This window comes from Cyprinus carpio, chromosome B5 (genome assembly GCF_018340385.1).
Source record: "Cyprinus carpio isolate SPL01 chromosome B5, ASM1834038v1, whole genome shotgun sequence".
Taxonomy (NCBI): Eukaryota; Metazoa; Chordata; class Actinopteri; order Cypriniformes; family Cyprinidae; genus Cyprinus; species Cyprinus carpio.
The window spans coordinates 10,629,196-10,755,261 of NC_056601.1; the positions used below are offsets into that span (position 1 = coordinate 10,629,196).

At 36.7% G+C, this 126,066-nt stretch overlaps 4 protein-coding genes across 12 annotated transcripts; 2 read left to right on the top strand and 2 right to left on the bottom strand.

Moving 5' to 3' along the window:
• Nucleotides 1-1,960: 1,960 nt before the first annotated feature.
• Nucleotides 1,961-60,884, bottom strand: arhgef28a (Rho guanine nucleotide exchange factor (GEF) 28a). Of its 7 annotated transcripts, none has more exons than XM_042724260.1 (36): nt 60,677-60,845; nt 60,444-60,534; nt 55,060-55,106; nt 44,718-44,868; nt 43,146-43,631; nt 37,352-37,535; nt 37,024-37,213; nt 35,546-35,606; nt 34,464-34,510; nt 34,177-34,243; nt 27,869-27,969; nt 26,945-27,234; nt 25,762-25,978; nt 25,499-25,613; nt 23,577-23,663; nt 22,825-22,867; nt 22,257-22,358; nt 21,616-21,739; nt 20,703-20,838; nt 20,433-20,488; nt 20,130-20,190; nt 19,875-20,007; nt 19,306-19,424; nt 19,052-19,192; nt 18,716-18,966; nt 16,565-16,690; nt 16,342-16,459; nt 15,983-16,234; nt 15,793-15,869; nt 15,112-15,290; nt 14,900-14,991; nt 14,264-14,446; nt 13,088-13,326; nt 11,633-11,680; nt 8,449-8,964; nt 1,961-2,400 (listed from the first exon to the last, which is right to left on the bottom strand). In XM_042724260.1, exons 2-36 carry the CDS (start codon nt 60,460-60,462, stop codon nt 2,038-2,040), a joined length of 5,421 nt encoding a protein of 1,806 aa, XP_042580194.1. In that variant the 5' UTR covers nt 60,463-60,534; nt 60,677-60,845; the 3' UTR covers nt 1,961-2,037. The 7 variants fall into 7 exon arrangements, with proteins under 7 accessions (XP_042580194.1, XP_042580188.1, XP_042580189.1 ...); XM_042724254.1 differs by having other exon boundaries at nt 1,962-2,400; nt 60,444-60,529; nt 60,677-60,884; XM_042724255.1 differs by having other exon boundaries at nt 1,962-2,400; nt 25,762-25,957; nt 60,444-60,529; nt 60,677-60,883.
• A 6,391-nt stretch (nt 60,885-67,275) lies between these two features.
• LOC109090570 (ankyrin repeat family A protein 2-like) lies at nt 67,276-71,381 on the top strand. 2 transcript variants are annotated; one of them, XM_019104402.2, is made up of 9 exons: nt 67,276-67,403; nt 68,052-68,424; nt 68,515-68,673; nt 68,771-68,836; nt 69,262-69,359; nt 69,592-69,717; nt 70,011-70,077; nt 70,160-70,240; nt 70,389-71,381. In XM_019104402.2, exons 2-9 carry the CDS (start codon nt 68,172-68,174, stop codon nt 70,442-70,444), a joined length of 906 nt encoding a protein of 301 aa, XP_018959947.1. In that variant the 5' UTR covers nt 67,276-67,403; nt 68,052-68,171; the 3' UTR covers nt 70,445-71,381. The 2 variants fall into 2 exon arrangements, with proteins under 2 accessions (XP_018959947.1, XP_042580195.1); XM_042724261.1 differs by lacking the exon at nt 67,276-67,403 and adding an exon at nt 67,607-67,627.
• On the bottom strand, nt 71,175-76,022 carry LOC109090572 (transcription factor BTF3). 2 transcript variants are annotated; one of them, XM_042724264.1, is made up of 6 exons: nt 75,873-76,022; nt 74,974-75,042; nt 74,776-74,889; nt 74,045-74,246; nt 72,563-72,619; nt 71,175-71,561 (listed from the first exon to the last, which is right to left on the bottom strand). In XM_042724264.1, the coding sequence occupies exons 2-6, from the start codon at nt 75,040-75,042 to the stop codon at nt 71,515-71,517; spliced, it is 489 nt and encodes a 162-aa protein (XP_042580198.1). In that variant the 5' UTR covers nt 75,873-76,022; the 3' UTR covers nt 71,175-71,514. The 2 variants fall into 2 exon arrangements, with proteins under 2 accessions (XP_042580198.1, XP_042580197.1); XM_042724263.1 differs by having other exon boundaries at nt 75,810-75,943.
• A 4,254-nt stretch (nt 76,023-80,276) lies between these two features.
• LOC109090569 (forkhead box protein D1-like) lies at nt 80,277-82,011 on the top strand. The gene has a single exon (XM_019104401.2). It carries the CDS (start codon nt 80,514-80,516, stop codon nt 81,540-81,542), a length of 1,029 nt encoding a protein of 342 aa, XP_018959946.1. The 5' UTR covers nt 80,277-80,513; the 3' UTR covers nt 81,543-82,011.
• The last annotated feature ends 44,055 nt before the right edge of the window (nt 82,012-126,066 follow it).

Sequence of the window (126,066 nt, forward strand, 5' to 3'; positions counted from 1 at the left end):
AAACAGTCCAGTACAACCAACGATTTTATTATTGCTTTTGCAAAAATTCTCTCATGCTCATCAGGGATGCATTTATTTGGTCAAAAATAGTTTTAAAACATTATTTAAAAACATAATTACAATTTAAAAAAACTTTCTATATATATATATATATATATATATATATATATATATATATATATATATATCAAAAAAGTAGTTTTTTTCTGTGATGGCAAAGCTGTCATCCTTCAGAAATGTGCTGCTCAAGAAAGGTTTATTATTATTATCAATGTTGATAAAGGTTGTGCTCCTTAACATTTTTATGAAACTGTGAAACATTTTCTTCTCGGGATTCTCTGTCAAATAAATGTTGCTCGTCTAAACTGACATACATTTTTTGTAACATTATTAATGTCTTTGCTGTCACTTTTGATCAAGTATGAAGTATAAATAATAAATAAATGCATTCAGTTTAAAAACATAACTACCAGCACTTGCTAACTAAGCCATGCTAACCAGCCAGTGTTATAGAGTTTTCCTGTAAAAAGAAGGGAATTCTAGATAAACAAATGTAGTAAATGTGCGTTGTGGATATTTATGTTAAATAAGATCCTATAAATGATAAGATTAGCTAGGAAGTGGGACACTAATCTAGCTAAACTTGCACCCTTGTGCATGCTCTGTTAATAATGAAAGAGGGTTAATGAGGTGGTCAATACACACACAGTTTACAACCTTTAAAACAAGTAAAAAAGTAAATAATACTGTACATAAGATGTCATCTACTGTAATATTCACACTTGAGTTTCACTTGTGTGTTAAACAAGTACCTTTAGACAGGATAGCGATGAAATGTATGGGTGTGTTTGTGTGTGTGAGAGAGAGAAACAATTCATAATGATAAACAGACAACTCAGACAGCTCATGTGTGAAAAACAGATGAACAAGTTTCTGTCCCTCTCCCCTCCTCTCCCTTGTAAGATGACAGGTCACTCTGTAATGAGTTTGGTAAAGATTTTTTAGATCAATGTTCCAATCAGTCTCCCATAGCTGGAGGCCCTTGATTCACACAGCACTGTCAACCCCACAGTCAATAGACAGAATGCGTAATTGATCGCAGAGACAGATGTGTATCTGTGTGTGTTTGTACCTGTGTGTGATAGAGTGAGGATGAATCTTTGTTATTAAACACAGATTAACAACACAAATAGAGAAAATCGGCATTCACTGCTGTGAAGTTTTAGCAATGATTCACAAGTTGAAGTGATGAAATCAAATCTTTCTTTTGCTTCTATGGCATAGTTAAGGGCCAAACAAGTCCAGCTTGACTTTCTGCCATGTTGCTAACTCTGTCATTAGAGATTCTGAAAATACCTTTTATACTGAGGTATATATATTGGTTTGAGACTTAATATATTATGAAAATATTATTTAAAATCTAGGTAACACTTTACTTAAAGCCTTTATGTACAATGTTTTAAAAAATAGTTTTAATGCCTTGTAATGCACTTTAAAATGCATTGTACAATCTCATGAATAATTGTAACCACAGTTAATACATTATAACACTTATTAATTCATTGTTACACTATGCATTTCAAATTTGGTTATAATTATTTACTACAAGATATAATGTAATTAAATTCCCTTTAATAAACTTTTATAATGCATTATACATAGGTTTTAAGTAAAGTGTTACCAAAATATATTATGGTTTACAAAAAATATTAAGCTGTTTTCAACATTGTTTATATTAATAAATGCTTCCTGAGCAAATCAGCATATTAGAGTGATTTCTGAGGGAACATGTGACACTGAAGACTGGAGTAATAGCTGCTGAAAATTCAGCTTTGCCATCACATGAATAAATAAAATTTAAAACATTAATATAGAAAACAGTTATCTTAAATGGTAATAATATTTCACAATATTACGATCTCATACTTTTTGATCAAATAAATGCATATCATTTTTATTTTAGGGGGTGGGGAATGTGCAGCAAAAAATGAAGAAGAACAAACCCTAACAGTTACTCGAACTGCAACATAAGACTCCTCATCCTGCCCATTTACTAGTGATTTCTGTAAAAACATTACCATTGTTTGGGATCTCTGTTAGACTTCTCAGAGGGGTCGAGTACATTGCTTCTCCAGTCCAGCTCTCATGTCCTGCAGGAGCATCGGATACTCCAGCAGAGCTCTGTCTGTGGTTGGATCGTGCCAGGAGTGAATTGAGACTGTTCTGAGCACTGGGAGAATCCGAGTATCCTGAGTGCAGGTGGACAGTCTGATGATGACGGTGTGGATGGTGTTGAAGATGAATGTGCCTGTTGTTCATGGAGGGAGACATAAATGCTGCCTCATTCACAAAAATGGATCCACGCTCGTCCTGACCACTCAGGTGATGGTGACCCGCATCCTGAAAGACAGATATGTACATCACTAACATATTACTACAATATACAAATACAACTTATTTATAAACAACGCAATTATGGTACATACTCCTGCACCTCATTCAAGTTATATAATGCCCAGATTTATGACTTCTAGCAAAGGTGTGTTTAGCAGCTTCAGATTATGTGTTATGACACACAACTTTGACCACACCTTTTAAAGCCATGATATAGAACATAAAGTAGTAGTACATTTACATAATCTGTTTAATCCTAAGAATTAGTTTGTAAAACAATAACAAGTAATGATAAAGAGAAGAAATATTGTTGAACATTTTGGGGAAAAAAATATCAAAATTTAATGTATCTAAAATTAAATTATAATGTAATCAGGAAACATTACAAAAAAAAAAAAAAAAAAATTAAGTCCTCTGCAATTTTAGTCAGCCATTATGTTGAAGTAAGTTTTAATTTCCATCTTACCTCTTTTAACACAAACTGTATTATTTTTAATTACCTCCACATGACATCATCTGGTCATTCAAATGCCTTTTCTTGTTTTCCCATAGTTTTATTCAGTGTGTTCTTCATTTTATCATTTAGAAACAGCTGTTTCACTTTAGAAAACTGAAAGCAGAGCCAGTATGATGCTGTTTTTCCATCAGACATCATATCCACCTCTTCACCCATTTTCCTGAGATTTCCTCATTCATTCAGTTGGTTGGTTACATGTGTGAATTAAAGGCCAGACTAAATCATTGACCCAAGCTCAAAATCACTGTTCTGTGCTAATCAGCCCCCACAAAGAATACCATAAATAAAACTTGGCCTGAGGCGGTTCATGTGTGTGGGAGCATCTTAAAGGCAAACACAGAAATATATTCCCCAAAAGGTCAAAGCTTAGATGGTGGATACACTCTCACAAGCTATTTAAAGTTGTGGTTTTATGAATGCCATTATGAGGGGGAATCCACGCAATAGCAATAAAAGGCTTTGGAAAAGATTTTACCTCTCCAATTGTTGCTGTATTTATAAAATATCTAAATGGAGAGTGTTGCTACAACCAGACTCCAAACAGCACTGTAAATTAAAGCATCCTGATACAAATGGTTTTTCACATACTGTACAACATTGGTGAGACAAAATTGCTATTGGTTTTCAAAAGATGTCTCTATTTGAATGTATTTTTTATTGTGATTTATTCCCGTGATGACAAAATTCTTCATTACTCCAGTCTTCAGTTCAGAAAACATTCTTATATGCTGATTTGGTGCTTTACATTTTTTTTTTAAATAAAAAGGCTATCAATGTTGAAAGCAGTTGTGCTGCTTAATTTAAAAAAATATATTTAATTTGAACTTGTTGAAAATAAAATAAATAGCTTGCCACTGTAAAAATTGCACTGTTTTGAAAACAGATGAACTACGGTCACACCAGTGAACAATGTAGTCAAGTAGTTACTCCCCAATGCGGTGTTTTATATCTAGTGAAGACACTCCAGAGCAGTTAGCCATCAGAGGGACGCTATTGGCCTACATCTCGCCCTTGCACTCATCCTCTTTCTGATCATTCTAATCAAACCTCACAAACAAATTAAATATCACTTCCCTGACCTGCAGAATGAAGCACAGAGTTGTTTTTAATTATTTTGCTTTGGTTGGGGCTTTTCAATTATCATTAATCATTAGCTTGTTTATTAGCACACAGACAAGAGGCTGAAACTAAGACCGCCTCACACGGCCTTAGACTGATGAGCCATGAATTGCTCTCTTTATCCCAGGTAATGAATCAGAGGCTTAGCTGTGTGTGAAAAACAGACGCTTGACCGCAACTGAATCCTGTGTACAAGAGGTCGAAGGAAAGAAATGTTTTCTTCCTGGTTTGACTCTGCCTGAAAAAACAACAGCATTGGCTGTGGACCTTATAAATTCTGTTGTGTTTGGGTTTTCTGCCAGAGACGTATTTATTTGTCATGGCATGTTTGTAAGGACTGGTCACTAAATTTAATCCAATAATCCAAAACACTGTTCACCCCAAAGACAAGAAGAGAGAAAGAGAGAACATGCACACTTAGAAACAATAAGAGCAACCTGAAGAAACAGGGATGCTCATTACCACTCATTTTCATTTAGATTTTTTTTAAATAAAGAAATAATTAACTTCATTCAGCAAGAATGCATTACACTGATCAAACAAGAAGGTAAAAATATATCAAGGTTTCCACAAAAATATTAAGCAGCACAAATGTTTATAAACATTGATAATAATAATTGAACAGCAATAATTGAGCAGCAAATCCGAATATTGGAATGATTTCTGAAAGGCCATTTGACACTGAAGACTGGAGTAATGGCTGCTAAAAATTCAGCTTGGTCATAATAGGAATATATTAAATTAGAAGAAATTTAAATCCTAATAATTTCACGTTACTTTTTTACTGTATTTTTGATTAAATAAATGCAGCCTTGGTGAGGATTTTTTTTTAAATCTTATTTTTGAATGGTAGTGTATATAATATTTTAATTTAGAAGAGAGACAAAAGAGTTAGAAAGACCGAAAGATAGAGAAGAATGCAAAACAGTTAAAATATGTAAGGAACAAAAAGAAAAACAAAAACAAAATGAGACAGAAGGGGATTACAAGCAAAAAAGCAGATGGGATCAATAAAAAAACCCTGAAAATATATAGCTTCTCCTTCCTTGAATTCATAACTGACAGTTTGGTTCCATCTTCAAAGTCATATGAGAGCGGATTTGGGAGAGCTTTCCTCTGACATCACTACCTGGGTGTTTTGGCAACAGAGTAAAGGAGGGATGAGGAAAGAGCAGAGGAGCAAAGAAATATTTCAGTGTTGAGAAGACAGCTGCATCTCCAGACTCACACTGTGCACAAAGGCTTTTATGACATACCCACAGCTCACAGCTATAGCTTTTAGGAAAATTTCAAACATACACAAACAGCTATGGAGAACATGCATATACATGCGTATGAACAAACAGGAAGAAACTACAAAGTCCCAAAAGCAACAAAAGCAAGATTCCTTACATATTACTCTAAATAAACTAATAAAACTACTTTATTCAATTTCTCACTAATATATATAACTCAAATCCATAAATATGTACTTTTAAATAGATGGTGTAGTCTGCGCCAGTTTAAATCATTGTACAATAACATAGAAGGCTAACTGCTGATGTATAAACTGACCAATCAAAAAATAAATATACAAATGACAACAATTTTCTTTCAAAAACGAGGCTAAAAAGGGAAAAAGGAGAACTAAAAATGAGAACTGTCTCCTTACAGATAAATGAGCAATCTTAACTAATGCATTCATTAGAGGTTGTTTCTAAAAACCATAGATTGCACTCTATGATTTGATACAATCATTTTACATTAAGTGGTTGGCTGGTGTTCAAAAAATGATCATTGTTAAAACTACAGTACACAATAAATAAATTTTTGTTTCAATTTTAGTTTAAATGAACAAAATACTACTATTCAGCCAGTAAATACAAAAATCTGTTTAAAATTACATTCTTGTCCCACCCCGATTTATTACTGGCTACAAAAATGATTATTTTTCAGAGCTTTATGTTTGAATTTAAAGGGGTGTTATTATGCTTTTTCACTTTTTCAACTTTAGTTAGTCTGAAATGTTGCTGTTTGAGCATAAAAAAGATCCGCAAAGTTACAAAGCTCAAATTCCAATCCAAAAGGAGATATTTTATTTAACAGAAAAAATAACTTTTCAAAAACTACAACGAACGACTCGTTTAGACTACAACGCATATTTTCCGGGATTTGTGATATCACAAAGATCGACGAATGGGACGAGACCTGGTTGAGATGCACTAGAGAAGGCAACGAGTGTTATCACTATGTCGGAGACACGCTAGTGTTCCCAAGGCAGACAAGCTTAGAGCGGTTACAATCATCCGGGTTTAAATTGATTTTGACGCAATATTTAAACTGAAGCTCACAGCACTATGATAAGGGGCTTGACATTTCCTGACCAGGCGCCGAGTGCTTTCAATCACAACACACACTGGCCCAGCTAACCAATCACAACACAGACTGGCGCAGCTAATCAATCACAGCGCATTTCGTATTTCAGAAGGCGGGCCTTCATTTAGTGCAGGACTATTCCAGCCGTTCATGCCAGACTGGAGAGAGAGGTGTTGTAATAACATAAAATACATGGAAAATATATGTTTTTCGAACAACCTAGTATGAGAGCCTGTTCTAGTACACCCCCAAAACAAAATCAAGACCTTATAAAAGAGCATAATAGGACCCCTTTAATGGCAAAAATTTAAAGTTTTTGTCATTCCACTTTGCATTTTCACAGTTAAACACAAGTAAACCTCAAACGATCATATTAATTTGCTCATAAGAGAAGTGCCAAAGCACAACTGATATAAAGCAAGTAACATATAATTTTATGATTCAACCACAAATACCATAGGGATGTAACGATTCACTCAACTCACGATTCAGTTCGATTCATGATTTTGATTTTACGATTCGATTCAATTCACTTTTTATTTTATTTTTTTTTTACAAAATTTGATTTAAGACAAATTATAAATTAAATATGTCGACACAGGATCCTTTTATTATTTCTTGGACAAAATGCTGCACATATAGCGCTGCACTTATGAACTTTAATATGCATTATACAGAGGCAAGATGAAAAGAAAAAATAACATCTGAACTTTTCTAAAGAAAGTAAATTCCCCTCAGACATACATTCATATAAAATCCTACACCTAAATGAATCGATTTTTTTTAGCATCTCAACTGCTTTGAATCATCATATATTTGAATTGATTTTCAACCAGCTCGCAGCTAATCGTTACATCCCTAGATACCTGTCATCTATGTAATAAGCATTTATCAACAAAAAAGAAACCTACAACAATCTTTCATTGTTACTATGTAAGATGAGCAGGTTTGAGCAATGTTAAAGTCAGCATGAAATGGAAATTGCAATCATTTTTTCTTCCCTACTGTAAGGTAGGCTTCTCGAGCAAAGAAAAAAAATGTAGGGCGGGATTTGATTTTGTTTATCACAAAGTCCCTCCTTCTGACAAGTGCAGTCTGCTCTGATTGGCCAGCTGACCAAGTGCATTGTGATTGGCCGAACACTGCAAGCACTCGTCGGAAATGTAACGCCCCTTTCCATAATCGCAAGCAGACAGAGTGATGAAGCTTGTATGTGTTTGCAGTACACAAGTTACAGACGGTTAAGACTGCTAACTCCACTGTGTGACCCTGTCTCTCTCACTCTCTCTCTCTCTCACACACACACACACATACGCTCACACACACGGCGTGCAAAACTCTGCATTTGAACAGTCAATAGCAAATATTTTAATAACAAAACATACTTACAGTAGCTGATTCAGGAGTGCCAGATTGTCATAGCAAAGTCTGAATTACCTCTTCACCGAGGTTCATGAAACGGTCGTCCATAAAATGCGATGCTGTTCTGTTGTAAGTAATCTTAAAGCTTTCTAAATGCATCTACTTTTGGAAGGCCAAATAAAGTCATTTTGCTTTCGCCTAGATACACACAGCATCTCCCTGACACTAACTGCGATTACTGAAACCTTTCTTTGCGTGAACAAATATTTTAACATAGTGACGTAGATATGTTGTTTGAATGAGCCATTTTAGGGGGGCAGAGTCTTAACTTTGATAAAGAATATTTCTTTGAATTTGAGACTTTTGTCTTTGCAACTTTCGACTTTACAGATCTTCTTCATGCACCAAGGGCTTGTTACACTCCAAAAAGAAATTGAAATCACATCATATGACCCCTTTAATTGTTTCGTGTGAGTGACATATTGCAGGAGGGGAGGGACTGAAATTTGTCTGGTCATTAGACACCCTTTTTTTAAAAAATAAAATAAAATGCTGTACACTGATAAATGATTTATAATAAACACAGTAATATTCCATACACTGTAAGAATTGCCAGTTTAGATTTCATGGTGACTTTAATTTTCACATCACATAGACCACCACTGAATCCCACACATTCCCATCCACTCACTGATCATCACCTGTGTCTGCTGTCCATCCAATGGTATGACCATAGCTGGCAGGTTCTGCTGGTAGCCCTGCTTTAAACTCTCCAACAGCCTCCGCTGAGCATCCAGCTTCTCCTTCTCCTTTTCCACAGCCCTCTGGCCTTCTCGCAGCCTCTCCAGGCTTTGCTGGTACTCCTGTAGCTGCTCTTGGAGCTCCTGTCGCTCGCTCTGCAGCCTCCCCTCCTCTAGGTGGCACACCTGCTCCCTCTGCTCCAGTGAAGCCTCCACCTCAGACTGTTGAAGCTGTCGCACCTGGCACTCACGTTCCCACTGCTGCCTCTCTCGTACCAGTGTGCCCCGTAGACGGGCCACATCCACCAGCTCCTCTCGTCGGCGCTCCGCCTCCCGCTGGCGCTCCTGCTCCTGCAGGGTCTGGTTGCTGCGAGTGATGGGCAGTGGGCGGGAGTGTGGGTGAGGGGAGGGGCTTGATAACAGGAGGAGGAGGAGCCTCTGGACTTCATAGCAACTGTCTTGGATGGTGACTGCGGCCTATTTACAAAAAGAAAGGGTGATTAAAGAATTAGTTCACTTCCTGATTAAAATACTCACCCCCATGTCTTCCAAGATGTTCATGTCTTTCTTTCTTTCTTTTCTTAACTTTTAAATGGTAGTGTATTGTATATGTCTCAACTTACAAAAGTCCTGTGTATGGGGTGTAGCGATACACGTATTCGTACTGAACTGTTCGATTTGTTGGACTAATCCTATTACATTTGGAAATTAAAAGAGCTTAAAGTGCGTGAAAAATAATGTTCTCCAGGCCACTGCGCTCAACAAGGCAGCCCAAAAGACATAACAGGCAACGTGCCGTCTTGCCCTGAGGTAACCTCCCGTGCTGGGGTGTGTCGAAAGACGAGGATCTTGTATCATTGTATTAATGTAGCCCTGTTACATTCTTATTATTTTTATTAGGCCTATTATTATTATGAAGTTACTTTTATAAAATTTCAATTAAATTAAAATTACAATTAATTTGCTCCGCAAATATTACCGTGCTGCAAGGATAACAAAAGATAAGGCTATTTGCTCCTCAATTAAAATGTTTGAAAAAAGGTATTTTAAACAGGTCTATTATACAATTAATCATAGTTCTATAATTCAAATATTAACACTGCAGTCATCAACAAAAATCTATGAAATAAAAAGATAAAGTAAAAAAAATACAAATAAAGTTTAGCCTATTTAGAGCGCCGACTTTCAAAAACAACCTGTTTAACACCAAATACGTTTCTTCTCTTTTTTTTTTTCCATTATGTACGGGGCACAAGAGAAATATTAGGGGAATAAATCAAAACAGTTGGCTATATACCATTATCAGCATATGTTGAAGTAGATTCACTTCTCGTCGTCATCTGAGAGATTATGCGGTATCAGATGGCGAAAGCTCCATCATTACTCCGTCATTACGCTTTTCTTTCACTTTCTAGTGATATCCATTGGCTCGCATTCATGGTTTAAACATAAATATTTCCAACATTGCGACGAAAGCAATTACCCAACTAAACACAACTAAATATCTTGTGAAAATAGTCTCTTAGACTCAGTTTGGCTCAACTATGCTCAGGTTCAGATTCATGCTCAGAGAAAGCTGACTGTGAAAACTGTTATCATAGGGCTGGGTGATAATTCAATAATGGTAATTATCGTGATATAATTTTCCTCAATAAAACGATATGAAGAGTTTGATAAATGTACAATATAATGCTTATGCGCCAAAAGCAGAACGAAACAGCGCAACTCATTTGAATCATGCCACACGGACCGTTTATCCGCTCGGATCAAAGTTCAAACTGCTGCGTGGCGCAAGCTCACTAGAGCAGATGTGTTTACTCAGTTACGCGAGCATTAAAGGGATACTCCACTCCACAATGAAAATTTTGTCATTGAACCACTGATGGCAGATGGACTATTCTAACAATGCTTTTCATACTTTCCTGGACCTTGACAGTGTTACTTATTTGGCAGTCTATGTGACAGTCTCAAGCCTACCGGTTTTTATCCAAAATATCTGAACTTGTGTTCCGAAGACGAACAAAGCTTTTATAGGTATGGAACGACATGGGAATAATGACAAAATTTTCATTTTGGGATGGAGTATCCCTTTAAAAAATAAATAAATACATATATAAATAAAAATTTGGTCAGAATAAATTTAACCATATAAAACTGAGGTTGCTACAATTTTTACAGATGTTACTGATTTTGATAATTAACAAAAATTTACCTCTGCATCCTGACTCAAGCTACTAATCAAATGTGCATTTCTAAGAGAGAAAAAGTGATGATGAGATTATTATTAATATTATCAGGCAACCCAAACCTGTTTCTTGATTTGAAACAATATCACTCATTAGAACTTGCAGAAACTAAGAAATGATTATTTTTAGATATTTTGTTCAAGGTGCTGTATGTAAGATTTGGACTCTACTAAAGCATAAAAATACCATAATATGTTTGCAGATATTTAAGAAACATGCTAAGTTAACATACTTATTTATCTAAAAACTATACTACAGTCAGTTATTCTCCTTTGAAAACGTGCATTCCGGGCTGGAATGTCAGTCTCTGTTTTGTTTTGTTATAAAATGTGAGTTCTAGTTTGGAAAGTTGTGTTTTGGGACCCAGGGTTGCCAGTTGGCTGAAAACACAGCGTATTTAATTTCATTCATCGTCAATTGTTTGTGTCGTCAATCTGGCAACCTGCATGTGCCTCAAGTCTGAGGAGGAGGGGCCTGGTGAAAAACCCCTCTCCAATATTTTGAATTCGGCCTGCAATACCTAGTTCAACCACTCGCTGTCAATCCTACATACAGCACCTTTAAGGAAAATTAATGGCCTGATTTCTACAACTTTCACTTTTGTTAATAATTATGGTGTTAAACTTGAAAGAAATAAAGATTTGACATTTATCATAATAATTATCAGTATCGACTGATATGAAAAAAAATATTGTTATAATTTTTTTGGCCATATCACCCAGCCCTATGTAATCATATTTTAAAAAAAACTAAGAAAATATGTCACTTATGTTCAGTTTAATGCATCTTTTATAAAAGCCTGAAGCAAGTCATGTCTTGTGTTTATGTGTGCCTGACGTAAGGTCTGTCCACTATAATTATTCTTTCAGTTGGTATGTGGTTGTGTGACATGAGCTCACCTGTAGACTGTATAGCAGCTGAGTCAAGCTCTGCACACTCTGACTCACCTACATTAGGACAACAAACAAATTATGAGCAACAGAAAATAAAGAACTCTAAATCAAAACAAGGAGTCTACTCCAACGAATGTCTCTTCTTCCTGGAAAGAATACAGAATAGCTGTGTGCACTATAGCAATATGTTTGTTCTATTGTAAACAAACAACAGGTATTTCATTTACATTTTTTGTCAGACATCTGCTTCCTGGAGCACATTTTACAAAACTGCAAACACTGGGTTAACTTCAGCAGAAATTCCAAAAAATGCATTATCTGTTTATTCAAACACCATTTGGTTCTTTATCTACAAAGTCAACAGACAGCACAGGAAACAGAGGGCGGTGACCCTAAGTTAAAGAAAACAGCCTTTCAGCCAGGTAGGTTTATAAATGAGCAAGGCAAAGTGTTCACTCAAGGATGCTTGAGTAATGTGGGGGGACACGTTAAGACACCAGTACTGATAACTTCCCACAAGGTGAGAGGATGAGAAAAAAATGGCTGTTAATGGTTGTTATACCCCTACATTCACCTTATCTTGAGTTGCATAGTTTCCTGTGTTATTAAACGTTTTGTTGGATTGAATATTACTTTTATATAAGAGAGAACCAATAATATTATTGCACTTTAGGTGTTCATGTGAATTCAACACAAAACAAGTCTGCCCTCTTACGGCAAGATTTATGTCCCGTCTATACGAACATTAAGTTTACAGCACCACCTAGTGGACACACAATTATGTCTGTTATTGCTTATGTAGAACAGGATCAATTTCGCTAAAATCTGTAACTAAACAGAATACAAATACTGATTAATATTAATGATAATCTAAACCTTTAAACCCCAAATAAATGTCGAAAAGAAATGCAATTTATTTAACATCCAGTAAAACAAGAATCCTTTGTTTTGTAGCAATAAAATGTAAATACCTTTTAAATATTGATGATCTCCTTTCATGACCTTGTGCTCATGTCAGCAGCACACAAAACCTTATCAGCATGACGTACTGTGCAGTGCACCGCAAAGACGGCATCGACAGCAGAAAAGAGATCCAAGAAAATGAAAGCCTAATTCTTCGCTTTTATATTTAATGAAATGGGACCCTTGAGGCAGTGAAATGGACTCCTCTTATTTTAAGCTCATTAATACTTAGTAACATAAAGAATGAGATGTGATAGTGGAAGAAGAATGTGAATTATTCATGCAGGGCGACTGTACCTCTCATGCTGAACACAGCCTTTTTGGTAAGGCTGCAATTTAAATCACTTATAATGGAAAATATTAAATATTTCCTACCCATATTAGTATATTTCTATTAGTAATCATGCTGTGACATTCTACTACCACAATTCATCTTCTAGTAGTAATCCCGTGTGCAGATAATGGATGTTTAAGTGCTGTTTACGAGAACACATTTACCTTTAGGTGTATATTGTGGTCAGCATCTGAGCTGTGATTAAAGGCCTGTGTTTCTAAGCCTTCCTCTCCTCTCCACTCTTCCTCATCCCTCTGGACGGGGTCCATCAGTGGACTCTGGTTCTCAGGGGGTAGAGGGGAGGAGGGAGAGCTAGGCTCAGGTTGGGTCTGCTCTTCTGGACAAGACGGGACAGCGGCAGTAGAAGCACAGTGAGAAGATAGGGCTGCTTTCAGGTTCTCCGCTAATGAGGAGAGAGAGACAGCAGGATTACTATGCATGCAGTTATGTGTATTGTGGTACACAAAAAACTGGTAGTTTTGTTAAAAAGTACTGTAAAAAGTGCCTCTTGAAGCATGTTGTGTCTATAAATATTTGAGGGTGAATATATCCATATGCATGCATACATACACTACCGTTCAAATGTTTGAAGTCTGTAAAATATTTTTAATGTCCCTTATGCTCACCAAGGCTGCATTTATTTGATCAAACATACAGTAAATACTAATAGTAAATATATTACTACAATTTAAAGTAAATGTTTTCTAGTTTAATATATTTTATTTAATTATTATTTTTATTATGGTTTTGCAGACATGAAGAACAAACATCAAACAGACCCTTCATATAACAACAATCTGTGCAATGAGTAAAATGAAGCACCAAAATATGACAAAAAAGGAGAATGACGGTATACAAGACCATATATCCTACAAAAAGTAATTACAATAATAATAATAGTAAAAAAGATGGCTACCAATCTAAAATAAATGAATACATCCTTAGTCCTTGTAACTCATCAAAAAAGTAAAAACTGGTTCCCACATTTTGTCAAATTTTTCAGAGTTCCCAGAAAAGTTGTATCTGATTCTTTCCAGATGTAAAGTAGAAGTTAGTCCAGTTAACCAGTCAGAAAAGAGAGGCCTTACAGTTTTTCTTCCACAAAAGCAGAATAACTTTCTTGGCTCCAATCATACCATATTGGACAGGTAACCGTAACTTCGGGCTGAGAGACTCAGCATTGGGTCCTGGTTTAATATATTTTAAATGTAAATTAAGCCTGTGATGGCAAAGCTGTTTTCAGTGTCCATGATCCTAAAGAAATGATTCCAATATGCTGATTTGGTGGGTAATAAACTTTTATTATTATACAACAACTATTATTATAAGTGGATTCTCACCCTCTTTAAGAGCAGCACTGAGCAGTACTCCAGCCTGAGGGATGTCTTCAGTGCTGGGCCGCACCAGCAGTCTGGGCTCTGGTCCTGTCTCACGTCGTCCAGCCATGACTGACAGCTCGGCATAGATGTGTAGCTTCTCCTCCAGATTGGCACAGATGAGGTTATCGTGGCCACACAAAGACTCTGTGAAGAAGGAGGTTGGTTGTCATGTTCAAAAAAAATATTATTCTTTAGCTGACACAAATAGTTTAGGAAACTACACCACTCATTGACCACTATTCAACTGTGTATTCTAATGAAGTAATAAAAGCAACATACAAATCTTGTGTATTTCATTACATTATTAGATATTTTAACAGTAACTGATTATACTGTCAGTGTAGGCACTGACAAGTCCACTTCATGCTATAAGAGTTCTCCAAATATACTTTAGTAAAGGCTAGGAAATGTGTGCATTCTTGAGGTGTTATTAGCCAATCACTATATCAATGTAATTTTCTTGCATATCCACAGTAATGGCCTGCACCGCAGATGAAAGATGAACGGTGGTGCAAATGGATAGATATTTCTTGTTATTATTAATTTCAGCTATTATAAACTATTATCCATCGGTTCAGCCTGTCTGGTTGGTTGTACCTTGTATCCTGTGGATCTTTTGGACCTTTGCTTCCGTGACTCTCCTTTCCTCTTCTGACTCACTTGTAGTTTCATCCTCCTCCTCAGGACAATAGCAAAACAAATGCAACTTAAAATTCGTTCAATCACACACACACTAATTTGTTTCCCGCTCAACTGCCCTTATAGATAAGAATTGAGTATGACATGTTCCCTTCCTTGTCACTACACACCTCTCCACAGCCTCTCTGATGAGTCGCATCCAAGCATTGCGTTCATCTTTAGAAGCAGCGTGTACCTCATACATCTCAGGCCCAGCTGAAGACGCACTGATCAGAAACATGCCTCTCTCCTCATTGGCCACCTCACGCACTATCAGCTTCTGGAGAGAGATCACTGGAGGCTTCTGGTCCTGGGAAAGTAAGAGAATAACTATTTGAACAAAAACAAACTATTATACACCCAACACTTATTTAACAAAAAATCTAACTAAATCAAATGTAGGCTATTCCTAGCAAAAGTTTGGTGTCATTAAGTTAAGTTATAATGCCTTTACAATCTTTTGAATCCTAAAAAAAAAAAAGAAAAAAAAAGTGTATAATGGTTTTTGCAGCACAACTGATTATGAACATTGAAAATACTAAGAAATGGTTCTTGAGTAAATAAGGATATTAGAAAGATTTCTGAAGGATCATGTGACACTGAAGACTGAAGTAATGGCTGCTGAAAATTCATACATAAAATATTTAAAAATATTACAATAGAACACCGTTATTTGAAATCAAATAAATGCAACCTTGTTGAGTATATAAAACTTCTTAAAAAAACATTTTAAAAATATTACTAACCCAAACTTTTGAACTGTAATGTATGCTTTATGAAGATGAAAATGCATAGTAATCTCAAAAACCAACCACAGCAGCAAAGATGTATTTCTGATCTTTCTCCTGAAGGAATACCAATGAATCAGACAGCAAAAACGCAAGAACATCTGTGGATGACCAGAACAATCAAATAATGTAACCAGATCTTTCATCTACCTATCCATCCTATGTCCTTTCTACTGATTACGGAGTAATATATTGTGAAAATTCATTTTCTCACCTTTCAGTCTTCCTGTGGCCGTCTTCCAGAGCAGCGGTCCCTGGTGCAGCAGAGCCCTGCCACTGGTGATGTCCTGCTTGCGGAAGGTGTAACCGCTCTTGAGTTTAGTCGAGCACTTGTTCTCCATGCGGCCCAGGACCTCACTCAGCTTCTGGTTCTGCTCATACTGACTCACGCGTTGGTCCACAGCGGAGATCAGCTCTCGGATCAGGACTAGTGCACGAGACAGGTCAGCATGCTCTTCGGTGCCCTCTGAAACAAAGAACAAGATAAACTGAGTCTAAACTAATGTGTATATGTTTGGGTTTGGATGTGATTATGTGTGTATGTACAGTAAGTACTGTGGGTGAGGAAAATACCCTCTGTATAATGCAGTATTCTCTCCAGGAGGACGGGATACTTTGTAATTCGCTGGGTCACTAACAAAATGCATTCTGGGATTTCTCTCCTCTTTACCAACAAGTTGCTACTCTGTTGCTGTGGAACCAAAAAGATCAGATTAGCTGAAATTCAGTGCTGCCAAAAGCATCCATGATACATTAATACGTGACTGATACAATCATTGAGTGATTTGGCTCTCACTTTGATGAAGAGCTGAAATCTCTTATTCTGCTGCTGAAGCTCTTTGAAGTAGCTGACCGCGTCTGTGTGACGACTGCAAAACTCGCCATACACCTGCTTCATCTTCTCTGCATTCTCCTGGGAGAACTACAATGAACACAGACACACCTATGATGTACTGTACTCTATATATACATAATACCGATACCAATAACAGGTGTGGATGGAGCTAGAGCTCTAGAGCTGTGGTGACAGGCATAGTTTCATGTTAGTGTGACATGCTAGTTAATTTCTTCAACAATGCTTCATACTCTGATAATTAAGTAGTCAGTTATGTCGTTGTATTGGAAATGCTATCCAGACCTGTTTTGTTAACTGCCTCAACTGATTCATTGAAAAATTTTGACTCATTATTGAATTATTCTTGGAATGGGCATTGTAGCTTTTCTCTTGAACCTTCTAAATGGTCCAAATGGATGAACTGCTTAGTCATGGTTATGACATAATAACTACCTTGTAATTAGGTTTCACTTGTTCAAATTAGTTAACTACATTAGTTAATATGAACTACAATAAAAAATTATAAAATATTTAATGTTAATTTCAGCACCTGAGCTAACATGAACTAAGAACAAACAGTTACATTAACAAACATTGAAAAAGATGAACAAATATTGTAGCAAATGTATTGCTCATTGCTAGTAAATGCATTAACTAAAATTTAATAAACACAAACTTATAATAATTCACAAATGCAAACTGATCAATTTAACTGTAACACTTTACAATAAGTTATAACTTTTTGTAAAGTGTTACAATTAAATTGATAAGGACACTGATTTTGAATTTTGTACTCATACTAGGGGTTGCACGACTACTGATTTCTGCTAGTCGATTACTTGTTTAAAGAATACTCGAGTTACTCGACTACTCGTGGTTCATGCTACTGTAAATGAATAGACATTAAACGTTTATTAATTAACTAATTAATTAATAGCCTAATGCAACAATTACATAACATACGTCAAAACTTAATAATTATGACATTACATATTTTAATGTTCATGTAACCAGTATTTGTATCTGTAACAAATTATTAGTATCTGCTTTCGGATAAAACCATGTGTCGTACAGTTACTTGATAAGACCGTTATGACTATCTTTTTTTCCCCATAGTTATCACTGAACAAATATGCTGCGTTAAAGTAAATAATTATTCATTTCAAAAAATAACTAATCATATAAGCAGAGACGTCATGACAAACGTCTAATGATCATTTGAACACGACTGAATGAATTCAAAGCGCACATTTTCATTATGCAGAATTCTCTAAGCGAGTCTTTTTGAACTTACTAAACAAATGTGCGTGTGCCACGCAAACCAGCAAAAGATAAAGAAGCAAACATAGAAAATCTATCTGCATCTAAGTTGATTATTAGCCTACTTTTAAGAAAGAGAACTGGCTTGGTTTTTGAGAGACTGACACGCAAACGCGGCTGTTTGATTGGTGAGCGCGCTGTTTATTCCATTCATTCATGTATCATTTCGTAGCCTATGGTTTAAATCATTGCCTTTTAAATATATACAAATAATAGACCGTGTATGATGTATTATTATAGGTGATATTACTCTTGCCAAGCTCTGATTTCTGAGAGATGCACGGAGAGGCAACATCAATGCGGTGTTTGATTTATACTCTTTTCGTTCATAAAGTTTATATTCATTCACTTCACACACTCATTATTGCGTGACTTTAGAGGTCTGTGTATAATATTGGGCTGATCCCCTGGCTCAACCGTTATCTAGCAAACACCAGAGTGTGCCAGCCTCAGCCGAATATTCAGGCAGAATTATTCCTTATCCGTTATTCGTTTTTTAAGCCATTATCCGCGCCATTTCGGCTTCGGGCACACCCCTAATTATTAAATAACATATTTTAATTTTACATGTAACATAGAGAAAGTGATAGAAAGTAACAGCTACACGCAATATTGTAATCCTACAATTTGCGTTGTAGGCAAACTGTGCATGCATTATGGTTAATGTACGCTCGGGTAGTCGATTGTTTCCGACAGCGCCGACTAGTGGTTAAAGTAGTCGATCACTCAACTACTCAACTAGTCTATGCAAGCCCTAACTCATACATACACACAACTGTTTTAATTGTGTACCTGTTGCAGAAAAATGTCACCCACATGGTGGATGAGGTAGTTCTTGCTGCTGTTGGGCTGAACGCAGCTTTGCCTTCGTTCCGTCATCGCTGACAGGAATTCACGGTGGAGGAGAAGCAGCTCATCTAAGCAAGGGAAAATCCGACAAATAGTGTCCATATCCAGCCCGACTTCCTCCCGCATTCCGCGCCTGAAGACCTCCGCCATTATCATGAGCGTCTGTACGTGGTGGTGCTCGGTCTGCATGAACTCTGATAAAGACCAAGAGATAAAAACACTATCAAATGATGTACAGAACTTATTCGAACAAGACATTTTTTGTGAGTTTTAGCTGACCGTAAATGACATCCTGTCTCTTGATGATGCGTTTTTCTTGCATCTTGCAGAACTGGGGCTCCACCGCTAGGCTCCATGACTCCGCCTCCAAATCCACAGCATTTATTACAAGCTCATTCTGTAGGGGGGAATCTACAGAGTCTATGGAAAAGTGGAACAAACAAAAGAGTTATTTATTGTGTTTTATGTATGTTGAGTTGAAAAACCAGTTATTTCACTGGTGATTTCCTTCATCAAAAGTCCAGCTGTTTTACCTTCAATAAGGGAGGAATCAGTGGATGTTGAGGACTCCATGGTTTGGAGGAGCTCCTCTGGTTGGATGTGGCTCCGCCACAGGGGGGCGTCACTATCTGCTTCTGGGCTACCACTAAGCCTGACGGGAAAAAAATTCATAAATGTTAATTAGAAAACTGAGGAACCATAAACACTTAACAAATACAAACTCTAAGCACCCACTGATTATCCAAACAGTTAAAGTCAAGAAGTAGCAATTATTCACCATTTACAGTGTAAATAAAATGATAAAATGTAGTCAGCTTCAATTCTTTTGCAGTGTGTTTAGACTACATAAACCTCCATATTATGTCTGAAACTGACAAACTGAAAATAAATAAGCAGCAGTTAATTTTGGACCAAATGCACCTTTTATCAAATATCATAACAGTATCAAAACAAAAACAAAACAAAAAAAAAATTCATTTGCAGAGTTGATTTGTAATATATTTGAGATTGAGCACATCATAGCTTATGGGTCATTACCATTTACAATTCATTTATCTAGATACTTTTTGTTGAATATTACAACACAGTAAGAGTTCCAGACCTTTCTGTGACTGCAGGCACACTTCTAGACAGAGGGCAAGGAAGGGGAGTAGAGTCTCGTGATGTCATCACAGGAAGAGAGGCAGAGGTGGGGATCTGAGAGGACGAGGAGGAACTTTCACGCACTATAAAATCTAAAGGTGACAGACAAAAGGGTGAGAGCAAAACCAAGGCAAAAGTATAACTGCCTAAAAAAATGATAGCGGGAGTTATATCGATTTTCCTTCACATGTTTTATAAAGCTGGTAAAACTTACTCTGTGGAAGGGAGGCTGTCCTGCTTTTTACTGTCATAACGGAATATTTGTCTTGAGGTTTCTGTAAAAAAAAAAAAGGGTATTATTATATTCATTTTTTAAACTTAACGTTTCTCGTTTGTTACACTGATTACCAGTGTTCTGTTTTGTAACAATGGGACTCATCACAGAGCCTCAGTACTCTGTGTCTAACCAAACAGGGGAAAACATCTAGGTTTAAATATTAAACTTAGGCAATCTATCAGACTTAGATGCTGTTCAAGAGAAAGAAAAAAACAATGTGCAAACGCAAGCACGGTCCACCTTCAGGCATGGAGTAGATGAGTCCTTACAGCCCTTATGGACACTCACTGCACAGTCTAGGAGTCAAGAGAAACAAATAAATCTGAAAAAAACAACATTATTATATAATATAGAAAAACACCTATCACATTACACCTGGCAGACTTCCAAGACCAAATTTTCCAAAAATAGATAAAAATGAAATGACTCATTACATACCTCCATGTTACGAGAAACACAGTACATCTTTTAAAGTTACAACTATGACTGTTTCCAATTAAACAAACTCACATGCGCAGTGGAAGACCTCTTTCCCCGAAGCTGGCTTGCCGCAGATCTCACAAAGTGTCGACCCCAGGACAGATCCTGCTGTGAACTGATGTCCATTGACCTGCTTGTCTTTGGTCTCTCTCTCTTTTCCTTTCCCTTAAAGAACCGAAGGAAAGCCATCAGATCCCTGACAGTCCACATCACCACCTGCCATGACTGCACATTACACTCAACATTTTGATCACTACATGTTTTTTGATTGTTAAGTTAGTCCAGGTCTGACTTGCTGTGTGTAGCAAAAAAGGCTGCTGCTGGTAAAACAGTTACAGCCAAAAGAAGGTTTAATGATTAAAAGAGACACCTCTGGTTGTTTTTGGGACAAACGATCAGTCTTTTCCCCTATTTCTTTTTCATTCATCTTGAATGGCTATTAACCAATATTCTGTGCAAAACCCAGGAAGAAATAGTTCAGTTTTTAAAGAAAAAAAAATTGTATAAAGTAATATGCATTTTATAACATAAACCAACACTTGAGATTTTAACATATTGCTTATATGTACAGTAATATTGTAAAATAATATTACAATTCAAAATAAATGTTCTATTTTAATATTTTAAAATGTATTTTTCCCACCAAGTATCATTTCTTCTTATCATCAATGCTGAAAACTGTTTTGCTGTTTAATATTTATGTAAACACTGTGACACTTGTTTTATTTCAGGATTCTTTAATGAATGCTATTTTTGTGCTCAAAAAATGTTTCTAGAAAGTTGAAAATAACATTTATTTGAAATCTTTTGTAACATCATAAATAGCTTTACTGTCACTTTAGATCAATTTAATGCATCCTTGCTTACCTCCCTCACTCCAAATGTTTTGAAATGCAGTGTATAAATATAAATACAGTATACATAACACGTACAGTATGTTTACCTTGTTCTTGTTGCGAGTGCTATACATTCGGCTCTTTATAAAGCTGAATGTGCGACTGACTTTGTATTTTTCTGACTCTGTTTTGGAAGGGATGATATATTTGTCCCATTCCTCTTCCTCTATCCTGAAACACAAAAGCCCGCTTATATTAATAATCACCTGTGCATTATAAAACACAAAAACATGCCTATCCAGTGAGTGTTTAATAATAACACAGATTTTACTTTCAGACCACGACAGTTTCATTAATGCATTTGTTTCAGGCTAGGTCATGCATTCTTTTCCTGGCAACAGGAAAATTAATAATTAGTCATCAGCCTCTGTGCAATAACTAGGACATACCACCTGAGCAGTGCGGACATTCTCTGCATTTCACACATACCTGATTAGAAATCTTTGCTTGGTGGGAGGTGAGTTGTGAGACAAGGACCACAGTTAGGTTCACAAACAGTGTTATTACATATTTTAGTGTCAACACAGTGAAGTGAAAGCATCATTTGGAGTTATTTCACAAAGGTTAAGAAGCATTCAACTTGATTTCATGCCCGTGGGTGACAGTGCATTCTGGTTAGGTTATTAAGACGATCATGCCAAGGGTGTTGTTGGTGTTTTGGGGCTACTGGGGCTTTGTATTGACATACTCTTTGAGGAATTCGGACAGCGTGAGGTGTTGGAGGGAGTTGGCCAGCTCTGCGCTGGTCTCATCGTCAGCCGACTGAGCACGTCTACGAAACCTTAACTCCCTACAGAGGTACAGTACAGCACTCTGAGTGTACATACACACAACAGATACATATATTTACATTGTAATGTATCCACACTCGACACACACACGGACTGTCTCTGGAGGGCGCTATTGTGCTTTGCTGTAAAAAAAAACATTAAGAAAAAACATACTGCAGGGAAATAAGTTGACAGATATGGATGCTGAAGATACATGACATACTGTATGTCAGTCACCAACTACTGTATGCATATCTATGTGTCCATTTACATTAATATTTTTGCTCATTAAACAAAAACAACACTATCCAATAGCATTCACTTTGGAACGGTTAACACCTAAAAAAGGTGCCACATGTTTCAAATCATCAGAAAGCATCTTGTCACCTGGCATCATTGTAGAATTGTTCTCAACAGTTTTATTCTCTGGTTAATACCTAACACTGGGATCAGAGGAGATGAGAGGTTGTTAGAGATCTGCATTACCTTTTCTCTTGAGGCTGCTCTGATGTGCTGCAGGCACGATGTTCTGTGGAAAAGAGAATTTTATCATTTAGATTGCTTCTGTCAAGACTTTTTTAATGGCTTCTGAAACACTCATAAAGAAGCATCTTTGAGAATTTACAATAGGTTTCCTTATAGACATTATAAACATTCATCTACAGACCGATGACACCATCCTTCCTTTCCAGCAACATCTTATCAAATAATGATGAAACCCCTTGAGGGTGAAAGCAGACGCACTGCAATTAGGCTTCCACAACCAGCAAGCAAAGCCACTGAGATTTGCAACCTCACACATACTGTACACACACCAGAACAGTGTTGTTATCGTTAACAAAAACTAAAACTATTATAAACATTTTTTAGATCATTTAAACAAATCTGACATAAAATAAAATATAAATATTAGATGAAAATGTAAACTTAAAAAAACTCGAGTTGACGTACCAAAATGACTAAAATTAAAAAATTATAGGAGCACATAGCATATAACAAAATATAAAAACAAAAGACAATTCAAAAATTAATAAATACTGAAATGTCCTATAAATAATAATAAAATAACACTGACACACTATACAAACACAAAAACCCATCCATTTTCAGAAATCACTTTCTCCCACATAAACATTGAGTGCTTTCAGCAGTAGAAGTGTTGCGTTATGTTGTTAGTAGCGTGCGGCATTAGAGGCGGGTGAGCGGGATAGCAGGCGAGCAGGCGTGGCCGTACTTACTAACAGGGTTGAGCAGAGACAGAGATTTAGACAGAGACAGTGCCTGTAGTAGAGACCTGCTGCCACTGCTGCTGGAGAGGGCGCCATCTACAGGACACAGCGGACATGACACTCACTACAGCCCGGCACTACTCTACACAAACATACTGTGCTGCTTTTGAATGGAAGGATTTGTATAAACGATGAAATGTTATAGCAGAAAGAGCCAAAAATAGGTGATTTGACGATTGGATCCTCTAATAATGATGTCTGGATCATCAGGCAGCAGCACATTTTGGCTGTGTCTCAAAACCAAAAATTCTAACATGCCTGTCCCTGCTAGAAAATCCAACTTAAGCGTGCAGCTGTGTTTTGGAACATGGTAGGTGGTTAGCTGGTCATAGCTGGTCTTTTGCTGTTCTGAGTTCATCATTGGCTGGACTACCAGCCGCAATGAACCAGCTTGACCATATGAAGCTGGTCAGATGATGTAGAAGATGGATTGCTGATCCATGACGGTTTACAAGCTTCAGAGCGGTTTAGTCCCGCTACCATGTCTAAAAAACACAATTACAATCTTGAATTGGTGTCTCCAGCAGGGATGATGCCCAAAAAACCTGTCTATATTAACTAGCTACTTGGTTTTGAGGATATTTGTTAGTAGTGTGTGTCTGTTCACTACAGTTTTGTTAGTAATCAAGTGTAATGTGTCACCCATGATCAAGTGTAAAGGCTATTATGTTCAGTTATTATGCTGGTGTCCATAAATTATTTTACAGACATTAGAACTAGAAAAGAATATCTTCAGAATTTTCCTGTAAACATTAATAATCTACTAAACAGCCTTGGATGAATGGAACAGAACATGCTTGATTGTGCTGCCAAATGACATTCAGTATTAGCACCATTAACTGCCACAGAAACTGGCAATTATTAGGAGATACTCGACTCACTGGATGTTAATGAATGTACTGTAGATCATCCGAGGGGATTACAAACAAGCTATATTTTGTAGTTACACCCTTTTTCAGGAGATAAAACAACTGATAAAAAGGAGATCATGAGCTAAATACTGTAAATTTTAGCTTTATCCATGGAACGGTAAGAAAGTAGGCCTGTTTCACACTGCATATGTAAGCAGTGCACAATCAAGGCAGAATCGTGACTATAACAGCACTGTGTTCTGCTTTTCCACTGCGGCTCTAAAAAGAAAAAGAAAAAATCTGGGTTGCCACATTAGATATTATATTTAAGATACTTATAAATCATTATTGGGAGTGTATGTGAACTTACAATCATCATTAAATATAATATTTACTTGATTTGCATCCAAATGGAATTTAATTTACACAGAACAGAAAACAAACCCTACAACAATAAACCACAAATGCTCTGGGTTCTGATTTACTGCACAATGCACTGTGAATGCTTTAACCAGTAGGGGCTAACATAAATATGCACTGCTTACATTCACAGTATCAAACAGGTCATATATAAATAAATGTTCTGATCTTGCTATAAAAAAAACAAAACCAGAAGAAAATATTCAGTTTTCAGTGAGTAACAAATACTGTCATCCCTGAAAAGATCATCATGCTTAAAACAGACTAGACAGGAAATATAAGAGATGTTATGACTATGCTCAGTCACTCTCAGCAATGAGAGAAAAAAAAAAACAGATGTTTTCAGAAACTTGATATGTGATCTCAGACTAACTGGACTTTCGTTCATGCCCTGTGATTATCTAGTTTTATTATAACCTGTATGTAGAATTATGATAATCTACCCAAGCATCCTGATTGTTTTTTTTTTTTCATATTTGACTTGACTTCCTGTCATTTGTCCCTGTAACACTAAACACTAACCTTGGCAAAAGCATACATCATTTGGGACATAAGGCAAGTAAAGTGAGAGGTGGATGGTAAAAGGTAAAAGGATCTGACCCTGGTTGAGGTCGGTAGGTGGAGGGTGGGCATCCCTACTGAATCGTGGAGGCAGCAGGCTGATTTTGGGAGAGGTGTAGGAATATGAACGAAGACGGATGCCCTGCTCAATATCCTGAAAAAAAGAAATAATTTACATTTTCACTCAGTTTCCATCTCACAGTGTGATGTAGTAATGATGATCACGTGTAGTATCTGTTGTCAGATATCTGTATTTGTGCAGTTTGCCTCACTATTGAGAAAAGGGAAAATAAGTGCGGTACCTTTGCAGGGGTGGGGTTACAGGCAGAGGAGGCGGAGTGAGAACGTGTGCAGGTAAGATCAGGGGCGGGCTTAAACATAATCCGATGATCTGGGCTGTTTTTGAGCTCAGGCTGTGGCTGGGGGAGGGGCTTCTTCATTAAAATGTCATCATCATCATCCTCTTCGCTGTCCATTTCCAAGGCCACCAGACTCGGGCTTAGAGAGAGGATTGGACTTCTAAAAATTCTCAACAACCACTATGAGTAAGACGAGCAGCACTTACGCTTTGTAAATATTTCATACATTTTGTGTGTGCCACAAACGCTCCTCCAACTATGCTGAAATCCCACAAAAAGGCAAATGTTTCTAAATCATGGAAACATTTTTCTAATTGATTCTGGGCTTATGCATAACAACTGCATTCCTGCTTTACAAGGCAAATGTATCCAGCAAAAGGGGCCAGGTAACTTGTCAGTTTGCCCTGGGTTTGTTTTTTGTTTGCATGTCTGGTTTCACAGTTCTTCTACTGCAGAAGTTTTTGCTTCAGAAAGAAAGTGGTGCCCAATACAATAGAAATTTGTTATTGTACCCAAGTAAACAAAATGTCCTTAAAATATTTTCCAAACAGTGAAATTCATCAGACTGATGGGTCCATGCTCTCGGCAGCCAAGAATTCATTGTGCAAAAACAAATATGGTCAACACAAAGAAACCATGTTTATTATACATGTGAGTGAAACTGCATTTAATGAATGAATTATTTTTTCATGTCATGCAACCTATCCATGTTGGCATGTGCCTGATGTGGCTACTTCAAGTATAAACCGAGGACATAAACTACTATTCAAAAGTTTGGGGTTGGTAAGGTTTAATTATTTATTTATGTTTTTTTTTTCAGCAAGAATGCATTTAACTTTTGAACTGTTTTCTATATTGCTAATAATAACAAAATGTTTCTGAAGGATCATGTGACATTGAAGACTGGAGTAATGGCTGCTGAAAATTAAGCAAATTAAATATATTTTGAAGAGTAATGCTTTCTTCTGTATTTAAGATCAAATACATGCACCCTTGGTAAGCAAAATAATACTTTTTTCAAAAACATTTAAAAAAAATCTTACCAGCCTCAAACGGTAGTATATGAACTGTACAGTGTCAAAATGAACTGACTCTCACAACAAAACATCAATGTCAGCATGCTTACCTTAGGTCACATGACTCTGTAGGTGAGCTTGAGCTGTTATATGTCAATTCAGCAGGTCGTGTGGCACGCATGAGTCTATCCAGCATCAGTCCCGCAGGGGAGGTGGGAGAGAAAGAATGAGAAGCATGTTGCCGTCCTCTCTGCCCTTCATCATCTTTAACAGCTGGAGGCATATCTACAGTCCCTGGTGACAAGACCCCCGTATCTGACATTCGCCACACACCACTATCTGTCCCAGAGCTGTCCTCTGTGACACCTGAAACAGCGTACTTCATATTGAGGTCACTGTCCTACATCAGAAGAGAACACAAAGAAATATCTGTACATGTGCAATATTTGTACATATACATATACAAATATATAAGTGGAAGAAGTATTAAGTAACAAGAAGTAACAGAGATTTAACAGGGTTAGTTCACACAAAAAAATATATTTTTTTCACCCTCATGGCATGTATTACTTACTTTCTTTGAATTTTTTTTTAACCATTTTTGTCCATACAGTGAAAGTCAATGGGGTCCAAAACATTACATGAGGGCAAGTAAATGATGGTAATTTTCATTTTTGGGTGAACTATCCCTTTAACATAGTCAGACTCAATTAAAATGGTTCTTTTGCCACAGGGTTCTAAGAATTTGCACACAAAGCCTGACGTCTCATAAAACATAGCGGCATGTCTTTAATAATGTCAAACTAAAGGCTTTTGTGGCAGCAGCAGAGTTGTGGTTTAAGATTCAGGCTACAACGTTCCAAAATCAAATAAAGACTTTCCCTAAGACTTTCACAGAGATCAATCACAGGATAAAGGCAGTAAATGAAGGGAGGAGATGGGATTTGGATGAAAAACGTTACAGCTGAGTGTCTGCAGATCTGGCATACTGAGTGAGCTGATTTGTAGGAGCAGCGATATGCGTGGCGTCTGACCTTAGCGGAGCCTGTGAGCATGGCTGCGAGTCTGACGGCAGCAGCGTCTGAGGAATGAAGGTGAATTGGAGTGCAGGAGCCAGGAGAGGAACACAGCTTCTCTGTCAAAACAAAACACGCTGTCAAATTGATGTCTGTGTCAATACAACTGGGTGAAATGCAGTGTCAGTGATATTTAAAAGTTAGCTAATGAAAACAATAATGTAAATATCAGCTGCCACTTTACAGGCTGCTGCCTTTGTTCCGCTTGGAAACTTTTGTGTGCATGTGTGTGCACAAGTGTTTTGATAATCTCTGAATGCCAAGATGGCAGAAGAAACCAGTAAAACAGAAAATAGCACAACAGCATGGTCTCTTTATGGCTGTTCATTTTCAGGAAGGCTTTTGCTTTCCTTTTGCACAGTTAACTCTATATATTACTCTGCATTTATATTCCAGTGAGATCCAACAAATATATTATATATATATATATATTTTTTTATAAATAAATACTTTCATTATTTTTATTTATTTGTTATTTAACAGGGACAATGGACAGTCAAAAACCACCTTAAAATTAGCTACAAACAAAGCTAAATTTCATCTGCTGTTCCTATTCAGCAAGGATACATCACATTTATGAGAAGTGAGAGTAAAGAAATGTATAACATTATAAAAGATTTATATTTCAAATAAAGGCTGTTCATTTGAATTTTCTAGAAATGTTTAATGAGCACAAAATCAGCATATTAGAATGACTTCTGAAGTATAATGTGACACTGAAGACTGGAGTATTGATGCTGAAAGTTAAGTTCTAAAATAGAAAACAGTGATTTTATATTTTATTAATATTTCACAATATAACAGTTTCAACTGTATTTTTAATTAAAACAAATGCAGCCTTGATGAGCATAAGACCACTTTTGAAAAAAGAAAAAGCTAAATCTTACCAACCCCAAATGAATGGTATCATTTTGAATGGTATAATACAGTGTATTTCTCTATATGTTTCTCACAGCAGACACTTTTAACAGACACTTATCCTTTCACTTTCATAGTTTAAAAGCAACTTAGAAATGAGAAATAAATCCAAGTGAGCAATTATTTAAGCAAATCTGCTACTAACTTAAATAACAGAGAACTCCATTAATACATCCTAAAATATGAAGAAGAAACCGTTGAATAATAAATTATCTTCTGGGCACACACACACAAAATTTGTGGTCCCAATGCAGTCACAGTGGTGCACTGTGTAAAGAAAATAGAAGAAACAGACATTCAGCCTTTCTCACACACACTTGTAACGACCTTTACAGCTCTGTGCAGAAACGCAAACTTACACATGTACCTATCCATTCACATGACAAAAACTTCCACCACACCAACATTACATTTTCAAGGAAAAGATCTGTATATGTTGGCACATAATCAGTTGTGTGTAACTCGGTAAAGATGATGTGTATGTTTAAGTGAAAGTGAGATTCTGATAACTTGCCGGGGCACCCCGTAATGAAGGATGCATGTGAAGGCCTTCCAACAATAACGGAAAAACCAGATACTGACGTCAACTTCACACACACACACACACACACACACACACACACACACACACACACACACACACACACACACACACACACACACACTTTATTCATTCAGATACTTGGTGAATCACACATCTGCAGGAAACTCAAACAGGGCTCATTTGTTCTGAATTCCCATCAACTCAAAAGCAGATCTAAAACATCTGTAATACTAACACAATAACTGGATAATGCAGTTTCGCTTTCAAATGATTCATGATAACTCACTTAAATTGACCTGCAACAGGCAGCTTTCTTTTATCCTTCCTCTGACTACAGCATTTTCGGTCAGGATGACCATACAAATTTTTGAGGTGAGATTTGAAAAACCAACACCAGCAGAATAACCACTGTAATGTCCTATCAAAAGCATCTCACTGCAAGCCTGGCATGAAAGTCCCATTATACAGAACCAGAACCAGCTATTTGAGCTCTGACTCATTGCTGAATTAAGCCTGTAAAGCTGCCCTGCACCACAGACCAGAAACAATGGACAAAAACACACAAACTCGTGTGAGACAAAGAATTTTAGGATGTGTATGTGTGATTTCTTCATGCGTTGTATTTGTGTGTCTTTGTTGCATGCATCATTCGTACAGACTATCTCTAGTTACCTGCTTTTGAGGTCCGTCTCCGGATTCTCATCCTTGGGAAGGATGGCCATGAGTAGTTAAATGGAGAGTCTGAGTCAGAGTCCATGTTTTTAATTTTCCTCAACTGCTCCGTTTTGTGAACCACATAACAGTAAAATCACCAAGGAGTTAGGAAGGAGTTTGAGAACACCTTTCTAAAAAATGCAGATTCCTCAGATAAGCATTGAGGAGATGAGTCTGCGAGTGTTTGCGAGTGTATCGGAGAAGGTGGGCTCAGTCTCGACACTCTATACTCCCACTTCTTTGTTGCAGGCAGAGTCAGAACTCAAACTGGACCTGGGAGAGAGCACGACTGAGGGATTTTCAAATGAAGGTGTCTGTAGGAATCTGAAAGGTCAGCCAAGGTTTAGGAATCATTAACCATACACGCTAATAAAACCCCAAGAGGTCCTGGGATGCAAAAGGACACACACTATCTCTTACTCTTTATAAACAAATAATACAACAAACTGCAATTTCACTGTGGAACAAATTACCATACTTATGTTTTCATAAATTCATGATGCAAAGCAATCTAATTTGTAATACAACGTCTCACAGGCAGGAATGAGTCATGTATTGCCTCAAAAACTGTAAAAGGGTGGGCCAAACTGATTTGCAACACACATTCATTAATTTTAATAACAATCCCAAACCAATCCCAGAGTGGTGGCCCACAACATAATCTAGAACATTATCTAAAATTTATAAACCGCTGTACAAATCAAAGACTCAATTCTGGGTGCATGTCAGAATTTTCCATCTGACATTTTTTGCTAGGAAATCTGTCCTGCAGTATTATCTCTATTTAAAACATGACATTACTGAAAAATCTAAACTAGTCTTGCTGAGCTGATAGGTAATGATAAATAAAAAAATAGCAGTAATATTATTGTAATCGTATATAGTAAAATATTAATTTATATTAACATAACATTGAAATTAAACTGTGATCTGCAACAAAATAACAAATTGACACCAAACCAACTTCAAATTACATAAAGCCAATCCTACAAAATCCAACTATATATAAAAAATACCCTACTTAAAATCAACAGCAAAAACCAAATCTGACACAGACTCAATTCACAAAATCAAACCCGCTAAAATGCAGAAACATACATTACATCTAAAAAGCCAAGTCACCACCAGCCAGGAACTTTTAAAAAGCAGCATTACAGCCAGGTGTGTGTGTGTGTGTGTCTGAGATGAGATGGATTACTCTCTGCATGTGGTGGACATTCAGTCTCTGCTAGAGAAACACTCAGTGTGTGTATGTGTCCATCCTTCAGCGGGAACATGTGCTCCAGTAATCCAAACAGCAGACTCATTCAGTTCACCAAAGGTCTCAAAAACCAACAAAAGTCTTTTATTTCACAGTTTAGGATTTTTTAGTGTGCTGCAACTCAATAATTATATATTTCTGGGTGCAGCTGCTTAGAAAATCCTCCTTATGAAAACAATTCCCCTGATAGGTGTAGGTGAGCACACAAAAAATATCAGATTAAGTTCCTTTTTTCTTATCCTTTTGTATGTGTTCTTATTCCTTCATTTCTTTGACAGCAGAATTGTCCATTCAGTTTAAATAGAGACCTCCAAAAGGTTTGCTTCCAGTCGGCCTGCTCTTTTCTGTGGACTGTGACTGTTTCAGTCTCTCATGAAATCTGGGCTCCAACCCCAGCTCTCTCCTCCCTCCAGAGTTGTTAGTGGCTAACCGTCTGTGTGTGAGAGACTGAGTTTGTGTTTTAAAATGAGAAATAAGGGAATGATAGTTCAGTATAGCTCAAACAATGAGAATGTGAGTATGAATGAATAAATGTCTAAATATAGTCATAAACATAAAAAATATATTTTTATAATCATTATCATGGGCAAGTACTACTACGTTTCAAAAGTTATGGGCAAAAAAAAAGAAAAAAATTTAATTTAATTCATTTAAACTGACAACCCTCATGCATAATAATTTCATATGTCTTCTTTCTTTAAAAAACAAAATGTAAAAAAAAATCATGATATTACTCTCAATTAATACCTAAAGTCGTCTTTTTTTCTAGGTTTAACAAAACAAAATCCAAATCTGTCCAAAGACCCCAATAACGTACTAAACATAGACCTGTTTAATTATTGAGTTGCAGCGCACTCATGGTACCATTTAAAAAATCCTAACCTGTGAAATAAAAGACTTTTGTTGGTTTTTCTGTTTGGGAATCATTTTGCTTCAAGAACAAGGTAACTGGGAGAAATCGGTAAAAGCATCTGTATTAGGATGAGGAACACGTTTTGTGGGATGGGCTAAATTTTAAAGCATCATCTTAAATGTCACCTTTTGTGCAAGTTCAAAAATCTAAGCTTGTTAACATTCTTGCCTCCACTTTACAGTTGAAACTGTGAATATGCATGTCTGTGTGAAAGGGTGGTTGGGTTAAAGGGGCCAAAGCCATTGCAAAAGAAAAGAGTTCCACCTTGAGTCCTCCTTTGCTGAACTACAAATCTCCCTATCTTCCTCCAAAAAAAAAACTCAAATAAATAAAATTGATTTAATAAATATATTGTAGTTTTTGAACCAAGGACAGCAGATCCTTAAGAGCAATAGCAGCGCCTGCAATCCATAAGGCACTTTTTCCCTTTGAGCAAAAACATGAAACTATTCAATGAAAACTAAACAGAAGGTCTGCACAATTTCATTTAGATGGTAATGTTCAGTTGCCAGTGTCCGCTACTTTGCAATTGTACTTTTAATACACTGAGAGTATGTTTAAAAACACAAGATGTCTGTTTTGAATGAACACGATTTTGCTCTAACCAAAAAGAATCCTTTTAAATTAAAGTGAAACACGGATGCAACTGCACTGAAGTAAATGAAGTTAACATCAGCCCAATAAGAAAATTCATGATTTTCCATATTCAATAAGCCCCTCTAATGCTTGCAACACAAAGCAACAGCAGTCAACATCAAATTTCCCTGTTGATGTTTACATATAAGAACTTCACAGACAGAGGTGGGTAGTAACAAAGTACATTTACTCCATTACATTTACATGAGTAAATGTTTTTGAGTAAAGAGTAAATATAAAAGTGGGTCCATTTACTTTAACTTCACTACTCTGGTGATGGTCGTCTCATTACTTCATTTTAATGCAATACATGTTAAGAAAGCGCAGTTTCTTTTTTTTTCCTGGGCCATGCCCCATTCGCGAATAAATGCCTATTTTGAGATGATTCTGTTCAAGGCCTTGATCAAACATGTAGGCAAAATGGTCTGAATTGGTTCATGAATCTGTTTGAATGATTTGTTCATCTACACTCAATTGAAACCAAACCTGCAAATGCTACTGTTTGTCTGCGTTGAAGATCTTGTTGAACACCTGCGATGAACGATTCCACAGGTATGCATTCGATTTCCTTCCATAGAAGTAATACTTTGCAGTAGTGGTTATTAGATCTATTACGATTGTTATGATTAAAGTGCAATGTATAAATGAAAAAAAGTGTTGATTGCAGCATTACATTTACAGTATATTTGCTTTATTAGTATATTATTAGTATATTTGTCTTTTTAAAACCCAGTGAGCTCCTTAAAGACACATTAAGCAACTTAATTATGCCGCCTGCTATAATCAGTTCTTTTGCATTGGTCAGATTCTAATTCTAATGAACCATAAGGCATTGCAACAAGTTCCATGAAAAAGATTTCAAGATGGCACTACAAAGAAATATTGATTATTAAAAAAGAAAAACACATTAAAAATAGTCAATTCAAACTCCACTGACTAACATTACAACTACACTACTTGTAAGATTTTTTTTATTACTGTTTTTGAAAGGCTGCATTGGTTTGTTAAAAAATACAGTAAAAACAGCAATATAGTGAAATTCTATAATTTAAAATAACTGATCTTTATTTTAATATATTTTAAAATGTAATTTATTTCTGTGAAGGCAAAACTGAATTTTCAGCATCATTACTCCAGTCTTCAGGGTCACATGAACTTTCAGAAATCATTCTAATATGCTGATTTGCTGTTCAAACATTATTATCAGTGTTTAAAACAGTTGTGGTGCATAATATTTTTGTGGAAAAATAAAACTATTCCTTGGACGTATGCATGTATACCTGAGTTAAATGTGTTTAGATCTTCGTCCTCTTCATCCAGACAGAGAACAAGCTGTTCTTCAAAGACCTGACAAACAGGACGAGAAAAACACTCACACACCACAATTCAGCCATTTTCAAGAACGAAAACAGACCAAAATAAGAACACGGGTATAAACATCTGTCCATTAGCAAACAGAAAAAACATACACATGCCAGGTCTCAAGAAGACTAAGTGATCCATTATTGTGTTTCTGATTCCAGGAATTGACTGAGACACACTCACACACAAAAATAACTCCACTCACACTATCCACCAGGGCTTCATCCTCGATTCTCAATTGGCTGTTCAAATCTGAGGAGCACAAACAACAAATACAACACAAAAATTTATTTCCACTTGTACACAATTGCCAACTTGAGCACAAACAAGGCTTTCTGCTGGAAAACCGAGACACCTATCACTATGGTGAGCAGTGACAGGAAGTGTCTGCACAGGGTCACAGAGGCTAAACCTGCTGAGGCTCCTGCTGTCAACACAACAAGCTGGCAATCTCTCTGTGTCTCTTTACAGCATTTACATCACGCCGTTCCTTCTTGATCTGTCAAACTATAGGCAGATTTTTCTCTCATTGTGTCCTCTCTTACCCCTCCCAAACATATAGTGTCTCTGTCTCTCTGCCCACCCAGGAGGAATGTGTCTCCTCATACTGGACATGTTTGGGAAACCAGCCGGAGGTCTCTCACAAAGACTGCTCTGTGTATGTGTGTGTATTAGTGTATGTGTACTCCTCATCCCACATTCTACCACAATGTCCTCCTGACTGAGCCAAATTCACCCAATGTACTCTAACAACCCTGCCAGACCTAACTCACAGTGACAGACACAGAGAGAGAGAGAGAGAGAGAGAGAGAGACAGAGAGAGTCGGGTGTGGGGAGAGCTGGGGTCAAGAAGAGGGAAAGGAACAAAAGGCAAACAGAAAAAGAGAAAGTGGAATAACAGAAGGAGGATTGAGGTTAAGTGAGAGCCAGAAGAGAAGAAAATTTATCACATCAGCAGGATGAAACGTGATAAGACCTTGGCGAGAGCAAAATATAGAAACTGGTCATAAAAATAAAACCCATGACAGGAGGACTAAAATAAAGTGAAAAATAATAATATGAACATTATGGCCAGAACTGATCATGTGGAGTGTGAATTCTCACCACACGGCTTACATCTAATTTCCAAAAAGCCACAAATATCAGGTGAAATCCCAGACTGCTGCTGAAATATTTTGTTTAATAGTTCAGATTGAGTTTATTATTGCTAACAAGGGTAAAAAAACATTAAAAGACATTTTAGTCTGTGTATTGGGCTAAAGTGCATAGAAATGAGCTCTGGCTTACCTGTGTCACATACATCAGATCTGTGTATGCTCTCTTCTGACGGCTCACTCAGTCGTCCCACCTGTAACATGTTAAACTGTCAGGTCAGAATCACATTTGTATTTGACATCCGTGGAATAACTGTTTGGAATGAATTGGATTCCTGATGAACCTTTTTGGTTTGTAAATTATTCACATAATGGCTGTAATTAATCAGATTTTTTAAAGAAATTAATGCTTTTATTCAGCAAGGAAGCACTAAATCAAAAGTGAAAGGAATAAATTACATTTTAAAATACATTAAAATAGAAAATTGTAAGGATTGTTAAAAAATATTTTTTCACAATATTACTTTTTTACTGTATTTTTGATCTATTTTTTGAATTGTTGATGGTTATTTTAAAATTGAATTAACATGATCATACTATTACAGTCTTTTTTTTATTTTTTTTTTTAATTTTAATTAGTTATTTTCAGTTTAAAGAACCATCACAGGTACATGAGTTACAGCACTTGTAATCTCTCTAGTGATCTTGTTCTGTCTGCCAGCAGTTGTTATATGAGAAATACCAGTCTGCTGCTCAAAGCAATACCTGTAAACGATACTGTAAACTGCAATAAAAGTTTCCAAAGTTATGACTTTAGTCATTTATAGACTCATAAAACTCTGTTTCACACATCATTCTCCTGTAACCTGCTCTTAGAGGTTTATGATGAAAAATGAAGAGGGGGGTGGACAGCTGAGAGGTATATTTCAAACTGGGGATCGTTTCACCTGGAGTGTTAAAAAACATTCTCTTCCATAACATATGGTAAGCACATCAAATATTTAATCCATAATTTAATGAATACTAGCTATATATTTACTTAGAATACACAGATAATTTTGAATTCTTTTGAATAACTGTATAGAGAGAGATAGAGAGATGATTTTGGGGTCCAGATGATGTATTTACAGCATTGACCAGCAGACGCTAGCAAGTCTATGCTAACCAGCTGAACCATGAACCTTTGATCTGAATCACCAGCAAATTGGGGGAGCGTTTGAAATTTGTATTTGAAAGCGGTCTAAAAACAGTCATCAGTTTTTTCAATTACGTTCTGTAATTACGTTCCGGCATAAAAAATATAGTTTCATTTTAACTGGTAAAACTTTATATGAGCAAAAAGCAGAAAATAATCAGAAAAGCTAGTCAAAAAAAGTTTTCTGTTCCTTATACACCGCTTTTTAGGCAGAGATTAAGCAATATCTAACAGTGAAAATCAAAAACTTGAAACCAGACTGTTTAGCCTCATCTTAGTAGTTATTGTCTTATGTCTTTATTGCTATAAATAACCACTACATTCAAGTAAAAATAGTCATTTGATCCTCTGTTTTTGTTTTTTCTCAGTCCTTCCTTTTGCAAACAGTAACCATTTCCACATTCTTTTGATAGCTCTACAAAAGACAGGAAACAAAGAAACAGTTTCCTTGAAATTTGTGTTCAATGCAGACTCACCCTTGCAAGTGCATCTGGCTCTCTGCTCTTCTCTCTGTACAGCTGGATGCTGTGCTGTGCATCTATATGTGTGCTGTTTTTCACAGTCAGACTACTAGATTCGGTAACAGGGCAGATACGAAGCTGGTGAGAGCCGTCTGTCCATATCTGACACATCCACACTGGCCTCCACGCACTGCAACTCGAGGGACTGATCACAACACAGTCATAAGACACATGAAACTCAGCCCCTACTGTACACTGGATCAATGACTGAGGCGACTTTTTCTACTTTTTCACATGTAATCTAATTATAGTGTATTGTGTCAGGCTGGATGGAGTGACTCACTCTGTTAGAGCACTGATGAGCGTCGGGTCTCCGTGCTTCTGAGCCAGCGTGAGAGGACTGTGGCCTTCCTTGTCGACTATGGGAACCATCCCCTGACCTTCAGACTCCAGAAGGAGGAAGTGACTGAGGTGGGGGAACCCCATATGTATGGCCACATGTAGAGGCGTTGTCCTGGAAAGGAGATCTAAAGAGACAGAGAACGATAAATAATCAGACTTGGGAAACTTTTTCCTATTAGATTTTTTGTATTTATATAAATAAATTTTATATTTTGGGAAAAATTAGCTATTCATGAGGTGTACAAGCATAAAAGTAATGTGGGTAGTGGTGGGCGATATGACCAAAATCTAATATCTTGATACGAGTAATTTTATTTCATGGATCACAATATAGTTTATTTTGCTTTAAATAAGGTATTTAAGATATCAAAAAATTTTATACCATAGAAATTTCATAATTCTTGTCACCAGTGTAAAAAAAAAAAAAAAAAAAAAAAACATCACAAAAAAAACTAATACTAGCCTAAAAAAAAAATAATAATAATAATTCAAGCTCATTGAAGTGAGTAAATAAGAATAATAAACTTAATTACAAGCAACAACAAAAAAAAACTACAGTAGAACAAATAAATAAGAAATGCTACATACATTGTATAAAGTAATAAAACGTATAAAAACACTACATGTTCTTCACTGTGTAAAATAAATACATTTCTTCTTATTAAAGGTACAAAAGTGATTTTCTCAAGAGCAGTGAGAGATTTTCTCTCTTTTTGTTTTTGTTTGATTAACATGATGAATGACAAGACAGCAGGAATATTAGACTGCTATCACTTTAAGAGCTGCCTGGATCCAATATACTGTTACACACGTGTTTTCTTTCTCAGTTAATTGTGTCTAGCATTATATCACCCACCCCTATGTGTAGGCATGATATTGTAATTTGTAGAGAGTGTCATGCTTTTCGTTGATGCATGGCAAAGTTCTCTTTAATTCCACCCCCAGATTTAGTCCACTGCATAACATCATTTCTTTTTCTGAAATCATTCATCTTTTTTCCCCATCAGTAAATATTGTTCTTATTGAGGAATATACAGTATATTAAATATTAAGCCTTTTGCATGCTCCCATATGGAGATTCTGTCAAATAATAACAATGATAATACATTTTCCACAATTCTAAGAAATCAGAAGCACATTTGGCATATTAGTCTAAAAGTTTTAAAATACACTCAAGATGTGGTTTTGTTATTTGAATGCGAGCCCATCTGTGCTTTGTGCTCTGTGCAAACTAGCAGCAGTCTGATAACAGGTATAATGCGGTCTAAAAAAATAATACCCTTGTGGACATCCACATTGATGGCTTAGAGTTTAAACAGACAGCTAATCTCTGTGTGGTACACATCTGGTCATAAACGTGACAGGGTGACAAACACTTACGGCAAGCACTTTGCACATAGTCTCTATAAGGTGTATAATAAAGGGGTGTCAAAGACAGGGTTGAATATGGACCATGGAGGAGTTCAGTCAACCTTTTAGATGATTTGAAGAAAATTTAATTCAATCCAGCCTTCAAACTACACTGAATGTGGCACCCTTTCTGTTTTCCTCTTTATTGTTTTAGTGTTTCCCATAAGCATGCATGGGCGTCAGATATTTAATGTGTAGAACCTGCTCATCAGGTTATCACGATACTCAGCAAACACAAATTCAAAATGATTTTCATCAAGTAGACTCATCATAAACAATCACTTCATCTTCATATGAATGAAATTCGGGAGGTTCAGGATATAAAGAATAAAGTGGATAAAGCCTTGAATAGTTGTGGGATTATTTTCTTTGTCCTGGTTCAGTGGAACTGAGGACAAGTTACTGGGTGTTGACAGACAAACTAAAGAGGGGACTCTAAACTGGACTGGTGTGTTTGTAAAACACTGCGCACACACATGCACAGTAATTGATTGAACAGATGTCTATGACTCTTTGCTCATGTTGATAGTGGTAGTCGAACTGCTGTTTTGATTTAAAAGAGAAGTGTCAGCAAGGTGAGGCAAAATTTCCATAGCCAAATCACACTGCTCTCAGTTTTCCGCAAGCACATCACTTATATATTTTGCAATAAGTTGCAGAAACCGAACCATTTATTTGTTTGAGAGATTAAGGATTGCTGTTGCTTGATTTTTGTTGTTGAAATTTCTAAAGTGCAGCAAGCTGTTTTTCTCAGCAAACTGCCAACAACAATAGTTCTCAGGGGAATGCAACTAATTTAAAGGATTAGATAAACATAGTCATATCCAATAAGTGAATGTCCAGGTTGTTTTGATACACTTAAAACAAGCAGTAACCCTTGTGAGATAAATTGCTGTTACTTTCTCTGAGACTAACAAGAATGTTGCTAAAGAGTGTTGTCATTAATTAAAGCTGACACACTGTTCTTCAGAAAAAGCAATGAAATGAACGCTAATTCAGCTGTGCAATTTACCGCAAACAATCGCTAGTGTTATGTAAGGGGCCCCGTGTGCACTAGAGACATTCTTTAAATCTCTCTCCATTCTCACTGATCAAGAAATTAGTTAATGTTCCATGATGGAACGGGCACTGTATCCATTCTCACTTAGACAGAACTCCAGACCATAACAACTACTACACTGCACTGTATTTCACACACACATAACTTATTTATATATAAAACATCAATCTACTGTACATACTAAAATATTGCTATATTCAAGAGAAGAACCTATACAGCATTATTATTTTCATTCCAGAATATTCTGCATTGAACATTTTTCTTATATCAATATGCATGTAAAGACCAAATATAAGAAAAAAAGTAAATACACACAAATACATTTCAATGCAATATTTCAATATATAATTCAAACTGAACACACCTATTAAAACACTTTTAAAGAAACATAGATCATGTATGTGAAATAAAATATTCCATGAACAATATTCTAGGAGTTAAACGACTATGCTGAAACTGTGCTCTGGCCAACAAGACTAGTCAAATTATTGTGCACTATTTTAGTCTGTATCACTGTTTGTTTATATTGGCTGTCTGTCACATGAGAAGCATGTTCCTAACACTCATCCTGATAACCTGCTCTGATGCAACAGTGTTTCCTCAAACTGGAAATCCCCATTGCACAAAAAAAAAAAAAAAAAAAAAAAAAAACTAAGACGTGGATAAAAAAAAGTTTTTGTGTGTGTGTGTGTGTGTGTGTGTGTGTGTGTGTGTGTCTGTGTGTGTGTGTGTGACCCTGGACCACAAAACCAGTCATAAGTAGCACTGGTATATTTGTAGCAATAGCCAAATTTACATTGTATGTCAAAATTATCTATTTTTCTTTAATTCCGAAAATCACAAAATAAAGATCATGCTCCATGAAGATATTTTGTACATTTCCTATCGTAAATAAATAAAAACTTAATTTTTAATTAGTAATATCCATTGTTAAGAACTTCATTTGGACAACATTAAAGGCAATTTTCTCATTATTTTAATTTTAGATTCCAGATTTTCAAATAGTTATATCTCAGCCAAATCTTGTCCTATCCTAACAAGCCTATCCTAACCTATCCTATCCTATCCTATCCTAGTCCTATCCTAAGATACATCAATGGAAAGCTTATTTATTCAGTAATAATAAAATCCCAGTTTCAAAAAATAAAAAAAATTATGACTGGTTTTGTGGTCCAGGGTCACACACACACACTATATACAGGTGCTTCTCAATAAATTAGAATGTCGTGGAAAAGTTCATTTATTTCAGTAATTCAACTCAAATTGTGAAACTCATGTATTAAATAAATTCAATGTGCACAGACTGAAGTAATTTAAGTCTTTGGTTCTTTTAATTTTAATGATTTTAGCTCACATTTAACAAAAACCCACCAATTCACTATCTCAACAAATTAGAATATGGTGACATGCCAGTCAGCTAATCAACTCAAAACACCTGCAAAGGTTTCCTGAACCTTCAAAATGGTCTCTCAGTTTGGTTCACTAGGCTACACAATCATGCTGATCTGACAGTTGTCCAGAAGACAATCATTGACACCCTTCACAAGGAGGGTAAGCCACAAACATTCATTGCCAAAGAAGCTGGCTGTTCACAGAGTGCTGTATCCAAGCATGTTAACAGAAAGTTGAGTGGAAGGAAAAAGTGTGGAAGCGTGGGGATGCACAACCAACCGAGAGAACCGCAGCCTTATGAAGATTGTCAAGCAAAATCGATTCAAGAATTTGAGTGAACTTTACAAGGAATGGACTGAGGCTGGGGTCAAGGCATCAAGAGCCACCACACTCAGACGTGTCAAGGAATTTGGCTACAGTTTTCGTATTCCTCTTGTTAAGCCACTCCTGAACCACAGACAAGTCAGAGGTGTCTTACCTGGGCTAAGGAGAAGAAGAATTGGACTGTTGCCCAGTGGTCCTCTTTTCAGATAAGAGCAAGTTTTGTATTTCATTTGGAAACCAAGGTCCTAGAGTCTGGAGGAAGTGGGGAGAAGCTCATAGCCCAAGTTGCTTGAAGTCCAGTGTTAAGTTTCCACAGTCTGTGATGATTTGGGGTGTGGTGTCATCTGCTGGTGTTGGTCCATTGTGTTTTTTTAAAACCAAAGTCACTGCACCCGTTTACTAAGATTTGTGGAGCACTTCATGCTTCCTTCTGCTGACCAGCTTTTTGAAGATGCTGATTTTATTTTCCAGCAGGATTTGACACCTGCCCACGCTGCCAAAAGCACCATAAGTTGGTTAAATGACCATGGTGTTAGTGTGCTTGACTGGCCAGCAAACTCACCAGACCTGAACCCCATAGAGAATCTATGGGGTATTGTCAAGAGGAAAATGAGAAACAACAGACCAAAAATTGCAGATGAGCTGAAGGCCACTGTCAAAGAAACCTGGGCTTCCATACCACCTCAGCAGTGTCACAAACTGATCACCTCCATGCCACGCCAAATTGAGGCAGAAATTAAAGCAAAAGGATTCCCTACCAAGTATTGAGTACATGTACAGTAAATGAACATATATTTTTTAATGGTCTTATGAAGTATTCTAATTTGTTGAGACAGTAAATTGGTGGGTTTTTGTTAAATGTGAGCCAAAATCATCACAATTAAAAGAACCAAAGACTTAAACTACTTCAGTCTGTGTGCACTGAATTTATTTAATACATGAGTTTCACAATTTGAGTTGAATTACTGAAATAAATGAACTTTTTCATGACATTCTAATTTATTGAGAAGCACCTGTATATATCTTTAAAATGCACAGATTCATTGGCCCAGGACCCTAAAACCATTCACTTTAATGAGTCTAGCTTCTAAGTGAACACAAAACACTATTACTTAGAGTTACTCAGTTGTAACTAAAGTGCTGTTGAATTTAATCCTGTGTTCCACTAACGAGCCATAACAAACATGGCGAAGAGCTCCATACATCTAAACCTGTCCAAAACAATAGTTAGTTATACACCCACATGGATAATGCAATCAGAATGTAATTCACACAGTCCATTCAAGCAGTATCTTAAATGGCAATGGCACATCTGTAAAGATCACAAGAGGCTCTAAACGTTTCAGAAAGGTGATCTGTGTTTCCAAAACATAAATCACATGAATATAATGGCGGTCAAGCTTATCATGCTTAAAGTGCACTATTTTTCTGAGAACTAATTTGAGAACTAGACTTTGCCCAATCTATTTGTACATAATGGTCAGAATCTATTGTAGTAGACAGGAATGAAATAAAGGTTAGCAGTAAAGACAAAGTGAAACTGACTGACCTTGCTTCTCCTGTCCAGCTTGGCTGTCCCATCCCAGAAAGTGCAAGTTAGCCAGGGCCTGTGTGATTTTTTCATCAACTGCACTGTGTTGTCCCACTGTGCATCTGTGCTCTGGATTAAACTCTGATGTTCCTAAGGCTTCTCTCTGGCTGAAATTCCCCTGTTCACAAATATTGAGCCCCTGTTCTGCTAGGCTTTCCAATCGAAATAATTCCTTTGGATCGCAAACCCCATCTGTCCCATGCTGGCCAGTCTGGTCTAAATGGTTAGTCTCAGATGAAAACATTTTCTCTGGGCAGATTTTCCTTAGGATATCCTGATAGCTGCTGGATGTCAGGTTCATGAGCTGCTCCGCCACCTCTTGTGCCTCATCCCGTATGTACTCCACAGAGAGCTGTCCTGAATTGCAGAGGAGGCTGATGGGACTCCTGCTGTCCCTCGAAAAGTAGTAGACCTCTACAGACACTTTCTCTGGAACATCGTGGCCTTGACAGAGAAAAGGTAAGGTTCAAATATGTGAAATGATACCTCTTCTATCTGCTCATCATGAACTACATTTTGATCATGTTGTCTAAACACACTGTATTTGCTTTATTTTGTTTGTTTCCCTCCACGTTCCCCGACAGATGCTCGGTCTACATTTTTACATTTTGTCATTTGTGACCCTGTCTGTGAAATCCAGGCTAAAGTCTCAAAATCTAATTATGAGATAACAAGCATCAAAGTTTCATTTCAGCTATTAATTTCACTATGATTTCAATCTTTGACATGGCCTTACTCAGTCAATATTAAAGATATAAAGTTTAAATTTTCACATAATGTTCTACATCTTTATAAAGGATGAATTTAGAAAACAGTAAATTACAAAAAAATGGCTTTAGCTGTCTTTTTGTTTAGCTTTGTTTTACAGCATCTTAAACTAAAGGCTGCTGAAGAAAGGACAAGTCCTTTAATATGTCTGAAAAACTTAAAACTAGGGTAATATTTGTACATCACAGTTTTGTCTTGTGTTACTGTCTCGATTCAGGTCACATGGCAAAACGCAAAAACAGGATGTTATGAACACTGGAACTTTATATAATAGGAAGAACTTAGGCACTGGCTCATTTTTGCTTTCACTGACACTTAAAACGATCAGGTAACATAAGCTCATATCTCGATTTCATTATGTTTTAGGACTGAACTGTTCCTTTCAGTATCTGTTGCCTTCTAACTATTTGTTTCCATAGAAACACTTATTCATTACACCTCAACATATACAAACAAGCACTACTGTTATACAGCACTATACTTTTCCATGTAAACAGGAAATCCCCTTACAGTCCTGTTCACACCAAGGACGGTGAACATAAAAGGTAACTATAACTATAAAGTTTTAATAATCATTCTAGTTCTACGAAAATAGGCAAGACTACACCACAACTATAACAATCACAACTCAGAGCAACAATAGTATTAGAATCATTTTTCCAACAAATATAGTTATTGTTATAGTCTTGCATGCCTTTTCAAATTCAAGAAAATCATTGCTCTATACATCTATTACGCTCTGTGATTTACTTAGTGTCTCACCAGGCACAGTGAATTTAACTGAGCCTTGATCCTCAGCCCTGTGAGCTTTGGTTACATGGTGAAGGGACGAGCCCACAAGGACCACATAGTAGTCAGCTTCTTCCTGAACACTCAGCGACACCTCCAGCTTCACACAGACCTCCACCTGACCCTGAGAAAAAGACAATTACACCTACATTATGATATGTGTTACACACCGTATGCCATAATTAATTTGTCCAAAAGACAAATCTTTGAAAATTGAGCTTATGATTCAGGCAAATAAAGTTTAATGAAGTGTTAGGTTAGTGAAAATGAAACTAAACCGAGAGAAATAATGACAGAGAGAGAAGAACGAGAGAGATTCTTGTTGTTTTTGTTCATATTAGCTTGCTAATGCTGTTAATATGATGTCTGGTACTGCAGTGGTGAAGTACACTGAAGAGTGAGGCCATATGAGAGTTGAGTTGGGCAATCCGGACCGCCAGTGTCTTTGATTTGGCAGAGTTAGTTGAAAAAGGAGGATATGAAAGGTTCTCTATTATCTCCAGCCATTTTCATTTGTTCACTGAATAATACTGGGCTTCTCCTGTACAGACTTGTTTGCATGAACATTTGGTTATACCACAGCAAAGAACATAGCCAAATCATGATGTAAATTTAAAGCAGCAAAAAAAAAAAAAAAAAAACACCCACCCACCAATCAGCCTTACACTGAACTATGATTGTAACACAGAGGAAAAAAACCTTTTAACAGTAGAGAGAGAGAGAGAAGTAATTCTTCATTTAAAGTGTGTCTGAAATTTACGCCAAGGCTGTACAGTATGTTGATGTAAATGGGTCTTTCTGGTCTCAGATGCAGCTGTTGCGGCTCAACAGTACCGTCAGACTGACACTACGAGAGACAAATGAAAATGAACTGATTGTGCTGGTATTGAACCTGATTATAAAGCAATTACTTTACTCTGAAATAAGATTCTAAAAGGAAGTGTAAACAAAGTTAAAGTACCAATGAAGTTCAAATATGGGAAATTAATAAAATGTTGTTTGTTTATTTCATATTGGGATTCTTAACTGCTGATTTTAGATTGTTTAAACAAAGTAATTAGGGTGATTAATCAGAGGCTGGCCTCATTATCAAAAGTATGGGGTCATTAGTACTGTGCTCAGCTCTATTTTTTCATTAAATATCTACTATGAGTAGTTTATTTTTTTTTCATCCAATCAAAATATGCAACATTTTTTGACTCTGATCTCATGGAAAAAAAAATGGATGAATTATTTTAACTTTCATTAGCTATTAACAAACATTATAGGCTTTGTGTTTAACAGATCAATGGTTCAAGAATATTTAGTTTACAAATACTCTATATGGCTATTTGAATTGAACATGACATAATAATGCTATTAAACGAACTGTATAGTGAATTGTTACCATCTTTATATTCATGTCCAGTACGGTACCGTACTACAGAATGGTATGAACACAATAAACAAAGAACAAATGTGCTAAATGCATGAGAAGAAATAAAGAGCCACAAAATCTCAAACAAAATACATCCAGAAGCATGGAAAGTTATCCTAAAAGAATACAGGGCCACTGTGTATTTCAACACAAGCAGACAAAAAAATAACAAATCCATAAGCACAATCATTCATCATCAATGCAGGCATTCACACGCACTTACAAACACACGGCCCATTGAAATGTACCCATAATTCCACGCTCTGATTTCATTAAACAGACCCTGGATCAAAGAAACACCCCGTAAAAGAGGGAGGTGAACAGTAAATTCAGTCTCGCCGGAGGCATGTGTGTGACAAGGCACTTTTCTCTTTCTCCCTCCATTCAACATAAAGCCCTCGTTTGATTGTTTGCCTTCCTTCACCAGACGTCTCCCTCACTTCCTCTCATTTAAGAGGCCCTGCAGAAATAGTGATGGAGGGAGAGAGGAGGGATACAGAGCAGGTTTGGTGTGGGAATGAGGGAAAGGTAAGGTCTCTCCTATTTTCTCAGGCTCTGTATAGTACACATAGGGATGAATGATGAGCATGGGATTCTCTCTGCTCCTCCTCTCTTTTCTTTCTTCACCCTGTCTCTCAGTTGTGCAGATTGACAGTGTTCCTCTCTTTTCCCACACAGTCCTGCTGTCATTTCATAGAAGTAAAACTCTCAAATCCTTAATCTAACAGATCCAGCTTTAGTTCTGCTTGCAAAAATTATGAGTCATGTTTAAAATGGTTTCTATTTTAATCCTCATCTGGTACTTTCCATTTTTAGATAATCCAGTAAAGTAAATAATAAAAACAAGAAAGGTAATTTATTATTTTCTTGTTTTATTTGGAAACTAGACAAAACCATGTCATAAGACATTAATAACTCTGATATGAGTGGAAAAACAGCTGCTTTATAATGTAACACTTGAGTTAATAAAGACTCAAAAGACTAAATAGTTATATATACACATACATGTGTGTATGTATTTAGATTTTTTTTATTTATTTAATTTTTTTGAGGCAAAACTACACAAAAATTTTTAAGGGATATATTTTTGGAAAACAAGCCAAAAATACTGATTTAAAAAAATTACGCTATAGTCACATCAACAATATTTACTAGACCACATGATTATATTTCAAATATTGTATGCAACAGATGGAACAGAGCAGTTAGCAAGTGTATATTTGGTCCAATGTTTAGTCTTGTTGTCATGCTGGCTTATAAATGAAGAAAAAAGTAGAAGCTGAATTACTGCAGCTACTTCTTGGATCAATAAGGGGATGTTATTGTCTCCAGCACCTGGTTGCAGACTAGTTCCTGGAAGAAAAACACCTCACTAATACACTGGTCCCTATGGACGGCATGCGTGTTTCCTTACCAATGACATAACCACTGCCATCTGAGAAGGGTGTGTATGGGTTCTCATGTTCAAACAGGAATCCTGTCCAAATGCATGTTTAGGTTAGCATTGCTATTCAGTAGTGGTTATGTCTTTTTTACCATCTTAAAATAAAGGACTGTAAAAATGCTACAGTAAAAACCTGTTAATTGGTTATCAGTAAGTTTCCATACTATATTCAGTGAATAACTGTAATTACATTGAATGTAAAACACTGTTAATATTACGGTTTTTGGAAGTGAAAAAGAAAATGTCTTTGAAAATCTGTAAATTGACACTCCCAAAATTCCCTGCATGACACTTCACATTTTATGTTTTTTTTTTTTTTTTTTTTTTTTTTTTTAAATAATGTCTTCTTCTTAGTTTCTTCTTATCAGTTGTGTACACTGGGGTTTTATCTTACATCTAATGTCGTTATATTAATGTTTATTGCATTATTTCAGTATCATGTTTGTTACCATGGTGGTGTTTAGTGTTTGTGTGAATGACACTGTATGCCTTCTATATATATATATATATATATATATATATATATATATATATATATTCGCAACTTTCGCAATGAAACACGCAACGTCTTCACAACATGGCGGCAACAATATACGCCTTCTTTCTTTGTGTGAACATTTGGGCTGCGTTATGCAAATCTTCCCATATCGTGACATAGACATGTGGGGCGTGTTTAAACGAGGCGTATTAGGAGGGCGTGAACGAGTCTTAACTTTTATAAAGAATATCTCTCTGGGTTTGAGACTTTAGTCTTTGCAACTTTAGGGATTTTATCTATTAACGAATGAGCTTGTAACACTCCAAAGAGAAAGGAAAACTTAGAAATCGCAAAATATGACCCCTTTAAATGTAACAAAATAAAGCAAATTTTAAAGACTAAGTGATAAAAGTCAAAAACCAGAAGAGACAAGAACGAGAAACAAATAAATTAATTGTGACATATTTACTGGAGGTTTAGTCAATTACATGACTCATCAAAGATGGGTGATACCATTATTATAAACCAAATGACAAACCTACTTAAACATTACATTTTACAGTCATCATTTTAACATTTATTTTTTCATGATCACTCCTCTGTCAAGACCGTTAAACTGTTGTATGAGGGCTAAGAATTAGGTGAATGCTATTTCTGACTGACTGTTTATGCGTTCCAGTATTTCTGTGTGTTAAAAATGGCAGATAGGGAAATAGTTCCTTTCCTACTCAACTATATGCTAGCACAGGTTTTTTTAAAACATTTTTTTTTTTTTTGACTAGAGGCTTGTGAAGACCATTAATTTTCATTAATATTAAGCCATTAGTATTCAGATAATTAAATAATACATTAAATACAGATTTAATTGACATTAACCACCCAATATGTATAGTGGTGTAGTTGACTTTTAAAAGACAAGCCACCTGACCAAACAGCTCAAGCTGACTAACTATGAAATATGAACACTGTGCAAGACATAATCTTCTTAGTGAGCTGAAATAGTATTTCTTGAAATATCCTCTTTATTAGAGATAACGACCTGTTGGATTTTCTTTGATCATGATGTCCCTGTCCCAACAAAACAGGGAAGGAATGCCAAAGAATGTAATATCTCAGAATATCTTTGTTGGAGTGAATATGACCTGGACTAATGGCTCCAAATGAGAGTAAAAATAGTAAAAATGATTTTCACCAATTTAATAATATGAAATTACATGATCTGATAAGGTAAACCCCAAAAATGTGTCCGATATGCTTTAAAGAGATAAGGATAGGATAAATAAAGAGAATTTTTTGAATAAACAAGATTCAAAGACAAAGCATAATACCAAGTCTTAGTGGACATCACATTCAATATATTTAGTCAAATATTAGGTAATTAAAGCTAGGCACTAGCACACAGAGCTAGGGATGTAACGATTAACTGCGAGCCGGTTGAAAATCGATTCAAATATGTGATGATTCAAATCGGTTGAGATGCTAAACAAATCACAGTTCATTTAGGTGTAGGAGTTTTTATGAATGCATGTCTGAGGGGAACTTACTGTCTTTAGAAAAGTTTAGATGGTATTTTTTTCTTTTCATCTTGCCTCTGTATAATGCATATTAAAGTTCATAAGTGCAGCGTTGCTTCATTTACAGCAGAAACCAAAGAAACGCTTTAAGGGCCACCTGCTGGCAGAGAGTGAATCTGTCTCATTCATGTGGTTTCATGCAGATATTTTTATGTATAGTTTCACAAAACTGAAGTCAAACCATTCTGTTTTCGCTTCAAAATTTCTAAATTATACAATCTAGTTAAAATTAAAAACTGTTCATGTTGCATGTATGCAGCATCTTTGTTTGGATCATGATTCAAATTCAGTGGTTGCCTCTAATTTTAAATGGAAAGAGCACAGACAAAGCCTTATTTTGTTATATGAAGAGATTTATTTTATTTGTGCTACTTATTTACTGGATTTGAAAACTATTTTAATTTAGTTTTGTTATTTAAATTTACATTCTATTTAAATTTTGTCATTTAGCAGATGCTTTTATCCAAAGCTACTTACAAATGAGAACAATAGAAGCAATATATTAGTATATTGTTATAGTTATAATTTCACAAAGAAATGTACAGCATTTTGTCCAAGCAATTATAAAAGGACACATTTAATTCGTAATTTGTCTTAAATATCATTTTGTTTAATAAAAAAAAAAAAAAATGTGAATCAAATCAAATCGTGAAATCAAAATTGTGAATTGAATCGAATCGTGAGTTGAGGGAATCGGTGCATCCCTACAGAGCTGATCGATAAGAGTCATTTGATCAGCTAGCAACTGCTGGATACTGATAATATCTTATTATATATGGGTCATACAAAAATAGGCAGGTTTATTTAGGTTGACATCAGCCCAAAATCATTTTCCTTTAATCTGAGATGTTCGCATCTGCATGATTTTTGTCATTCTGTAGGTAAGTGTTTAACCAGAACAGAGTATCATGTGTTTATTGAGGAAATGCCTTCCATGCGATTCCAACTGATATCCAAAGCAGTACACAGAAATAACATGAGAGGATTGTCCAAATAGTCCCCTATGGACTCAACATGACTCGCAAGATTCCAGCTTTCCAAAGACATCCAAGAGTGTATGCTTAATGACAATTTCTGAAGGAGTCATGCCAGTCATGACCCACATCACATAACACTCAGAATCTATCTAATGTAGAAGGCTGAACATTAAGACAACCAACTGATAGCTTAACCAGTATTTCCCAGCACTAGATATGGTAAAACCAAACATCATACATCATGTATCATTCTCTCAGCACTTGGTGGTTCCCTAGCTGGAGTTTATTCAGTGTTATCAGGAAAAATACCTGACAGACAAACAGAGAGGCCTTTTCCTCAGTGCTGTTTGTTCCAGTCAAACATCAACACAGCTCTCCTCACTTCACAAAAGAAACCATACACAGACCCAGACTTTACTTTTATCTCTGTAATGATGTTTGGAAAACAAAACATGTCAAACATGTCTCCATATCTCTGCTGTGCACAGTAGGAGTACTTCTTATCATTCATAACTAGTCAAGAAGACATGTTTACATAACCTCTGTGTTGTAAAAGTTTGCACAAACTAACTCAAGAGTGTAAATGTTCAATGTACATTACAGATCTAGCAATGTAATTGAAAGTCTCAATGATTATTAATAGGTCTCTAATATGGTAGTTTGTTTTCTTAATGTTCTCCAATTCATATTTTGTGCTCTATGCATGTATGCAGATCAATGTTTATAAGTGATTAAAACCTAAATTAAATACTGTTCATCATAAAAAAACAATAATATCTCTTCAGACAAACTTGGATTAAACTGCTCAATTCATTCAGATTAGTTTTTTTTTTTTTTTTTACAATCTCTTTGTAAAATTTTTGGTTAATTCGACTTCCACAGCTTAAAAAATATCTGCATTTGTGTTTTAAAGATGAACAAAAGTCTTATGGATTTGGAATGACATGAGGGTGAGTTAATGATGACAGTGACAGAATTTACATTTCTGAGTAAACAATTTTTTTTTTTATGAATATTACAGATCTAATGAATGTCATATAAACTCAATGAAAAGTTACTAGGGCTCTAATATGGTAGGAAAACCATTTGGAGTCGTTTTCTTAGTGACCTTTACCAGGTGATTTGAAACTTGCTCTCCTTGACTGTGACTCATTAAACATTCCTCGTGGCTCTGCACACCAGGTGAGACTCGGGCCTGGCCAACAATATCCAGACACACCCTGGCACACAGGGCCATGCTAACACACACACACACACACACACACACACACACACACTCCCCCACTCAGTTCTACTGAAGGAGCACATACAGTACAGTCATGATGATTTCAGTTAATAATGTCCACACCCACTCACATTTATAATGTCATGGCAACAGCGAAGCAACTACAGCAGTTTGTTACGCTCAACCATACGGAAAACAACGTTTGTTTGTTTCTCAAATGTAAACTCACAACCAAGTTGCTCGTGCCTTGAGTCCATGGCTGGAAAATGATAATTCTCTACCAAGTTTTAGAACTACAGACTTTACTTTGACTACAACTTTCTATTCATCAAAGAATCCTGAAAAAAAAAAAAAATGCTGAAAATTCAGATTTTGCATACACAGGAAAAATTACACTTTAAAATGCCCAGTTATCGCAGATGTTTTAAATTGTAATATTTCACAATATTAATTTTTTTTTTTTTTTTTACTGTGTTTTTGATCAAATAAATACAGCCTTCAGCAAACATAAGAGACTTCTTTCAAAAACAACGACAACAAATATTGCCATTAGAGTAATTTTTGGTGTGAAACAAATATACGCCTTTGGTTCATATATAAACCATTTGTTCAGACTAACCTACTGATCAAGAATCACACCTTTGAAAGTGAAAAAACACTAGGTACTACTTACCTAGGAACACCTGAAAGCATTTAACACACACACACACACACACACACACACTAATTGCTTTTAGCTCTGAGTGAATGAGACTGTTTGTCTGCAGTGCCGTACTGGGAGCTGAGAGTTCACACTATGCAAGTTTGCTATAAACTCTCAACATATCCCCTTACAATAACACATTATCCCCATCACAGTCACACACACCTTCAAAAGCTTACACAGCTAACACATAGTGCCCCTCTTTCATAATGAGGTCACAGAGAAGGATTGTGCGACTCTCTCGTTCACCCCACACACTGTGATTATACAGCTGAGCCAGCAAACGATGAAGAGGGCTTCAGAATTCACAACAGCCTCCTGTCCAGTGATAAAGACCTCTCAAACATCTAATCCTGTAAACCCGGTTTTAAAGTTTTGGGCTTGTAATAAAAAGGTTGGAGGTTAGAAAGTTGCAAGGAGTGTCTCAGGTTTCAGCAACAGAATTGCTTCTGTCAATTTGTAAAAAATGTATTGGTAAAGTACTATAGAAAAAATCGTGTAGATAAGAATTATGTTTTCATGCCCCAAGGTCATGGGTTTGAATCCCCTATCATGCACATATGGTTTTAACTGTATGGCTTGGATATACTGCAAGTGACTTAAAGGGGGTCATATGATGCTGCTAAAAAGATAATTATTTAGTGTATTTGGTGTAATGAAATGTGTTTATGTGGTTAAAGGTTAAAAAACACATTATTTTCCACATACTGTACATTATTGTTTCTCCTCTATGCCCCGCCTTCTGAAATGTGATGACACAAAGCTTACAAAGCTTATCGTTCTGAAAAGTGAAGTGTGCTGTGATTGGCCAGCTATCCAGCACGTTGTGTTTGGCCGAATGCCTCAAGTGTGTGACAGAAATGCTACGCCTCTTAAACATATTGTGATGCCTTGTCTGGCCGGAGCGACGAGACATAAACATAAAAGACATTATAAACGTGATATAAACATGATTTCTAGTCGTGTCCTCTTTTGGAAGATAAAAACAAAGTAGTTTCGCTTTCTCAATGAAATAGCGTAACACGCTGCAGCCTTGAGCAGAGGCTGGAGGCCTATAGTGAGCCGCAGTCTAGAGTGAGCTACGGCCAGCTTGAGTGAGCAGAGGCGGGTGGCTTGAGAACGGTGCGGCAGGCGGATTCTATGAAGGAGTGTACCTTGGTCCTGAAGCAACTACATGTGACGACCCCGGGCTGGACTCCGCTTCATCCACGGTTAATCCGATTCTGCAATCCACAGTGCAAAGTTGATATATTTCCTCAGCGACCAGCACGAATCAGTTCCAGGCATGATGAAGCGGATATCGTCCTCTTTTGGAAGGCCAAACAAAGTAGTTTCGCTTTCACAGTTAAACACACAGCGTCTATACGACATGGCGGCAGCAGCGGCAACAACAATACTACAACGAGAATAAAAGGTACGCCTTCTTTCTTTGTGTGAACATTTAGGTGGCATTATGCAAATCTTCCCACATACTGACGTAGATATGTGGGGGCGTGTTAGAACGAGCCGTTTCAGGGGGGCGTGGACGAGTGTTAACTTTTATAAAGAATATCTCTTTGGATTTGAGATTTTAGTCTTTGCAACTTCACAGATCTTCTTTATTCACCAAGAGCTTGTAACACTCCAAAGAGAAAGGAAATTTTTAAAATCGCATCATATGACCCCTTCAACATAAAATAGGCTGCCACATACACACATATAAATGTCATTTAAGCAATTTCATTATAAATTCAGGTTGAGGGAGCTGTAAATAATTACAAAAAGGTGGAAAAAGGCTGTTACAGTGGTGTAATGTTTTCTTAGTAATAATCTAAGGTAAGTTAATGAATGGAAAAAATTTTTTTACAGCAGGTTAAAAAGTTGAAAGTCAGGTAAGGTACCATTTTGTCACAGATCTTAGGGCTTAAAGATAGCATTTTCTTTTGGTCTGTTGAAATGACTAAAAATACTAAATAGCCATAAAGGTTAAACCCCCAGAAATTTGAATCAGGAAAAGTTTTGTAACTAAAAGGGATAGTCCACCCAAAAAAATTTGTTATTCTGGTTTGAAACGACATAAAGATGAGTAAATGATCACAGAACGTTCATGTATGGGTGAACTATCTCTTTAAGACATAACTGTACTTATTTGCAAACAGACAATTTCACAAGACTAAGGTAATGAGCAACTGAAAACACAAACTGTACCACACCATTTTGTATGGCAGTTAGACTTTGTTAAACTTTCCGTTTGTGTTTTCTATATTAATGTAAACGCAGTTATGAGAGACGCTGTCCACAAAATGCAGAAGCTTGGATGACCAAAATAGTTTCTAGATTAGTTTTCTCTCATGCATAGGCACATGTACATGTAAAGTCAGAGATTATGAAAGAACAGATCCTGAAGGAACAATGAAAGAATAGAATTTTATAAGTTAAATAGAGAGAAACAGGACATCTGGAAAAAAAATGCGAATAAGAGGGAGAGAAAGAAACGTCATTGCTCTGTCAGACTCACATAAAGTGGCACCTCTCCCCTGCTGAGCTCCATTACTGCAGCAGCACCTGAAAGGAGAAAGTACATATGTATAACACACACCAAAGACACACACACACACACACACACACACACAAATACACCACCTTTAACCAAACACATCTGTACAAATAACTACATACGAGCAGTACAGTCCCTCAAATGTGACTGCTGCACAGTATGTGGAAACCAGTTTGCAAAACTCTGAGAGAACAAACGTCTATTCACCACAAAAACAAAACATGACATTTTAACTAAATGCTGGCTCAGAGGGAGAAAGACAATATAGTACACAAGCAACAAAAAGCCACTGGAGAAAGAGTATTTGACTGTCCATTATGGCCAGTCATAAACAAACATGAAAAACAAGGGCATCACAATGAAACCTTACTGTCTGTTTGTCCGTCCTTTCATTTCGCTGACTCATAGAGTCACCTGACTTCTCTTTTAATTAGGCCAAATCCTCCGAGAGGGATGGGAACAAAAACCTTGCCTTTTAATTGGGACATGTTCACATGGCTGTGTGGACAACAGAGGGCTTAATCTTTTGATCCTCCAAATGTCAGAACACAGCGTCCATCAAAACGCAGCCCTCTCTCTGTCTAACTAACTCGCTCTCGGCCTGAGCACCGCTGCTGCTGGGAGAGCTGGGCCCGATGTGGATGTGTACTATAATTTGTGCTTTCAACAACATGTTAAAATACTTAAAATCTTAAAATAAAAGGAGTTATTTTTTGCTCTATACAATGAAAATCAATGTGGTCCAAAAAACATGTTTTGCGGTCCACATGAGAAAGTCACACAAGTCTGGATTGACATGAAGGTGGGTAAATGTCCCTTTACTTATAAGTTCTTTCGATGAGCATTTGCAGTTCTGCAGGGATAAAGTTTGATAAAGTTTGGCCATAAATGAATGATGGTTGCATGATTATAACAGCACCATCACTAAGTTTCAGACAACTCATATTTAATCTTTATTTAAAATCTACAAGTCAGAACGTTTGAGTTAGAAAGGCTTGCAAGAGTGTAAATAATGTTTAGACACAACAAGGAGGTAAAATAAAATAAAAGCACAAAACATTTGAGCGCTGACCTAGGATGATGGAACCAAAAGTTCTTAAAAAGCAGACTTGTTTCCAGGGTTTAAGACTTGTTACTGGGTTGTCATACATAGATGGTTTTCTAAAGAACTACATAATAAAAAACATGTTTGTGGAAATGGTTCTCTAATGGCATCAGACTGTAAAACTATTCTAGGTTTTAGCTGCAGTTTTACTTTTTAAGAGATTATTATGTGTTTGGTCAAAGTCACCATATTATGTGTTTCAGACATCAGCTCTTTCTACACGAATACAAGTTGGACAGGTGTGAATCACAAAAAGTGTAAATATGTGCGAGACATTAAAAACAAGAGTACTGTTAGTTGTTTTCACACAAATGCTAGCGTAGTGGGTGACTTTTCATAGGACGATGACGTCACCTGTAACTCAATACAGCCTACAGATCCAATAACGCATACACTCACACACAAACACACTCTGAGACAGAAACCATGAATACTGCATAATAAGACAGAGTCCAACACCCCTATTGAACATATCCCAAATGTATTTTGTATATGAATATATGTGTGTGCAAGATTGAATACGTAAATAAGGAAAACATGAGGCCAAGAGAGAAACAGATGTTTGTTGTCAGAGGGTTTCTCCGGGAGCTCAGAGACTCATAAACTCTGATCGACCTTTAGATACAGACTCAGCCACTGTTACACAATCCCAATCAGCCAGGCCCCAAATTCTGGGAACGAATATCTTCTCTCCATCTAAACCAACAAAGTATTCCAGCAGGTGCTCTGGAGTATTTTATGAGTCTTTCTAGTTACTTGTATGCAGGGTTATAACGCAGTATTTTCATGATCTCTCTCTCTCTCTCTTGCACACACCAGCAAATTCAGTTTTACCTGGAAGGCATTAAAGTTGTTTGGAGTGTTATCAGGGCTTTTATGGTGTAATTGCCACACCTTGCTGTTTCAAAAACAAATAAGTATGACTTACTCTATGATACCAACTAAACTGATAGCTCTTAAAACAAACACACAGACACACACAAGAAATAGATTTCATTAAACTATTTCTAAAAAAAAATACAGGCAAACCATATGAACAAGATGGAGCAAATAAACAGCAGAAAGACAAAACACAAACAGAGTGAGTGAACAGAGAGAGAGAGAGAGAGAGAGAGAGAGAGAGAGAGAGAGAGAGAGAGAGAGAGAGAGAGAGAGAGAGAGAGAGAGAGAGAGAGAGAGAGAGAGAGAGAGAGAGAGAGAGAGAGAGAGAGAGAGAGAGAGAGAGAGAGAGAGATGCCCTGAGTGACCTGTGTCTGCTTCGGTTTCTCTGGGTGAAATCAAGCTGACTTCAGCCAGACGCACTCAGATTCCACCTGCAGTCTACTGACACATGCCAGATGTCCTCTGTATCACTTTGTGTAACCTTTAAATCCATCACAATTGTAACCTTAACAGGTCAAAATGGTAGCAACAAAAAATATGAGGTTTTTTAGCTTGCACTAAAGTCTGGTGATGGGGTGAAACGTACACAAGAACTTATAAAAGTTTGGTTCCCAACACCACTGAATGATTCAGTGTAGTGCATTTTGGGTTTTGCTTTACAGAGAACAAGTTCAAAACAGCATTGTTCTCTTTAAAGTGCCCCTATTATGGGTAATGAAATATTTTGGTTTTGGGAGTCCCCAACAATAGGTTGACATGCATGCAAGGACAAAAACACTTTCACGGTCTTATAATATGTATTTATTTTTACCTTACTTGCTCAATTACTCCCAAATGATTCGCTCAATGATTCATTTTTCCAAACCCCTCCTTTGTGTGAAACTAATCTGTGGTGATCATGCCGATAAAGCAGTGTTTGTGAGTGCAGCGCTGCTTTGTGTACAGCGTTACGGTGGAAACCGCTATTTTTACCACTCAGAAAGCAGCACCTAGTGGCAAAAAATGAATTTGCATTTTCATTCAGACCAGTTGGAAAAGACCAACAAGTGGGCGGGCAATAGGCTAATGTTCCATGTTGACGTCAACATGAAACAGCTTGGGATTCATTTTAAAAACGTCTTGTTTTAATGATTCAGAGTCGACGCTTTCTTTTGAGAGACATTAACTTTATACACAGTGCACTTTCAAATTTAAAACTTTGCAGGATGCTTTTATTCACTTAGAGCTGTGTTTCACACTGCATGAAAGGTAATTTTCAAAAATCCATAATAGGGACACTTTAACTAAACCTTTTCTTAATTGAAATAAAGCTGAAATAATATATATATATCAGATTAGGTTGAAGTACTTAATTACTGATAATTAAACTGGAATTAAATTAAAGCTATAGTAATAATTAAAAAAAAATGAATAAATATTAGAAAAGCACATTACAAAATTATTAAAACTTTGACTCAAATAAAAAAAGCTTTATAAAAAAAAGCATACAAATAATACTAAAATAACAATGGTTCAGGATGGCAATGCTCTACTGAATATTCTTGAAAAAGTTATTTAATAACATAAAATATCATACATAGCATCTATAATTTATATATAACATCATACATAACTTCTATAAAATGTTTTATTATTTAGTAATAATATAATATTCCATGGAAAGTACAATTTTGTTCCTCAAAAAAAAAAATTAATAATAATAAAATAAACTTGGTTTACAATAAGGCATGTTCAGTGGAAGTGAACTGGGCCAATAAAAGCCAATAACATTTATTGTTTTAATAATATAGCCGTAAGACATAGTGTAGCCTGTGTAACATGATTTCAGCACTGAAAAAAAAAACTGTTTTACAGCTTTTAAGAGATTTTAAGCTTTAAAAGAATAATAAATGCAAGTGCTTTTACGATACTACAATATACCCCACCATATTAACAATGGATGAAATTATTCATGGTAGTCAACATAAGGCCACAAACATTGTTGATTGAGCTTAACTTATATTCAACTTGGAAAATTCATGTAAAACAACATTTTCTGTAAGAAAGCCTAAAATGTGACTAGACTAACATTAGTCTTGTGGGATATTCGCTAGCTACCCTGTAGGCCTGTGAAGCATTCTTTTGTTGCTTCTGTTTGCTCAGTATTCAACAGAGCAAAGAAGAGAGACAAAGACTGATGAGGAGCGCACTTCAAAGTGCCTTTCATGCCAGACCCTCCTATTTCTCTTTCTCTGGTCTGAAAGTGAGGGCTGGGACTCTCTCAGGCCATGCCATTCATGCAGGATACAACAGGAGAAGGAGGAAGTTAAAATCGCTCCTGATTACCAGGACACAATGCCTTCACCCCCTCTTCTCTCTGCATCCTCCAGTTTGGCTCTGATGCATCCAATGGCCTCAAGTGTGTATCTAAAATTCTGTAAACATAATTATGGCTGCAACCTCAACATTGTACAATCAAGTGCTTAAAACACTTTTGATGACAGCTCTGCTAGATAGATGGCCACAATCATAATAAAGTTTCAATTACATGGACAAAACTAACTTGAGTCTGATTAGCGAGGAGTAATATAGTGCTGTCACAATGTCATACCACCATAAAACTGTGCAACTGCATAGTCAGGGAAGAAAGTTTATCTTAAGGGTCTTCTTCCTTGTATGCACTAATTCATTCAAATTCACACATGTTAAAGTTAAAGATACGAGTAGGGTTTGTGTTAGAGTCACTGCAGGGCTCCAAGTAAACAATAAACATAGGGTATAAATACTGCATGAAAATCTGATGTTTTGCAAAACAACTGCCCCACACAATTTCCCAATTTTTTCCACTGTTATGAGACACTTCTTTTTAATCTTAAAAAGTGTTTGTTTAAATGAAAGAAAGAAACATTGAGTCTTCTTGAAACCAAATTAACCATTCACTAACACGTTTGGACATTAACATATATTCAAATACTCATATATTCATTTACTATGGATATTTCATTTTTTACATTATCCAAAATTAAGATTTTCAGATTTCTAAATCAGAATATTGTCTTTATCTGGTTATGGCAATTGGGTTAAAGTTTTTACATGACATCAATAATAATAATATAAATCCAAAATATTCTGTGCATGTGAACACAGTCGTTATTGCAACTGCATTTGCAGTAATGTGCAATATGAATAACAATGGCACTAAGTAGCTAAAAAACTACACTAAAACAAGTGGTCAAAGTTACAACCTACACTGATAAATTCATTTAATTTTTTCACCACTTTAAATAAAATCGAGCACAAATGACAGAAATGACTTAAGAGAAAATAGATTAAATTGATGTAAACAAGGATATTGCTATAAAACTGATAACATTTTTACCGTGCGCTCCAGTTCCCATAGCTGCGACTGTCAACTGGATACAAACAATGACAGCTTTCACTGGAGCTTCCTTTTTCCCGGCACAACTACACCGCAATTCCAAAACATTTATAACATTATTCGAAGGCGAAAAGAAGACTCCATTATAGAAGCCGCGGGGGGGAAATACTTCCCAGCACTTTATCGAAAGTGCGTCCGCACCTGTACAAGACATGCGATAACAGAGCTCTTACCTCACTCCATACGAGTGTAATCCCTTCAACTTCCAAATATAACTCTTTCAAATTGCTTGTACAGAGTATCCTGACTGCCTCACGGCCAGTACATCCGTGTGCGTGACTTGCACTTGTACAATGCCGACTGTTTTGAATGGACACACGGGTTGTGGATGCGGCCACCGGTGCTCACTCTCTTCAACGCCGTGTGTGATCATAGCCCTGCCCCCCAGCGAGCACGTTAACCAATCCTACTACGGTGAAGGGTTGCCTTGTGAATATTAAGTAGGCTACTTGACTGAACACCTCAGAAAGGTAACCAAGCAACGTCAGTATTACTGAATTAATATTCAAGAGCTAAACCTTCGTCATAGTAGGACTTGTAAATTCAATTAGAAGAGCAAGAGAACTACACCAGCATAGTCACGTGTTAAGGGACTATACACTGTCAGGCTGGTTTTCCTAAAGGACTCCAGGCCTTGTTAATCCTTACTTGTATTCATCATGTTCAGACTTGTTTCAAACACATATTGTAAAATTGGTGTGTAAGCTCTGTATTTAGTTATTATTTAAACATACAGTATAAATACTCTGCTGAGAGTTATAATCTTTTGAAAATATATACTCCTTATAAACAAGTTTTGGCCAGTTAGATGACAATAAATTTGTACATTTTAATGCCTTTTAAATTATTATTTTCAGAACTACAGAGGGAAAAGGTGTCATGCATAAAATAACATGTAAAGAACATAGAGGCTATTAGGTTTTATTCTTTTACATGCTATTTCAGGATCAAACCTGAGTGATAAAGAGCACAGCTGAAAGTAACCTCTCTGTTTAAACCAGATATGATCCATGTTAAATAACAAAAATCATGTTAACATGCTTGTGAAACAGGATATACAACCATATCACTGTTAAATCCTAAATCATCTAACACCTACTGTGCCTGGTCGGTATAGTTAAAAAGACATATCAAGATGTGTCACTCTTAAGTCAGAGGATCGGTTTACAAAAAGTGCCCCTGGCAATTGAACAGGAAATGGAGAGGAAGGCAATCAGTGTGCCCACCCTTCCTGTCTGTTCTCCAACAGGCTGGACTGAGTCCAAAGATCACAGAGTTTTACCAGAAAACCCAGCAGAGTCTGTGCTGTAATCATATACAAATAGAGAGCCACCTAGTGGTTGATCAGTGGCAAGCAGGTTGGAGATGTTTAATGAGTCTAAAAAACTGTGTATGAATCTGTATGAAAGTCATGCCATTCATTATTCTTGTGAATCCTTTGCCTAATTGATATACTAAACAGAAACAGAATTCTAATAGGTAATAACAGTATTTTGTGTCGTAACATGAATAAATGAAACAGTCAAAATATATGTGATTCCCCCTAATGTTTATAATGAAGGACTGAATGAATTCATATTTTTGGAGGACAAATGTTTATAATGTCTGTCCGAATTTTGTTAAATTCAAAAAAGACAGTAACAAGTGTGATTTAATTCTCACTCAATGCTGTGATTATTTCAAGGCAGACAAAATCACAGAAATAAATAACAAAAAATGTATTAATAGTACAACATGTCTGCTTATTTATTGTACTGAAAAAGTTTTGATTTATTACTTTATTAATGCGCCAGTTTTTAAAACATTATGTTATGATCTAGCCAATTGTGTTTCAGTAATATGAGTTTACACTGCCATCTTCTGGACATCACTGTACACTGAATCCATAGCACTGACTGAAGACGCGGAGACGTGAATTCAGAGCCGCAAACTAGCATAGCCTACTACTTTTACTATTTGTACCATATCATTTTAAGGCAGAAATAGTAGAGTAGTATGCTACTTTGCTGTTCTAAATGAATCAATAGTGACCTATAGCCCATAATTTTTTATTTTGTTTTATTAAATACTGATGAAGCAACACAAATTTGTGTGAGATGTAAATATAAGTAAATATAAAGGCAGTAAGGGGAACTTTTAACCTACAGCCCTACAAATGTTCACTTCTTTCATTAATTTACTCAAACAACTTTCTTTGACAAACATCTCACAAAGCAACTAAGCACAGTGAGAAGTTAGGTGGTGAAGTAAAATGTGACATTTAAAGTGGTCACAAATGAGAAGAGAGCGAAGGTATGAACAGTTAAGAGAGTTTATGAGTAGTTTGACATATAAAATGAAAATAAGCCATGTTTTGATTGGTTATACGATTTTGGCCTCACTTGAAAATTAACAGTCAACATTAATGCAACCGGACAGTCACTGCATGAGGTGGAAGGGAAGAAATCTCCCACCGAGCAAACCACCATCCTTCCTGTGGACTGGAGCTGGGCTGTGACCCAAAAAGTGCCTTTAACCCTCTGATCTCTCTCGTGAACAAATGCACAAACAACACCAACAAACAAATAAAAAACCACAGCAACAGTCCCCCAATCACAATCTTTCCTTCTGACTGGTGGGATCACGCCATGGTCTGCGTCCTTGCTGTGAAGAACAGCAGGGGAACCCAAAAAGACTGGCCACAAAAGCTCCAGCACGATTTCTGAATAAAGGAGAAATCCTGTTGACTGGAAGAACATGCAAGAGTGTTCAGGGTCTCATGTTGTCGGTATATATTCAACAGGCAATTCTCCCACTGCATCCCATCAGCCCTGAATGACAGATCCCCAATCTCCCATCAACCTCCTGTTCTCACATCCCAGAACATACAGAGATGAATAAACGATGAGAGTTGACAAAAAATAACTGAGAAATGGACACTTTGTAAGTCAGTCAGTTCCCAAACAGTACTATCATCTAATTATTTATGTTTGCCAATATAAGACAAAAATACAGTTTACTATGGTAAAATAAAAACAACAAAATAATATTACCACTCAGGCCAAACTGCCAAGTGCACAGCCAACATTATATCTGCAAAAATAAATCAACAGTCTGAAAGCTGTTGTGGTGTGTATTCTTTGGATGTTGTTTACTGTAGATGTGTATCTGAAGTTGAAATCCAAGTTTAGACCTAAGTCCAAATTTGACCCAGGTGTCCAAAAACATGATCTTTGGGAACACAAGAGCCTACTCATTCCATGTAACCACAACTGCACTCTCAGTGGCCTTTCAGTCAAGCAACAATCTCTCGCTCTGGCTGGCCTGAGCCCTCCATTGGCACAGCAGTGAACACAATTACCAAGCTACATTTCACAGCACTTCCTTAAAACTTTTCAACTCCATCAGAAGTCACTGAACTGGAGAACTGTACAAAGAAGAATTCTCTGGATCAGTGAAAATAGACGATCATTTTCCACTAAACACATATATATCATGTTTTAATAAAACGCTTTGTTTTCACATCACACATTTACTAATGTTATTTTTTTATTGTTCCAAAAAAAAAAAAAGTTACAATTAAGATAAAAATCACAGTCAAAAAAACCCCCCCAAACAAATCATATAAAAAAAAATATTTTAATCTTTTACTTTTGTGATAATTTATTTCTTCAGTTATAACTTTGCATTTTTCTTATTTGGTAAACGTGTTCTTGGCTTCCACAGGGCCTAATTATGTCATTAAAAACACAGATTTAGAAAATAATAATTATATAAATATCCAAAATTCAAGTGCTCACGTGCAGTGCATAAAGATGCTGTCAAGATGTTTTTTCCCACATGCTGATATATAGAATTCTTTAAACATATTGAAAACAAAAGTTGAAAAAACACCAGAAACATATTTTCAAACCACCCTCCATTTATATTGTCAGTGCCTATATGGCCTAATTTTTTAACTGTTAATCTCCTCTAAGGTTCAACAAAAGTTTTCAACAGATGCTGCATCATGTCTGTTTGTGTTAGAACAGATTAGAAAAGTTTCTTTTTTCTTTTTTTCACTTGGATTAATCAAATTCTTCAAATCACTTCTAATCCTATCCGGCATATAAAACAAAGTTTGATTATTCTGTTAAGTGCTGTAACTCAAACAATGCAAATTCACCCTTTCATATTTGACCAAGATCATAAATACTTATAAGATTTTGTAATCCATTGGCTGAATCAGCATTATTATTTTGTTCTTGGTAATTATAGAAACAGGTCAAATTATGATCTGGAATTCCTCTATTCAAGCTGTTATATAGAGTGTATATAGCCTTGGCATTTTCATATATAGGGCAAGTGCATCTTCTTTGAAATTTTGGTGTTTTGCACATGCAGTAAACAAAAAATCAAGATATTCTCCATGCAACTCAATTGAGTGTGGTTCAGTAACTGAAAATAGCCTTTATGAATATCATTGCTAATATCATATCTAGAATATGGTTTTGTAGGGATTGGGATGAAATTTAGTTTTGACTGAAGCAGGCCTTCCAGCACAAAAAAAAAAAAAAAAAAAGATTAGTAGAACATAAGCTGGCTAAGTCCTAAACAAGAGCTTAAAATGCTGCCTCATCCCGCAAAGTCTTTAATCATGCAGTTAAGAAATCTCCACTTTGGAGCTTTAGAGGCATGTGTGTGAATTAGTTTCACAGTCAACTCAAAACAAACAAAGAGTTAAAGCCCTGAAACACGAGTGGTCAGAGTCAAGCAAACACAGCAAGCAGCTGAATCAGATCCTTCAGATCAGCTTCTCGCAGAAAAGCTCTCTGCACACAGCTCAGGCAGGGCCGGTAAAGGTGTTTATATTTACATATTGCATCTGAAATATTTAATTTTCTTAAAGCATGCACTAAGAAAAAGTAGTCCATTACAATGTACAAAACAAATGGCCTGACAGCAGCTAACACTTCAACAGTTTTGCAGTAATTTGTAAGAACATTGGGATCTGGTTGTGACCATGCTATTCAACCTATTACCAAAGGGGTCACTGCTCTCTCAAATGTGACCTAAAGTTTTCTGTCTTACAATTCTCCTACACAGAAACAGTGAACTTTACATCGAGCTTTACATATATATATATATATATATATATATATATATATATATATATATATATATATATATATATATATATATATATTTGTTGTTGTTGTTGTTATTTAATTTATTATATTTATAAAGTGCTTTGACAACGAACACAGTGATTAATTGACCTCAAAAGCATTTCCATTTGCGGTGTGTATTTAAAGATTGGGGTTGAAGGCTGGTAATAGTGTCTGTTTCAATCACTGGCATAAATTCCTTCATTTACACAGGGTTCTGGTCAAACAGTGCACTAGAGAGTTAGGGAGAACACAAAAGTGAATGGAGCTTAGAGGCTGCTAACGCAGAACTTTGACAGGTTGTGTAGAAATATTAAGTATATCCCTTATAATCTGATTAGCATTGTGCAACCAGAAGGAAAAACTAGCAATATAAATGCATGATCGCAGAGCCGATAGCGGAATAGAAAATCACACAGTGGCTATGATGTATGAAAAATGCTTTCAAAAGCACAGGCTTTCTGGATAGTGAAGATAAAACACTGAAGTTGAACTGCTTTCCTCTTTTTATGAAAAAATCATGCATCACAAAAAGCAAACGTTTTCCATTCATAATTTTCATGCTGTCTTCATCAAGCATCCCTTACAGCTGTCTGATCAAATTGCACTGAACATTTCAGTTCTACCCAAGTAGAGAATGGAAATGTTATTATTATCTGGATGTTTTTGCAGTGGTTTGCTGTGGGCCAGACTCTAGTGTACTTTATTTCCTTTTCAGTTGTTTGGACCAGATTTTACATAAATATTTAGGCATTGCTCCACTCGGTTCTGAGAATGGCTTTGATAGAGGATTACATATCCAGTGACCACTAATTCCAAAATTACACAAATATTTTGTAATAAACAAATGACAAGAGCTCATGCTCAAACATACTCAAAAAAAAAAAAAAAAAAAAAAAAAAAAAAAAAAAAAAAAAAAAAAAAAAAAAATAATATATATATATATATATATATATATATATATATATATATATATATATATATATATATATATATATTGCTTTAGACTCCAAACTTATCACTCATGTTAAAACTCGTGTAATAAAAACATAAATTAAATTAAATTAAATTAAAACAAATGGGAAAGAAAAATAAATCTAAAAATCCTGCAAATGTGAATAGTTGGATAAACGCAAGGTAGGTAGAAACCGTTTTGTCATTGCAGTTTTAAACCATTAGAGTGAATCCAGGTCATTTGGGACACTTTTTGCCATTGAGATGAATGGTAAAAAAAAAAAAACACTACATTAAACCTATAAGTTTAGGAAGAAGGACTGTTTTGTTACAGTAATAAGTGTAGCAGGGTGTTTCTTGAACGTTTTTTATACGAAGGTCACACTGAAAACTTTTAATTCCCTCACATGATTTATTTTTTAGCTTCTTTAATTGCGCTTTATCTTAAGATTATATTATTATAAAGTATTGTTTTACCCTTGTTCAAAACCCAGACTTTCATTATGAAAATAATAGCGATCCGAAGCTTAAATTTACTATTATGACCAAAAATAAAGTGTGAAATAAAAATATATATATATATATATATTTGAAATATGTATTGTGTGAAACTCATTTATAGCCAAGTTTATAGCGATTGTTGCAGAAACAGCAGTGACAATCACATTTTACCATGTAATTACAATCAAAGACTAAGAGACTTTGTTACAATGTACAGTACAGTAGATAGACTCCACCCTCTCTGCATTCGAAAAAACTTTATTTACACTCAACCTCAAGAACAACCCGTCGTTTCAAAACAAACGATATTAATTACTCGGTAGGTAGGCTATATTTGATTGCACTATTTAAAATAGACGACGGTTTATATTTATGGTAAAATGTTCAATAATATAGGTTTAACCAATTTTTTTTTTTTTAATAAGACAATGGTCTCAGCCCGTTAACCCTGCATTAGAAATCAAGCTATACTCCAAAATGCACTAACGTTAGGCTAACCCGGTGCGCGCTCTGCATATGCTGGCATGAAGAAGTATATGTACAGTATGGTTTCACTTCCTATTTATGGTTAATATAGTGCAACCTATAAGCGCCGTTGGCTGACCTAGTTTTGGTCACGCTGACATTAAACGCATTCATTTGTCGGGCATGTGAGATTATGCATTGTTGTGCAGGATTAAAAGGCTTTTTCAAACGTGCATGGTTTAATTTCCAGCTCAAAATCTGTTACAGTACTATAACAGTATTCATGGAGTCGTCATTTATGAGTTTATAGTATTGCTGTTAGTGATGGTTGCGAGGTTATAGAACCAAACTGAGGCACAAAGGTCAACAAAATGAAAGCCTTTAAAATATTTAACAATGTAAACATATGAGTTACAGTTGTTCATATGAGCTATATTGTTTTAAATCAAATCATATTGTTCACATATTTCAGCTAATGTAAAATTCTCTCTAAATATCCCAGGTACAAAAGCTTCATTCTGCATGGGACCTAAACATCACCCACTTACTGTAAGGGTTTGATTCTATTTAAGGAAAAGGCTGCAGTAGCTTCTTTTGGGATATCACAGTAACTGAGCGGCCAATGGCATCAGAGGAGATGGAGGGTTTGTGCCCATTACCAGAGGTGACGAGCATCAAGGTGGAGCCGTCAGTCAGCATTGGCTCCGCAGAGGATGCCAACTCACAGAACGCCATGGGCATAAAGTTTATATTACCCAACCGCTTTGACATGAACGTGTGCTCGCGCTTTGTGAAGTCACTGAACGAGGAAGAGAGTAAAAATATCCAGGACCAGGTGAACTCTGATCTGGAGGTGGCCTCTGTGTTATTTAAAGGTAAAGCAAATGATTGGAGCAAAACAGCCTTCTTTTGAGTGAATATAAATTCTTTAAGATATCCGGTGTCTGTTTTTTCTCTGTCTACAGCGGAGTGTAATATTCAAACATCTCCTTCACCTGGTATTCAGGTTAGGCATGTTTACACGCCATCAACCACCAAACACTTCTCTCCAATAAAGCAGTCCACCACACTCACCAACAAACACCGTGGAAATGAGGTCTCATCCACACCGCTGCTCGTTCACTGCAAGTCTTCTTATTTCTCATTTGGCAAGATATTTGTCAACCTAATCTTTAAAACTATAACCATGACCATAATCATTGTTTATTTTTTCTTTTCTAGCACTGTCTATACATCAGTTGGCGGCACAAGGAGAGATGGTGTTCTTAGCCAGTCGAATAGAACAAGGCTAGTTTGTTTGTAATATTCATGTGATGTGAAGCAGTTTGGACTTACATACACTACTGCTCAAATTTGGGGTTGTAAATGTTTTTCAAGTTTCTTATGCTCACCAATGCTGCAGTTATTTGATCAAACATACAATAAAACAGTAATGCTACAAAATATTATTATGATTTCTATTTTAAATAGAATCTGAATTTTCAAAGCCACTTCAAAGTCATGTCTTTCTAATATGCTGCTTAGGTGCTCAAGAAACATAAACAGTGTTGAAAACAGGTGTGCATCACAACTGTGTTAGTATTAATTCATTTCAAAAACACTTGACCGACCCCAGACTTTTAAACAGTAGTGTAATTTTTAACTATATATCTTTGTCTAAAACTGTGATAAATGAGGACTTGACTTTTCCTTCCTGTTTCACTTTGAATTAGAGTCTATAATAAACCTGCAGGATGAGGAGGGATTCACCCCACTGATGTGGGCGGCAGCTCATGGACAGATCGCTGTGGTGGAGTTCCTGTTACAGAGTGTGAGCGCATCATACACACTCCAAATATACCTGCACAAAGCTCTCAGTTTGCATTCCTCGATTGCTCCCATCTTCATTCCATGAGCTTACTGTTCTAGATTCTTTATTCTGTCACCTCTCTTTCATTCCTTTGAGATTTTAGCTAAAAGGCTTTGAAGAATCACCTGACACACAAAGCAGAAGTACAATTCTATAGCTGGATCTCGAGATGCTCACAGCTCTTTCGTTTCAGGGTGCAGATCCTCATCTCTTGGCTAAGGGAAGGGAGAGTGCACTGTCACTGGCCTGTAGTAAAGGGTACACAGATATTGTCAGAATGCTTATCGACTGTGGAGCTGATGTCAATGAGTACGATTGGGTAAGCAGTCACATTATTGATTCGATTCCTGAATACATCTAAAGCTATGACCTGTGAATAATAATCTTGTGTTAGGGACTATAGTGACCTTTATCAAAATATGCTGGTAGTTTTATAGCTATCCAAATGGATATGACAGGTTTGTCAAGTAGGAGACTTTTCCTAGTATAGTTATATGGTTTGAATACACTTCTCACTAGGACTTTAATCTTGCACTGTGGGGTGTAGTAACCAGAATCAATGTTTAAGCAAAATACTGAATTGCACCTAAGGCAGCGCTTATGTTTTTCCAGAATGGTGGAGCACCGTTACTCTATGCAGTGCATGGTAATCATGTTCGCTGTGTGGAAATCCTCTTAGGTAAAAGGCTTACTTTGAACTAATTTCATTGCAATGCAGTGTTTAGGTATTTTTGTTAATATTACTTCTGATCACTGGACAGAGAGTGGAGCTGACCCAACCATGGAGTCTGACTCTGGGTTCAATGCTATGGACATGGCTGTGGCGATGGGACACCGAAATGGTAGTTATAACCCAATTACCATCAGCGTTAAATAAATAGTGTCTTCAAATGTGACATGAATATTTTAAGTTTAAGTAATTAATCTTAAGACTATTATACCTGTTTTACCTTAACTGTCATTGTAATTCCTTATATTGTTGCCTCCCAGTCCAACAGGTCTTGGAGGGCCATCTTTTGAAGCTTCTGCAAGGTATCAAAGAATAACCAAAGCAACTACAAGAATCAGAGTGAATATTTGAGTGTTGATTATGAAGAAGTGGAGTATACAATTTCGCATGTTTGCTGAACACACTTTATATGGAGTTAATTGTCATTAGATGCAAATGCACAGATCAACAAACAAATGGCAATTGATGAGATCAGAACTTCAGCGTTTTGAATCTACTGATACATATATGTGGGTTTTATTCAATGTATGTGTGTTTTAGGTCACTGATTTTTACCTAGTTGCAATGTGTACTTGAAAAGATATTTATTTTGCCATTTAAAGCAAAAAATAAGCTGTTTCACATTAAACTTGACTGGTATTATGAATGGTTCATAAAACAAATCTAAATCTGGGCACTTTAGAATCAATCAAGTGGAAGAGAACATGGCAAAACAGGTTTATAATAATTTACAGTAAGAGATGTCCAAATACCATTTCAACTGTCACACTTATTGCAGTTTTTTCCCCAGGTTTTTACACTTTGAATGCCCTCTTTTAATGCGAGTTTTGTGCTACAACACTGTAAATAAACCTTAATTTATACACAAGGATATGTCTGAAAAACAACTCATTTAAAAAGAGCTTTAGAAGTAGAAATCCACTGTATTTCTAACTTTTTTTAGTATTAATTTTCACTTAGAAATAATTTGGGTTGAAAATGATTTGTTTCAAGTTAACATCATGGAGTGATCTCATCCCCAATTACAACAAAAACACAAAACGGTATTTAAGAAGCCTTTTGTCAATAGCAAATGTTTATTTCCAGATGTTGATTCAAATAGGCTCCAATGAGTGAGCCTCAGTAACAGGGAAGGTGGAGGCAAAGATGCCTCTTGGACCGCACAAGCAAACACACTCGTAAAACTGTGCATGAACTTGTGTGGTACAAACAATCTCACACTCTCAGCTTGGACACTTGAGGGTCACAGCAGTGCACGAAAAAGATATAGGAGATTCAAAGATGCAATATATATTTATAAAAGAAATGGGTGAAAAAAAAAAAAAAAAAAGTCCCACAAGTCTCCGCTGAGACCAGAGATTTCAAACGTCTTTCCTTCCCCTGACGTTAATTTGCCTCATTCTTTGAAGCCTCATCGAAATTCTCCACAAGGTCTGCAAAGAGAGAAAACAAGGATTCAGTAAAACAATACCAGGTTTACATGCAGTCACTGACAATTCAAAGGGATTAAAAACTGAACACTTGTGGAAAACAGGATTTATGAAGAAACACTGGACATCCAATAAATGTAGAGAGTGAAAAACTAAATCTCATCTTTACGAAACAATCTGTAAATGTTTATAGAAACATGATCTGAAAGGCAATTTCTGTGCTTCTCTTGTGTGCCCACGTGTGTAAGTAATTTCCATAGAGAACATAAACGAGCACTGGGGGACTGAAAATCCACAGCTGTAAAAATGAAACCACAGAGGATCAAAAGCAGGTTGCCGTTTAGGAGATGAAATCTGATAAAACGGAACATCAACTTTTCTGCCTCAGGGCATCAGAATGGAAATCACTAACAGAAGGCTGGACTTTGTTTTCAGAGGGGACAGAAAAGGCTGAATCTCAGTAATGGGCACAATAGCACAAGCTGTTAACCCTTTTTCTCATCACACGGGTGAGCTAATTTTGCAGTGTCGGAGATGTAATCATACTGTACATGTGCAAGACTTGGGTTACTAACTGGAGTTTGCTCAGGGAGAACTGGGGAATTGTAATAGCAACCGTATGTGTTCGACCCCCTCTCTTTAAAAAGAAAAGCAAACCGAACCTTCAGTGCTCATAAACAATAGAGGAGATTTTAAACACTTGTATATGGTGACAATGTAAGAGCCAAGACAACCTGCTGAGACCCTCCTTTTTTGGACATTTCCACACCACAAGCTAGGACGAGGCCCTAACGCAAGCAAATGTGCTTTGCTTACATTACCACACGCACAGAAACCCATATGGTAATAATTGTGAAGCTCAAGCTAGGAGACATAAAATACACAAGGAATAATATAAAATGTAAGCAAATAATCTTATGGTTAATGCTACGACTAAAAATACGAGAGATGATTTTAAAAAAAAAAAAATGGAAATTGGGGGAAAAAGTTTCTGAGCAACTGACCTGGAACTTCGTCGTCATCTTCCTCTCCACCAGCTACTGGTGCCTTTCCATCACCAGCTGCAAGAAAATGGAGAATTTAACATACAAAAAAAAAAAAAAAATTATTATATATATATATATATATATATATATATATATATATATATATATATATATATATATATATATATATATATATATATATATATATATATATATAAAATAATCGCCATTGTTAGTTGCAGATTCTAGAGCATTTACAATAATCAACTACAATGACCACTGTCATTTCCATAATGACAGGGCTAAACATGCCTATATTATGGGATTTATTAGCATCATCCTCATAAGCCCTAAAAGAGCAAGAAATGTCACTCCTAACAATTATCAAGATTAAAAAGCCTTCAGAAGTACATTAACCAAAATTAGGGGAAAAACTCCACTGGGAGAAAACAAGAAGTCATTCACTTTCAACTACAGTAGATTTTGCATGTAAAATATAACATATATATAAAAGGTCATTATTTTATATTTTTGCAAGTAGTCATTTACGGTCATCAAGCCTGCATTTATTTGATCAATTTTAATATACTTATACACTTATACTATACTTATACGTTATGCAATGATGATTTATCATCAATGTTGGATACTTTTTTCAGGATTCGTTGATGAATAAAAAAAAAAAAAAAAAAAAAAAAAAGCAGCATTTATTTAAAATATAACTTTTGTAATATACAGTACCATTCAAGAGCTTGAGGTCAGTTTTTTTTTTTTTTTTAAAGATTAGTTTTTATTTAGCAAAGATTTTTTAAATTGATAGAAACAGTGGTAATAAAGATTGATAGTTAGAAAACATCTCTATTTTGAATAAATGCTGTTCTTTTTAACTTTTTTTAATCAATGAACCCCAGAAAAGTATCACAGGTTCCAAAAATATATATTATAATAATAATAATAATAATAATAGTAATAATAAACAGCACAACATTTCCAACATTGATTATAAATCAGCATATTAAATTGATTTCTGAAGGATCATGCACTGAAGACTGTAGTATGCAGAAAATAAAATTTTGCATAGCAGAAATAAATATTTTAAAGTATATTAAAATAGAAAAACATTCTTTTAAATTGTAATATATTTTGCAATTAGGGCTGGGTGATATATCGAACGCGATGATCACACGCATCTCGTCAGTAAAGCCGGTTCTGTGATTAACGCTAAATCTCCATCACCTGCTTTCTGATGAAGCGGCATTTAATAGACAGAGCTGTAGATCACTGACAAGCTACGCAATGCTACGCTATTTTAAAGCAAACTCTAGGAACAGACCAGCAGCAACGACACACCCGGAACATGTGCTTGCACCTGTTAGCAACACACACACCGGACTGTCACTTTGTGAGGATAGTTAGTTTATGCTGCATAATACGAACAAAATTAAATGTGACACCCTGTCTCAGACTACAATCTGACACAGTTTTGAAAACTGAACACACCTTGTTTGGGCAGGGCCTCTGCAAGTCTGCGCAGACTGGTCAGGCTGTCGGCGCCCAACTGGTTGAGGATAGAGGGCAGCATCTCTGTCAGCTGCTTGGTCTCTGCGTGGCCTGTGATGGTGAAGGTGTTGGCTGCCAGTGAGGCCTGCACTTTGGGATTGTTGAAGTGGATCACCGTGCCCTGGTTCGTGAACATGTTCACCTGAAAAGCGACAGTTGAATGATATAAGTGCACATAGAAAGACATTTTAGACATTCGTGACCCTGGACCACAAAACCAGACTCAAGTAGTATGAGTATATTTGTAGCAATAGCCAACAATACATTGTATGGGTCAAAATGATAGATTTTTATTTTATGCCAAAAATCTTTAGGATATTAAGTAAAGATCACATTCCGTGAAGATATTTGTAAATTTTCTACCTTAAATACTTAATTTTTGATAATTAATGTTGATTGCGAAGGACTTCATCTGGACAACTTTAAAGGTGATTTTCTCAATATTTTGATTTTTTGCACCCTCAAATTCCAGATTTTCAAATAGTTGCATCTTGGCCAAATTTTGTCCAATCCTAACAAACCATACATCAATGGAAAGCTTATTTATTCAGCTTTCAGATGATGTATTCATCTCAATCTAAAAAAAAAATCTACCTTTATGACTGGTTTTGTGGAGCAGGGTCACACATTTGTAAACAGAATTTGTGCATTCAGCCGAAACCAAACCTTACCTCCTCAATGCCAGAGATGTTATTTACTCCCAATTTCTTCAGGGAGAACTGGAGCTTTTTGTCATCGGCAGTGGCCGTTCTGTGGACCACCTTCTTCTTTCTGCGGGCAGTACCCTATCAAAACAAAACACCATCAGTTTGTCTGTGAGAAACTACTCTTGTTAGACATGACAGTTATTTAACATTATATTATCTTACCTTTCCACCGATGCGGACTTGTGCCTGCAACTTGGCTAATTTCTCCTGGTTCATTATAGTTTCTTTCATCTGTAAGACACACAGAAGGATGTTAGTGATACTGTGTTATGCGGAGTGAAGTTATAAAGCACAAAATAGTTGTAGGGGTGCGGTCTGAACGACACATTCAGCGGACAAACTTTTCTTTAGTCCACAAGAAAAAAAAAACTTCAATACACATACACAGCCATCACTAAATCGTCCAGTTCACGTCGTTGTTCATTTTCAAACACACTGAACAAGTCAAGAAACGGCCTTTGTTAGAGAAACAGTTGCTAATAAAAAAAAAGAGCAAACCATGGGCGCTGGTTGTCAGGCCTGTTGAGCAAGAGCGACCACTTGATTAAAGTAACTTAAAGTCAGTTTTTTAGTTTTTACACCCGCGACGTAACACTTCCAGGCCGATACTATTATGCAGCCATTCAACGTTTAAAATACAAAACAATGCGACGGGATTTCTCTCGGAATAAACAGACGCTCGTTTACGGTCCACTAAAAAAACCGTTAGCTAATTTTAAGACGCTAAGTAAACGCTCACGGAGAAGTCGCAACATAAACGAAAACGACATTAGAATTCTGTTTATAAATATAAATGTAAAAACACGAGATAAATGGATCGCGTATGGAGGCTCGTGGAGTTTGTTTGCAGTGAGCTAGCAGGAATGCTAATCTCACGCGCTTTCAGGCCTGGGTCTCCCCCGGCGGGGCCGAGTCTCACCCGAGCCGGTTCAGGCATCTTTCCGCGGGTGATTCCTACAAAACAGCTGCCGCGTTTGGTAAATAAGGTCCTTATTTACCTTGAGTCTCGGAACCAGGAGCGGTTGTGCAGGAAATAGAGTATTTTAGAGCTCCTCACTGACCTGCACGCTAGCAGCAAACACACGCGGAGAGCAAGATGGAAGCGAGAGAGGACGACGGAAGTGACGACAGGACTGAAATACGACGCAGTGGGCTGGATCCAGAAACCATTCCTGCCCACCCTGCGCAAGTCTGGGCCAAGAATGGTGTTCAGCCAGCGAAGTCGGTGCCCTTTTGTGCGGTATTTGTATGAGGCTATAATGTATGTTGATTTTGCCAATATGCAATGTCAAATCAATACGCCTGTGCTTTTTATCAGCATTAAAAACATCTGTTAGAAGAAGTCTGGCCTATTTGATGGTAGATTTACTGCTGGTTGGAAAATTATTATCAATTAAAGTGTATAGCTATTGAACGATATTTACACATTTTGTTAGGTTATAGGACAATACCGGATAAATGCTGATAAATTTAAGCCCTCAAGAGTAGCCTAAGACTATCAGTTATTTTACTAATCGAGATACAGGACTGTATAAACAACCAGGCCTATTTTTCAGGGATAAATGCGTTGACTTTCAGTGGTAGGCTAAATGTGTGATCTGGATTGCTGAAACGAGATAAACAAGTGTATTTTGCAGCAACTATAACCTCAGTTCAGTTGTTATTGTAGATTTTTATTTAAATAAATAAATGTAGGCTATCATAAAGAGCTTAATCTTGTCAGAGTGTATGTTCACATTGCATAAAATTATGAAGTCTGAAATTGCAGATGTCAGAACACCTCAGAGAATTGAGGAAGAATCGGCGAGCTTTTTCCATGTGGATGCAAATCTAGAAATAATTTGTCTGTAACTGTAGAAATAACCAAACGTTCGGTAGCTATTACTGGGGAATATTTTAAAATAAATTATTTTTCCACTTAGCCTACTCGAAAGATTAGAACACGCAACCTATCAGAAAAAGACTGTGAAAGCCTACTGGTATCACTACACCACAATGTAGCTTCTATTTAAAAACATTAGCCTTCTCCTAGTTGGAGAGCAGCAGAAATTGTCAAGCACTTTCGAAACGCACACATAGCCTAGGTCTACCCACCCATTATAACTTTAAACCGGTTTTATTTCGTGCATGTGAAATGTATTGTAGAGTACGTCCGAATCCCTGCAGTTCACATTATATTCATGGGACTTGTCACCCGAGCAGCCATTGCAGGGAAGTGCTTTCATGGTACCCCGTGGCACGGAAAGCGCCTGCTAACCCCTCTGGGACTTTAGAAACACTTTAGATGTGGTTTAACCACACATACAAGCCCTGACCCGGCTCACTGCGCCCCGGTTCTCAAAAACTCTATTTCATTCACTCGCACGCGCAGAATAATTAAACCACAGCCAATATGAACATCACTGTTATTGTGATGTCGGATTGCGCATACTGTCCTCCTCAATCTATAGGACTACAAACACCCAGCTTTATTTTTAAAGACTGATTATATTTTTAAAAACTGTTTTTTTTTTTTTTTTTTTTTTTTTTTTCAAATCAAATGTATTTTAAAAGTTTGTTCTGTTCACCTGAGATCATATCTGCATTATCTGTTCAGTATAAATATAATAATGTCCTGACCTGGTGAAAGTTCACTTAGCTGCACATGTGTTCTGACTTTCTGACCTCGAGCTTCACAATTTATATATTTATTTTTTTAATCGTGCCGAAATAACCTATGCATAAATGATTTTTCAGAAGATAAATGTGCATGCTGCATTCGTCTCTAATAGGCTGTAGCTGATATTTCTGTATCAGAGTTAAAATAGTCTAACATGTCCTTTTTACACTAAATAGTTTAAGCATCGGATCGCCTTTTGACTTAGGCCTATTCCAAAGGCTAACTAATTTGGCTAATTATTTGAGTTAAACCTGTTTTAGCTATAGCTACAACCATGATTTTTAGTATAAAAACGTTAACAATAACAAACACCACCATACGCATACATACCCACCATATTAAAGATTGAATAAAGAAATGTTTTGTTCGAGACGCTTTTATTATGAATGTTTTTAATATTATGTATAGGCTATGAATGTAATTATTAATATATAATAAGTTATCAGTCAAATTATTCTTAAACTAACCCCAATAAATTACATCAACCCATTGCTTGCAAAACAACTGCATTTAAAAAAAAAAATATTTGTAAAATAATAATCCAGAACCAAAACACTATGGGCTTTTAGGCTACATTAATTGTGGTTAGTCAAAACATTTAGCTATAGTTACATTTAGCTACATTTACATGTTAAACAGATAAAAGGATTTAAAGTGGCGTCAGTATGAACTGAACTGCCGCGAGATGGCACTCTCACAGCTCTTATAACTGCTGGATGAAGTAAATATATGTTAAATACACAAGCCTGACCACATGAGTTACCATAAAACGGCCATCAAACCGGACCAGATGTTTTTGTAATCATACAAAAATACCCCTTATACCCACTGTATCCTCCAGAACCAACATGGAACTGTAATAAAAAAGGAAAAGATAATTCATTTAGAGAAGTTCGAAAAGACCTTTATTTTAGGGTACACGAGTTTCTATGGGTCAGCGTTGTGTGTCTTTTGGACAAGTATGTTTTCATCACTCCTACCACAAGTTGTTTTATTATCCAACTTTATATGCAATTTCTCTATGTTTTTGTTTTTCTTTTAATTGGCAGAACGAGTTGACTCTTAATTAGCAGAGCTAGCGTTTTGACTGACTATTGTTTTGTAGTTTAGGCCCAGAAAAGTATTTGTAAACTAAAGGTTTTATTTTTATTATTATTATTATTATTATTATTATTATTATTATTATTATTATTATTATTATTATTATTATAGTTGTTCATAAATAATAATAATAATAATAATAATAATAATAATGCAGTGAAGATATTATGACATTAATAACTAAGTTTATTTAAATAAATAATAAATTATTTACAAAAACACAAAACAAAACGCACTTTAATTGTTTAATGCAATGTTTGTAAGTGCCTTGTTAATCTCAACAATTAGGTGTCACACTTGATAGCCTTTCTATGTAATCCTATTCAGCTATTGAGAGTAATAGCTTTCGGCTATATATACTTTGTAAAAACAAACGTGGGAAAGCAAACAAAAAAAGAGAAAGACAGACACTCTTCCTAAAAGGAGGAACAACAAATTAAACACAGCGGTACGTTTTTTTTAACAAACAAACAAATAAAAACTACAAAAGAATTTTGATTCAGCGTGTGATAATTGAATTTTAATCCTCTGTACAGGCTCTATAGGCTCACTTTGTAAAAACAAACGTGGCAAAGCAAACAGAAAAAAAAGACAGATATCTCCCTAAAAGGAAGAACAACAAATTAAACAAACACTGTACAGCTGTATGTTTTTTTTTTTTTTTTTTTTGTTTGTTTGTTTACAAACGAACAAATAAAAACTACTAAAGATTTTGATTCCGTGTGTGATAATTGAATCTTAATTCTGTTTCTATTTAATTTTGATGAGATATGGATACTTTTGGGTGTGTATTTTCGAGCAGCATTAACTTTTTCATGAACCTTTTAAATGCTTTAATTATTGTAATGTAATGGTCCCTTTGTTTTAACTGAGGCCTGTTTGCACGGTGGACGCTTATCATTTTGAAGCGCACTGCCAGTTCACTGTTCACCCTGGCTTTTTTACGTGCAAAATCATGACAGTTCAGAAACGACCAATATTTCAGTATACTCACAAATATGTTACTGTTTAACATTTTTTAAATAACAGGGAGACTGCTGCCCGACCGGATACCAAATGCTAATATTAATTATGAATATGACAATGTTGGCCTCTCGGAATAGGGAAGACGCGAATGTGCCCTGCTTTTTCGCAAGCTAGAATGCTCTTCCGTGATCCGCGTGACTGATGCGAGTTAACAGCTGACTTTTTTCCATTACCAATGGCTAGCGGATGATCTAGTGCAGTCCCGTGTCACGCGAACTGCGATGCGTACTGAGGCAGATAACCGGGTGGATGTTTTGAAGCATTTCTGAAATCACCAACAATTCCATTATGTCCGAATTAAACGCCATGCACCTGAACAGACATTATACAGTAAAAAACATATTATGGGTTTCATCCTATTAGGAGAAATATAACAATAGTAGGGAGGGTCCTACCATAAAGACGTGCTTAATTCGCTGAGCTACTTACATCTTCGAGTCAATAGGCTTTTAAAGAAGACAGCGGTATTTCACCCAAGAGAGGAAAATTCCCACAAAACCAGTAGATTAAGCAGCGGTGACTGCTTAAAGATACAGATGAACCTCGCAGTTCTTTAGATTATTTTTCAAAGACTCATATTTTTTATCTCTTCAATAGCAGCGGTGACGCTTTTTTGTCATGTGATCAGCGAGCTGGTATAAAGCGCATGGCAAGGTCCGCCCTCTTTGGAATCCTGGTCTGGCCTTTAGGAGGGTCTCCCCAGACAGAATAAGCGCGTGGATGTTGGGATTTGGGCGACCTCTTGATTCGGTGCCGACAGTAATCCATTAAAAGCCTATGGCACTGGTGACACACTGGCACGTCCACTCCGCCTCTCCCTCATCTGCTCGGCGCGTCTTATGAGTTCTCTCGAATCGAGAGCGCAGGCAGCACGCAGGCTCAGCACACCGTTGCCCATCGGGGACCCGAGAGAGCCATGACTTTGAGCTCCGAGATGTCGGATGCGTCTGTGCTCTCGGAGGAGACCGACATTGACGTGGTCGGAGAGGGAGATGATGGTGATGGCCAGACGCGCTCCTACGTGGACGAGGTGGCCCAGATGCACGACGAGATCCTGCTCGGCGGTTCACCGGATGCCTCCGCCGCACGGGACCCCTACAAGCCAGCAAGTAAAAACACCCTGGTGAAGCCCCCCTACTCCTACATCGCACTCATCACCATGGCAATCCTCCAGAGTCCCAAGAAGCGCCTGACGCTCAGCGAGATCTGCGACTTCATCAGTAACAGATTTCCGTACTACCGGGAAAAGTTTCCAGCTTGGCAGAACTCTATCCGCCACAACCTGTCCTTAAACGACTGCTTCGTCAAGATACCGCGGGAGCCCGGGAACCCCGGTAAAGGCAACTACTGGACACTGGACCCAGAGTCCGCCGACATGTTTGATAACGGGAGCTTTCTTCGCCGCCGGAAACGCTTTAAGCGCCAGCAGGCGCCTGAACTTCTCCGCGATCACGGAGGCTTCCTCCCCGCGGCCGCTGCGTACGGCTACGGACCTTACGGTTGTGGATACGGTCTGCAGCTTCAGTCTTATCATGCGCATTCTGCGCTCCTCGCCTTTCAGCAGCAGCAGCAGCCGCCGCCGCCCTCGTCCCGGCATCCTCACACCGGAACTCTCATCCCCGCGCCTTCCCTCATGCCAAACACTATGGAGCTCACCCGTTCCCGCTTCTATCCTTCTCTAAGCCCCGGGCTTTCTTCCCCGATACAGACTGCGGCTAAGTCCCCGGTTCAACGTTCACCCTTCTCCATAGACAGCATTATCGGGAGCTCTTTAAGCCCTACGCACTCGCATTGTGCCTCACGGACTTCCCCGGTGGTCCCGGTGCTTCCGTCGACCCTCGCGTCTCAGCACTCCCCAACCCCTCTACCGGGAGTCTTGCACGGACCGATGTCTTTACACGAATCCTACGCAAACCGGATTGTCAGTGGCACTAGCGGCTGTTAATTTTTTAAACTATACGTCACATTTTAAAGCGATACACTCCTGTGTTTAAGGTAGGATTATTTTTGTATTGTTTGTTTCACGCAGCTGAATGGTGCACATTAACACGTTCGTGCCTATATTCAAGCTGTGAAATATGAATATATATTTATGTTAACATTTTAGTTCAATCTAATTTCCGCCCCCACGAACTTTTCGTTGTCGGTGTGATTGTGGTAATCACTGCATAGGGCGTCTCAGGACAACATTTTTAACAGGCTATAAAATAAATTGTCAAATGTCTAGAATGATATATTTTGTGTGAAAACACAGATGTTTTCTAGTTTGGCAAACTGATTTTTATTATTTGTACTTTGTAATGAAAATTCACAAGAATGAAAATCGAACCTTTTTTTATACAACGTGTACTTTTCAGTAGCCTAATAAACAATGTACATTCTTTGATATTGTATACTCGGAGTGTGATATTTTTTAAGGTGTGTTTTTTTTTTTTATTATATATTTTTTTTTGCAAAATAAGATGGAGTGGAAATTACCTCATTGATAGTTTCAATAGCTTTAAATGCTAATAGGCAGAGCTGGGTAGTAGCTTATAAATGATTGTCATCTGGACTACGTAATCACGTTTTAAAAATTAAGTAGTTGTTATTAGATTAAATTACTTTTTAAAATACTAGTAATCAGACTGCATTTACTTTTTTATTGATTACATAGCCTATTATTCATATAATAGCAATAAATTATATTTATAAATTAGCCCACTGCTATACACTCAGAAAGTCTTCCAGATTTGTGGACATTCACACAAAGAACAGTCGTTAGTCAGGTGGCTACACAGCATTTGACCTCTGTATTTACAACAATCATTTCAGGTTTAAGAAGTGTTTCAACATTGGATCAACTAGGCCTAGGCTATTTATGAATACACTGAATTATCAGTGGATTATTTAACAATGTATTGCTATGTCTTTGGAAGGCTTTTGTCTTTCAAACACATGCACAAATTCACGTTATTCATCTGAACCTTTCACCTAAATTAATATTTTAATAGCATCACATTTGCATGTTCACGGTTGTCTGACGTTGGTTAATGATCACATGACATGCAAATAAAATATAGTTTTTTTTTTAGTAGGTGTTTTATTTTCCTTGATGTTACTTTAAAATTATTCATTTTAATTTTAGCATACTTTTTATGATTTAATTAAGTATAAGTTTTTAATTAAATTCACGAATCCCTTGCAGTTCCTTTAGGAACCCCATTTTGAGAAACATTGAAGTAATGTGATGTTTAATGCACTTCATGTTGTTAATTACAACGAATGGAATATATTTTCTTACTCTTTGTATTTTTATATCAAAATGGCACACGATTAACCTAGTTAATACGGTGTGATAAACGAGTTAGGCCAAAAGTAATCTAAAAGTAATCAAAGCGTAGTCTGATTATATTACTTAAAATGTGTAATGTAATGGATTACGCTACTAACTACAATTTTGTCATCCAATTTGGAATCGGTAACGAGTTACAATTTATAATCTACCCAGCTCTGCAAATAGGATAATATGACTCTTACATTCTGCCTCTGAAACCAGGTGTTCACTTCGTCTTGATCCTCTTGTAGGCTATCCTGAAAAATAAATACAACAAGCACATAATTAAAAAACAATAAATGTAGCCACTTCTAACCAACAATCAAACTAACAACTAGTTTAAGGCATATATAGGTAAGCCATTTAAAGCATAGCTATATTAAAGAAAACAACAATAAACTACGAGAAGGTAAATGACTACAAATTTAAAAGTATATATATATATATATATATATATATATATATATATATATTATATATATATATATATATATATATATATATATATATATATATATATTACTAATAAAGAAGAGGTTGTGCAGTTCTGTTCGCGGGTCAATGATTGCAGTTTTTGCTGTTGCAGCATTTGACAGCGTCATGCATTGCTTGAGGAAAAATCACACACACACACACACACACACACACACACACACACACACACACACACACACACACACACAGAGAGAGAGAGAGAGAGAGATAGTGGAGGACCAGTTGAACTCTAATGTAAAGGTTATCATGGGGGCTGTTTTGAAATGACAAGCAGCATCGGGAGTATTTTGTTTTAGCTATATGACGAGATAAACTTTGTCAGTAAAAGACTTCTACTCTCCAGGATTATTGTTCCAGGATGCATTTGGAAAAGATAGTAGCCCATACACTAATGGCTGTCCAGTTCAACTGAGGCCTCTGAGAGAATGACTGTGGCCACCTTTTACAGAAGAAAAACTGACAGGTTTCGGTGATTCGATACTATTACGTATTTATCGATGAAACTGCAAAGTTGAAACATTATTGTGATAAAACGATGGAACGCAATTTATTTCCTAAGACAGAGCACAGTAATTGTGAATTCACATTTTCAGGAAATATAATTTACACAACAACAGTCAGAATAAAAGAGTACCTAAAATAAAAAGAAGCCTTATAATGTGGTTATAAAATATTGTGGGTTATATATTCTGTCATTCAGCCTACTTTGTGCAATATGTTAAATAAATTAACTAGGCCTATATCTGCATATTTCGCTCGATCTGTTTGATACTTTGAAAGCTCTACTTTAAAGAAGAAAATGTGACTTTTTCTTATCCCGTAATTACAATATTAATTTTTAGCTTACTATGTTCACTCCTCACTAACAGACAACAGAAACGGCGATGTCGGTTCCCCATCAAGGCCTACCTATCTCTATATATGTTGTTTCCCACATTTATCTGCGTAATTGCTACTCAGCGGCAGCACAGTGTCAGTGGGGTGAGAAACGCGGTGTTTCCCTGCCCTTAGGTCGGTGATAATCGGCGTGATCTGATCCAGCTGGCCCTGTCCATGGGAGTGCACCGCTCTAACACTTTTTCTTTTTGTCATCTGCTGTCATTTGTAAGGACCAGGATTCAATTTACAGAGTGGGCTAGAGATAGTAAAAGGAAATCAGTCAGTTTCACAGAGGGCGTGCATGTGTGTGGAGATGCCGAGGCCAGTTTGCTGAACTTCACCAAATGCCATTGCCATCATAATTAACTGCTGCTGGGATGCTTATACGGGATAATGGTCTGTAATTATAGATAAACTTCTTCAAAGGGACGACAATTAAGTCCACAATAGAAAATGTTTGAGACCAACCCAGATGAAAAATATTTTTAGGCAATCAAAGTGCACCACGGATGCGGTTCAAAACGAGCCGTGGGTAATCTTGATGTAAAATAAAACCAAATGTCTTATTTCGAAAGTTGTATTTGTCTGATTTTTGTGACCCTAATGGAAATCTGGAGTAGCCTCTCTGGATTACGCAGAGGAAATGCGCAGTAGAGACATAGTTCAGTATGCCAATAGAGCAGGAAACGCTCGCACGCTTACGTGCACACAAATAGTGTAGTGCCACTATGATGTAACCATTGGCTGGAGATAAACGTGATGGAGTGAATACTCTTTTTCCCTCCAAACATCCATTTATTTATGCACTTCTTTTTTTATAAATCTATTTATGCAGACAACTCGTGAGAACTCATAGATGGAATACTTCAAAAAGGCACATTTTCCTTAACAATATAACTTGTCTTATCTGTGCAAATATTCCAGGGTAAAATAATGAAACAACAACAAAATACATGCATAAACAGATAGGCCTACAATTGTATGAAATTAACATGTATATAGCATCACTTCAAATTCTTCCACTTTATTTTTAGACTGCTTCGGAGAGGCCCAGAGTTTATTTTGCGCATCCATTCAGACATTCTTTTAGCTCGTGCAAAGTCAGGGCTGATCGCGTGCTAAACTCTACTATAGTGTTTTCATCTTGCCAGCTTCATAAATTATAGATGGTTACTATCCGAGCGTCCTGGTGTGTAGACAGAATGCTAGCGGACAAACTAAAGGGGATGCTATCCCGAGTAGAACTCAAAACCGACCAATAAAAAAATCCAGGTTTCAAGATGCCCATTTAAAATAGTAGCCTATAATTAATGGCAAACGTAATTGAATCATATATATTTGCACACACATACACACCGAGAGAGGAGGGCAGGATGGGGAGATTTACCTCATCCCTTAATTCCACCTGTCCTTATTTCTTCTTGACAAAAAGAAAAAAAAAAAAAAAAAGAGAGAGAGAGAGAGAGAGAGATAATCAATACACATGAATGGCGTACAGGTCTATAACACAAAAAAAGTTCAGGCTACTAAAAATAAAGATATATATAAAAGCAGATATATGACAACAGCTGTTTTTGTGCTTTATTATTATTTTTTATTTTATTTGAGTTTGTACGTTTTTTACCACCTACTTCAAATATAATAAAGCAAAAGCACATCCTCTATACTGACAAATGTATGTGTTCAAATTCAGACACTAATAGATTTCGTAAAGTAGGCTATTTATCACACAGACAGCCTTGAACTGTCCTTTTTTTTTAATTGTATCAAACTTATAACATCATCAGCACAATTTACAAGTTGAGCATTATGTATAGAATTAAAGAATTGATCACCACGCAACCGTGCTCACATAATTGTCTTTTTGATTCATATGTTTTCACTACGATTTACGGTGTTACAATAATATGCTAATCTAATGGTGCCTGATCTTATCTTTTAAAATTCAGTCAGGCTAGTATTATGATCGTAATTTAATAATTGCATTGATTTCACCACATTGGCCTTTTAAATACGAAAACCACTGCAATTTCAGTGCAGTTTAAACGAATCAGTTTCTGACCTCAGACGCATGTGCTTATAAAACAATTATAAAATAGTAAATCAATTCTTCAATGTTTAAAATACAATATAGTTATATATTTACACAAATGACAGTAATATAACAACAATTATAAAAAATACTGCTATTTAATTAAATTCTTCTTCTTCTACTTCATCTTCTTCTTCTTATTATTATTATTAGCAGGAGCAGCAGAAGCTATATTTTGCAGTTCGTTGCTTGCTCATGAAATCATGTAAATAAGTCTGTGTTCTAAACTAACAGAATAATTGCTTCATACAGAATTTAAACCACGGATCACGAAAAAGGCGCTGGTGCAGATACGGAGGGAAATGGCTTGTGCACAACGGCAATAAACATGAAGATAAAGTGTTCTTTTTTCTAAATATATAAAGATATATAACAGTATTACTAGTATGCCAGTATTATTTTAATTTGAAGTCTCTTGTCAATAACCTATTAAATATGTATCATCAATAATAATAATAATAATAATAATAATATTTCAAGCAATTCAGCAAAAATTCCACTTCATATATGTTCTTTCGACAAGCTTCAAGGGGGGAAAAACAGGAAGTTGAAGATTGAGTGGACTACACAGTGAGTGAATGTCTTTGTGGCCAGCATCAGACCAAAGAACAATACACAAACACTGGTGCTCATAATTTATGTTATTACATCCACAATTCTAAACCAATTTAAATATAAAGAACAGAAAATTGAGTGAGTAGGACCAGTAAACCACAAAAGAGGCTGGAGTTTACAAAACTTAAACAAACTGCAGTTTTCAAAACTGGAAACAATCAAAGTCCTGGAAATGTTCTTCCTTGTTTTTAAGTGTTTAGGATCGTGTGGGAATGCTGAGTTTGACCCAAGATCCCCAGTTAGAAGTTTATCAAGTGAGGTTTAAAGGTCATGGAGATCAGGGCTAGAGCCATAACAAAGTGCCTGAAAGTTAACTGTCACACACGGTAAAGCACACTCCACAGTGACATTACAGCCTGTGCTCATCATAACATCTGTAGTGAAAGTAAACTGGTTGTGGTACAGTAACAGAACTTATAGACAATTTAATTGTACAATATTAGTTTTATGATGCAAAATAAAGACTAATTAAATCTGATTTGATCTAAAAAAAAAAAAAAAAAAAAAAATGGTGAAAACAAATGCAGTCAATTTGATAATATTTTTTATTTAGATGTTACCACACAAAATACATTCAGGTTGTATGAAAATTTCTCTTTTTTTATTTATTTAATTTGTTTTTTTTTTTATACAGTGAAATCTGTATTAGTTTAGAAGCACATTGTAAACCATAGTAAACCATAAAGTGGTTAACTCGAAAATCAAAGTCTGTACATCAAAAATGTACTGGAATTTCACGTCAAAATACTGCAAAATTAACAAGAAAAAGAGAGAAAAAATGAAAAAAAGCTTTGCCATATTAAAAGCAGAATTCACCTGATACACACTTACACACACTATGTTCCATTTTGATTACATCCTCTACTAATGTAATTTTTTAGAATCCATTGTGTGTGCATGTGTGTGAATAAGCAAGAGAGGTATTACAAGGAGAGATGTAATAAGGCAGTGAATGCCCTCCATGGGAGGCGTTGAATTCCTTTCTGATCTATTCACATTGTAGCCCAGCAACACTTATCCTCTGTAGCTGTATAGAGCCGAACAGTGTGTTTGTGTGTATATGTGTGTGTGAGTTTTACGCTCCATTAGCAAGTTTGAGAACTAAAGGCAGGTCTGAATACAGCTCCAATAAGAGAGAGTTAGAGAGCCCACTAACACACTAGTCTCTCTGCCACCCAACTTCAGTCAATTACTTCTCTCTTCCTTTCATGCTTTCTCTTTTTTTCTTCTCTTTCTTTCTGTCTTTTGTCAATTCTGCTTTATCTCTTTATCCCTTTTCTGCTTCTATTTTGTTGTCTCCTTTCTCTCTTTTCTGTTCTTGCTTTAAAACACTGTCCATTGCTATATTTTCACCATCCCATCTTCCTATCTGCCCCCGCTGCCGGTGTTGTCATTGCATTGAAGCAATTCCTGTGGAGAGGTTATAAAAATAAATCCAGTGGTTTTGCTTAACACTGTTTTTATGCTCACTTTTTTATTATTGACAATACGTAATATCTATAATGCACATAATATCAAATCACTACATGTACATTTCTTATTTAAAGTGTAAACCAACATCCACAGCCATTATGACAGACAAAACAGATAACTGCCCCTGCTGGGAAATACATTGTTTTGTTAGAGATGATGGGTTTAAACAGGCTGGAAGAGGATCAGTCACTACATGTGCATGTTTAAGCCAGAGAAGCAAAACTGTCCATCACTATAATATTCCATAAACACACCTATTAAATCATCAGCATTGATTTGGCACACCTAATTAGTCCTTATTTCCTTTAAAGGAATATATAATTATTTAAATAAATTAAACTAATTGAAATTTTATTTGAAAGAATTATGTTGAAAAGTCTTCTATGAACCCTCATTTTTAAATGGTTATGCTTATGGCATAGAAGGTGCAATAAAACATTCTCATTGAACAGTGGGCCAAATCTAGTTCTGTGTTTTTATATGTACATGCTACTATTTGTCTGTTCAAATCTGGCTAATACAGACACACTTCCCTACCTTTCATGTATCCTATAATGACCAACTCAATCGTATTTCCCCAAACAGCCTGATTGTGGACGCCAGTTACACGCAATAACGCCACTGGAGCATAAACATTTTAGCACGCTATGCCGGGCCATTCATCAGAGTGACACCCATAGGTAATCTACACCGCGCACCGCACTGGACGTTAACCAGAGGCTACCACTACACTCTCTCTCTCTCTGGCTTAAAGCTTTGCCCTTTAATAGTATTTGCTAAACATTGAGTCATAAAGTCCATTTCTATGACAAAGTCACTGTAAAAACTGAATATGTGCATCTGTTAGCTTAATAAGCTAATTTGATTCTTAAAAGTGATTTTGTTGGTGTAACCTACTGTATTATTATTTTTTTTTTTTACTTGGAATGCTACTAGATGCTACCACATTAAGTATATTTTTAGGTTAACTGAAAAAACATTTTCACAATCTTTGTTAGCCAAGCTAAAGTTGTCCAATATCTGTTTCACAGGCCATTCATCATTTTAATTTTTTTTAAAGAAGAAAGAAATCCACCAATCGTAGACATTGTTGGTAAAATAAGCATTTTGAGGAAGGCTGTCAAAAATGTGTATGTGTGAAAGAAAGCGCACGTGCACGTGTGTGGCCACTGAAAGCAGACATTTAGAGTTCCTGTCTATGCTTGCTCTCTGAACTTCGCATTTGCATGACGCCCTTGTCAGTCATTCAACTAAACCAAAGACAACAGAGGGAACCACCCATGAAGACTTGCTCTTTCAGTCTGCCTCTTACTCAATACGTTCCCTCCCTTCTCCACTTCCTTCTTCTGGATCGAGCATGATGCCGTAATTTCATCAGTCACTGAGGGTTTTCTCCAGGCGGCGGTGAAAGGTACAGTGTAACACAAGGCTCCTTGACTCACACCATCATTATCTGACACAGCAGCAACTTTGTTCCACTCTGCTATTAAGAAGGGGAACAGCATCAAAACATCCCTACAAGCCCTGAAATAGATTGGGCTTTGAAAATGTGCAAGATAGTGATCAAAAACTACACAGTGAGTAAAGCCATCACAAGGTTTGAGGTAAAGGCCCCTGCCTCAGTGTCAAAGTGGCTTATGTAGTATGATGGGGGGATGAGATAGGAAAGAAGCGTGCAAAGCCTTCTTGAAGCATTTCCAAGGTTATATGGTCTACCGAAACATGTTCAGCATTAGCCAAACGCCAAAGCACACAGTGTTACTGCTGCCCTTGACGGGAAGCTAACTGCTTTATTTAGCATACATCATGATATGATCCTTTGTTTGATAAATGCAAATGACAATTCTGTATTATTTGCTTACCCTTATGCCATTCTAAACGTGTATGACTTTCATCTGTGGAACATGAAACAAGATGTTTTTCAAGTGTTTTCTTTTGTTAGTACAATGAAAAATTTAATCATTTGAAGAATTAAAAAAAATATAAAAAAATCTCCATGCAGTAAAACTAAATGGGGTCCAATGTTGTTTTTCACTGCATGGACAAAAACAGTTATTTTACGTTCTGCAGAAGAAAAGGAGTCATACAGGTTTAAATGACATGTGCAAGTCTTGCACGTTCATTAAGACAACTGATTTTTTTCAATGGAATGGAAAACAGAAGTGGAATCCTGCATAAGCAGCTCAAAGTAGTAATTTTGTGCATAATCTTTGCGGAGAAAGAGCAGTATCATGTGCTGCTGCATTTCCTCGTGACAAAAACAAATTCTGCCTGCCTTGCTTGGCTTGTGACTTTGTTGTCCCAAGTCTGCTGAAAGTATCTTCCGTCAGTTTCCAGTCTTTGTCTGTTGATAAATTACTTTATCTGAAATAAATAAATGAAAAAAAAAAACAAGGTGTATGCTCAATGTCAGTCTCTTTCTCTCACAGTGACTGCGGCCCCTCTCCCTCTCTGTCCCTCAGGTAAAAAGTGAGCCTGTGCAATAACATTTTGTTTCCCGATGTGGGCCAGATGAATGCAGGCTTTTGTTTTTGCTTATTCCCTCTTCCAAAGGGCCCGTTTTAAACGTCTGTGTAAAGCACCTCTGACCGGAGCGGAATCTCCTCCTAAAGTAGAAAAAGATGCTGTTTGATTTGATACTTCCTCCCAAGGCAACACATGCTTCCTGTGTCCTGTCACAACACGGCTGGAACTGAGCCGGTAGTTGGGGTCTCCAAGACGACTGAAGGTTTGACGCTTCGGGGTGGTCGGAGTGTGCGTGCGTGTCTTTGAATGTGTGCGTGAGGAGTGTAGATTTTGAATGGATCGCAGGAGGAGGTTGGAGTGGAGTCTGGGTGGGGGGTAACTGGATATATATGTGAGATGCTGTGTGGCTGAAGGCCTGTAGATTTCCTTGACTGCTGCTCTCTCTCAGTGTCCTGTAAATCTATTTCTCTTCCCAAACAAAGCAGCTGCCAGATTTCTACTCTTAAATTATATCCTGGCTATAGAAGACCCCTCTTTCTTTCTCTCTCTCCATCCCTCTCACTGACGCATTCATTTAGTCATCAATCCACCTCTTAATTTGCATGTCACACTATCACACACTGAAACTATTTTGATTAAAATAAATAAATGGTACACACTACCTATTACGTTTTTAATAATATTAAATTAATAATTAATATATTTTATTTAGCAATGCATTAAACTGATCAAAAGTGACAGTAAAGACTGTTACAAAATATTTCAGTTTCAAATAAAAGCTGTTCTTTTGGACTTTCTGATCAAAGAATCCAGAAATATTGCTTTATGATTTCCAGAGAAATATTAAGCAGCACAACTGTTTCTTGTTTCTTTTCGACGTTTTTCTTGAGCAGCAAATCAGCATATAAGAATGATTTCTGAAGGATCATGTGACACTGAAGATTGGAGTAATGTTGCATGCAAAATTTCAAATATTAACACATTTTATTTATTACCAGTCTTTTATATAAGAAAATGATAATTTTATCAAAAAGTGTCAATGCAACACTTCAGTGGGAAAAATGTACATGTACAGACACTCATATAAGTTAATGCACACAGAAACACACAGTTGTGATTTAGTCCACTCTCTGCAGCTTTTTGGCTGGAGGGCTCTATTGGTGGGTGGTGTGCATTAATTACACCGGCTGCCCAGTGTAATGCACTGCTCTTTAACCCACAGCTCTCTTTGAAACCTCTACACTCACATTTTCATTCCATTTTTATTCCTCCCCTCTGTCTCCCTACTCATGAAACATCCAGAGAAAGACAACTGGAATCTATAACATTTAATACATTATTTATTCTAATGGCAAATATTTATTTGGTCAAATTCTCATTTATGAATCACTTGTTTGAAGTCTGCATGTTTCTGAAATAAAGCCATCATATAGGGCTTTATATACCATCTGTTTAAATGAAAACATACGCTCTAAACTACAAAACACACTGAAAAAAAATAAAAATAAAATTGAAGCCAAAGCCAGTTCTGTTGGAAATGAAGAATAAAAAAGTAGTGTGAAAATATTTTATAATTAAAAAAAAAAAGTGTTAACATCTAAATCAACCATTCCAACCTATCTATATCAGCCTTACTAATTTGGCCTACACTAAAAGTTTAGGGTCAGACCGGGAAGAAAAAATAACAGTTGTTGACTTTGACTTTTTACAGTGTGTAAAGAGAGTCCATTACTAAAAAAGACTGCACATAAAAATACGTCTGTGCACACTTTAACTACCTGGATTAACTTACACACACCCCAATAAAATAAGTGTTTATTGGTTATATATTAGGCTGTAGACAAGGTCAACCTGAGGCCTGTTTCATTAAACAAGTTTACCAAATAAGCCAGGTTTATTTCAGTTAGTCTAACTTATTGTCAGCTGATTTGATTCCAAATAAGTCAGACTAACTGAAATAAGACTGGCTTATTTGGTAAACTTGTTTTATGAAACAGGCCCCAGCTATATGTCACACACTCTAAAAAAAAGATGGTTCTTTACATGTAGAACCAGTTCTATTTAGAACCATAACATCCTGAAGAACCATTTTAATGCTGAAATGGTTCTTTCTGTCAGAGTTTAGGGTTCTTTATTCCCGCCCTTTTGTTTTTCAAATCTGTAACTATCAAAGCACTTCATTACTGAGTTTCCGGAGTTCAGTGATCCAAGACTGTCCACACACTCTCAACAGGTAAATTATTTCATTCTTAAATTTAAATACAAATGTAACTTTATAATTGTATCTGGTTTTCAAACAAACATGTTCTTTTCTCTTCTTTTTTGATCACATGTAAGTGTGAGCAGCTCCGGCTGAGGATACTCCTCTTCTCCACTAAGTAAGTAACAGAGACATTAAATTTATAATCTATATTGTCAGATCTTTTTTTTTTTATAATTACTTATTTATTACTAACAGAGGCTACACTTAAAAAAAAGATGGCTCATTAGGCCTACTGATTTTCTGAAGTTCAGTTATCCAACTACGCAGACTGTCAACACACTCTCAGCATGTAAATTATTTCTCTCTTAAAATGTCTATAATTTTTAACTTTCATATTTTAACTGGTTTCTTACAAATCATGTATTTTTCTCTTTTCAGTTTAAGAGAACATGTAAGTCTGACCAGCCCCGTTCAGTTAAGGATACTTCTCTCCTCTTCACCACCAAGTAAGTAACAAAAATATTTAATTCATGGTCCTTTTTTTTTTGTTTTGTTTTTACAAAAACAAATAGAAGGAGACATACTGTAACTCTAAACTCAACTGTGTATTTCAGATGCTGTCACATCCTTCAACATCATCATCTGCAGAGAGAAACGGCCACTCGATCACACCATAATACACATAATGATGGACTTCCAGGCATCATAGAGGATTATGAAATGACAGTATTCCACTGGAACTTGGTCTTCATTTCACTATTTCCAGTTTCTATTTTGTTTTACTTCTTTAAGTATTTATTTATGTTCAATGTCAATTGTCATTTATTAATGTATTCTGCTAATAACTGTTGTTAGAGCACTGTCATTTTTGGTACAAATTCACATGTGATTAAAAAATAAAAGTACCTAATTGACACGTTGTTGTTGTTGTTTTTATGTTAAATCCTAACAGACACTGCAGAATATTGTATTGTATATACACACATAATAGTTAAATGAACAACCTTTTTCTGTATGTTTGTGTATGTTTCTTGGCTACCGAATAAAATAATGTATCTTTCCCTGAGCATGTTGTTCCTTTTGCGACAGTTGTTTGCATGCAGATTATATCCACTATCCTGTGTTTGTTTTTGATAATTCATCTATAATTCTGTATTAGGAGGTTCGGACCTCTGTTATTTGCCAGTGCACATGCCTCTATTCATCTTCGCATTGAAATAATATTTGCACAGCGTTTCTGACAGGTTCCACAAAACATATGCTTGTCCCTCACTAATAGTTCACCAGAGCCTAAGACAACATTCTCAGCTTTGTTTGACCAGAGTGTTTGTTGTTTTATCCAAGAAATCATCTAGGCTGAGAAAGCGCAAGAAAATCCTTCACTAAGCATGACATAGAACTGTACACGCAGACACATACACACAGTACATACGCATTTACGCACAAACACACACTCACACAAAAACTCAGCAGTGGTGCCAACGGAAACATAGTGAACATGCAGTTTTTGTAACCATTAAATTGCAGTTTGGGGGAATTCCACTTGCATTTCTCTGTTATTGATGTATGAATGATCTATTTATGCTGGATAAATTACCTTAAAATGTGCAAACAAGCACGTAACATGAGCACAAAAGCATTTCTAACACACAGAACATCAGGTCAAAGGTTTATCAGTGTCTGGCTTATTGTGCAATGTCTATTTTTGGGAATGAGTACAAAATAAATATAATCATGCAAAGTTTATGTACACTTTACCCCTATATTTGCATGCTGAGGTACTCTAGACAGGGATAGTTCACCCAAAACCCTAATGTTGTTCCAAAATGTATGATTTCTATCTACTGTGAAACACAAAAGAAAATATTTCAAAGAATCTGTCAGTGTCCAATGAATGTCAATAAGTAACATTTTAATTTTGAATGAATTCTCACAGCTCTGTCTATGTCTGATAAAAACATAAACAAAAGTAAACGTGTTATTAAAATGTATGTTTACAAAGTGTAAAGTTGCATGATTGTTTGAGAGACTTTCATTGCAGTCATTTGACTTACTTGAAGAGGATGAGCTCTAAAACTATGAGAAAAAAAAACTATATCATGCAATTATGAGAGACGGTGAATGAAAAATCATAAAACCACATCTGATTCATATACCACAATGTGTGATTTTCCTGATCCACAATGTGTGACTCACTCTTCCACAATACGGTGATATCATTTGATTAACTTTCCATATGGCATCCTATCACGTTTTGTGTCAGTTATTTCAATAAAACCTGTTGTTTTTCTTTTTCTCTTACTGAAAGTTTTATTAGCTGAATGTCAAATAGTTTTCTATAGTGTCTTTACCGATTTTATGATATACTGCCAATATGACTTAACAGACTATCGGTGTCTGGCAGAAGAACACACACACACACATTCCTGACCCAAATCAATGTGAGACATTCATACTTTGTTTTTCCAAGGCATTCTCTACTGGGGCGAATTACAACCCGCCACAGCTTTATGGACCTGCAGAAAGAAGGACGAGTGAGAGAGGGAGTGTGTTAGAGAGAGAGAGACCGTGTCTGACTGATTTCCACAGTGGCAGATTACATGCACATTCTCCACAGTCATGAGCAGATCATTCGCTTTCTGTGACCCTCAAAGTCTTCCATCTTCTCCTCTGAAAGAAAAAGTACCGTGCCGGGTCGTGACCCGTTTACGCTCTCCCTCACATGCAGTCATAAAATTTTAGAGTGGACGTAGTGAAACCGAGTTCAGAGAGACCAATTCTGCACAACCACAGTTTGTTCGAAAAGATTCAAAGCACACGGCCACATGTATAATAAAGCTCACACTGTGAAATGGAGATTTCTGCCTAAACAGAGAGTGAGGCTCTTGTTCCTGTTGCGCACACATACAATGTGTCAGTTTTTCCAAATGTTCTGCTGTGCATCCTTTGACATTTAACCTGTTGAGCCTAAAGGGTGTATGACTTCCTTAAATGTGCTCCAACTTCCACAAACATCTGGATGAGTTACACCTCTGATATCCCCCAAGGTCTTACACACAGACAAATGGAGGAAGAAAAAAAGCCTAGCAGCTTTCACCTCACCCACAAATTTTCTGTAGCGAGACTCGGAAACAAGCAGGGATGGTTTGTGCAGTTTTTTTAATGAAATGCTGCAGGAGAAAGAGGTAAACACTCTCTGCTAATAACTCTCTGCTCCACACAGATGTTGGTTTGAAGGTTTGCCTACAGTGAATAACTTGCAATGCTTGCACAATTTTCCCCCAAGATTGGAAACAAAATACTGGGGTTGGATGATTCAACAACCCAGAGCTCACTCAACAGCAGACACTGTCCTAAAGTCAAACAGGAAATTGGATTTCTAATATGACAAGAGCTTCATATGTTGAATTTACATACCTCACTGACATCTTGCAGACATGAATCGATTAAGTCCCAGTTTTCTATGACTGTACTGAAGGGTTTTAATTAATAATGGATTATTGTGTGTGTATCTGTATCCTTTTCCACATCCATTTAACCTAGTGGGAGGACAAGCCACTCAATGTCTGACTAACCTCCTTCTTACTAAAACTTGTGTGTGTATATGTGTGCATTTGTCACCACACATGAACGAACACACACACACACACACACACACACACACACACTGGGTTTTCGTGTTTTATGGGGACTTTCCATAGACATAATCATTTTTATACAGTACAAACTGTATATTCTATCCCTACACCTATCTAACCCGCACAGAAATCTTTCTGCACTGAAAAAAAATAAATAATCGTCATGGGGACCAATAAATGCTGTCACAACGTAAAAAAAAAAAAAAAGGTTTTCAATCCTTGTGGACATGCACACATATTTGACAAATGTACATTTACAGACATAGATATGCATTTGGACACCATTAAAATAAGTAAATATATTTGCTTTGTGTAACAAGATATCAAGAACAAGATATTTTTTAAATAGGATAGTACAAGCACACTTCTCTATAATAACATTTCACTAAATTAAATTTGCTAGGTTTCAAAACATGAAGCAATAGACGCTGTTTAAAATTAAGACAACATTTCCTAGGCCCTTTTTGGTTGTCAAACATAGCGGAACATGTTTATTGTCAATATGATAAACAACAACAGCAGTCATTCTCATAGGACAGCTGTGTGAACTTTCATACATCCGTGAATTTAGTTCTGAGAAAATCCAGACATTTTAAGTGTCAAATAGTGTGCAAACACTTTTTAGGCCCACCGCATATATTTGTCAAAGTAAGAAAACATTGGAATATTTTATATAATGCTTGCTTTACAAGAACGTATAATTACCCAAAGCCAAACTGTTAGTAGTGTTGAAAAGCAGGAGTGAGTTTGCTGTTAGAATTTCTGCCAGACGACATTGAGATCACATTCAGAATTAGCATTTCTTGGGGTCAGGCCCAGATAAGCATTGTGATCGAATGCAGTACACACACACACAAGAAAGTGCAGGTTGAGGTGCGAGAGCACACATTAATACACTTCAGAGCTTGCGTGACTATAACTGTGATCCAGAGCCACACTGGAAATACTGCTGTCCTGTGCAACTCTGCCATTCACAAGCGTCAGATATTATTAGGATGCACTCACCAAATCAGTCAAGGTCAAACAGACTGCAAAAACTGCAAAAGGATACTTGTAAACAGACAAAACAACAGGCTACAGGACATTTTCCAAATCTCCTCATTTACGTCAAAAGAAAAGCACATACTCATACAGACACACAATGCTCATGTGAAGGTTTACTGGAGCGTAGGATTTCCTTGACAAGAAAACTCCAGTGGCAGTTTTTAGAGTATCTCTCTCTTTGCTTTCTCTCTTTTATTGATGGAATATGAAAGCAAATTTACTAGCAATCATTCAAACTGCCAAAGTTAAATTATGGAGAAATCTATTGATTATTAATTAATTAATGCATCTAGCAAGTTTGATAATGACTGAGAAAAATGAATGAATGAATGAATGAATGAATGAATGAATGAATGAATGAATGAGAGACCCAAAAAAACAAGGTTTTGAATCTGGAATTTGGAGTGTGGGTTAGTATATTATTGCAAGTGATGATCTGCAATCATCTTGTCATTTTCCATTTATGAGAGTTTATATATGTGTTTGTGTGTGTGTCCCTATAAATGCATTAGAGCAAAAAGGAACTGACTGAAACCATTTGTGGAACATTCGAAATGTCAAAAAATGTTAACAAGCTGATTTGAAAAAGAAGTGCAGGCATTGTTTGGAACTATTTAATAAAAAAGAAAGCAAAACAAAACCATCATTTGTAAACACCCAAAACCGATGGCCACCATGCTTCAGTCACAAGAGACAGACTCCAGAAGGCCTGATGACAGGCTCTGTCTCTGTAATGACGGATTCACAAGGGAGGGTGAATTCTCATTATATCAAAAAAGATTGTGTTGGGTGTTCTTTAATCTGATAATTGGCCAAATATAAAAGAGAGAGCCAGAGAGAGAGAGAATGTGTGAGTGAGAGAAGCAGAAAAAGAAAAAAAGATCTTGATAGGCTGAGTAGATAGAGATGAAAATGAATAGGACACCATAGAGAGATCAGAGAGTGGGAAACAGAGAGTGAGCTGCTGAAGTGACGGACTGAAAGAAAAGCCCTTGTGGGGATTGTGTGCTCCCCTTCTTTGAAAGTTTGCGTGAGGCAGTCCGGGGCCGTTTTTCCACTTGACCGCTTTCGGCCTGAACTGTAAAACCGAGACGACATTCCCTCATTAGTCCCGCCGCCCTGCCAACCACATGGCCATTTAGTGTACCCAGAATCCCATTGTTAGAATTGTAGAGGTTATGTCAAAGGTCGCCCAAAATATTGATGAACTTTTCCATGGAGCATTAAGGCTGTGAGCGGCAGGGGTACAGGGTGGGGGCAACAACACAGCTGTATATGGGCAAACACTGGAGACCTTATGTGCACACATTATTATGCACTCAGCTACAAATAACACATGTAAAAATCAAACCTTCAATCAAAGGCTCATTTCACTTTTCATCACTCATAATAATACTCTTTCTGCTTTCAAACACACACACACACACACACACACTTGGGTCTGTTCATTTAAAGTTTAGGCCCAGCCTTGCGCATGGTGATTGACTTGGACAGAGATTGCGCTTAAAAAGCAGACTCTCTTGCAAAAGATCTGCTCATGTGTGCACATCGAAGCTGGCGTGAGTCACACAACATTACCAATACTCATCTGACCACCAGCCTCTTGGAGGACTCGCAGCTCAGCAAAGAAAGGTGAGCGGATGTTCTAATGCGAAAACACAAGAAAACCTAATGCCTAGTTCATTAACTAAATGGCTGGGCATAAAAGAATGGAACCCCTCCGGCAGAGTTAGCAGCTAACCTCGGGCAAATTATTTAAATTGCACGATGGCAGAGCGGCCCAGCCCAGCACACAGTTATCCTAAATCTTAGCAGCTGTTTTTTTTTTTTTTGGTTTTGTTTTTTTGAGACACAATTAAGCCCTAAGATCTATTCTTGGACTAAGAATCTGTTTCAAATGGATATTCCTCATATGTTCACAATCTTAAAGCTAAATCTCGACAAGATAAACACAAAGGTCACCGAAGACCACAATAACGCTGCTTGGAGTACTTTTTCACATTTTAGGCATGTTTGCTTTTTTAATGGTAGCAACTTACACCTTTTTACTACTTTTCCAAATTTTACTTTTGCAATATCCATTTTGGATTTCATTGCATTTAATCTAAAATGTAGTTAAGGAAAACATGCTGAAGATGGCATCAGATTATTGAAAAATCAAACAATCGTCCTATCATAAAATGCTGTATTTAAATAGAGATTTTGATATAAAAAAAAAAAAAAAATATAGAGGACTTATAGAATTATAGAGGAGTATAATACATATATTTAAAGCTACTTTTAAAAATGAATGAGTTCTTTAAAGCACCAGTACATGGTCGACAATAAAAGTTCTTTGCAGAACCCACAAAAATTCTCTAATTATATCAGAGTGAAAATCCTATTGGTTCTAAACAGAAACTTTATTTTTAAGAATGTAAATCAAGTAATGATAACAAAGGGATGTATGTTTTGTGTGGGTGAGGAGTGGATAATTCTAACATATGCTGTGAAGATCTCACAAGCATTTCATCAGTCTTTACTGATGGCAAAAAGTGAAAATTATATTCTCAGTATTCACGCACGTGCTGCAGCCACTGGCCCGGAATAACTGCATTTCTCAAATGTTTTTCTTTCTTGCGCTAAACAGATGCACCACAGTTTCCTTACTGGCACTCTTTAAATTATTTTAATGAAGGGTGAGAGAGATTTGAGGATATTACTAGTTGCATTACCATTCTGACGTCCCATCTGGTTAATCCTGCACTTTCTCACGGATTCGCTTACAGCAAAGCAGCCAAGATGGGGCTACATAAGTAGATAGATAAATGCACATAAACAAACTTAAATAACAATTAAAGTCAAAATAAATAAACCGTGACATGGCGTTAAATTGCCAGGAATGTCTCCAGATGTTCCAATATGTGTTTCAAATTGTGCACAAATCCACAAGTTCAAAGTCCAGAGTAAAGAGCTGGAGATAAGGTCAGGGAACTGCCAGTTACCATTTGTGTTTGGCATCTGCCTGAAATAAAAACTATTTTCACATTTCATTATTACAAACAAATCAGGTGTCTTTGCCAAGCATTGATTGGACTATGTAATGTATAAATGCATACCTCAAAAGCTCCCATTCAGTTTGGTGAACCTGTTCAAAGCAAAGGCAGTAAAAAAAAACATCCAATGAAAAATTCAAACCCTCTCTGTGCTCGTTTTTATGGGAAACTAGAACTTCTGGGATATGCTTACACTCACATGCACCAAAAAAAATAAAAAAAAAAAAAAAAAAAAGCCTTTTGCCCCGGGAACTTTTCTGTGACATTTTGCAGCGTGGAGAGCTATTTCCTCCACCATGCAAAGCAAAATGCCCCTAATTGGTCTGGAAGTCTGCAGCAGTTTGGGAAAATGTTTGTGATATACCATGCGCACTTCTTCTATTGATGCTGCCGCCCTGGCTAGCCGAGTGTTTACAGTCCGGCAGGGAAAATTAGTTTATTTGGCCAGGATTTGCAACGTGACACCAAAGTATTCCCTTGAACTATTGCGCTCCATTGAAAAAGCTTTGTGCACTATAATGGCTATTCATTATAGGTGTCACGATAAGTTTATGATGTCATTAAAACAGATTGTACACAGAAGCAAACATTTCACCAACGGGGACTTATCTGTTGGCAAAGCGTAAAGATACACCGTTACTGAACTTCATCTGATATCGGGACTGCCATCTGTGTTAGCTAAAGCAGCACAGGGACTTATTTCGACGATTACAATCTAGAGAATTTCCCCTTTTGTATACGAAAGGCGAATTAGCCTACTCTTAGAGCTCACCCGATGGTCTCCCTGAGGACCGGTCTGGAATTTCCTCTCAGTTTATCATGCCTCGCTGTGGGTTTGTCTAGGTCGCGTGCAATATATCCAATACAGAAGCGGGAACTCCGTTTAAAGACGCGCGCAGATGTTACACTTCCGGTGCGCTCAATTTCCGTTTCAAATATTTTTATGGATTGACGTGAAAAAGAGAAAAATTAAACCACCGATGATATTAACAAACAGCCTAGTTGTGAAATAGACAGATTATTGCACAGACCGCCGAAACTGGAGGACGTGTGAAAGAGCGCGCATGGGGTCACTGGAACGAAGCATCCGTTGGGAAGAGAACCTGGAGGGGCAAAGGAAGCGAGGGAAGATTGTACGCGCAAGGAGAGGGGTTGGGAGGCTAGCATGTGGCGCTCAGATGTTTGTGACAGGTAGCCTGGGGAGATAGAGAGAAAGAGAGAGGGAGCAAAGACATCACGGTAAACCATGGTAAAAGTTCCTGTAATTTACCCAGAGGAATATTCATGTGTCAAGATGGGCCTGCCGCCTATAGCTGCTCCCCAGAAGAAATGAGTAAATACACAATTAACCATCTCAGTCTGCATTAGGGCCGCTGAATGGCGGTAAATCAATTACTCGGTCTTCACATCTGGTCGCGATTAAGAGGATGGGGGTGCGCTGTATTTTTGGTTCTTTTGAGCAGATGCATGTAGGCTATGCCATTAACTATGGTGTGTAATTATTAACAAAGATATCTTAATTCGGAGCACAGTGCAAGAAATCTGTTAACGCTGATCCGAAGATAGGCATATAGCTTTTTTTCATACTGGTGCTATACAATTGCTACAGTTTTCCACTGAGTTTTGCCATATTTTGGAGTTATTTGACTGGGAAGTGCAGCTGTACCGCTAAAATAAAACAGGACGGTAGCTGACACCTAAGCACAGCCTAAATGACTATAATTGTCATACCAGGCAAAAATGTCGGCTCAGGCTTACAGGTACAGAGACGAGCTTTTTAACTGGGAAGTTGTGGATTTGCAGAGATTTTCGACGATTTTCGAGCACAAGGAAATTCTTCCTGTTTTCTCCCACCCGTTCAAGCGTGAATGAGATGTCTGTTGTGTTTGCCATTTCAGGATTCTGCCGCTTAGGCCAGCAGAGTCAGATTCACGCGCTCGTTATTTTCACAGCGTAGACACGTACAGCACTACCAGACCGACACACACATCTGTATTGAACTTCACATCTTCACAAAAGACAATCTCCAATAAGACCGAGGGATATTCTAGTATAAAGGATATTTTAAATATTTATTTAGATCTAATATTGATTAGGTGACCAAATTAATTCTTATTATTTTTTAAAAATTGTTTTAAATAACCTGCACGATCCACTGCAACATTTTATAATAAACTGAGTAACATGAGCAATCATTATATATTGTATGAGATTCAGATGCATTCTAATAAGTTAGAAGTGCCGTTGATTGTCATAGGTTATTTAGTTTTTTATTTGAATATTCGTTTAATTTCATTGGTCTGAGCACCGAAATATATAATGCCTTTTGTAACATGTCTGCATGGACCAGACAAAGCAAGTAGCCTTGTGACAAGACTTAGGATTATGGAGTCGTGACCAGTAACCTAACCAGACGCTTGTGAAAAGAAGTTCAGGAGCGATCTTTAACTCCACAACGCTCAGGCAACCATAGACTCATCCCATAGACACACACACACACACACACACACACACACACACACACACACACACACACACACACACACACACACACACACATCACTCTGTGCACATGTGTTCACTGAACGTTTCGAATCTTTTACAGAGCCGGCTTTGATTATAACACTTACTGAGTCTGTGACTATGAGGGTGAGATCATATAATCGATACCATAATAACCTTTTTCTCCGAGTTGAAATATGAGAAGAATGCCCGTGTCACAAACTTCTTTCCAATCATTCGAATTCTGAGCATCAAAAAGAGACATGAATTAACATCTGGTTTCGAACTCACACGAGACATGCTCCAAAACATGACAGCAAATTCAAGCCGATTGCAGAGAGAAATTATGTATGTAATAGGAAAAAAGGAATTTCACTGATCATATATAATTACAGACACAGCACTTCTGCCACCTGCTTATTTTCTTTTCGCACTTTAGAGTTAAAGTGGAGTTTTAGCAGATTTTTCCAAATACTCGGGTGTATTGCCTCGTCATTCTTCATCACTGTATAATAATTTATTTTATATCAAATTATGTAAAATTATGTATTTTATATTTAAGGGACCATGTTAAATGTTTGCAAATTTTAGACTGTCGATAAATTAATTTTTGTTTACATTTTTTAAAATAGTCTCGTCCATATATAGGCTAGTGATCAAATCTCTTAAACTTTTAGCGAGTAGCTTATATTGGTTATGATTAAACAGTTTGTGTTCACATTTTATGCGTAACATTTCCCAAAAGGCCGAAACAATTGTATAAAATAGATTTCAATTAAAATTATAAAAGTATATTTTTTATTCAAATATATATCAGTTTATTGAACAAAACATTAACAGCAATATTGCTCAAAATACGCCTGACGATCTCCTTGATATGAAGTGGTTTAAACGGCTTTAAGAAATACATTAAAATAAGGCAAAATGTTTCAGCACGCAATTCACAACAGGTTTAGCCTTCAGTTTTATAAGAACCTAAACGCCCGCAACAGCTAAAAAAGGAAATGAAACTCTTTTGTCGATGAGCTGCTGAAATGATTGACTCGCAGAACATCGCTGATTTTAGTAGCAAAGAAATTTGCAGGGAAATTCGCACATAGCCTATTGTCAAAATAATATAGCCTATAGCATGTTGTCATAAAACCAGAAATGCATGTCTCGATTTAAATTACAGCAAGTAATAAAAAATAAAGACAGATTATGAAAAACAATCTTTTACCATTGATATAAACAAATCCTTTTCATTTTCTAGCAGGGTTTCCGTCTTTGCAAATCTCCTCAATAAACTGAAGTCACTAAGAGTGCATTTTCATCTTTATTTAAAAAAAAGGCGCAAATGCAAATTTATGTTGTTGAAGAACACATGATAACATTATTTACATATAGGCTTAGCATTTATGTTTTATATTTCAAATCTTTAACACAATTTGAATTTACTATATATATATATATATATATATATATATATATATATATATATATATATATATATATATATATATATATATAGGCTAACATCTGGTTTCGAACTCACACTATATATATATATATATATATATATATATATATATATATATATATATATATATATATACATTTTACACACAAATATAAAAGGATGTTGTGAGGATGTTGTGTAAAATCATTAGGTCAGTCATAGCTTTCAATGAAAACTGAACAGAATGAATGTAACCATGCCAATCAAAACTCAAGTATTTCCTATGATATTTACCTGTGTGACGTGTATCAAAATGTGTGTAAACAAATTTAAATGAAACGGCAAGGTTAGTTAGTGATTGCCCTACATTATTAAGGGAATCCACCTGTCGCTTAACTCTGAAAGGTTGGATGAAAAAAAATGTGGCTCACCGGAGCTCGTGAGTCATTCTGCACAGTCTAAATATACCGAAAAATTGGCAAACATCCCCAACAACTTGAAAGGCGCGAGTGATTTAGCTATGCCAGCCACTTACGCCTCAGAGGCCCACCAGAACGCAATAAAAGCTGCGGATGCCTATAACATCGGAACCAGGCCCAAAACCTTACATCACTTCCAGCGCCTCTCATTAACAATAGGCTAAAGCTTTAATAACTCCCGTTTTCAATTCCACAAAGCTTTTTTTCTGTTATAATTACCTCACTCTATCATCCAAGTCAAATTGCAAGCCTGAAAAGTTTGATTAACCCTTCCTTTTCATTTTTCACTTTTTGCTCAGCAGATGTTTTGGTGCAAATGTGATCTACACATGGCAAATAAGTTCCTGAAACCAATTATATCCGACGACATAAATAACTCCCATAAAATCTCAGGTCGTCTAATTGTAGTTGTAAACTGTAACTAGATAATGTTAATAGCAGATGCCAACATACCATATATTAACTATATTTCACAGCGCATATTCATTGAAACTTCTGGCGTGGAAACCGAACAATGATCCAAATGATAGGCCACGAATACATTGGCTGAGCGACCGCCATGCAACCGAAATCTTTAGTGGGGAAATGAAACGGGGAAAGTTCTTTTTAAACTGCGTGTGGTCCAAAGCTTTATTCTGACTGTAACTGTACTGATTCAAATTTGAGCAGAGTTCTAAAAAGAGGAACAGAAATGGCAATGGCAGATCTGTGACTTACACTAGCAGGCAATTGTTAATGTAGGTTGATTCAGTCATATTAAATAATAATTTTTGAATAAAACCACTTTACAGATGTTACAGATTTTATGTTATGAAAAATGTTTTTTTTTTTTTTTTTTTGCAGGCTTGCATATATATAGCTTTATTTATTTATTTACGAGTACAGAAATACAGAACATTTATGCAGACCAAAGTTTGCATGAATATTGAGGCATGTGACTTGATTGATTTTTATTTTATTTTTCAGTTTCCCCAATAAACTAAGTGAATCTTTGTTTCTCTGATTTTTAGGATTATTTAGATTGCATTACAGGCTGGCTACTTTCAGTCCCCTTAAAATACCATAAAGTCTTTCTTACGGGGGCATGTTTTCTGAGCAAACAAGGTCTCTTTATTATTTATGTACTATTGAGGATTAAGTCAAAGGATAAAGCGCAGGAGTTTGACCCGAAAGGCCAGTCAACCCTGCCAACGGAAAAATTCTTCAAACGTCCACCAAAAGCAGGTCCCCTCTTAACTATATTTCTCACAATGGTGTTATGATAATATTTTTCTTCCCGATTTCCAGGCGCTTTCGCTGCACACAGATCGAAACTATTTGCGTGGCGAAATCCCAGAGTGGTGCTTTGAATGATGAGTGTTTTTCGATCAAGAATGGTGTGCAGAAAGTCACCAGTGTTGTCCTACAAATCCCAATTAAATTCACTTACATTTGATCTCTTCCAAATATATCTTTATTAACCGACAACTGTATTTATTATTGTACAATAGCTTAATATTACACATTACATATAGTCTATTGGTGGCGCGATCTGCACAAGAAACGCATATATGACCTAATCTGTTAAAATACATTTATAGCTCTAGCCATAAATTAAAAGTTAGTTGTTTTAAAACCGTTAAGAGCTTTTATTTTAGACTTGTTTCTTCCATTCAGCACATCTCCATAAACAGTATTTTATTTACGTGTTATATATATATATATATATATATATATAGATATATATATATATATATATATATATTATATATATATATAGCCTAATATATATATATATATATATATATATATATATATATATAGCCTATATATATATATATATATATATACAAAACAGCTGTATTCATTACTGTAGAATTATTATTTGTTTGGTTAATTCCAACACGCACACACCACACATATATGTAGCCTTCATATGTAGCCCCTCAAGAGGCTAACAGGAGCAAGGAAATGCAGCCACTTGAACTTCTAGTCAGCGAATAAGCTTTCGGAAAGGTGATGTCAGACTTTCTCCACATGCGTAATTAACCTCTAGCGCTTTCAAAAGGCGGGCTCCGTACTTTGATTAGCTAACCGTCATCAGATCACCTCCACCTCCTTCGCTTTCTCCTTGTCGAATAAGCACTTATGCCCACATACTTATTCTATCAGACCAACCCATCGCCAATTAACACCTAGGCCACCGTTAATGAGACAGAGGAACCTTCCACTCCAAAACTTTTCAGGCGTCCGGACATTCAAGAGGCCGCCCTCAAACCAGCGTTCTTTGCCGTATGGGTTCTATTGATGCGACTTCAACCAAAACACTTCAATCAAGACCCTGAGTGGATGCTTGAGAGGTAAAAGGAGAGGAGATTTGAGGCTTCATTTTAACGCTCCGTCTACAGACCACATAGATTCACAGAGAGTCTTGTTTTTCTGATAAAGTTTGCAAATCATGCCCCTAAATCATCTTTTAAAAGTTGTGCTTTACTTTATGATAGAGAAGTACCTGCATACAATATAAGCACATAAATCATTCGTTATTGGAACCTACAGTGCATATTAATGGGATCTGCCAGGCCTAAAGGTGCTGAGCCAGTTCATAACCCGAGATTTTAAATGAGGTGTTAACCTGCAATGAGGAAGCTGTGCCAGCCACAAGTGTATCTTAGCCAGTATAGAGAGAAAGAGAGAGACAGTAACTAGTGAAAGGTGCATGAGCTATATGTAAACGTTCATGGCTGGATATGTTTTACATTAAAGTCTTGATTTCCCTGCAGACTAATAGGCCACAAATAACTGCATGTTTTTACATTTCTATTATTTTTGCACCATATGCTGTAACAACAGTATAGACTATTCTTCTGAACCCATTTTGATCACATAATATTGAGGATAAAAAAAAAAAAGATCTTGAATGGATTTACCAGTTTCAGCTTCTTGCTGAACATGTCTAAGCATACCAAAATCCAAGTTTTGATTTTACCTGTATTAACTGAATTTAAGACATTTCAAGATCACAGTGTGCTCAGTTATCACAAAATCAAGCAGATATGATAACCATACACGCACAGGCTAAGATTGCTGGTACCAAAATAGAAAAACAGAGGGAGAGCGGTAAAAATATGTTTCTTGTTTTCAGTGAGGATTTCTAAAGTGATACAATTTTGTAAAAATCTCTGCTGTTGCAATAAATCAGTTTCATTGGCTATGTTGTGTGTAACTGGAAAACCACAGTGATTAAAATTATTATACAGAAACTGGAAAGAATCCTGGATACAGTGGTCTACAGTGTTTTTGTGTGTGTGTGTGTTTACATCACAGCAAACACATACAGCACAAAAGCAGATAAACAACAACATCATGCTGTTCGCTTCTCACGCGAGACCTCAAGTAATTCAGGACTTCTGGCAATCTGTGAATAATCTCCCCAGTAATGGAGGGGAGATACTGATGATGTGCTTAAGAGCTTGGGTTCAGCACAAAACTGGAGGCATGCAAACATTTCACAAAGCACAAGAAAATTAATCATTCAACCACATATACAAACAGTTACAGAGGTATCCCAACACACAGGGCAAAACAGGATACTAACACTGGATTACTTGTTTCTTTACTTGTCTCCCTGCTCCTGCCTCAAACACACATTTGCACACTTGGAAAGAGATGAAACCCCATACATCAGTGTTCATGAGGATGTGACTCAACAAGAGAAGACTCACACAAAGACTCATACTCAAGGGCACATCAAATGAGAAGGGAGGGGTTCCTCAGGCTAACAGAACTGTTGGGCTTACCTTATTTTCAAATTATAATGAAGGAAAAAACATTTTTAAACATACAGTACAATTTTTAACCAAACCAAGTAAAATGCAATAAAAATCAAAACATCTGGGAAATCCAATCTGAGGGAAACCTCACATTTGGAATTTCCTAAGTGACTTTCACCATAGCCAAACGTTTTGACATATTTTACTGAATTTAGGTTTATCATGATCATAAAAATCCATGTCTAAATGCTAAAGCTGAAAGCCTGAAAATTCTTTTCTATAAATATACAATTGTGCTTATATCAGTTTCTTCAAAAAAGCAACAATTTGAACTGGAAAGTGCAAATCAGTGGTTTGTTGCCGGCAATCGTCTTTGGTTTAACCACACAGCACCATATCCACTTATTTTAGACTACCTCTTTGGTTTCAGAGGGTCAATAGTTGCTTGGGTAGCTTTGAGTATGTATAGTGGAAGAAAATGTGCAATAAACCGAATGACACATAACAACACTACAAAACACACACTCACACACAAAGCAAACATGTTGATTCTCTGTGTTTTGGAACCTCAGAGTCTGGACTTTGAAATACAACAGACCTGCACTTCATTATGTTCCAACAATTTTTTCCTTATTTTTTCATACCTTTAACATTTTTCTGCAAATTTCTTTTTATAGTAGTTTTTATTTTCATAAGCTGATCTTTCACTTTTTTCCTCTGAATGACATTTTTCCTATTACTTTTTACAGTTTAAGGCATCTTTACACAGATGATTTGAGGCTGCTCTGAGGAGCTCTGTGCCTGCTTCAAGTTAGAAATGCAATGCCGTATAAAATATGCAGGTCTGATCCATCTCAGGTGGTTCTAAAGCTGCTTTGATTCGGTGTAAATGAACTGCAGCATCAGAGCAGCCTTAAACTGGATCACTGTCATGACAAAAAAAAAAATGCTTATTCATTTTTCAATTAAAATTTTTATATTAATTAATTCAATAAATTAATGAAACAACGTCTGTTATTGTAATATCTGGGTAAATGCAGCATTAAATAGTTTGTGTAAATGTACATATTGTGCTATATATGCCATTTAGACATTTCAGTGCAAGGACAGGCAGACACAAAATAAAATTTCCCTCCAAAGATTTTACACCCTAGATATTTATCTTTTAGAGATCATGTTTTATGCTCTTCAAAAGTATGCATCCCCTCACAGCATTCGATTATATTTAATATATAATTTAGAAAAACGGTTCGCCACACACATTCAAAACACTCTCAGAATGCTTTCAAAACATTTCCTTAGTCTGTGCTCTTTTTTTTTTTTTTTTTTTTTTCTCTCTCTCTCTCTCTCTCTCTCTCCTCTCTCCCTCTGTGTGTGTGTGTGTGTTTAACATGTTTTTATCTATTTAAGAACATTTTTCGAGCAAACTCTATAAATGTCTTGTATTTTAAACATGCATTATTGTTCCTAGTTACACCATGAAGGAGAAAACTGCTCTTGGAAATTGGTTTATGTTACGGTCGGAGAACTAACACCGTTCTCTGGTGTGGGGTTCCCCCAACCACACACACACACATACACACACACACTCTTAAGAGATCTGGGATGGGATCATAAGTGCTGAACACTTTGCAGACCTCTCCAATTTTCTTGGTGATTTGCTAACTTGAGAAAGCCTAAGCTGGGTGAATGATGGTGGCCAGCTTCACGCTGCAGCGATAATCATGTTTTTGCAGAGGGGTGAATGTGTAGCAAATTTGGGGGTGAAAAGGTGGTTCAAGAGAAAAAGAGTTTCAACACCATCACAAACCCTGCATACATGGGCTAATGTAAATCACAGATGTACCTAGCCTTTGAAAATGAAATTACATTGGGTTCAGGGAGAGTTCTGGGGAGCATTCCCTCTCAATGAATATGTGAACGCTTAGTCAAACTTGTACAACAAGAGTCATCTCATCTCTCTTCCAGTTTAAAAGGAATGACCAACTCTAACGTTTTCTTTCTCACAAACTCTTCCAGTGCTTTTTTATGAACCTTCAAGGCCATGTTTAGTAACAGAACATGCAAGGAAGTGAAAAGAATAATACCCATGACAAAACTTGTGCAATGTAATAATGAGAAGTTACAATATGTATGAATAATATGTATGGAATGGCTTACGAGTTAAATCATATATATATATAACCATAAAGCCCTACTTCTAAATTTGACTATGATTGTAATAGTTAGAAGTTACAATATGTAAAAATAATATATATGAAATGGCAAATTTATCTTAACCTATGAGTTAAAAAAAAAAAAACTAACCATAAAGCCCTTCCCCTAAATTTGAATTGTAATAGTAATAAAAGAAGCACAATATTATACAAGTCTGCCAACAAAAAGCTTTAAGTGGAATGAATGAGATGGGTGCTTGACTTGACTTGACTTGTATTCCTGAAACCTATTTTTTTAATCTTCACTTGGCTATTGTTAAAGGCCTTCTTTTTGACCCCAAAGTGAAGGCTACATGTTTTTTAACAAACAAAACAATCATGACAGCTGGGTCTTGTCAAATTGAAAGCACATCAAAGCATCTCAGTAATGGCCGGTTAAAATGTTTTACATTTTTCATCAGCAGCAAATGGCAGCCATGACATAGCTTGTGCCTGGGGCTGCTCTCTAGGTACGCTTTCCTTCGCTTGAACACTTTCTCTCACACACAGGATTGATGACTGGGACTATGTCTTATTGAACTCTGTGTCCCGAGAAAAACTGGGTTTATAATGATCTTGGTAATGGGCTCCCTAGTCTCTGATTTCACACACACAGACTTAAGCGCTCCTTTTTGGAGAAACACATGAAGGGTTAATGTTCCCAATGAAAACAGTCTAAATATCTTTCCTCTGTTCCTCAGAAGGTTAAACCTTTTGTAATCAAAGCCAATAGCACTGAGTACCACCCTCACCTAAAACAATAAACACACATGCACATACACACATATTCACACACTTAAGAAGTTAGGATCAAAGAAGGCAGGGCCACACTGCACCTTAAGCTAAAATAATAAAGCAAGCTGCCATTGAGTCAGGACCTAGGTTACTCATATTTTCCTATTTGATTAAGCCAATATATCATCCCGTTACAGATACACACACACAGATGGGTTACGGTTGGAATTTCTGAAATAAATTACATCAGGACCGGAAGCCCCTTCTGCTTCTGCTCAACATAAACACATACAAACACACATACATACACACACACACACACACACACACACACTAACAAATAAGCCAGTTAAGACATAAAACAGTAACTGACACTTCTTAACCTTCTAGAGATGCACCATTATTAAAACAATACCAATACCTATAAGGCACTAATTACTTTTGTATATTATAACTGATAACCAATAAATGATTTTATAATATTTTGTGTGCATGTGTGTGTGTATGTAATATACTATATAATATATATATATTATTAAGGGGTCATATGATGCGATTTCAAGTTTGGAGTGTTACAAGCCATTCGTGAATAAATAAGATCCGTAAAGTTGCAAAGACTAAAGTCTCCAATCCAAAGAGATATTCTTTATAAAAGTTAAGACTTGTCCACACTCTCCTAAAATGGCTTGTTCTAACACGCCCCCACATCTCTACGTCACGATGTGGGAAGATTTACGAAACACCGGCCAAATGTTCATGCAAAGAAAGAAGGCGTAACTTTTATTCTCGCTGTTGCCACTGGCGCCATGTTGTGGAGATGCTGTTTCGTTGTGAATGCGAAACTACTTTGTTTGGTCTTCCAAAAGAGGACACAACTAGAAATGGTAAAGTTGTTTTTACAACACTGTTCCAGAACAGTTCAACCTAAATATACAGATGTGTGCAACACATTTTATGGAGGACTGTTTCCTGTGAGAGAAGACCACTCTTTGCCACTGACGATTCAAACGTAAGTTTTAAGCAGTATAGAGTAGCAGTTCTCAATTCAAGTCCTCGCGCCCCCCTGTTCTGCACATTTTGTATATTTCTCTTATCGCATCAGACATTTTTTCTATTTGAACATAAGTGCCCTGCGAAGTGGAGATCACAGGACATTCCGCCATGATTCCAGTTCAAAGCGAATGTATATGTTCCATTCAAAGTGCATTGAAGTGTGCGAGACGTGAATTTAAATTGTATTTATTATTTAACAGACCTTACATTCACTTCTTCTGGAGGTAAAGCTGGATCATGAATGATTCGGGCGAAGATAAACACATTTAGGTAGATTGGGGGCGCATTCCCTTTAGAAACAAATGTAATCCACTGCGTCTTCAGTGGGAGAGCTCACACAGACAGGCATCTGAGATTGGCTTGATTTGAGAAAGGGGAAATTATTTAATGAGATTTAAAAAAAAAACACTGGGTGTATCTTTATCATTATAGGGTGGTTGTGTACACACACTGCCAACACACATTTCAGTTCAAACAGCTTGTAAAAGTGCATGTCGCATCCGATGACCTCTTTAACATAAAAAACACAGTTATACATACATCACACTCAATTCCAGACAACAATCTGACATTCACAATATTTATGTTCTATCAAAGCCATATATTAGCACCTACTGCTATTTATTTTGCAACCACATGTTTTTCCTGAAAGCCTCCTGCTTTATGTCAGGCGATGCAACAGGCCTGTGTGGTGCCATTTCTCTGGTTTATTACTGCTGAGGTCTATCAATCTAATACTCATCAGCTTTCATTAAATGTCAACAGAACTATAAATCTCACTGATGCATTGTGAGGAAATCGGCTTCCATTGACGTACTGCTTCATCAAGATGTATGTGTGAATGCGTACATGTGCGAGTGTGTGTGAGTGGTTTTAAGGCTGCAGGTGTCGGTGTGGGTGGGCTGCTGTGTGGCTAGCGGTGGCCTCTTTGAGAGCTGTCCCTGGCGAGGTTAATATCTCTTTCCCATCTTTCCCCCAGGCCCCTCTAAATATCGCGGCTTTCCCTCGTCTAAGCCCTGCACAGAGCTGGGGACCCTCACTTATGAAATTACAAGCACTTGAAAAGATCTAATGTGCTTTTAATTGTGTCTCTCCATTCATAGGAGAAGAAGGAAAGGGAGAGAGGGAGCTAGGGAGGGGACGGGCCTGGAGTGTTTCATATTACAATAGAGAACGAATGCATTCGTCTCACAAAACAAGCGTATGCGCTGTAACCTTCCTGACACAAGGAGGGTGGAAAGGGAAGTGAGGAGGGGGTCTGTTGAATGGGACACACACACCACGAGAACTTCAAACAGACTCTGGCTTCTGTGACCGAAGTGATGTAGTCTCGAAATTGTTATGTTTTCATTCTCTTTCACTTTTTCCACTTCTGCCTCTTTTCAAATGAGTTAAAAGTTTCTCTGGAGAACATCAAACGGAGAGTCATCATTGCTCAACATACAAACAAAACAGCGTAACTGCTACAGTCAAACACAGGCCATGTTATAGCTACTCTCCTCACTATTGCTCATGTAGAAAATATTTCTAATGCACTCTTTCCGTTAAGCAGGAAGAGAGGATTAACCTGCAGACAGTATTCCTACAGCATGAGGGCACGCTGGGTAATTGGAGACCAATCATCCAATCACAGACTCCCGGTTAGTCCTAAGGTAACAATGCTGTGCATTTTTTAACCTGTCGACCCATAACTCATAAATGTGTGTGATTACCTCTCAAAAACACTTGGTGGGTCCAAAGGTTAAAGACATAAATCTCTGTTTACTTTACTATGGCCCCTCCGTGCCAGAGGGATTTGTGCCGAAGCCCCTTTGCGGGAAAACAAGAACACAAAGACCCAATGAATCCCCGCTGAGGAGGGCACACAGAGCTGGTCCAGAACACCAGACAGCATACCTGCCTAGCCTGTAACAAAACACAGATACCTACAACCGCAGTTATGGAAACAGTTGCAAACAGAGGTGTACCTTTGATATTTGCTATATAATTTGCTTTATATAATACAATAGTATAGATTAAAACATGTCAATATAATGCTGTGTAACATTCAAGTAGTCATATACTTTCCTTAAACTTAAATTCAAATATTTAATTATGATTTGATTTAATTAAATGATGCCTCCTTCATTCATAAATATATTTTTGGTATAGTCACATGCTGTTTTACAAACCTGAACTAATAAAATAAATCAATGGATTTTAATTTTACAAATTAAAAACAGAGAAGAGGTATTCAAGTCATTGTATGTATGAATTTTATTTTTGATGTAATTTTGAACAACTAAAAAATTACCAATCACATCACTGATCAATATGAATACATATCTACATTTGTACTTTGTGTCTTTTTTCAAACTGACTAAAAAGTTATTTGTAACACATATAATAGCCAGTAAATTACTATGTGCACTACAGTTGTCAATCACTGCCCACCCATTGTGTTCACTAGTGATGCTAACCGATTACAACGGCTTGAGCTAATTAGCCATTTCAGAGATTTTATGAATTCATAAAAATGAGTTTTAAACTTGTGTGCACATGTTTTGTGGCATATAGACCCCCTCCACGTCTTGGCAGCTGAATGCCCTCTGAAGCTGGGCTGCAAACAATAGGCTCTCCAATTCTGTGCAGCACAAGCTCTGTTTGGGTGGTGCTCACTTAGCAACGCCAACATGTGCGCGACAAGATGCCACGACTCATGTCATAAGATGAGAACACACAGGAACAGGAGTACGGCTGCCACCCAAATGTGCGCTGATGTCTCCGCGTGGGAAAGTCAAGGGGATCGTCGAGCAGCTTGTGTGAGACTTTCTTGGCAATGATTTCAAACTTCAACCACGTTTTACTCCCTCCTTAATAAATTGGAAAAATATCTGATTACTAAAAATTGGATAAATGCCTCAATTATGTGTGTGACTGACTCTAACTGTAATCTCTCAGTGGCTGTAAAAAGAGCTTTATCTTCTGAATATGAACCCTCAGAGCAAGGTTAATCCTTTAATCGAAGAGTAGAACCTGATGGATGAATAAGTGTTGACAAGAGATGTGAATGTTTTACCACAAACCCTTTGTCAACCACTTTAAAGAGCAATGAGATAATCCTTCTATTCACAGACAGTCAGTGCCTTTCAGTGTTTCAGGGTTTACCCCCCACACACAAACCACACACATTCTGTCTCGCTCTCTCCGTCTCACCGGCTTTCTCGCTCTCTCCGCACGGACAGATTTCCTCATTAACACTTGCGCTCACAGAGACAGAAGCTGGTCAGTCTTTGTGGCAGGTGCAGTGACCATGCTGAATCTGTACAGAGATCAGGCCTTGCTCCCTGACACCATTATCTGCGTTCACAAAGGAATGCTTAACTCTGTTCTGGGATCAGTGACCCTGAACCTGTTCTAATCAAATTCTGATAAGCAATGCATTTTCACTGCCCTGAGATCTGTGGTACGAGGCTGATAATCCATCTAGCAAGGAACCAGTGCCCTGGGATCTGTATGTAGAAAGTGATCAGACAGAACAGACCACCAACTCACTGTTAGTCTGGAGCCGCTGAACCGGAGAGTGTCTTCTCAGTTGTTCAATGAACCCTCACCGCCAGAGAGAGATATAGAGATAGAGAGGGGAAAAGAGCATTACATTTGCAGGGGATGGAAAATACAGTATATCTTTCAACAAATCTGAAACATTGCATGCAAATGCAGCTGCATGACTGGGTTCTAGAGAAAAGCATTACGACCCTCGTAATCACTATGGGAATCTGCCCTGAATGCGTGTCTCTGGTTGCATTTACACAAGCCACACACATAATGTGAAGAACAATTAAAGAAAAATTATGCACCACTAATAGCAGGGTTTGGGCTCTGATTTTCCCTCTTATGAACATACATATGCACTTTAGGGGTGGTGGTGTACCCTAGCTGTTGAAGATTTGAACCACACAAAGAGCCATGATCTGTCACTATTGGGTTGTAAAGTTCAGGTTAAATTTACCTTTATTAACTTGTATTGCATATTAATATACACTAGTGTTCAAAACTTTTACTGGGGATTAAGTGATCAAATGTGACAGATAAGACATTTGGAGTGTTACAAAAGATTTTCATTTCACATAAATACTGCTCTTTTTGAACTTTCTATTCAGCAAAAAATCGTGATCATGGTTGTCACAAAAATATTTAGCAGTTTTCAGCTGTGATAGTAAAAAGAAATGGTAACCTGTCGTGAAACATTCTAGCTCGTTCTAGCTCGTTTGTATAATTAAAAGTTTATGGCACAGATGAAAAGACTGTTATCTTTAGTAATTTACAAGCAGTAATCGATGTTGGACGACAACTACTCAACATTGACCTTTACCAATAGGATTCCAGTAATTCATGGAACCTTTTTTATGGACATTTTTATGAGATGTACAACATGATGAGTTCAACATCTGGCTCATCCACACCTAAGACTACACCTGCAAATTTTGTATTAGAACCCAGGGTCCTTAACCATTCAGCTATCTCAACTACCTTACTCGTTTTTAGTAAGTGACCTGGAAAAAAAGGTTCTATCACCTTTATTCCCTTTGCCTCTCTCTTCCCACACACGAACAAACCCAATATGATTTATGATAAGAGGAAACTATAGTTGCCATAGGGAAAATTTAGGGAAATAGCTAGTGCATTTAAATGGGTTGGATGGTTGTCCAAACACAAGAGTGTTTTTGTGAAGGCAATAAATCATATAGTCTATGTGGTGCAATGTTTTAAACAATGATCATTCAAACTTATCGTCTGACCATGCACTAGACAGCACACTGTCAACACGTTTTGGCAAGCAGAATAGAATAGAATAGAATAGAATAGAATAGAATAGAATAGAATAGAAGCAAACATTTATGTAGCCTAAACAAATTTCCAGGCAGAATGTTCTGGGACAAATGTGTGTTATGGTCCTTATTATTGGCTTTGATATGTATGAATGCCACACAGAGATTTGGCCAGGGGAAATAGAACTGGGTTCGGTTCCTATCCAAAAATTTCTCATGGCTGCCACACATGCAGCAAAATGCCATAAAAACGATCAAGTTAATCGGCTCCAGACTTAAAACGCACACTCACAAAAACGGGGCATGCCTAGTTTAGGAAGGAGACGTGAGGACAGAGCATTCAATTCAGAGGAAGTCTGCCAGTCCTCACAAGCATACAAAACAATCTAGTAATCAAATCACACAACAACCAACTCATCACTTCAAATGCAAGTTTGTACTATAGCCAGGAACATAGTTTGCTATTTCCCCCCTAGATTTATGGGATTAAAAGAGTTTTTTTTAAATGCTTGATGCTTCATTATTTAATCATTTTTAACCTATTATAAACCAGGCATTTACAAGTCAGCATTAACTGTTATATCCTTTTAAAATGGTGACATAGCATTGGGAGCAACCTCACAGATGCTGTAATGTAAGACTACCAGGAGTAAATGACAGGTGGGTGGGTCTGGGTGTTTTCAGCTCTCTCTGTGTTGGTGGTAAAAGTGGAGCCTCCCAAATAGCTCAAAAGACTGGTGTGACACTATGTGTGTGTGGGAAGGAAAGATCTGTATCTTTTGAATGAGAAGAGTTTATTGTATGTGTGCACATGGCCATGTGCATATATTTATCACAACTGCAGCAACTGATGGGGTGTTATGATTAATGATGTGGTGGATGAAAAGCATCCTGCAACTATAATCACCAAGCATGTACACAAACACACACAGTTATGAAACAGTGAGCGTTGGTGGTCCTTCAGTGACACAGTAATAGCTGGAAGAGTTTGGAGTGCATGTTGCATGTTGGGGTGGAGTGGCTACCACTGACGGAGGGCCCTCGTTACACATCCTTTATGGTGCGCGTCATGTGATGTCTATGAAAAACACATGTGGTCTGGTCAATGGGAGGAAAAATATGACAGCTCAAATCACTTGTGGCAATTTTCAGTTAAGTGCTACCCAGCCAAGCATACACACACACACACACACACACACAAAGTGACTGGATCTTTTTCTATCTCCCGCAGACAACAAATGCATCTGTGCGTCAGATGAAGATATAGCTCCGACCATCTTACAGCTTCTACAGATTTTTCTGTAGAAGTGAAAAAAAGACACATGAGTACTTTCTAAGTCCACTAAAAGTCCACTATCTCCCTGAATGATTGTGTCCCTATGTAATGCAGAAAAATAAAGATGCAGAGATGTACCATAAGAATATCTGAAGAGTTTGCAGTATTTGTCTGCATACTTAAATACTAAACTGCTCTTTTTAATTATGAAGCAAATCACTGGAAACTGCATTTGTAGTTATGTTGGATCTCTATCGAACTACACTGTGGGGACCACACACACACACACACACACACACACACACACACACACTGTCCCCACAGAGATGACAAACTGCCATACTGACCACTCTTGGATTCCTATAATCATACAGCACACAGTGTGATTTATGAGAGAGATTCTCCCACACCCTCACTTTCACTTATGCCACAGAAAGAGAGAAAGAAAGAGAGAGACGCTCAGGATACCAAAGCTTTTTCTCATGGTACAGAATGATGATATATAGACCTATTTGAAAAAAAAAACTAAAAAAGAAATAAAAAAGAAATGTGTGTGTGTGTGTGTGTGTGTGTGTGTGTGTGTGTGTGTGTGTGTGTGTGTGTGTGTGTGATGAAAGATAATAATATTATCTGGCCTATTAATAAATAAATAAACCAACAAAAAACAGACTTCTTTAAGCTATTTCAAAATAGCACTAAAATATTTAATGAACTGACTAAATGTGGGGGGAGGGGGTAGTCTAAAGAGGGGTAGAGTGGGAGTCCAATAGTGTGAGAGAAGAGTTATTCACGTTGGTAAATGTAATGGACAGATGAACCAAAGAATGTCTACTTCTCTCTGGGTCTGACAAGAAGCATTAGTCAAGTAGCATTGGGCGCCTTGGGTTTGTTTTGAGAGGCGCGTGTGGGAAAGCAAACATTAATCGTCCAAAATGTCAAAATATCGACTTAAAAACACGAATGTCCATCTTTGATGACACATTGTCATATGGACAGTCAGTAACGATTCTGACACAAAACTTCATGTATGAATGTCACTTGAAATAACTTGCATTTCAGTCAAATTAAGTATAGGCCTAGTCGTTAATTGCTCGGATAGATTCAGTTTAGTGCTGAACATGCAGACTGTTTCAGACCGGTAACTTTACTTTTTGACCTATGCATTGACAGGTGTGCCCATTATATGCCATTAGTGGAATTTAGCGGAACTACAAAATAAATAAATAAAAAATAAACAATGCAAACACCATTTCTGCGCATCACGACTCCCCCAACTCAAAAAACACAAAACTACAAAATAAATAAATATATATATATATATATATATATATATATATATATATATATATATATATATATATATATATATATATATCTTACTTATATAGTTTTAGCCTATAAAAGTGAAGGCATGTCTCAACGAGTAAAAACGCTTTCAATAAAAGGTCAAAAATATTAGGAATATTAGGAATATTTTTAACTCAAAGTTTAGCTTACCTGTCAAGAAGAAACTCGACAAGTTCGCTGTATTGATTGAAAGGCAAACATTACATCAAATTCCTCCATCTTGTAAAAAACACTGACAATGTTCAACTTGTTTTATCCTGTTACCTGTCTCTGTTTTGCCAAGTGTTCGAATTTTACTTATTTTTATTTATTTCATTACTTTATGTAATGACATAACCCGATCTCATAAAAGTGTGTTTCCATGTAACAATTGTTTTCCATTTGACATACGGTAGGCTACTATTTATACATATAAATTTCTATAGGAAATTAATGCGCAGACTTTGGCGTGCATATGATATGCAATGTTTAGGTTTAGGGGTGTGGGGTAGGTGCCTATTGCCAAAATGCATCTCCTATTCTAGCCAACAAAGTGTATCATCTGCATGCAAAAACATATGCATGTCAAATACATGCATATTGTATCTAAGCCAAAGTCCATTTCTGCTTATAAATAGCACGCAAAATACCAAAAAATACAAAATTAAATGATAATAATTCTTGCTATTGATATGCATTTTCATGAGATCGGGCTCAACTAAACCCGAATTTCTTTTACCATTCCAGCTAAACACCCTCTGGTTCATCCTGCTATGGCAGTCACGCCCCAAACTCTTACTATTGGCTGCACGGATGTAAGTTGACACTGAAAAGCAAAGACATCCTATTGCATTCAGACCGAATATTTTGTAAGCCCTTCACAGAATTATGTGATGCACTATTATATAATCATAAAATATGCCTATTAATTTACTTATACAACAATATAGCCTATATGTTTTTTGTTTTGTTTTGTTTTGTTTTGTTTTGTTTTGTTTTTTAAATAGACAACATGAGAATACACATTCATAATGACTTAGATCTCAGTTTGTCTCTTGGTGTGCGATATACTTGGCTGCATGTCCAGAAGCAAATAAATGACCTATCTCACAGTAACATTTGGGGTGAAATGAGTTGAGGTGGAAACAGGCAGCTTGGGTTCACTGGAAATATATGGATCTGCCAACAGACTTCTAAGGGCAGACCAAGAGAAATGTTTTCACTGTCGTTGAGCTCATAGAATTTGGGTTGTGTTCGCGCGAAGGCGACGGAGTTCACAGAGCGCTAATTAGTGAAGGAGAGCCGGGAGAGCCACACCATCATTTATCATGCGACTATTCAGGGGCCAACACTAACGAGCTCTGCCAAAAAAAAAAAAAAAAAAAAAATACCGTCAGATTAATTATTCATTTGAGGCATATGTTGCATCGGCATAACCCCCTACCAGCACTCTCTTGCTCTCTTTCTGCCTGCTTTGCTCCAGCAGTTTATTTGTAAAGGTATGGCCGACTTTCCCGGGTCTACCTCGCATACTTCCTAGCCTAATCCACATCGTTTATTGTGCAAATACAATTTAAAAGTTATTATGTAATTAAAATCTTGTTTCACTGCTGGAAACTTCAAAGGACAGCCCGTTTCCGTGGACATAGTTTGCCGCTGATGTAATAATTTCCCTGGGATATTTAAAATAAACACATTAGGCTCCAGGAATTCAAAACTTGTCTTAGGGTATAAGGCATGTGCTCCTTGATTGGCGTGAGTAACGAACGCCACGAAGCGGCTGCTCGGCGAAACGGTTCAAATAGTGTCTGGTGATGGTCGGCAAGAGGCGTCTTCGACTCTATACAGTGTAAATTATACGTAATGGAGCCAAGGCGACGAGTGCATACGTTTATTAAGACAATTTCTTCACACCAGTTCTTCCTAGTAGCTTTTCTTCTTCATCTTCATCATCTTCCTATTCTCTCTCCCGTTCTCGCTTTCTTTGCAGAGCTTGGTGGTCCTGCGATCCGTCTGACCTCAGCCATGTGTTTTCACTTTCTCCTCTGATCTCGCCTCCGTGACCAGCGGGGAACGAAATACAAATTGAATAGTAACCATTCACAGACCCGTTCCATCACGCCGACGTTCAGGTCACTTTGTCTTTTCCTTTGAGGAGAGACTACAATAAAAGATAGGCCTAGATGTTGTTTAATTCCTCCTGAGGTACTCCCGCGCTTATTTATTTTACCCTGTCTAGCGCATAGAAAAGTTGCTTTATCTTCAAACGTGTTTAATAGCTTGAGATGGTTGCAGGGTAATTCCACTGATAAAAATCACTTGGGCTGTTTTCCTATTCTCTCAGTAGGCTTATACTACGGATGACCAAGGAGCTTGTTAAATTACCATCACCGAAAACGGATCACGCTGTTCCCGTGAGGTGCTCTTTTATTTGTTCTGTTCTGTGGTGTTTTTTATTTTTAGTGTCTAGAAGATCTCCCCCGTCCCCGCGCGATCTGTTATGGGGCCGCGCGCTGGACACCGCGCGCTCGCCGGTGGCAGGTTGTGTTTGTTCAGCTTTTATTGAGATTAGATTAAGTTAAAAAGAGCCCCGTTGTTGTTTTTAGGCTGGGTGTTTTCTCTGGAGCGTGTCCACGAGCGGTGTGTTCGCTCTTCACGTTGAAAGGCTTTGCTCGAAGGGAAAAGCCACGGCTTTTTGACTTTGTGAAAAGAGGACAAATCGCCTCTCTTGGGAAAACTGATAATAGTATGCAAAACCGTACTGCATAGAGGCTTGTTTGTTAAAAATGGTCAAAAGGGCCAAAGTCTAATCAGTCTGCTGATTTTTAATGATTTGATTTTTTTTTTTATGAGCCATATAATCAACGAGTAGACTAGAGACTGGGAAAGTCATAAGAATCACTTTAATTTAAACATTTAAATAAGCATGTGTAGTAGTATTTCAAAAGTTTACATTTTCAAATAGCCTGCAGGAAACTTGCATTTTACTCTATTCGCAGAGTAATGTTGTTTTCAATAAAGTTTTGCGCATTTTCGTCTTACACTTTTCTCCACTACTAAATGATTCTTGTAAACTCTGATTCGTTTACTTAGCCTGGATTCCATTGCGGCCGTTTTGCACGGTTTACCTCTATTTGGTTTATTAGCCCTAGAGGTTACCTTGCCAAAACATTCAGACCTGAATACTTTGGCTTTAGGTTTCATGGATCTTCACTCAGCTCCTTGAATGTTGGTGAAAGGGGTGTCAGAGTGGTACGGTATGCATTTAGAAAGCGTCACGGTTGTCAAGAAGAAATGTCGACTAATACAAGAAGAGAAATGTTAATCAACTGAATATATAGGATAATATTGCCTAGGCTATGTGTAATAGTCAAAATTATCGTGTCGTGACGTCACAAGCCCTTCCGGGATCATCAGTCAATAACCACAGAAAAAAAAAAGAAAAAAGTCAACCACATGTCTGTTATCTTATGCATTAAACAATATAAATATGTAAACTATATGTTAACATGGGTTGTTATATACCCATTGTTTATAACAACCCAATAATCACTCAAAGTGTCAAATGCCTGCAAAGTCTTATTTTATCAGAACTTTATTGTTTTGATCACATATCTTTCTTACAAATACCCAGTAGCCGATACGCATCAGAGCTGCGTCCCATTGTAAAACCGATATTCTTGTAGACCTATTTGGTTTTATTTTGTTATAGCTGTTTTAGAGGACATCCGTTTTCATAATTTTATATGTAAAATCCTGAGTCTGTCCTGATCCAGCAATAATGAAGCCCAGATGTTTAGGAAAAGGGATGTTTCAATAACATGCCGATTTTAACTCGGACAGAACTCGGGTGTTTGTTTGTCAACAGAAATGTCATCGCGTTTTATGAGACAAATATGATAGCCACCTTTATAACCTTTTTGTTAGTCTGATTTCAGTTTTTGAGGCATTGCGAATTTAAACAAAGCATATCAACAACTCTGTGTTTATTGTGTAGGCTATGTTCGTAAAAATTGTTACAATGACGTAATAAAGTAAATATTTATTTCCAAACAAATTGGATTTGTATTTATTTAATTATTTATTTATTTGAGGGCAGACTATTAAATACAAAGATTGTTTAATGAATTCGATAACTTAAAAAAATGATAAACCTTTCTCTCATTTGGTGACCTTGGTAATGACATAACCACATAACCTAACCATTATCACTAATAATACGGACTGTTTCTTTATCATGATGAGATTTCTAGGTTTACCTTTGATTACAAGCAGTCTTATGTTAATATGTCTGAGAGATTGGAGAGAAAGCCTTTAATGTCAAAGTATGTCATTGGTGGGGTCCAACAGCTGTAAGGCGTTGAATGAGAAAGTGGGGGGACTCTCTCCTTTCCAACACACATTGGTAATGAGCTGTAGCAGAAATTACCCCCATTTGCCTTGGACCCTGAAGCACAAAAGCCGTGGTCATCACAGGTGTCAGGGGAAATTTAGCCTTCAGTCAGTCAGAAGTAAAGGTTAATTTTTCTCTTTTAGAATGAATGAACATTTTTTATATTGATTGTTTTGGGGAGCTTGGTTCTATACAGAAATAATGGGTAATAATTTAAATCAGTCAAAACATGTGACAAATAAGAAAGTAAGTACAAAACTAAAGTTAAAATAAGTTTAATAACTGGGCAAATTGTCTCATTACCAAAAACAACTTGAATTAGCATCCAAATCAAACATGATTATCTAATAAGGAATATTTTCAGGAGCTCTTCAGTGCTTTGCAGTTTTAATTAATAAAAAAGCTTGGGCTTGAGTTGTTAGGTTAAGGAAATGTGGTTTGGTTTGGGATGAGTGTGTTGTGTGCGTGATGATTTGTTATTGTGCTTTTTTGTTTTAGTTGAGTTGTTCTTCTTTTTAAGTTTGTGCTGAGCATCGGTTCAGTGCTGTTGGTCATTCGGTCTCCACAACTCTACAACCCTGCTTTGCCATGCTGTGATTTATAGTGTGAAACAGCAAAGTATTCTCACTGCCATACATTATTTGTTTTAAAATAAACAACTAAGATAAATTCTTAATCTTCAGTCAGCACCACATCAGTCAGATAGCCAACTTATTAATTGCTGGTTATAATTTGCTTCTTTCATTAATCATTTTCCAAAGAATTAAGCACTAAAGCTGTGCTGAAATAATGATGTCATTACAGCATATTTCCCAGGATATGAGATCTCATTCATCATGTCACAGACATTCGTGAATCTGGTCTTTAAATTTCTTTTCCCCCCATACAATCTGAAAATTTAATCTTTGCCATCCAGTAAAGTATTCAAGTATGTGCTGACCAGTCGAACAAACTTGCTCTCATTTCAATAAAGCCTCTCTTCATCAAAACCTTTAAGATTGCCAGAGTTGGAGACAGCTGTTTGAAGAGACTTTGCTTGCTTTCTGGCTGTTCTTTTGTTCTAGACTGTGTTTGTGAAGCAATTATTGTTTATAGTCTTACAGTTTACAGATTGGTAATTTTAAAACAATTTTATGATGGGCACTGAACTGCATTTCACCTGAGGAAATACTTTGAGCAACCACAGCTCCATTGTTTAGAGTGAAGCCAAGACCATCAAAGACCAGCTTCTCCCATTACGGAAACCAGCAGGG

Bases quoted from the DNA above. Each gene is read 5' to 3' on its own strand.
- LOC109090572 (XM_042724264.1), bottom strand. From the start codon at position 75,042: ATGAAAGAAACTATAATGAACCAGGAGAAATTAGCCAAGTTGCAGGCA. The intron at 74,890-74,973 runs GTAAGATAATAT...TTGTTTTGATAG, and splicing joins AAGTCCGCATCGGTGGAAAG to GGTACTGCCCGCAGAAAGAA. The intron at 74,247-74,775 runs GTAAGGTTTGGT...GTCGCTTTTCAG, and splicing joins ACATCTCTGGCATTGAGGAG to GTGAACATGTTCACGAACCA.
- LOC109090570 (XM_019104402.2), top strand. From the start codon at position 68,172: ATGGCATCAGAGGAGATGGAGGGTTTGTGCCCATTACCAGAGGTGACG. The intron at 68,837-69,261 runs GCTAGTTTGTTT...ACTTTGAATTAG, and splicing joins AGCCAGTCGAATAGAACAAG to AGTCTATAATAAACCTGCAG. The intron at 70,241-70,388 runs GTAGTTATAACC...GTTGCCTCCCAG, and splicing joins GGCGATGGGACACCGAAATG to TCCAACAGGTCTTGGAGGGC.
- LOC109090569 (XM_019104401.2), top strand. From the start codon at position 80,514: ATGACTTTGAGCTCCGAGATGTCGGATGCGTCTGTGCTCTCGGAGGAG.
- arhgef28a (XM_042724260.1), bottom strand. The intron at 15,870-15,982 runs GTGAGAAAATGA...GGTCATCCACAG, and splicing joins GGCCACAGGAAGACTGAAAG to ATGTTCTTGCGTTTTTGCTG. The intron at 13,327-14,263 runs GTGAGAATCCAC...TCTCCTCATTAG, and splicing joins CAGTGCTGCTCTTAAAGAGG to CGGAGAACCTGAAAGCAGCC.